The 119,566-nt window shown below is 36.3% G+C and overlaps 4 pseudogenes; 1 reads left to right on the top strand and 3 right to left on the bottom strand.

Moving 5' to 3' along the window:
* Positions 1-28,505: 28,505 nt before the first annotated feature.
* Positions 28,506-45,603, bottom strand: LOC109071621 (annotated as a pseudogene).
* A 2,608-nt stretch (positions 45,604-48,211) lies between these two features.
* LOC122147324 lies at positions 48,212-66,384 on the bottom strand (annotated as a pseudogene).
* Positions 66,385-72,432: 6,048 nt separating this feature from the next.
* On the bottom strand, positions 72,433-88,337 carry LOC122147325 (annotated as a pseudogene).
* An 8,446-nt stretch (positions 88,338-96,783) lies between these two features.
* Positions 96,784-116,702, top strand: LOC109100958 (annotated as a pseudogene).
* Positions 116,703-119,566: the final 2,864 nt, after the last annotated feature.

Below are 119,566 nucleotides of genomic sequence, written 5' to 3' on the forward strand. Positions count from 1 at the left end.
ATCTGCAATATTTTTCATGTGAAGGCCAAAGCGGTCCGTGACCTACTGGTGACTCATGATAGATCACAGGTATATATATTCCACTCCAGAGATCCTGTTCTGGTTTCCATCATGATAGTCCATGTTCATTTTAAATTATGTGCAGTCATTCAACTTTAAGCACATGCTTATGTGAGGAAAATAGGAGTGGAAAATGGTCAGAAATCCAGTAAATGAAACAGAAGAGATAGAGAGCAGAAAAGTGAATGGGATAAGGTTAGCTCTTGTTAGCTTCAGTTAATGGCCAGATTAAATCTTCTTTTAAGGTTCTGGAAGGTGGATAATTCAGGTGATTATTTAGAGGAGGAAGAAAACACTCCCACACTCTCTCCTGATCCCTTTCTCTCCCCATTGCTCTTGTACATACATATTCCTCTAAGATGGGATGGGAATTTCCTGTATCATGTTGTTGTCCAAGGTGTTTCAAACTCAGCTCAGATAATCTACTAAATCAATTAGACTATAGAGAGACTATATACCTGCCAAGTTTTAAAATGAAGGAGGAATTCATCTGAAAGGAAACATTTTAAGACCTTAATTTATAAATTTTGGTTTTTGGAGTCCCCAACAACAGGTTGACACACATGCGATGTCAAAAAACACTTTTATTGTCTTATAATATGCATTTACTTTTACCTTATTTGCTAAACGATTCCCAAACTATTCGCTCAACGATTCATTTTTCCAAACCCCTCCTCATCACACAAACCAACCTTCATTGATCCGCACCAATCATGCAAGTAACTCATAAAAAAGCAGCGTTTGTGAGCGCAGGGGAAACATCTATTTTAACCACTCCAAAACGCACCTAGTGGCAAAGAATGAATTTGCATTTTCATTCAGACCAAAGAAAAAAAGACCAACAAGTGGGCAGGCAATATGCTAATGTTTCTTGTTGATGTCACCATGAAAAGGCTTGGGATTTTTTTTTTTTTAAAACGACTCCTTTCAATGATTCAGAGTCGACTCTTTCTTTTGAGAGACAATAACTTTATACACAGTGCACTTTCAGATTTAAAACTTTGGAGGATATTTTCGTTCACTTAGAGCTGTTACACACTGCATGAAAAGTAATTTTCAAAAATCCATAATGGGGCAATTTAAGGTAGCTGGTTTTATGTATCTCCCCATGTAAGGATTAACTAATTGTTGTGCTATTTTGACAGATGAAGTTATTAAAATTAGAAATAAAAGCAGTATTTTAAAGAAATGTATTTTTTATTGTTTTTTTATGAAATATAATAGCTACAATTTTATTAACGCAATATAATTGTATTAATATTAAATTAATAATAATAATAATAATAATAATAATAATTATTATTATTATTATTATTATTATATAGTCTGAAAAAGAATTAAATAATTCAAAATTATTTTCTGAGGTGGCCATTTTTATGTATTTCCTCATTTAACATAAAACATTGCGTTTGTTGTGTGTGTTTTGTTTATTTGAAATATTTATTTGAAATAAGTTCGTTTTCTCATGGTTAAACGGTCATATTACTTTGGTTCCATTTACAGATAAAGGGGGTTAATATGTGGGAGTACAGCGATGCAGCTGGCAGAATCAACATCATTGCGGAGATTTATGTACAGTACCTATAATGTGAAAACTAGGGTGCAAATCTCTATAGGGCAAAAGAAATTAACTGCAGCCCCGTGACTGTCCCGCGTGGAGAATGCGGGAGGATACCGCAGAGTGTTAAGTGGGAGGGGAGAGCGCAGTTCAGGGGTGGAGGAGGCGCACGAGACATCGAGAGCAGTTCGGTCACAATCAGCTTTAGGGATGTAGTCGATGCGGCTTGAGCTCCGTCTGTCCGAGCTCGTCAATATGAAGAAACATTCGGCCCGGGTCGCGCCGCTGTCCGCCTGTAACAGTCCGGTGCTCACCCTGACCAAAGTGAGAGGTACGTGCGCAACACGATTCGCGATTCAACCTCGTTCTGTAGGGCGATCTGCTTTCCTAACGCGCACTTTAGACTGCTCTGTTGTTTTAAAACAGTCTTTGAAATTTAATTTAAATCGAACTGTAGTGCATGCGAAAAATGGCATAATAATAAACACCGAGAAACACCTGTCTCCTTTGCGCAACACCAGTACAGATGTTTGATTGTTCTCTGCGCCTTTTATGGTTGGAATATTAATATAAACAGATCATCGTTGAGGTTACAATGCATCAGATCCTAAAACATCTGCATTTGTAAAATCCTAAAGGCATGCCTATGTATTTTTTGTCATAATTTGGAATCACTCCAAATAGTATTATATCTCCAAGAAACATTTAAAATCCTAGAGGATTTCTGACTGTAATTGCTTCAAAATTACCAAAAAAAAAAACACCTTTAAAATTTCTGATGAGTGGTTAAGACTAAGAGATTATCTGAATATCTGTTATTTTCTTGAGGATATCATCTGCTGTTTCTACTGAGACACAGCAAACAAATCATTCCTTAATTTTAGACGATGATGTAAAAAGTGCCTCTACTTGTTAATGCAGACAGAAACTTATATATTTTTGAAACTCCAATATTTTTGTACATTTTACATGCTGTTTATATGCATAGAACTGTCATTAATTTTTTCCCCTGTTCAGTCAACTGCTACATTTAGCAGCTGTAGTGAAGCATTTTGGCTGTAAATAATACTTTTTTATTACTTTTTTAATAATATTTGCAGTAAAAGTAGGCCTACATGAATTGTCATTTTAAACATAGTATAAGTTTCACTTACAATTTTAAAATGTTTTATTTGTACATTTTACATGTGCATGTGTTAAAATGATTATTTTTTGTGCATATTATTGTTGTCGTTGTTACTGTTGTTATGTTATTGTTATTGATGAGATTTAGGTGCATCCTGATTTCATAGTAATACAGTCAATGCAAGCAGTGAGCTGCTTGGTACATCAGGCTGATTACATGTCCCATACTTACCCATTTCTGTGATGTATGAACCCTACACAAGCTGTTTTTCCAGAAGCTGAGTGTGTGTGCATTTGTGCTCCAAACCATTATTTATATTAATTCTCGTTGCATTAGCTTGCATTTTCTAGATGCCTACAAAGCATGGATTAAAATAAAAATAAAAATTAGCTTTAATCTTAGAAAGCAGGACAGAGCACAGGTACTTTGAGTTTCCATTTCCCTCTGGTTTTGTGGTCTGTATCAAACTTGTTTGAGCATAGACAGAAATATCAGCAGTAAATGTTTCACTCAGAACATTGTGGCAGGCAGTTTTGTCATACCCTGACATCTCATTTATGCACACTTCATAGTATGAGTAACCATCTTCTCCAAGGGTCCAATCTGAAGTGATGACCAGCACCAGCTGGAGAAATGGACTACAAATCGACTCTGACTCATTGATGAACTCATGCTTCTAAGACAGATACACGCTTGTTATTGGTAATCACTATTTCTTTGGATAGTTTAATTGATTTCTTTTCACACATATTTGTGCATTTACAGTATATGGACTCTTGATCTACAAAGGGTCTGGCTCAGAGGCTGAGGCAGAATAAAAAGAAGCTGCTATACTCTAGAGTATATTTGAGGTGGGATGTTTAACACTCATTGATCTTTGGTTTCAGCTCTGGCTCAGACCCAGCGGTCTACTCATACTGTTGCAGTGGTTTAGGCCTGCCTGCAGCCAAATTCTGGCAGCTTCTATTATTACTAAAAGCTTTATGCTGGCAGTTCAGAGATCTGCTGGGCCTTTTGGGCTTCCTTTGAGGTGAAGACCAAAAATTTGGGGGGTTATTTCTTCATCCATGCAATAGAAACATGTTTGACATTTTGACAAACCTTACAGTTGATTCAACATTACAACTGGATCTTGCTCGACAATATATTTTGGCAAAATATAATTTTAGACTATACTATTGTTAATTTATGACATAAACTGAATGTTACACATTTGTTATTAACAACCACTAAGTAAATACACAGATGCAAGTCTAACAAGCTCAGTTATTGATTCATTTCAAATTGAACATAAAAGAAAGATGACTCGCAGTTCAGTGAGGGAGTTATTTGTGAACATCTGTGAATGATTTACTGACTGATTGAGTCAGATTCAATCCACAAACTAACTGTATAACCCATTAAATAATATAGTGAATTCATTTGACTGACTCATTAGTTAGAAACTACGCATAAGAGGTGTTTGTTCGCAAATCAGACGTCATGGGTAGCGCCATGTTTGCTTTTGTTTGCAGGAAAACACTGGTCACAAATAGTTTTCCAGACTACATTTTAGATCACTGTTGTACATTTGTTCACATCTTCACATTTGGAGCCCTGTACAGTATGTCCAGAAATCACAATCAAAGCAGAATCCATTTTATTTAACTACATTGCTATATGGAGATATTCAGTGTTTAGTTATTAGCTTACTTATAAGTACTGCGATTCATTTCAGCTTGAACGTTAAGCCAGAGGAATCTGAAAACCTGAGCCATTCCTCCATCAAGCTCTAAATGTAATGTAGGGTGGCAGAAGTAAGAGGCTGTAATAAACCCGCAGTGAGTCATTACAATGATGTGACTCAGACACCTTCACTGCCAAACTCTGTCTGTTCACATCTTGGCTTTCGTAAGAACTCCGTGTCCCTGTTTGGAAGCCAGTGGGCTGTTTTAAGTTGGTTATTGGTACATATCCAGCCATTTAATTGAAGCGTTTTAATCAAATATATTTCACAGCAGTGAGCCGGGGCACAAAACATCTATGTTGTTGTGAGTTGTTTTTCTGTCTGACATCAATCAGTTTGATACAGAGCTTCAGTCTAAGAATAACTTTTGCGTTTTGCTTGTGATACATTTGTGTCTGGATGCACGTAATCCTGACTAAGAGGCATTTTGCATGAGTGGAAATGGGTGCTTTTGTCTCTTGTTCAGCTCACTAGTTAGTGGGAGAGATATCATCTTAGCTTCACTTCAGACATTTACATTTTCTTATTTGAATTACAGAACAAAGATATAAAGAAAGTCTTTGCTTGGGGAATTTATATATATATATATATATATATATATATATATATAGTATATATAGATATATACTGTATATATATATATATATATAATATATATATATATATATATATATATATAGATATATATATTGTGTGTGTATATAGATAGATAGATAGATAGATAGATAGTCTTATAAATAGTATATAAAATTGTATATTATTTTTGTTCCCTCAGTAAATTATAGTATATATAAATTATATGTATATATTTAAATTAAATATATATATATATATATATAGATATATATATATATATATATATATTACAGACTGTATTTATTTTGTATAACGCTATAAAACAATTCTGTCAAAACAGAATGGACCACACATCTCCGAGCGAAACAGAGTAGCAGTGATTCAATGAATCGGCTGTTTTTGAATAATTCATTTGAGTGAATGATTCAGTGACTCACTAGCCACTTGTTGTGTTCATGAATCAGTATAGGCCTATCTGAATTTGATAATTGATTCTGTCAAAAAGACAGCCACTTGTCACCAACTACTGGAGTTTTACTATATTAATCTTGAGGCTATGTATTACTGCTAATTTCTTTCTTTCTTTTTCTTTTTCTTTCTTTCTTGCAACCTTGATTTGTTCACGCAAGGAATTATTTTTTCATTGTTTTTGCCATAATTTTTTCTCCACTAATTAATTCTCCTGAAGTGCTTCTTATTTACAAGAACAGGACTTTAAACATCTTGCAAAGAGCAGCATTTTATTGATGGGGTTTTGGCACACTTGTCTCAGTGTTTGCAGACTGAGCTGGATTAGTATTGTACACTTAAGTCGAAGGCTGCGAGCTAACTGTCAGATTACTTGGACACTTCACACTGTCAGTACATTAGTGTGGAAAAGCTCTGTTTGGGGAGACACCTGCAGTGCTAGCTCATCAATTAGATTCAGCAGGGGACTTACGGACAGTCTGTTTTGTATTGATCTAGAGCAGGAATGCTGGCATGACTCCAGTCTCCAAACTGTGGAGAATGGGACATAGAGGGGTTGGGATAGACTTTAAGGTGTATATGAAAATATTATTTGGCTACCCCAAACTGTTGGTAGTTGTATGACAGTTTCCAGAAAATGTTGTTAGTTGTATAAATAGTTGTAACTGAGTTACAAATAGTTGTTTAGATGAGTCACTGAATGAATCAATGAACAAATATCTGTGGTAAACAGATAAAAAAAATAAAATAAAATAAATTTAAAAAATCTATATACTGGGATGAATCAAAATCTGATCCAACTACGGTTCATTTTTACATTATGTTGGTGAATGAACGGGTGAACAAACTGTCAAACAAAGTAATTCATGTTTTTGAACTAATCAGCGAATAATAAAACAACTCATTCATAATGTATGGCCACCCACTGGTGTAATGATTTAACGTACAGAAAGAGTCACTGAACGAATCTGTAAACGATTATTTTGTAAATGATTCAGTGGCTCAAAAATCCACACATTCTGGATGCCTCTGATGCTCAGTACTAGTACGCAGCCACACACACACACACACACACACACACACACACACACACACACACACACACACCCACACAAACAGTGGGCAACTGGCACAGTTATCCTTCTCTCTGTCATGTCTGTGAGCCGTGAGCAGGGTCACAACAGAGTGTGACATCTCGGGCATCTGTTCTTCTAGCTGGACACTGCAGGATTCACTGACCTGCTGCACCAACACACACACACACACACACACACACACACACACTCTAAGGCCACTTGTTTTCATAGACTTCTTTTGACACAAGTACACACAAACGTCTTCTCAGCTCAGAATAAATTTGCCAAGTAAATATCACAATGAAATATCTAACTATAGATGGATATGTTCTGACTGTTATAAGAATGTTTGGACATACTGTAACAATGTGTTTAAGTATCTTCAAGCCATGTCTTTCTGTAAATTGCTGAATAATGTCTTTCTTTAATTGCATATGGAGAGATTGTCTTCTTTACAAACTTGGAACAGCACTGCTGCAGACCCCAAACAACGAGTTAGAAAACATATGGGTGATGTCAGCATTAATGAATGGTCATTTCTGAAGGCCTTTATCATGCAACAGCAAAGCATCTGCCACTCTTATCAGTTCTGGACAGCTTGGGAGTTTGGGATTGGTAAGATTTATTTTTTTAATGTATTTATTTATTTTAAATAAGTCTTTTCTGCTCACCAAGACTGCATTTATTTAAACAAAATACATTTAAATAATATCAAAGAGTTATATTGAAAATTATTATTAAAATAAAAAAATAAACATTTTCTGTGTAAAAATATAACATTTCTGTGGATGCAAAGCTGAATTTTCAACTTTTTTTTCAGGATTTTTTAATTAAACAAAAATTCAAAAGAATAGCCTTTATTTGAAATATAAATCTTTTGTAACATTATAAATGTCTTTACTGTCAATTCTGGCTGAATAAAAGTAATAATTTGTTGTTGTTGTTTTTTTTTAATCTTACCAATACCAAACTTTACCAAGCAGTATTGTACTTTTATGTAAAATAGCTGAAGAACAAATATCTCCATATTTTTCAGCCATTTGACAATATTTCGTATAAATGTATCCTATTTTCTCTACATTTCTTTTTAGTCAGAGGAACCATCACATCAACACTGATTATTCCATTTTTGAGTTAACATAAACAAATCATTCAATCAGAGTTTTAAATTGATTCATGGAAATGAATCGAACCAGTTGTCTAGGCAAAATAAAAAGTCCATTAAAATCTTTGATGGCCCTGTAACTGACAGCATGCCTCTAATCTTTTCCTCTAATCATGGTATATTTCTTCAAGGACATGTAACGAATCTAGGGAAATCCACTAAAAACTGAGCTGTTCCCAGAATCCATGGGATGCTGCACTGCAGAGCTGTACCACCGTCACCCAGATGGCAACACATTCATATTTCATCTCTAACTGTTTGAAGTCATGCACCGATGTCCCAGACATGCTCACGATGCCATTACAAAATAACATGGACCTGCTCCATAGTGCGTGTGTGATAGAGGAGACTGTGCTCTTTCATGCTGCTTGTGCTCAGTGCAGAGTTGGCACTACAAAGAACTAGGAAGTTATCAACAAGAGAGATCTGCACTGCAGAGACAAACATAGGAGGGAAGAAAGCTACCAAAGACTATGTATGCATTCAAAAAGAGATAGAAATGCGCAAGGAAAAGGCTCTGGATTTGTGCGCAATTTAGAGACAGTTATGAGGCATATGTGACTTTAAAATGACACAATTTTAATAATTACTTAATCTTTTTGAGTTTAGCGCTGCACATGGTCACATTATTAGGCTAGAATAGGGAATCGTTAGGGATAATCCTGTACAACTGTTCTATAATAGGCTCATATTCTGTGGCAGTCATACAGCCGTACCAAACAATCATCAGACCTAATGACTTCCATAAGACAGCTTCAGTGCTTTAGTATCAAGATACAATTATATATATATATATATATTTATTTTTTTGTGTGTCAGAAAAAAATAAATAAAAAAATACAGATTCACGAGATGTAAACTCAGAATTTCAGAGTTTATATCTAATTCTTACTTTTTTATTCAAAGATTGTCTCTCAGTATTGCAAGATATAAACTGAGAATTGTGAGAATTAAACTTGAGGTGATAACTCGCAGTTCTGAGAAGATAAAATCTGAAATGTGACAATCTCTCGCAATTGCAAGAAAAAATTTACTATTGGGAGATAAAAAGTCACAATTACCTTTTTTATTTTGTGGAGGAAGCAAAGAAAAACAACTTGCAAGATGTAAACTGAGAATTCAGAGAAGAAAAAAAATCTAAAAAAAGTCAGAATAGAATTTTGAGACAGTCAGAATTCTGAATTAATATTTCACAATTCAGCAATTCTGAGAGACATAAACTAAAATTGCAAGATATAAATGCAAAACTGTGAGAAAAAAAGTCTGAATCGTGAGATAAAAGACTATTTTTATTATTCTGTGGCAGAACAGGGCTTCCATACATTTTTATAATTTTTAATTTCTGTTTTTAGTTACTGCCCGAAATAATTCCACGGCTCGAGTTGGAAATAAAATAAGTTTAAAGTTTTTTTTTTTTGTAAATATATTTTATTTTGTTTATTTTTAAGTTCTTTTTTTATGGTTTAAGTTTTACTCTCTTAAGATAAAGGTTTTCAAAAGTGGGTTTCACACTGATGCGATAGAACCACTGTGTTTGGCTCCCCGAGAAAGCTCTTTTTATTGTGAAGAACATTTTAATAATCTAAAAAAAAAAAAAAAAAACATTTTCCACTTCCACTAAACCAAAATAAAAAACTTTTGAGTAATGGAAAGGTTCCATGGATTTAAAAGTTCTTTATGGAACCATATAATGATGCCAACAAAGAACTTGAGCCAATTTTTAAGAGTGTAGTTTTAGTTAACTAATCTTGGCTGCAGATACCATCATGGATCATCCAGAATTTTTAACATTCGCCATTACTGGCTGAAGGCATATTTTGGCTAATACAGGAAATGGAGTGAAAGATAACTCATTAAATCTTAATATTTTTTCCATAGCTTATGGGTTCAGATCGTGTGCTCATTAAACCAGAACCTACCAAATGGCATTCCCTGACTCTCACTGTCACAGTTTTTGCTGAGTCTGTGTCGCAGAGGTTCTGATTGAAATCTGTCACGTCTTTGAGGCTGAACTTTCGTGGCATTTTGAGACTTTGAGCTCTGACCGCTGCCCTTATTGCCGATGCACTTTGTCCGAGCTCCTCTTGACATGTCGATTCATTTTGAAATGCTTTTTGTGAGAAACACTTACTGGCCTGAGCTATGATGCCTTCAAAATAGCCTCTTCAGAATTGTTCACGCATAGAGAAACAAATACTGATGCTAGTTTTAAAATTGGCGACCCTATCGAGTCACATTCCAATAGTAATTATTATGTTTTCAAACTTCTTGATATCAAGGACCCCTGAAATCTGTGATTCTTTATGAAGAACCAGCATTTATCCTGTTAACTGTCACCGGCCAACCAGTGGGCCCATTTATTATTACGCGTTTATAACAGTAATATCTAAAGTAATCTTGGCAAACTATGTATCATTTGAAAGCTTAAAGGCTATTTTTTGATATGTTTTACCGAGCAACTGTAATTTATTCGTTTGACACAAGAGTACTCATCAGAGTCAGTAAGCGAGTCCTGACCTTTATTTTGAAATAGCGATGCACATATAAAAATAAAAATATTCTAAACAATTCTAAAAAAAAAAGTTACAATTTTAAAAATTAAACATTTTCATACCAATGGTTAAAAACACATCAATTTTATTTATTTATTGATTGATTGATTGATTGATTGAGAACAAAAGTTTCCAAAATGTTTTGAATATAAAGAAAAATTTAAAGATTCTGTGATGCTGAGAAAATGTAAATGGCTTTTCACTTAACTTAGTCTTTCAGAAATTACATGAGGTTTCCATAAAAACCTTTTAATCATTTTAAATTGCTATTACGGTCTAAGACTTAGTCATTAGCAGTAAGTGAGATTCTGATTCAGACTTCCATCAGTCCCGCTGAAGACGTCCTTCTGAAGTCAAGGACCTTCTCTTACTGTTAATTACACAGAGTATCCTTGCAGAAACATTGTTAATCATTGTAGATCTGGTTTTGGTTGAAAAGGCTGCTCTTGGCTGAAAAGTGCTTAGCTTGGTCTTCTTTGGTGTAGGAGTTGATTGGTCCTGCTTGCCAGAGTTTGGTGATCTAGCTAGCTTACCAATGTCTGGAACATTGGTCAGCAACATAAGAAAAAGACTTAAGGTTTATGGGGTCAGAATCTGAAGGTGAGATTTAGATGAATTTTTTACCTGAACTGAATTTGGATGCCCTAAACCAGTGGTTCTCAGACCTTGGTGTAAAACAACATCTATGTACTGTATTTAAATTGTCCATTCCCTTTTTAAAGTCTTTGCAGGAATCTTAAAGTCTTTTTAATTTAACAACAAATTATTATTATTAATTAAATAAGTATTGAATATTTATTTTTTTCTCTCAATAATAATAATTCATCATATTTTACATTGGGTATTTATTTATTTATTTATTTTCTGTTTTCTAAATTTCTTTACAATTTCTGCTGAGCTTGTGTATTGAGCACTGTATTTGTGATCATGTGTCTCCAGAAATTTCTATCCACATCATACCGATTATCAGTTTCCATGGTTACTACACACGTCCACTGCTTTCAGATAATTACCCACATGTTAAATACAGTGGTAGAGGCAGTTCATTATGAATAGGGGACTATGAAGCTGTATCGTAGGTTTGAAAACATATACAGTGCTGGCAAAGTGCAGTGACAGCTAGCTTTTGTATTCAGGGGCAGCTTCACACAACCTTATGCACACACCTTGAACAGTTTGCATTTCATGGTTCATTTATATAGAGGTTTGAGATCGAGTCACTTGAATAGTCTGACATGAAAAATACTATAAAAATAAAACGTATTGCTTATGTTTGGCATTAGACTAAAATGTATGGTTTGAATTGAGCAAAGAAGAACGATGTTTGGGAGTAAAACATACTGTTCATTTATTTTGGTGTATGATATGACAGCAGCCTCCACAGCGATTGTGTGTGTAAATACAGATTAGTGTACACTGTAGTGTCAGTTTACACATACATCCTCATGTGGGTGGTGTTATTTGACTGTGGGTTATTTGATTCCTTCTGTATGGAAACTAACTTCTGTCAACAGAAACTGATCTATCGCTGAACATGCTGTTAGTGTTGAGCTTTGGATGTTGAAGGGCTTCTCTAGGCATATCCCTATGGGTGCAGGTACATGAAGGCTAAGAGTTGGGTGGACTGATGAGCTATGAAAGCAAAATCAGGGCTCTCTGCAGAAACAGAAAATAACATTACATAACATTATTGAGTTGGTTCAAAGAATCTCTTAGAGTTTGGGATATGAATCCTAATACAGCTTCTGTACTTTGGGAGAAAGCATTATTATGATCACTTAAACTACCTAAAATACTAGTTTATGCTATAATACAATGTTGTTTCATTATATAATTCTTGTGTTTTAGCAGGTGCTGTTGTCTTACAGTCTTCACTCAGGATCTGTCTGTGTGAAATGTCTCTAGGCTGTTGAGGGTGTCAAGACAATCACTTGCTAGAAAGATTAGGATTCAGGCTAGTTTGTGATATTATTAGGCCTGTGCATGAATATATGATGATCGAGCTCTCACTGTCTTTCATCTGAAATGGTACTATGTGTCTGCTATGCCAAGTGTCTGTAAAAGTCTAGAAAATGAGAATGATCGAAGCGACCAATAGATTAATATTAGATAGTATGTAATATATGCACTGAAAGTGGATGTTAGGAAAGATTTCTATTTCAAATAAATGCTGTTCTTTTAAGCTTTCTAAAAAAGTATCACGATTTCCACAAAAATATTAAGCAGCACTGCCTTCAACTTTAATAATGGTTCTTGAGCTGCAAATCAGCATATTAGAATGATTTCTGAGGGATCATGTGATACTGAAGACTGCAGTAATGATGCTGAAAATTCAGTTTTGCAGTGCAGGAATATATTACATTTTAAAATATACTAAGTGTATACTTTCTTTAAGAATCTTCTATCATTACTTTAAGTATGTTATTGTGTTTCATAGAGTACTCGGATGCATCAGTGCTAAGGATGCACTTTTTTCTCTTTATGGAAAAACAGATTGAATCCTCCACCAGGTGCAGGCAGGGTAATTACTCCACTTGTTTATTCTTGCGTGTGAATAGATGAAGGGCTATTAAGAGCCATTAAGAGCATTTATGAATGGATGGTGGGCTTGAGATGTGCTTATCTGATCTGAACAATAGCACTGAAGTTCTTGAGAGACTCCAGACAGATTCCATTCAGAGTTTCTGTATTATAAAATAATATTGGTTTATCAAGTATTTCCCCTTGGCACTTTAAAGGAGTTTCTTTGCTAAATGAGTAAACTGTGGTATTGATTTCCTTTTGGATGTTTTAGGAAACGCTGGTGAGAAAGTGATGTTTCACTTCTTTGGTGAGAGGCATTGTTTGGAAGTCAATGGATTAGACATCTATCATGTAATTTAAGGGAATTTTCAAATGGCTGAAAAACACATGTAATACTGGAACATGTTTTAAACATTTTAAAAGGATTCCCGACCAAGTATTGAGTGCATAACTGAACATAATTATTTGAAGGTTGACTTTTTTTGTATTAAAAACACTTTTCTTTTATTGGTCGAATGAAATATGCTAATTCTTTGAGATAGGAATTTTGGGTTTTCATGAGCTATATGCCAAAATCATCAGTATTAAAACAATAAAAGACCTGAAATATTTCAGTTGGTGTGCAATAAAACAAAAAAATACAAAACATAAATTTCAGAAAAACAAATTTATATAAAAAAAAAAAAATAATCACAAAAAAATAATCATTCTAGAACAAAAAGTACATATTCTATTTTTTTGATTTGTTTTTCTTTATGCAAATATGCATATAAAATAAATACATACAAACAAAAATCCACACATTTTTTGTTTGCCCATATTTTGAATTGTTCTAAGATTAAACTTATAGAAAACTAAAAAGATTTAAGGTGAAAAATGAAAAGCATATGAGCCAAAAATGTGGAAATGTGATATTTACAACAAGAGTAACTGCAGTTGTAAATACTGCATCCAAATTTGTACTGCATTACTGAAAAACCATAATAAAAAATGTGAATAAAACAGCTCATAAATCAGCAACTGATATCATTTTGTTTGCTTGTAGGGGAGGACCGGCCGAGGGAGAACGTCGTGTGCAACGCAGATGGACAGGCGATGGTGGGCGGAGCAGGGGTGGAGTCAGGGGCAGGGAGGCAGCGATTTCACTGCTGTGTTCGAGTGACAGCCGTCCAAGTGCGAAAAGCAATATGGGGCGTGGCCATGGTGATGTGCGTGTGCTCATCATGGGCAGGCTCCACCCAGCTGGCCAAGCTGACCTTCAAGCAGTACGACGCACCGTTCACTCTCACATGGTTCACCACCACGTGGAACTGCCTCTTCTTCCCTCTGTATTACATCGGCTACCTGTGCAAGAGTCCCGAGAGACAGACACCAAAACAGAGGTTTAGGTAAGAATCTGGTCCCGTGAGATTGTGTTTATCCAGCAATGCACTCTGGGATTGCCTTCTTGGTGAAGAATATGCAGCTTATTAGGTTTTGGAGCAGAGCAAAAGATTAAGATGTAGTACAGCTGAAATATCCAACTGTTTTGTGTGAGTATAACAGACATCTGGTGAATCTGTTTAGTGAAATCCCTTTCTGTTGAGGGGGACACTGAGGAAATTCCATGCTGTAATGCATGAACAGTTTGTCCTTTCCGGGTTTCTCCTTTTATCTTCTATGTGCTGAATACTAAGCAGGCTCATTGCTTATTTAAACTGAGTCGTTAAAGGAAAATATCCCTCTGCTCTGTCTAGGAAGACCAAAGTAAAAGGTGTTGGGAAGTAAAGTAATATACTGTAGATTGAAATGCTTCTTTTTATTTAATCATTTAGCAAATGCTTTTGTGTAAAATGCATAAAAGCCCAAGCAATTTATCACACTTGAGAAAACAATATTAGCAGCACTGCAGAGTAAAAGTACAAAGGCTGCAAAAAAGGAAAAAAAAAAGAGAGAGAGAGATTTCTGTTAAAAACTGAAGTGCCTTTATTTATAGTTATCCCTTAATTAAATGATGAACTTTTAGCCAACTCAATTTATCAAGTCTAATGTTATTTAAAAAATTGTAGAAGCGGATGAATTTTTTATTAATTTTTTTGCCGTTTTAGCCCACAGACCCATTTAACATTTTAGAGAATATCAGTGAAAAGGCTGAAAAGGTACTGCTACCCATAAACACGCTCTTTATCCTTTCTATAGGTATCAGCCAATATGCTGACCTTAAAAAGTGATGTCAACCAACCATGACATTGTACAAAGACTTCCAGTTGAAGTAAATGGACCTCTGAATGCACATTTAGTACAGTGTGATTAAAAATAGGACATTTTACTTGATCAGCAATCTTTTCTTGGTTTCAGAATAACAATACTATTAAACATACCATAATTCTATCAATAACTAAAATCAAAGAGATTACAAATTAATAAAGCTGTTGAATGTAATGGAGACAAGTAGTGATTTATTTTGATTTGATTGGATTTATTTTTCAAGTCTTTCAAAGTACAAGACAATAAGAAAAAAAAGAAAGAAAGGAAGGAAGGAAGGAAGGAAGGAAGGAAGGAAGGAAGGAAGGAAGGAAGGAAGGAAGGAAGGAAGGAAGCTGCAAAAAAAAAAAAAAAAAAAAAAAAAAGAAGACGATCATCCCATACAATTAAGGTGGGAAAAATATTTCCACACAAGAAAAGTCACATTTTTAAAACTTCTCACATTTTTTATACCTTCCGAGACTCTGGTAATTTATTCCAAGCAAATGTACATTTTAAAACGTATGTAAAAGTAAATAAAAAAAGGTATTATATGTATAAAACAAAGTGTATTTTTACTGAATTCCCAATTAAAAAACTATGTCCAAAATGAAGGGAATAACAATCCTGAGGATGTAAGCAAGCAACCTCGGGAAAAATGGGCAAATTTAAACTTTTAAACAAAATATCATTCATACTCCTCAGGAACAATAAAACTCAATCTAGGACCAAAGACATGCTTTGACTGAAACACAAATCACATACAGTATATAGACCCGAGTCTGATTCTACCAAAAACACAATGAAGATACAAATTAAATAACCTCTTTTAGTGATGAAATTTAAACCAGAACAAAATAACAAATAATACTCATAATGTTAATAATAATCATAATGATAATTAAAATAACAGGCAATTAAATCACTGAAGCTACTGAAAAATAGATGTGAACAGGTGAATGCAAACAAGACTGTTTCCTAAATAAAATGGTTTAATGTCCTGTAGAAACAGCATATACTGTAGATGGAAGCTATGCTTAATTTCTCTGTTTGCCTGATTTTACCTGGAAGTGCTGCGGTAACTCTTGTGAGTCCGGGACACTGAAGATTGCAAAATATCTTTGAACTGATCTGTTCAGACAGTCATATATTTGGTCAAGCACAGAAAGCGGAGAGGTGGAAAAATGCTATGTGACACCACAAGCATTTAAGAAATTGTTTTTATTTTCACTTATTGATGGCTTAAAAGCTAACAGACATGGCATCTTCAAGATACTATACTGTATGTCACATAAGAACACAATTCAAGCAAGTGAAAAAAAAAGAAAAGAAAAAAAAAATTCTCAGTTGTATTTAAAGTCCTTTATCCCACATGGAGGTGAACTAAGGATAGCTCTGAGCATAATGGCCAGAGATGGATGGTAGAAACAAGTGCTGTGTGTCTTCAGATCACATCAACCTTACACTGAAACATTTTCACTAATGGAATATAGTTTTAAAAAATTTTTTTCAAATGGAGGCTAATTGTCTGTTGGGTGTTTTGTGTGACAGACAAAGCTTTTGAAAAATGTGTAAAGTAATTATGTCCTCATTTTGAGCCAGACATCATACCAAAATATCCCCAAAATATATTGAGCTTTATTTATTTTAAATACACTACCATTCTTAAATTTTCTTATGCTCACAAAGCCTGCAACTAATAATACAAAATGCTATAAAAAATATTAATATTGTGAAATATTATCACATTTTCATTTTTTTTTATTTTATTTATTTATTTTGCAGTTTTTCAGTGTCATATGTTCTTTTAGAAATATTCTAATACTGATGTTTGTGCTCAAGAAACATTCTTATTATCATTATTGGAAACAGTTGTGCAGCTTAATATTTTTTGTGGAAATGTATTTAGCTCTCTCACTCCCTTTTTATGGCTCAAATTTATAAATACCTCTAGGGGAAATTCTGAATTAAGTATAACCTGGTAAAAGCCACATCCCAAATTTATTTATTTATTTATGTATGTATTTTTTCAGGGAACCACCAAAAATTTAACTGAATTTATCAAACTTTTCTGCCTCATATTTCGAAATTCTTTTCTTTTAAAAATAATTCAAGCAAATCAAAATCATCACAATCGTCAAATCACCACAGTTGCAACACAACACTATAATTCAAAATAAATGGTTGCCCCCCACATGTAGTGAAACCATATTGAGTACTCAAAGATCCATTGATGGGGAAATTCCAAAGACACGAAGCAACAATGAAGAAAAAACAGCAAATCCCATCGTCATTAGCACAGTCCATGAACCATCCCACAGAATGATGAATTATTCGATTAGCGACTGGACCAGACAAATCCTTTGTCCCGGGATGCAGACAGCCCTGATCAACAGCATAGCCTCTCAGCATCATCTTCTCATGCTGCATTGCACAAGCCACTTTGACGTTCGCAACTTCTCAAATTTAAGTTCCATTTATGAGCTCAGTCTTTTCATTAAACCGTTCCTTTTCGGGGGGGGGGGGGGGAACAGTATTTATCTGGTCACAAGCAAAAATCTCATTTTTTTTTAGGTTGGTTTTTCCTCCACCACCCAAAGCGTTGCTTACTTTTTCTGTAAGACCCCGCGCCCTTGAACTCTAGGGGTCACACTAAAAACAACATCTAATTGGTTCACAGAAACATTTTTATTAAAGAAACAAAAGACATTTTCTGTTCACTTTTAACTATCAATTCAAAACCTTTGTGTAAATATAAAATAGTAACAAAGTTACAAAGAAAATAAAGGAAAATAACACTTTCCATACAAACAAGTGTCAGCGAATTCCAAAATAAGAAACTCCATATTAATTTCTATATATAAATTATAGAAAAATATAAGAAAACCTAAAATTACCAATTAACACATTAAAAAGCAAACACTCCTATCAGTAGACCCACACCTGAAAAGGGCTGTACAGCTGTCACTTGTGATCAATTTAATTCATCCTTGCTGAATGCAGTATAATTAAATAATAAAATGCACTGACCTCAAATGGTAGTGAACATAAGGCAAATCAAATGTGTATTATGTGCAGTGGACAATAAATTAATATTGTTTTATCTCTGTGGTATTTCAGAGAGTGCGGTCGGTTCTTCGGGGCGATGGACTGACGGCGAAGGTGTTCTTTACTAAAGTGGCCCCCATTCGTGCTGCCCACACTGCTGTGGATTATGACAAACTCCTGTACCTTCAGGCTCTGAGAAAGATCAACAGCACCGATGTATCGGCCCTCTTCTGCTGTAACAAAGCCTTTGTCCCCCCCCCCCCCCCCCCCCTTTCTCCTGTCTCTGGATCGTTTCTGCGGGATTCGCTTTATGGGTGTAAGGGTGAGTGGATGAAAGGATCATTGGATAGAGATGGATGAAATTCTAGCTATTTATTTGACTTGAGTGTTGCTAAAAGAGTTGATGGGATGGATAGAAGATATCCAATGTTGTTTTCTCTGGATTGTCTTCTGCTGTTTTAGAGTCAGCAGTGCCATCACAATACAATCCTTTGCTTTTTCCAACCTTTTCCTGTCTTCTTCCTTTGTGCTCCTCCTTTCATATATTTCCTATTCCCTTTTTTTTTCTTTGGAATCAAAGGAATAAGGTCCTGTGTAACATTCTCTTTGTCTCTATGTATTCCTGTTGCTCCATCTCTCTCTCACACACAACCACACACACACACACACACACAACACAACACTGCAAGTGCAGGGCAGATTTTGGTGAGTCAGGGTGTTTGGAACGTTCATGGGGCAGTAGAAGTCAGTAGAAAGTTAAAGCAGGTTTCACACTTATAAAAAAACTATTTTAACTACTATTTCTTTCTTGCTTCAGTGATATTTATGGCGAAATATGCCCTGGACATGTTTCAGGTTTCATATTTACCTATGTGAATGATTATTTCTATGTTCTCCTGTAAAAGATGATGCGTAATACGATCAACATACAATATCCATGAGAATGGCAAATCACAATATTTCAACAATCTTTTAAACAAAGGAGATAAAACAGAGAGAGTTGGTCCAAAACAAAAGGCAGAGCAGGAAAAGAGCGTTAGAGGAAAGCTTGTTCAGAAAGCTGTTCTGAACTGGAGGGCCGTTTGGTGAGAGTAATCAGTCTTTCTGACGTCCTTGTAATGTTTCTGTACTGCACCCAATTCAGCTACGCTCTGGAAACATTTTTCATTTGGGAGACAGCATGACACACGACCAGTGTATGAAGGCAGGCCTCGTTCCATCATATATAATGCCAGAGTAATACTTCCTTGAAAACGCTCGCATATCTATATACGAACAAAATCTTAAGACCAGGGGATGCATTGCAAGTTTTTACTACACATTTCGCACTAGTAGTGATCATAACCGGGTTTGTAAGTGCTGCTTCAAAATGCCAAAAGAAGAAACAGGAGCAAAAACAAAAAAATAGAGAGTAGGCAATTTATTGAAAAAACTGCATTTAACTAAACTGTCAAAACTGACATAAGGCAGGCGTGTTCATCAAGCTGAATCAAAAGTTTAAGACCATAGCCATAAAAAGGTCAAATCTGCACAAAAATATGGCTTTCATGTCATTGTTTCTTCAAGCAGTCATACTGTCAAGATCTCCTGATCGCAAAGGCAAAAAGGCTTTCTCTCTTCTTGAATGTGGCAGGATTGTTGAGCTGCACACGCAAGGCCATCTCGCAACGCGCCATCGCTGCCGAGGTTGGACACAGTAAGACAGTCATTTTACATTTCTTAAAAAAAACATCCTGAGAGTTATGGGACAAAAAAGATTCAAGTGGTAGGGCCCAAAAAGATTTCACGCTCCACTGAGCCCGCAGGATCCGACGGGTTGTCTGTGAAGACACAGGTCGATCCTCGACCCCAAATTAAGGCCCTTTATTGATGCTGACTGCAGCCCAATAACCATAAGATGTCATCTGCTAGAGAAGTGCTTCAAGAACAAAAACGTCTTCAAAGGCCACGTCTCCTCCCACGACACAAACTTGCCCGTTTAGAATTTGCAAGGGAGCACCAAACACGGGACATTGAAAGGTGAAAAGAAAGTTTTTTATTCTCTGATGAGAAAAAATTTAACACCTGGACGGTCCTGATGGCTGCCAACGTTACTGGCATGACAAGGAGATCCCACCTGAGATGTTTTTCTACGCGGCAAAGTGGAGGAGGCTCCATCATGATCTGGGGTGCTTTTTTTTCTTCAATGGGAAAATGGAGCTTCAGGTTGTGCAGGGGTGTCAACGGCGACTGGCTATGTGGATCTGTGTTGCAGCGGGCATCCCTCTTGACCGAGGGCCCCCGTCTATACTTTGTAAATGACTGGGTCTTTCAACAGGACAATGCTGCAATTCACAACGCATGTGACCGCCTGATGAAGGACTTCTTCCAGGAGAATAACGTTGTTTTTTTGGGACCATCCTGCGTGTTCCCCTGATCTAAATCCCATTGAGAACATTTGGGGATGGATGGCAAGGGAAGTTTAAAAAAAAACGGACGTCAGTTCCAGACCGTGGATGCCCTTCGTGAAGCCATCTTCACCACATGGAGCAATGTTCCCACCAGCCTCCTGGAAACAGTCGCATCAAGCATGCCGAAACGAGTGTTTTGAAGTGATCAACAAGAACGATGGGGCTACTCACTACTGAGTCCTTTTTTGACAACTTTTAGTTCTGTTGTGCATTTATTTTTGGGCTATGGTCTTAAACTTTTTGATCACTGATGAACAGCCTGTTTGAGTTTAAATGCAGTTTTCAATAAATTGCCTACTCTCTATTTTTTTGTATCTTGCTCCTGTTTCTTCTTTTGCCATTTTGAAGCAGCACTTACAGCCCGGGGTTATGATCCACTAGTGCGAAATGTGTAAAACTTGCAATGCATCCCCTGGTCTTAAGATTTTGTTCGTGAGAAGTGTATATTCTATATCTATATCTATATCTATATCTATCTATCTATCTATCTATCTCTATTATATATATATATATATATAATATATATATACATATATATATAAACTGTGTGTGTGTGTGTGTGTGTATATATATATATATATATGACTGTATTTGATCACATTGTAAAATAATCTCCCTAAAGGATGATGCAATTTTTTAGATCATTTTGCCCTTGTTCCACGATTTCTGCTTCAAATCATGTTTTGCACCAACCCTCTCTATAATTTTTATATATTTATTAATTAATTATTTTAATGTTGCATTCATTCTTTTGGTTATTCTTTTAGATGTTTTTAGCTATTGAAATAGACATTGTAGTCTACAGGGCCGTCTTTGTGCTGTGATTGAGACGTTAACACAGTGTGATGCCCCGCCGACCTTTATTTTTGTTCTTTTACAAGATTGTTGCTGCCATTCTGGGCCATTGCTGGTATCGTGATGCTGAACCTACGCTGATGGCTTTCACAGTCACTCTGTTATTGGCATACGCATGTAGTGGCCTCTGCATCTGCCTCTGCCCTCTATAAGGTAATCACGCGTCAACAGTCATGACCCTTTTGTTATTCATCAAATGTTTTTCTGTTCAGTCCTGTCATTCAGGGTTTGTGTGTCATTGAAACTATACTTATCAATAACTGCATCTCTTTACAAAGTACTGGAGTGATGTGTCCTGGGGAGTAATTGAAATGACCTCACTAATCTATTTGTCTTGATTGATTTGGGATGTACTTTCAACTCCTGCGCGTCATCTGAAAAGGACAGATCAATAAGGGAACTGACCAGAAATATCCGTTTTAGCTCATCCGTTTGACTATCATTTCTAACTTATCACGAGCTAAAAACCAGCCATGTAATACCCTTGTCGTCTTTCCTGCAGACATTTGAAATATAAAACCATATGCTTTTTTATATTTATCCTGTCCAGTGTTGCCTTGAACTCTGTAGTTTGCTAATCTACAAGCTAAAGTTATTTACGTACAGTCATACAGTCATAACTCAACTACACTACAAGCTTAGAAAATGCCCCAAATTATATACTGTAGTTAAGCTACTGGTTTCTGACACAAAAACAATTAGAATACTAGAACTATTTTTTTTTAACCAAATATGTTTACATATGTTTAAACCAATATGCATTTTGTTACACAAAAATAGAACAAGTAAAATATCGAATACTGTGATAACTCCATATGTACTAGTTCATTGAAATTAACCATCCGAATGAACAGATTCACCAATAATAATAATAATAATCTGACCTGACCAAGTCTTGTTTTTGTGCTCATTCTTTCAGGTGCTCTTCAAGCTTGTCTTGGGCAGTGCCAAGTTTGGAGAGGCGGCTCTGTTTCTGACCATTGTCGGAGGTGCAAACTTTGTCTTTATGAGCTTTGTGCCAGTTATACTGTACTTCACACATGTTGAGTACTTCACATCCTTAGTTGATCTTCCCTGGGCCTACCTGTGTGGAGTAGCTGGACTCTTACTAGGTAAATAAAATATACTGACAGAAACAGTATATTATACATAAAATATACACACAACTATATCTGACATTTACAATACATTTTTTTTCTTCATTTACAGCATTCAATATTCTGGTGAATTTTGGGCATTGCCCTTACATACCCCACACTCATTTTGTCACTTGGCATTGTGCGAGTGTGTCCCAGTCAATGCAGGTGAGAGTTCATTTTTTTCAAAGTTATTTTTTATTTTTTTTTTATAAAAGCAAACTTGAGTATAGAAAAACTCTATTTTGTGCCACTGCCTGATTTAAAGGGATAGTTCACCAAAATGAAGTAATGACATGGGCTTAGTGGCATGATTTTTTTTTCTTTCTGTTATTCCATTTTAAAAATATTTTAAGCCATGAACCAAATCAAGCATCTACAAAAAGATTGACACATTAAAGACTTGGATTTAAAGCAAAATAGTATTTGGAAATTGGCAAAAAAGGACAAAAGTACGAGTACGAGTCCAAGTACGAGTCATCAGTCTGCGAGTCCAAGTCGAGTCACGAGTCCAGAGAATGGAGTCTTGAGTCGGACTCGAGTCCAAAGAATAGTGACTCGAGTCGGACTCGAGCCCGAGTCCAGGACTCGAGTACTCCATCACTGATATAAATATATATATATATATATATATATATATTATATATATATATATATAATATATATATATATATATAATATATATATAGATATATATATATATGACCCACTGATGTCACATGGGCTATTTTAAAGATGTCTTTACCCTACCTTTCTGGGCCTGGGAATGTTTCAGTTGCATTGCTGTCTATGCAGAGTCAGAAAGCTCTCGGATTTCATCAAAAAAAATATCTTAAAAGGAGTCCTATTATGCTCTTTTACAAAGTCTTGATTTTGTTTTGTGGGTGTTCTAGAACAGGCTACTCAATACTAGGTGCACTGTTCGAAAAACAGATTATTTTTCACATATTTTACATTATTACAACACCTCTCTCCCCAGTCTGGCATGAACAGCTCGAATAGTTCCTGTATCAAATGAAGGCCGCCTTCTGGAATACCAAGATGTGCTGTGATTGGTTAGCTGGGCCAGTGTGTGTTGTGATTGGCTCCACTCGGCGCCTGGTCAGGAAATGATAACACTCGTTGTCTTCTCTAGTGCAGCTCAACCAGGTCTCATCCCATTCGTTGATATTTGTGATATCACAAATCCGGAAAAATATGTGTTGTAGTCCAAACGAGTCATTCGTTGTGATTTTCTGTTAAATAAAATATCTCCTTTTGAAATGGACTTTGAGCTTTGTAAATTTGCTGATCTTTGTTATGCTCAAACAGCAACATTACAGACTAAGTAAAGTTGGTAAAAGTGAAAAAGCATAGCACATCACCCTTTAATTTGTGTCCGAAGATGAACGAAGGTCTTATAGGTTTCGAATGACATGAGGGTGAGCAATTAATGACGGAATTTTCATTTTTGGGGGAACTAACTAACCCTTAATATAGGCATTATATTACACTCGTAGGTTATTGTATGTCTGTTTTAAAAGGTTTATGTTAAAATTAAAGAAAAATAAAAATTAAAGAAAATAAAAAAAGATTCTACTTCTTGAAACCTGTTTTTTTGAAGCAGTTGAAAGTGGGACATTCATTGTAACTTTATCTAGACAGTTTGTGGTGGATGTTAGTGGCTCTTAAATGTGTGTATGATTGGTGTTGCAGTGGTGGGACCTGTACACCTGTGATATCCACTTCAACACAGTGCGACTCATCGCTGTGTTCATCATCGTTCTGGGCTTCCTGATGCTGCTGTTACCCGAAGACTGGGATCAGTGTTTGATTGAGCTCAGCCAAATCAGAAACTCAGAAAGGTCGGGAACAGCCTGTTGAGCCGGCTGAGACTGGAACCAGCTCAGGACTCAACTTGGACCCGACGGGCCAGGACCTCCATGTCCACATTTTCCCCCACTGACACACACTCACCTTCTCCCATCCAGTGACTGGATGATGCTGGGAAGTGCATTCATTCATAATATTTTCTCATACAAGAGGGTCCATAGGCCATAATGATACCATAATGCACATTATAAACAAAACCGTCCGAAATGCATTTTTTTTTTTTTTTTTTTTTGCAGTTCTCCCAACTGTAAGTGGATTTGAACAATGACATAGGTCTTTATTGAAAACTCAAGAGCAGGGGTCTCAACTACCAATCTATGGGTCAAATGTGACCCATGAAATGAGTCATTAAGTGTATATATGCTATCCTTAAATCCAGCCCACAAATCAATTTTATAAACTTACAATTTTTTACACTTTATTTTTTTCTAATTAAAACTTTAATTTAATATTTTATTAATAATATTTCAATTTATTTTATATACTGTTGTATTTTAATGTAAATTATGTATTGTAATTTATTTTTATATATTTCTTATTCTCCCATGGCTTTTTATAGGCCTTAACTTGAATGTAAAAGAACAGAAAGTCCAGAAAAGTTTGGGTTACATGCATCTATATAAGACTAGATGGCTCTTATTACAATCTATGGAGTGGTTTACACTGGGAGCACTTGTTGTGGCGTCTTCAGTGGATGGAAGATTCTATTTTTGGTGGCACTACACTACTCCAACCTTTTTTATTTTGCCTATTTTGCCTGTCTGATATATATAAAATCATATTTTTTTTTTAATCATATATGTGGGGGACTATTGCAAGGAGAAATTTTATATTGAAAAATGTCTGATTATTACGTCAAGGCCAGGTTGTGTTATTACCAATCTTTTTAATGGCACTGCTACCTGCCTGTGCAAGGAGAAAATTGCAGTTGCAATAATGCAATTTCAGGCATCATTACTCCACTAAACATGAGCATCATGCTACGTATGAAGGAAAGATGTATCCATGCCTCAATAACGGGATGTAGTTAAAATGTAAGGTCATAAAACATCAGGTAGTTAGATTTGAGACCTCTGCTCAAGAGAACCCACATAACCAATGTCTCCACAATAAAGAGTAGCTGCTGGTCTTGAGATTGTTTAACTTCTTTTCGGAGCTCAGCGAATCACATCTGTCACTTTACAGCTCACATTATGACTCTCACTAGCACAAATCACTGCGAGTGCCCAGTAGAACATGTGCCAAACATTAATATAGACATTAAGAACTGCTACTTGTGCTGTCTTCTTGCACAACAAAGATCTACTTTGCAACAGGTGCATCTGAAGGATTTCCCCTCCCAATCTGTGACTGAAGATGTTCTGGATAACAGCAGTCTCGAAGGGTTTGGGTGGAAGGGCAAACCAGGAAAAGCCTCAGAATACCGTGGTGCTGAGGTTGACTGGGATGCTGGAATAGCGCAGACGTCCAGCAGGCATCATACAAAGTTCTCCTAAAATGTAAACAAAGATATTTGTGGGTTAACAACAGCATCCAGACTGTTTATACTGAAGCTATACTTTGTTTCCATCACATTTTTTTTCTGAGTCACTTGCTAACCACTGTGAGGACACTTCGGGACAGTACTGGCAAACCTAAAAGGCAATCTTCTGTGAGTCGTGTTACCGTAAAGGGTGCTGTGAGCATCCTGTGAATGTATGACCATTTCTGAAAAGTGCACCCACACTATGTGCTTTGCAAAAGGTGGTGACTGGAACTGATACGCCACCTTTACATACACAAAACACATCCAGCATTTTCATAAGACTGCTTTTCTTGAACACTGCATTGCATTTTTTATCTTATGGACTGTTCCATTGGAATACTAAAGGAATTTTTTCTACAGAAAAAAAAAAGCATGCCGAAAATGCCAATAAATGCTAGATGACGGCTTTTTCACTGCCTTTTCTTTGATTTGCAATAGGATCTCATCAGCACTGTATCCCATTGTCATTGTTACAATGACAATAAATATAATATTGTATTCCTCTGGAATTACTGCTATTGCTATTATATTGAATTATTGTAAACCTTTGTAAGGAATGATTTTTACACTGAAATGCATTCTGATCACATTTGAGGGAAAAATTACAACAAAAATAAATGAAAACATTAATTTAAATGATCTGCTTTGATGTTTTCACATGTACCTTGTTATAAAAAACTTCACATTTTCTTCTGTTTTAAGAACATCAAGCTTATGATTGTTTGAATTCATAGATTTGTTTGAACATGATTAATTCACAGAGACTCACACAGAGATGGGTTCAAAAGAATTTGTAGAATAATGTTTTAGTAAATAGAAAACATACTGTATGTTCAGACAAAATTCGATTGATGAGACAACCCATCATGTTGATAGAATCATTTAATCATTTTGTCATACTACCCAGAATTTGGTGCATCAGAGAAGAAATGGATTTGAAGACCTTGATGCAAATTGTTTTTTGTTGTTGTTGTACAAATCCATGTGTAAAGATGGTATAGGAGGAATGAAGAGAAAATTAAAAAGTTTTCAACAAGATTGGCAGCACTGAAAACACATATATGGGTCATCGGATCCCTGCGCATGATTGACAGTGCAAAAAAATGTGGTTACTGTAAAGCACTTAATGAAAGAATACAAACCAGGGCAGTCCACATTAAATTACAGTGCTTCAAAAGTGTATCTTAACATGTTGGCGTGAGACTAAACGTAAACAGAAGCTCTTCCTGACCTTGCCTGTTTAAAAAGTTATAGGTGATATAATTTGGTGTTGACTTAAATGTCACAAAACATGTAATATATGTAAAACCAAGTGGCATTCACATGACAAAGCCACAATCAACAATAAAGCATGTCAGCAAAGCATAACCTCAAGTTCATTCACATAGTAAGAAGGCCCACCTAAAAAAAAAGAGAGGAAAGGTTAAAAGCAAGTTAAAAGCTCAAATAAAAAAAAAATTAAACAGGTTTTACTAAATAATTTATACAAGTGCTTTAACAAAAAAAATATGACTTTCACTTTTTCTGCTTTAAAATCCTCTGAAATGCGATAAGCAAAAATAATCATTTCTGAACATTTTTGTTTCAAAATTGTACATAAAATAATCAATATATAGACTGCATAAACAAAAGTTTTTAAAAACATTTTATATATAATATCTATTATAATATACATTACTGGTCAAACATTTGGAATAATTAAGATTTTTAAATGCTTTTTAAAAATATGTAATATATAGCAAAGCATTTATTTGATGGAAAACACAGTAAAAACAGTAATACTGTAAAATACTATTACAACTTAAAGGGATAGTTCACCCCAAAATTTTAATGTTTATCTGCTTACCCCCAGGGCATCCAAGATGTAGGTGACTTTGTTTCTTCAGTAGAACCACAAACTAAGATTTTTAACTCAAACCGTTGCAGTATAATGGAAGTGGATGGGAAACATAAACAAAACCAAATTAAACCCCGCGGCTCGTGACGATACATTGATGTGTAAAGACACAAAACGATCGGTCTGTGCAAGAAACTGAACAGTATGTATATTGTTGTGTACCTCTGAATGTCTGAACTGTCCTGAGCGCGTTCTCAACAGCCTGTCATGAGAAATTGAGTCCCCCCGTCGAAATGGCAGTAATAAGTGCATTACAGCGACCTACTGTATCTCTCAAAATGGACCATTGACTCTATCTACAATCTCAATAGGAAAATGGTTAAATGGTTTACACAAATGGTTAGTTTCTCAAGGGTTTAAAATGGTTATGGATGTAATTAATTGTAAATTTTGCATTGCATTTTCCATAATAAAATGTGTGGGAACAAATTTGATTCACAAAAATATGAATTAAACATTAACAAGTCACTCATTTTTAGACAAATACATTTGAAACAAGTTGATTTTACCTAAATTCAAAGCAATATTAAAATATTTCATTTAAAATATAATATACAAATTCATCCCAACATCACTTTTAAATATAATACAGCGGAGTAAAACATAACTCAAAGGAGATGAAAAGAGAACAAAAAGATGATTGGAATGTGGAATAGACTGCGGGGTTTTCTATCGGTTTAATCACATTTGGGGAATCTTGTCAAGCAAAAAGCCTCTTATGGCTTACTTGATTTGCATAAACAGGACTCTTCCTTAGAAAAAATGGAGTACAATGCAACATCTCAAAAATACTGACAGATATTTTCTGCTGTTTTATGACCTAGCGTTCTGTCCTAAATGTTGTCGCGTATATTCCCACACCAGCAGAGCGGCGCTCACGTGCACGTTGAGGGAGCGGGTGATGCCGTGCTGAGGGAATCTCCACACACACATCCACCAGCTGCAGCAGGTTTGCAGGAATGCCTTCTCTTTCATTACTGTTCAGAAACAGACCCAAGCACCAGAGTCAAAAAAATATTAAAAAATATTGATAAAAAGTGTATGCATACGTTAAAAATGCAGAAAATTTAAATAATAAAAATAATAAAAATAATAAGGCTGACTTAAACTGCCACTCTCATTCTGGAAGATAAAGACTAATATATCTACTAAAAGTTTATTTTGTTAAGTTTTAGGTAAAAGTGCAGAAAAAAATTCTGAAAAATTCAACAAAACATACTTATACCTACAGAACAAATAAACCAAGCCTATAAAAAAAAAAAACCAATCCAACAAATAATAAATATACACAAAACATCAGGTGGCTTTACTGCCTTTAAGACAAGTGACAGCAAGAGCAATCATGAAAACCAAAACACTTTGGACTTGTAACCAGATAGGCAGCTGTGGCCTAATGGTTAGAGATTTGGACTTGTAACCAGAAGGTCGCTGGTTCGAGTCTCGGTGCTGGCAGGAGTTGTAGGTGGGAGGGAGTGAATGAACAGCGCTCTCTCCCCCCCTCAATACCCATGGCTGAAGTGCCCTTGAGCAAGGCACTGAACCCCCAGTTGCTCCCTGGCGCTGGATATATAGCTGCCCACTGCTCCGGGTGTGTGTTCACGGTGTGTTCACTTCTCACTGCTGTGTGTGTGCTGGAATGATGGGTTAAATGCAGAGCACCAATTTCGAGTATGGGTTACCATACTTGACAAATGTCACGACTTTCACTTTTTTTCACTTTCAAACACACACCCCAATTGTGATAAACATATACTGTATCAGTGCTGTTTCATAACACAGTATGACAAGTACAAGCACAACTTACAGTCAACATAACACCTATCCTTGAGAAATATATATATATATATATATATATATAAACACGACGGGGGGGGGGGGGTGGGGGGGGGTGGTGGGGGGGGGGTGGGGGGGGGGGGGGGGTCGGTGCTACGTCACTTATCTCAGATTGAATGATAGTTGATGGTGTATATTGTGCATATATGTCAAGTGGTTTTGCTGATGATAGCTCATGCATGTCCTCTCTTTCTCTAGCAGCATTCAAATCTCACAGTGAGACATTAAACTGCACTGTCAGCGGACACTGAGACGCTTCTATTTTCACATCCCTTCACAAAGACTATCCTGCCTTCTAAACAAGTCATTAAATCAAAGATCACTTGTTTGTTGGTTGCATTCGTGTAAAATGACCTCAACAAGTAATTGAACAATTAAGAGTCAATTTAAGTTTTTCAAAATGTATTAAAATATTATTTAAATATTATTATTTCTAAAATGACCTGATGTTTAAAATCATGTTTTTTAAAACTAGATTTTTAAAATGATTCCTTCTCTTTATCTCAATCATAAGGGTCATTGATCTTTAAAAAATTATAAATATCTTTGCATTAGATAACAAAATATCAAACGAAAAGTTATAAATTCTAAATGTGGTTGGCAAACATTACTATAGTTACACTGTTAAAAATGATATCAGTAAATCATGTCAGAATGTTTTTTTTCATTACCTTAAAATCAAAATAACTCCGCTTTAAGTTATTTAAAAAAAAATTTAAATTTTAGCAATTTTTAACTTCTTTTTTTGAGTTATACAAGATTCAGCTCAATTGTACAGCCAATTTAATTTCACTTAAAAATTTAAGGCAGCAACTGATTTTTCACAGTGTACTTGGGTATGACATTTCCTAATATGATTGTAATGTATATTTTTGAGTATACAGACAGAATTTATACTGTAAGTTGGAGGTGTTGGTTTACCCCAATAGTAGGAGGCTTCTCTCAGGAAACATGTAATCTTGTAAACTCTGGCTGTTGGATGTTTGCTCCACACCTATTACCCAGTATCCCTCTCTCTTCTTCAGCTGCAGGAAGTCTGACAACTCGGCAGGCTTCACCTGGAAAACGAAGGAATATAACTTGATATTTCTGAATGGCTTCATTAATCATGACAGATTCAGTCAGTGCAATGAATCAGATTCTACATCTTGCTCCACAGAACCTGGCTAGAGCTTCTGATGCTTTCGTGTAGTGTGTGTATTTGGCTGATGTAACGCATGATCATGATGAATAGCATCTCTAGGCTTGTTTCAGCCCACACTCAGAAGAACTATGAAAATATGAGTATGTCTTAAAAGGTGCAGTGTGGAATTTCTGCACCATTAGTGGCACCAAATGGAATTGTGATCCATTTGTTTCAGCAACATGACTCCATTGGTGTCAGTTTATGGGCGGGTTTACCAAACAATGTTTAGTAGTATTGAAACTTGTTTTAAGAGTCACTGTTTTTACAATTCTGACTGGAGTCAGATCAGATTTTGAGCAACATATATATTTATTGTGTGAAAAAAAGCTGAAAAATGAACAGAATAAGATCCAGCACACACACACACACACACACCTCCAGCACTCCAGCATCGGCAAGCCACAACTCTGAAGACACACTAAGGACCTGGAACTGTTTATCATTAATGTGTCGCAGACTGTCCAGAACCAGAGCTTTGGCTCCAAAGATCTCACACGTCCTGCACAGACCTGGAACAGAAACAAAAACTTGCAGTTTAGTGCTCTGATGTTCTTAACAGTAGTGTGCATTTAATGCATTAAAAAAGGATGCCTTAAACTAACAAAAGCTGACAGTCAAGATATTTCTATTTCATATAAATGCTGTTCTTTTCAACTTTCTATTCAGCAAAGAATCATGGATTCCACATAAATATTAAGCAGCACAACTGTTTTCAGCAATAATAATAAGAAATGTTTTCTTTTTCTATTTTATTAAATTTGTTCTTATATACGTACAACTCTTACAAAGTACTAAAACAGTAGTATTATACAATTTCAGATAGCCCTTTTCCACATGAATAAATTACATTATAATATATATTAAAATAGAAAACAGTTTTCAATTAAAATTGCATCATTTCACTATGTTTTTACTGTATTTTTAAATCAAATACATGTAGCCTTGGTTAGCATAAGAGACTTCTTTCAAAAATGTGTATATAAAAAAGATACACATTCAGATTTGAGAGTCATGGCTGACTGTTTTAATATTAAAACCCACGAGTGGTTTCTTCTATCAGTCTTTTTAAACTCAACTAAGTGCATCAATATTTATTCATGAAATGTAATGGAGAAAAAACTGCATGAAATGAAAACCATACGCCTATCAAACCAAAATAACTGGCTTGTGCAATGTTTGAATGAATGAGATGAATGAGCCTTTTATAATGAGCTTGTGTTAAAACTGATTTGTTTAGTGACTCAGAAATGATGACTGAGTTGAATGTCTGTTGTAGTTGCAATGACATTCAGAAAAAAACAAAGACCAAACTTAATGTAAACAGTGTGAGACACTGCAGTATCTGTCACTGCAAGGGGAATAAAGGCCATCGCAGGATGTGTTCTTCTGTTAAAAATAGGTCGATGGAGCACAATGCAAAAGAACAGAAGTATATTTATAGGTATGTCTGGCAGGTATACACAGAATGACAATTTTTTTTTTAAGAATAATAACAATAATAATGTTAAAAACATCACTTTAATGAAAATTTTTGATTAAAGGTCATTATTTAACGATCATATAACAATTTTATTGATAACTACTATATAATACTACAATAATTAATTGTCTGTTTTATTTGTCTTACCGCCTAGATTGGTGGGCTTGTCAATGAGAGATGCGACCACCAGGAGGTTGCTGGTGAGTTTGCCCAGGCGGGCTGCTCTCTGCTGGGCCATGAGCTCAGGCTCCTGCTCCTGGACACTCAGCTTCCACGGCGTGATTTTCTTCTGAACTTCTGCCCAGCGCTCTTCCTGCTCCAAAAACCACCTGCCAGACATAAAACATTTTTAAATGTGATTTAAAATTTCAAATATTGTAATGCTTTCACCTTTCTCTTAACAAATTAGCTGAAGCTGTAACAAACTGAACATGAGAAGACCGTCTTGTTCAGCCCCATCTCACTAATGTTTATATAAGTAGTTACCATTATTGCATTAAACTATGTTGAGTACACCTGTTTTAATCGCAATAAACAGGCATGTAAATGCCTTAATCACATTATTACCCGCTCTAGCCAAAGTGCACAGATGCACACAGACGCTGTGCATTCTTCACATTATGAATGATCTCTGTGACATTATTCTGAAGGCAGTCCTGGTTTATGGGGGTGCTATGGGGTACTAAGCACCCTCAAACGAAAGCAAGAATACCATCAGTTGAGGCTGCAAAAGTAGGATATTCATAGTTTTCATGTGACGTCACATCCTTACAGGAACGCCCACATGGAGGGCAAAACAAGGCTTTCCTCCATTGACCGCCAGTTATTTTTATGAGGTTTGCATTAAGTAGTAATGTAGTAAGACAGTGATATTTAAAAGCCAAATTCAGTATACATCTTATTAATGATGCATACTTTGTACAGACAAGCAGATGAACCCAGAATACAATGTGCCAAGTTTAATATTAAAATGTTTTCCCATAGAAAACCATTATAAAGAAAACACCATTTAGCGCATTGTGTTCACGTTCTGGGCTCATTTGCTTACCTGTATAAAGCACACATCATCAATAAGGTGTGTACTGAATTTGATCTTTTAATATCACTATTCTAAAGGCACTTTAAGTGTTTTCACATGAAATGTTTTAAAATGTAATGCTGTTTTTAGTGATTGAAATATTGCGGCAGGTGCTTTACATGGATTGCTAATAGGGATATGCCAGTATCAAATTTTTCATGTTGCGATTAATTACTAATGCTTTTATCATGGTATACGGTATTATCACGATGTTAAAATTTAGTTTTAAAAAAGGTGGTCATAATACTGTATAAGAGGTTTAATAACTTTTTCTTATAACAAATAACTGAAGATTTAAAACACAATAAAACAAATACAGAAAAAATATATAAAGTTAAAAGTTTTGCACAGATTAAAGTGCAAAAGAACTATAAAAACCAATAGGTATCACTTTACAAAAAGATCTCATTAGTTAACCTTAGTTAATGCATTAACATTCACAATGAGCAATAGTACAATAGCTACAGAAGTTATTAATCTTTGTTAAAAAATACAAGTCTTAGTTCATGTTAGCTCATTAAATAACAAAGTTGCAATTTTCAATTTTAACAGCGTGTTTTTAAATATTGGAATACCTAAGATTAATGAATGTTCAGTGGCAGTTTATGTTAACTAATGAATTAACCTAATGTTAACTAATGAAGCCCTAATGTAACGTATGAAATGAACAATAAAGAATCAAAACACACTTTCAAACAATATCTAGGGCATGTTGTAATCCAGATTAAAATGTAAAAAAAAGTTTGAAAATGAAATAGCCTATTAAGTCTAAATATTTAAGTATTTAGCATTGAAAAGGTTTGCTAGTGTCATGACAACATCTTACTGCAATTAAGTCCTTACTCCGATTATTGAAAATAATGGCATTACTGGTGAGTGTTTTCATAAGTGTGGTGTGGTTCCAGCTCTCTGCCACCCTCATGTGGTGATTACCTTTGTCCTGTTGGATCCAGTCACCAGGCTGGAGTTCACAGAGATCTGTCACAGGGTTCTTCAAGGGCAGGGCAGCACAAATCGGGAAGTCAACAAAACATTCAAATTTCCACGGTGGAAGCCACTCGTCTTCTGCCAGCTCCGAGAGGAGAGGAAAGATCTGGAATATTGTCTGGGGAAGCAGAGAATGCGATGCCTCTGGTTCATAACAGCACAGAACGGATCAGATTATACACTCAGGGCAGAAGAAAGTGAGAGAGTGTGTTTGTGAGAAAGAGCTCACCGCAACACTGTAGTCCCTGATCGGGTTTTATAAAAAGTTTTTTAAAAACACTGAAGAAGAAATGGTCCTGGATTCTAGACCAATTTTTCATCGCATTTCTGTGGGGGGCAAAAATAGTTTTAAAAATCCCTGAAATCTCCAGGTTTCTCATGAGAATCTAAGAGAAACCTGAAAAATCAGTCCTACAAGTCACTATAATTCAGGATCACAGCTCTATTAACACTTTAAAGCCTGATATATGCTATAACAGTCAGAAAAATCTAGTTTATTGGGAAAAAAAAAAGCAAAAACAAATTAAAGTTTCTTTTGAGTATCAAATTTGATACATCATATGGCTCATATACTATGAATAAAAGGCTTGTTTTTTTCCTGTTTGAGCATGAGCTCTATAGTTTCCTATATTAGTGGCACAAACAGAAACAAAAATAGGCAATTTGGTGCAGTTGCTGATATTTATATGGCTAAAAAGTAAGATGATATTCTGATAGATTGTAATGTAAATCAATGACATCTTTATAACAGTAATATAGCATAAAATAAAAAATGTATTACATAAAATCACTCTATATCTCCCAATAACATGTGTCAGATGATATTTAAATGCTTAGTTTTATGATCAAATCAATGCCATTTTTACTTTATAAAAATACAGTTTACTTTATAAAAAGCTGTAAAGATTTCCCAGCAAAAAGACATGTGAACAATGACCTGAAGATGGTCATTTTTTAGAATTATACTAAAAGGCCGGCCGTTACTTGCTAAGGAAGTAAAATCTGGGGTTTATAGGGTTAATGAGTGAATCTATTCTCACCCCGGTGTTCTGCATAGCTTCAGCCTGCTGTAAACACGCCTGAACCACTGTGGTCAGTCCACCCAGGTGTTCCTCCGGGAGGACACGGGCGTCCTCCAGCTCCCACACCCTTTTAAGGGCGAGCAGGGCGTACAAACGGATGCTGAAATTATGACTGAAACACCACTGCAGGCTCACCTCCACCGCTCTACGCCACTGCACCTCCTGAGAAAGACACCAGCAATACAGTTAACGCATAAAATATTCACACTGGCTGCACAGGAAGAAGAAATCAGATTCAAATGATGAAACGGCACCTTATCTTGCAGTTTTGGGAGAAGGACATTCAGGTGCACAAGGACAGAGAGAAAAAGTGCATATGCTTTGTTTTTGTCTTCTCATGATCCTACGAAACAAATAACATGCATGGTTTACAAAAAAAAAAAAATCACGGACATATCTAGATAATTAAAAGATGTTAAAATACCTTCTCCTGTCCTAGTTTAATTGAACTATTTTTCTTACTCTTTTGGATGCCACTAATACTAACAGGACGTGAGACATGCAGGACTGGTTTTGATCCGTATATATGCTGGCATCTGTTTGTAGATTCAAGTTGTGTGCTGATGAGTTCAGACTCACCAGACTGAAGCAGTTCCACAGGTTCTGGGATGCGAGACGGGTTCTGGTGGAGGACTAGGATCAGGGTCCACTCGATCAGGTACTTGACGGATGCTTGGTTAATGCAGAAACCCGGCCTCACACACCTGACTCAACACACACTCTGACACAAACTCCTGTGACAGATAACATCAAAACAGACTGCTGAACTTGAAACAGTGTGCACACAATTTGAATTTAACAACCAATTTACAAACAAATTGTATTATTGTTTCTACTTTATTATAGCTATTTTTACACTAAATAAAATAAGTGATTAATTACACATAATGCATTTTATCAACAACAATAATAAATACATTTTAAGAGCCCATAGGCTCAAAACATCACTGTTAGTGAGAACTTGCAATAAAATATATTGTGTTGCAACTTCTTCCATTTTGTGATTGGTTTTGTGGTTGAGCAGCCTTATTGAGCTTTTTTCCTGCTGGAAGTGCATACTTTTTGCTGAACAGGCAATGTTATGGTTGTATCAAGTAGCAAGATTTTTTAGGTTATTGTAATTCATTTGCATTTCTAATGTTCTGTCAAACTGGTAAAAACTTACTTTAGCAGTTCAAACCTAACCTCTATAAAATATTCATTTTAGTTTTAACTATTCTGAATTTAATTATTATTATTCATTATTTATTTTTAATAATTATTATTTAAATAATGTGTCTTACAATGCAGGCCTGTTACACATCCAACAGATTCAAATCAGTAATATTTAGTGGAAACGAGTACTACCTCTCTGTAGGGGTGTAATCAAATTGTGTTTATTTCAGTATTTTCAGTAATTCAGTAGCAACACAGTGATCTGACAATATCAGAATTGCTATTGGCCAAAAAGCTTGAAGTCAAAGCATCTCTAGTACAAAGTGGATTAATATGCATGCGTGTGGTGTGTTGGTGTCGAGATCTAACCGGTCTGAGTTTATGCAGTAACAGCAGCAGAGTCTGCCACACGCGGTTCTTCACTCTGTGCTGGATGGAGTTGCTATAGTAACGTACTTTGGATTTCGAAATCTCGGCATCCTAAGGGAAAGAAAAGAGACAAAGGAGTGAACTTTAATCAAAAACACATGCAATAACCATGAGATGGGCCATTCAAAACAAAATCAAACACAAACTGATTGTTTCCAGGAAGTGCTTTCTTTAAGAATTAAACACCCAATTTCCAGTAAGAGCCGTAGTTCTGAATTGAACAAACCTTTCTCAGTAGTCGCTGCACGAGCTCTTCCATCAGACGCTGGTGAAGCTGATTAGATGGATTCAAGCGGCAGAGGAAAGCCAGAACACACACTCGAGGAAATTGATCATCCCTGTTATCACTGGAAATGAGATTCAGAATAATACATGTAAATCAGCGCCCTTTGATTCAAGCAAGTTGATTATAAGCAGTTTTGTACCACAAAAATAGTCCATTTGTAAAAGTCCACAATTAATGGTGCCAGCTTCAAAAATTGCATAACTCATTTATTTCAGCTGTATAGTCATTTACCTGTCTGTTACCCAGGCAACAATGTTTTTTCAAGAATATTTAATGATTTTGCAAAAGTTTCCTTTCTTTTAGACACATTACAAACAGTTAGTGTTGTGGTTTACCTGTTGACAGCAGTGTTTGCTGCACAACTATCACCAAGTTGCTCAACATAGCTTTGAACCTCCTGAACAAGCCTGAAAGCAAAAGAGAAATTTTTAATAATTTCAGCGAAAGTAGTTCCAGGTAGGTTTTGACTGCATTACATGTCCAGATCACTTGATGCCAAATGATTTCAGTTATTTCAAATGTCCTTTCCACCTAAATCAGCAAAATAACCAAAACCCATAATGTCACTGGCCAAGCAAAATAAATATATAGTAAACAATAGGATAAAACGACGATTTTTCATGTTTTTTGTTACAAAATTCTGTTTTATTATTATTGGAAGCACGTACTTCTCTTTCTTCCACTCTCCCTTACAAATGCGCACACATATAGTACAGACACACACAGAAACATATCCGCGCACAGAAACAGGTCGTTAGCACTGCTCTCTGATGAAGTTATCAGTAAAATAGTTTAGCAACTTTAAAGCAACTTGTCATTTTCTTACTAGCGAGGCTGTCTTGAAGCAGATGAACTGTTACAGTTTTCTTTATTAGTAGAGACGTACTGCCAAACACTGTTGAGAGAAAAATACTTTTTGTGTGTTTTTTACTGTGCGCTCACCTTTGGTCTCTTCTGAACACTGGGCCGTACACACAGGCCTCAGTCAGGATGTCGAGGTGTAAGAGAGCCGTACTGAACACGGCGTCTGCCTGGAGGCCCTCTGCTGCCCCACAGGGAAGCCACGTCTCACAGCAATGCTGGATCAGAACATTAAACACTCCTGATCGGACTTGTGCCAACTCCATGAGCTCAGTCACAATCTACCAAAAACAAGAAAGCTTTTTTTATATACACTAGCTATATGCTTTTTTGATCACAAATGGCACAAGAGGTCTTTCAGGTTTTTCCCTGACCTGTTGTATGCAGGCTGTGATTCTGGGATTCTGTTCCTCCGTGAGCTGCAGAAGGCCCTGATGAAAAGCTAAGCGCACGAATCCCTGCAGTGTGGACCAGAAATCATGAGGGTTTGTGCTCAGAGCCTGAACCGCCTTCCATGATGCACATATGGCCTCAGTGCACAGAGATTCATCACAATGCACCACCTGGTGGAGAAAATAGACCAAGCAACTAAACACCAGTTTAAACTCACATCATCACACAATCAAAAAGAAATGAATTATAATTTTTAAATTTCCTGAAATTTGATTATATGTTTACTGAAAACTGTTTGGCACAAAAAAAACCTTGACTAAAATGTTCAAACGACTTCAAGCAAATAACACCTAAAAAAAAAAAGAACATATATGTATCCTTTTAAATATGAAATGCTAATAAAACAAAGCTAATAAGATCCCAACTTAAAGGAGATGCAACTGCGGCCCACCTGTGGTACGACTGACGCCATGAAGTCCAGCACCGGCAGAACCAGATGACCAGGCAGTAATGCTAGAGCATCCACAGCAGCCCTCAGGACCTCAGAAGCTACAGGAGCCTGAAGGGTCCCAGCAGACTTCTGCAGAAAACTCAGACACGTCCACTGATCTCGAATAAACTGGGCCACGATTCGCCCCCAGTCCTTCAGCACGACACTGTCCACTGGATCACTGTTATAAACACACAGAACTCATAAATGAAGAAGTGATAATGGGCCACAGGAAAACTTACTTTGAACTAAATTTCTCCTTCTGTATGGTTATACATGGAATTTTAATTCTAAGATTTACAGCAACCAAAAATGTTTAGTGTAAATATATTTTTAGAGCTTGACCAGACCTGATTGTCACAGCTGTGGGCTTCAGTAATGTACGGTTGAGATGCTGAGATGATGAAGGGTAGAAGTAGTCGGTCAGCGAGTGAAGCGCACTCATGGCCTCAGAGCGGTAGTTCAGGACACCTCGATCAGCCATGTCACACAACAGCACAAGTGTGGACATACCGACCACTCTCTGAACCTGCCTTAACACAGATGGATTCTACAAAAACACACAGTTTAGATCTCATTCCATCAGAAGTTACCATACACTTACAAATGTGCTTGAGAGTAATCTAAAGTATCTAATTAAAAATAAAATCAAATAAAAACACACACAAGAATAATAAGAATAAGCTCAAAGGCCTAATGCAAAAATTTCCTAAAGGAGCTTTATATATATAAAAAAAAAAAAAAAAAAAGAACGTTAATTTCCTATTTCTTACTAAAGGTTCTTTGAAATACTTGAATCTGACTAGACAAAACCCACTCAAACATTTTGGCAATGACCTCCAAATATGCTCTATTTTTTTTTTAAAGTTTGTATATTAATACACAAGCAAGGGATAAAAACCTGAAAATCATCCTTAACGATAAACATGCACAATTTTGTTGTTGGAAAGCACTTCCAAAGGGTTTTTGAAAAAAAATTGCTTATGCTCACCAATGCTGGATTTATTTGATATAAAAAAAGATACAGTACAAAATTATAATTTTTGTGTTAAATATTACTACAACTTATTTTCTATTTTAAACATTTTAAAATAGATTAATTTTCGTGTCAAAGCTGTATTTTCAGCATCATACTCCCAGAAACATTTTCTTATCAATTCTTTGATGAAGATAAATATTTTATAACATAATAAACGTCTCCATTACCACTTTGGGACCAATTTTAGTGCTGTACTTGCTCACAGGTGGACATTTCTTTTAAAAAAAAAAAAAAAAAAAGAACGAACAAAATTACTGACACCCAAATTGCTTAACAGTATGTGAACTTTTATTATGGTATTGTATCAAACATTAAATCATGATGATGGAATCTAGACTATGCTGAATGCTGCCAACCTGTTCCGACGGGTTTCACTGAGGATCCTCACGGCAGTTCGGTGGTGGAGTTTTGGGATGTCGTATTTGCTGAAGATTTGAGCAGTACCCCATGGACACTGTGGAATAAGTGAGAACCACTCTCCCTTAATTACTGAGTAGATAAAGCTAGGACCTTCCCCACACTCACCATAGCTACAGAAAGAGATAGAGGAAAGGAGATAATCCCTGAAAATCCAGCCAAAAACCAAATGGAAGTGGTCGACGAAAACGGTTTTTTTGACCCGGCAGAACCAGCTTGGAAGGAGAGTTAGTGCTGTCCAGACCATCCTGGAGCAGCAATACCTCGTTTTGGCCAAACCGAACCTCTACTTCTTTCTTCTCCAGCAGGATTGATATGGGATGGCTGAAAACACTCACTCTCTTCTCATTTCCACGCTCAACCTTCTGAAGCAGAAACTCCGGCACTGATTAAACCACTGACATCATGAGCGACTTCATGTAACAGCCACAACATCCATCTACAAAACATCCAAGGACACTCTAGCTTCAATACTTTGGAATGTTGGGCTTATTTCTCACACACAGCACACACCATGTCTCCTTCTCTGTATCCGAGCGTCTGCGATGGCAGCTGCCAGCAGTCGCGAGCAGTAACTGCAGTGTCTTGTCCGTCTTCTGCAGCAACCAGATAGACATCGTTACGGAGTCTCTGTAAAGACCGGTCCAGAAGGGGCTGGAAGACGCAGTTCGAGACCAGGTTCCTCACTCCTGGTCTGCTGAAGGTCGGCTGCCAGCAGTACAGTTCGCACCAGCAGCTCGGGCCTCACTGGTGGATCAGGTAGACTTCCTGTCTGATCTGCCAGAAGAAATAATATACACAGAGACTAAAGATGATATTCATCTAAAATAAAAAAAACTTTGAGATAGTGGAAATGGGGGTTTGGGAGCCATGTTATATATAATTGGGTAGATGATATAGACCTTAACAATATTGTTAAAATGTTGTGCTGTAATTTCACCTGAGCTGGCTGGAACTGTGGAGAAGAGTCTTCAGGCGCTGCTGGATGTATCTGAATATAGAAGTTCTGTCTCTGTTTGGCGTTTCAGCGTGAAGCTCCTCAGAGGAGCCGAGTAGCCATTGGTCAAACGAAAACAGCCTTCGTTAGCCTGGAGCCAATTACACAGCTGTGATGGGAGCAAAGTTTATTATCTTTTAGTTCTAATCAGATACTTTGCTGATAGAGCATGACTTATAATTATCTGGTTTAGTTCATAGACTTTGAGTTTACCTCTTGTCAAAGTGGCTGTACCCCGACATAGAGACTCATCAGCTCGAAAATGTAAAAGAAAACCAAATATCTCATCGTAGAGAGGGGACCGCTGACTGGCCAAATAAACAATAAAAACCATTCAGAATGATCAGTTCTGGTGGTTAAATGAGCCAGTAAAACTTAACATCATCACAATAAAAAGAATGAAACCTGTAAAAAATGCTTGAACTTCAAACTAAATTTTTTAGAAAATGGCACTAAAACCCTCATTTTCATCGGGGGATTTGTGAGTTAGACATATTCAAACTGGGTGCATCAAAACTTCTATGACATTAATCAACCACACATAAATAACAACATTGTTCAGTTTTCGACTAAAAAATCAAAAATTGAGGTTTTTTTTCCTCCTGAGCATTCTATATGCTCACTAATATCATACAACATATAACCAATATGATACAAAAGCACATATGAAAACATTTTGCCTGAAATGTTCAATAAAACTTTTTTCATTAAAGTGCCCCTATCATGGGTAATTAAAGGTTCATATTTTGGTTTTGGGAGTCCCCCCAACAACAGGTTGCAACGCATGCAATGTCAAAAAACCCTTTGATTGTCTTATAAGTAGGCATTTACTTTTTACCTTATTGCTGCTAAAACGATTCCCAAACTGATTCGGCTCAACGATTCATTTTTTCCACAACCCCTCCTTTTCAGTCACACTAATCTGCGGTGATTGGTCCGCATCATGCCTGTAATGCCTGATAAAGCCAGCGTTTGTGAGCGCAGTGCGGCTTTGTGTACAGCGTTACCGGGGAAGCACATCTATTTTAAAACCGTCACCAAAAGCGGCAACTAGTGGCAAAGGATGAATTTGCATTTTCATTCAAACCAATGGAAAAGACCAACAAGTGGGCAGACAGTATGCTAATGTTTCTTGTTGACGTCACCATGAAACGGCTTGAGATTCGTTTTAAAAACGACTCTTTCAATGATTCAGAGTCGACTCTTTCTTTTGAGAGACAATAACTTTATACACAGTGCACTTTTCAGATTGAAACTTTGCAGGATGTGTTTCATTCACTTAGAGCTGTGTTACACACTGCATGAAAGGTAATTTTCAAAAAATCCATAATAGGGGCACTTTAAAAAGCAAACAATCTAACTATTATTTCATATGACAGGCTTTACAGGGTTAGGGATTTGAAGCGGTAAAGCTACAGTACCACATCTGTCAGGCAGGAGAGCAGCACGGAGCAGAAACACTGTGAAGCTCCTCTCAGAAGAACCTGGTGAGTGATCATAGTGCAGCGCCAGAACTTCTCTGAACACAAAAAACACGAGCAGATATATGTGATTAGTTCGGATCTCTACAGATGTCAAAGTTTTATAGATCAGACTCTGTACAGTCTCTCAACCAATTACATCAGTCAGTTCACATCACAGCATGCATTTTAAACAGCACTGAAGGATTCCACCATGCATGCGTGGGACACTTTTCGGCTGCTTTTTTTTGTCCATCTGATCCAACTTTTTTTTTTTTTGGTCAAATATTAATCCATAGGTCAGTTTATATCTTTCTATTTAGAAGTAATGATATAATGCAAAAAAATACTATATATTTTAAAATAATGTATGCTTTTTACAATAGATAAACACCTCTCCACCTTTAATTAATGTCCTAACATTCACTACATTTCTCCAATGGCAGTATCACTGGATTCCAGCAGCTAGTAGTTTGTACGCTGAATGCAGAATTCCAATCAGATTCCTATTAAGGACAGGGGGGACAGACAGTACAGGGCCTGGTACATAACGCGCAGCCGAGGAACTGCCCACCAGTGCCGTGAACCCAACCGCTGAATGAGCTGCAGCAAACACTGAACCTGTCACGACAACACAATCCCCATCAATTGGCACCTTTCAGACACCATAAAATATCCTGGAGTTCTTTTTTCATGGTTGTATTGAATACAACTAAAATGCACGATACCACAACATCTTTCACAAACCAAACTGGATCTCTTTAACTCGTTTCTCTTCTGGCAAACTTTTGAAGAAATTCACGCATAAACGTTTCGGAGTTTTCAGTCCAAGCTCTGGAGACAATCTCTGATGTTTCTGCCTGTGGTGCTCTGTGGAACCAAGCATTTTAGATTGAGACCAAACAATAACCTTTGTCCAGTATTGAAATGTACTACCAGACAACACTGTTCGTTACCTGTGCTAGAGAGAGCTCTCTGCAAGAACATCCAGGAGGAGGAGCCGATTACAAACTGACAACCAGATAGAAGTAATTATCAAAGGCAGGTTTTATTTAGTTATTTCATAATGTGACTTATTTCTGTGTTAACAGAGTATTAAGCTACAGTCTTGATAAGGAATAACATCCTATTATCTTAGATTCAGGAGGATACCTGTGAGAATGCCAATGCAAACGCCATGACGATGCCGTGCTTTCAGTTCTAAAACAGGTGATTGACTCTCCTTATAACTGCTGTTCTCCACGTGAAACATGCGCTGAACAACACAGCAGCCAGGATGGAGGGAAAAAAGCCCCCTGAGGATGGAGAGCGTGGAGAACAAGCTTAAGTAGAGGATTTAAGGCAGTCAGCAGAAAACGTATTATGCCCATAGCTGCCACAAAAGAAACGTGGCCAACCTTGGATTGTCAGTCGCGTGTCTCAACGAGCATGCGATCCTGTTGGACAGCGAATCAACGTGAATCTAAAAAAAAAACAAAAAAAAAACACCACTAATGCAAAAGGCAGTTCACAAATATTATTTCCACAAATGAAAGGCAAATATTCAGTTCATTCCTCAAAAGACTTTCATTTTAGTTTGGTAGTTTCTATTCTGAAGAAAACTTTTTTAGGGTTTGGGGGTTGTTTGACTCTGAAAACACACAATTGATGAAGTATCTTACCTGTTTTTCTCAGATTTTAGAGTCTCTAATTACTAGAGCTAATCTTTCCCAGAAATCCCCGTAGTGAACTGCTTGTTTTTTCTGGAAAGTCCATACTGAAACGGATCGCATCTCGGCAGCGATACGAGAGATCGAGGAGTATGATTAGAGAGAGAGAGAGAGAGAGTGCATAGGATGCATGATGTGAACACTGCTAGACATCATAAAATCTTCCACAACCATGCATGTTTTTTGTCTTACCCGTGTGAGGTTCTCGCTCGTACACACATCTTCTTTCTTGATCTCTGACAGTTGCCACACACCTTGTGAGCAGGGTTAAAGCGCCCGTTTTGCGGGTCACGCTGTCCTTGTGGGGCAATTCCTGAGGTCTGATCCGCCCTAAAAAAAAAACCTTTTGAGATCTTCTAGGGTCCCGGTCGGCCGGGCTGAGAGGTTTCAGATGAGATAGGTTGGTCGAGAGATGCAGTGAGACACAACAGAACCCGAGCGATACTGATTCTGTCTGATCCTCTGATGCCATGATGTAAATCATCCCATATCTGATGTAGGACTTCTGATTCAGAGTCTTTATTCGCGGACTTGATATGGTGAACCAGATCGGACTCTGATTTTTGATATTACTGGAGCAAGAGATTTTGACACAGCAAAGGGTGCAGGACCAAGGTCCTGGAGATAGAGTCTCTGTCATAAGAGTGCTGGATAACACCACTGCTGTGACTTCAATGGCAACCATCCGGTCAAAACCGCTGGTTTCATGGTTGCCATCATCTCTCGTCAACAGCACAGGCAGAAGAAGGTGGACACCTTCTCCGGTACATCATGTTGTTACTGGACGGTACTGAACACAACTGCAAAGAGTCCACAGAACCAGCCCTGAGCATATCTTTTTACCTCCTCCTCTGTACTGGCCACTGGAGGAGGGTGTGTTGCCATTAGTGGGATGCATGGGTTTCCCATACAATGACTCACTTTACAAATAAAGTCTCCTCTTTGAGTTTATTGGAAAAGCTCCTTATCAAAACAGTCAGAAGCTTCAATCTTCTCTATGTCGGCGTGGATTGGCTTTTGCCAGCACAACGTACTGAACAAATTCTCGGGAAGCCGGGATGGTGAGACAAAAGGTGGGTTTTATCAAAAAATTTGAACATGTTTCTTATTAGCCCCTTTTTTGAACTTTTTTAAAAACACCACAGCTTTTAAAAAATAGCTAAAAATCCGAGATTGGTTTTGTTTCCTGCTACACACCCGTGGGAACCGCTTCTTACTTCCTGAAATAGATTACGTGTGCGATCGCGCAATGCGCTGATGCAAAAAAAAGGCTGTTGCCAGCAGGGGGGGCGCATGCGACCTTTTTGGTTGTGTTGTTGCTTTTTGTTTGCTGGAACTAGTAAAATGGAGGTTTCCCGACTCACTCTTCTTTGAACATCGATACAGCTGTTTTCGGTGGGCCCCACCCCGGTCATTAAATTCTTCTGTCGTTATTTAGTTTATTTTAGATGGTCCTTTTAGCATCTAATATAGCCCTACTAACGTTTACTCGTTATTTCCACGGATGTGGTGAACAAGAAAAGGCTTTGCGAGAGAGTGGAAAAAAAATGCGCAAAATCTTGTCCTATGACTTAATTAAAATTTTTTTGTTATTGCATGTGTGGCAAAGTGTTGTTGGCGGGGCTCCATATTCCACTCGCGTGCTGAGTACAAAAAATTGGGGTGGGCGTCTAGGCGGTGGATAGATTTTCTTAAATGTGGGATTTCGTAGAATAGGATTTCAGTGTCAACCTGCACAATTGAAGGATTTTTAATCGAAGGTGTTTAAATGGTTTTGTTTTTTGCCGAGTAATTAAAATCTACAAGTTTTGCAGGGGCAAAATCCCCATTGTCCCACAGGCGCTTCAGTTGTTTTTGTTTTGTTTTTTGGCCTCTAAACGACCTTCATATTGCTTATGACAATGTCCCCAACCTCAAACTAATGTCACAAATCGATTACTAATTGTCCCGACCCAAGTAAAACAATAATTTTTGGGTCAAACAACTAAAACGTCTCTCTTGTCCCCTGCCTGTTTTATGTCCCGCAATGGCCAAAATCAAACTACTACCACCCCAGTAAGCCATCATACCTGATCACTGACCCTGCGGTTTGTATGCTAAATTGCTTTTAGCAGTTTTATTGCAGTTCTAAATAATGAATAACAATACACATTATTTTTGGGGTACTAATGGAATTTCCAAACATTTATGTTTTAGTCGTACTATCTCATATTCTTCATCATCTTTTTCCTTTCACAACGAAAGGAACACATCATATACCTGGAGCATGCTTTTTAATATAGGATGTGTGTTTTACAATACATATAGGATGAAGAAATGACACCCAGCTTACATACCCAACCTCTGAGAGCTTGATGAGTGTTTTTGTAATTTACGAAATCAAAAGAGCTTCATGTATCCAGACCAAAACCAAACAAACTGATCTATATACCAAGCGAACGAGGTCCTTTGTTATTATTGTTTTTTTCTTAAAGTTCAACTCAGTTTAACGTTTTTACTTGGTTCGAGTAAAGAAACTATGTTCAATGTTATTATTAAACACATGGTTTTAGATCTCAGACATGGAAAGCAGAACTTTGCTCCAGTTGCTGGTTTAAGTGTGGGTTTTCACACACATGGCTTTTGGTACAGACTTGTGGAACCATGAGAGGTGTCTGTACACAATATTGGTTTGAAACAGGAGAACAATGTGGTGCATGATTAGTAACCAGTATATCATGACTGAGAAAGACAGGAATTTGAATATTGATCGTATTTGATATTGATTAAGCCAGACAAACCCCCAAGTTAAAAGTCTTTTGTAAAGATGCAGGCATTTATGTATGAGTACAGGACTTGTTTTTGTGCACTCAGGTGGCTTTTCAGTGATACCTTTCTACTAGCTGTTCTCAATAATGTTTGCTTCACAGATGGTTTGCCTCCAATTTTGACATTCCTCAAGGCCATCTTAGAGCAATGTGAAATTCAAGAGGTCCAAAGTTTTCTTTCCCTAAACAATAATTCGCATAACACCTTTACCAAAAAACCAGGTCCTAGTAGATAGAACCAACAAGTAATAATTTTCTGTCCACAAAGAAGGTGAAAATTTTTCGTTTTGGTGTTTTAATATCCCAGTTCTGCCATGCAGAACTTATTTGGACCAATGAAGGTTCACTGTGGGCTATGACGGTGCCTGTTCCTATTGTGAATTTACTTGGAAGAGATTGGTTTAATCAAGTCATTTTATCAAGGCCCATGTTAGCATAATGCTTTGCTTCTCTAAGTTACTCATACACATTCTGTAGAAAGTTCAACACAAAATTCTAATCCGAAGATTTGTAAAAAATTGGTAAAAAAAAAAACCGACTTGTTCATACTGTCCCTGAAACAACATTGGTTGAAATTTAATGAAATTCCTGATAAAAAATGTGTCCTGTTAATTGCCTCAGTTTTGTCTTTATTTTTCGGTACAGTTTAATGGCAAGACAACAGAAAAGCTGCAGTCTTTCTCAGTTTCTTAAAGGACAAGCTCCAGCAACTGGTTATCGTCCAGCAGGTCCAGAGATAGGCAGTTCGTGGAGCGCTGGACGCAGGATGAAGTTACTGTCTGGACACACGGGCTGGACGGGAGTGTGGAAGCCCAAACGTGAAGCTGACGGATGTTGTCTGGAAACGCTGCTTGTTCCCAGAGGGAGAAGGGGGGAATACAGTCGCACGTCGTCCAGGCTCAGACTGTAGCGGTCTGGGGTGGGGTTACGAGCCTTCTGATTCGAAACCTGTAATGGGTGATGAGAGCAATTAAGTGACATGATGAAGGAATGAAAAGGCAAAAGACGAAGATGACCGAGACGACTGCAAACCTGTTTCATGCTATCTGGATCACAATGGTCCATTTGAGCGTTGCCTGTAACTGAACTCATTTGTAGACCTGGAAACAGATGTTACAGTAAACAGGATCAGATTTATATTCTCATCAAAGACTGCAGGTAAAATATTGGTTAACTGTATTTCAAAATTGTCAAAAAACGACATTAATGCTTTAAGGCCTAATGAACAGATACAATATTCTGACACATTGATTTCTGGTCCCATCTATTTACATTCAATTTATACATTCCCATTCAAACAGTTTATGAAAGAAATTATACTTTTATCAGCAAAGATGACTTAAATTGATAAAGTGACAGATATGACATATATCGTTTCAAAAAATAAAAAGCTGTCTTGAAATTAAAAAAAAAAAAAAAAAAAATAAGTGTTATGGTTTCCACTAAAATATTTAGCAGCACATCAAAAAAACTTCAGCCTTGGTGAGCGTTTGGTTTTAGAGTTCTTTCAAAAACATTAATAACAAATAAACATTAATTGCATGACAACTGCTTAATAATATTATATATCAATCATGCAATTAAAATATATATTAATATAATAATATAAAATATATAATAATAATCAGCGCCATAATAAATTATTCTATATAATTATATTAATCTTGCCAGTAGTGGTATGCATGCACTTTCTCCATTATTTAAACATTTACCATGCTTTTAGTAACTTTATTTTTTCGTTATGCAACAATGAAAAATTAAAGACTTGATCACAAATGAATCAGAAACAGATCAGTGTAGATCAGTTGTCAGACTGGATGTGTCAGATGTAGAACTGTTTGAAAGTCACCTAATTTGGATTGTTTTGTGAGTCATCACCTTTAAATTCGGTATCTGATTGGATGGTGGAACAGTCGACGGACACGCCCTCCAGCAGCTCAGCCAGTCGCAAGATATCCACAGGGTCGTCCACAGAGACCTCCCCGGGCTCCTTCACCACCTCCTGCAAAACTACATTGAGATTTCATCACAAACTCTCCATCATGGGCTAATCTGTGCTTAACCTTGTCAAAAACTTAACATGTGTGACAAAATATTTAGTCTTTTATTGTCAGTGCGAACGTGACATTTTGCAAGTCAAGCTGGCTGAACAAAAAGACTAAATAACTTCAGAACAACCTCTACAGCTTCACCTACGTCTTTCTAGAATTACATATGCAAGGAATCCCAGCAATGCCTGTCTGTCAGCAGACCATGTTAAATTGATAAGCGGGACATTTTACACTGTTGCAAAACAACTGCAAAAGTATTATACTAAATATCACTAAAGACTAAAGTTGTTTGATCCTCACCTTCCTCCTGCCACTCATCTTCATCAGTCTGAGCTTTGCTGCTCGTGTCGATGCCAAAGGTGTGTGAGGAGCCGGTACTGACAGCAGAGATTAAGGACTTTTCCTTCTCCTCCATGGAAACCATCTCTACGGAGACTTGTCTGGTGTCCGCCTCAATGCCAGAGCTGCTGGTGGAGTGTCGAGAGAGACGGGGACTGCCCTCGCTGCACGGCTGATCCAGGTCTAGCTCATCACTGATGTATGATTCACGGTACCTCTTCTTCTCTGGATCCGAAGACGGAGAAAATAATATTTTGTCAAAAACAGCCCGACATGGTTCAATAATTCTGGGACTAAAAGGGTGATTCTCACAAACACTTTAACACATCCAGGTCTTATTTCAACCAAAATTAATGAAAAAAAATTCATAAACTGTATATTTCAATAGGGTAACCAGACGTCTCTGTTTTCCAGGGACAGTCCCAGTTTTGGTGGTTTTCTAAAGTTATAATTTTGTTATACTGTTTTGAATTATTTGCTCTTTGAAACATTTTATAATATTACTAATTTGATGTTTTATCATAACTTTTATTATGTCTTATTTTCTTATGTCCCCAGTTTTTCATTTAAAAAATCTGTCCCTATTTTTCCATTATAAAATTATATTTACTTGTAAAGCGCTTTTCACAATACAAATATTTCAAAGCACTTAGAAAAATGCTTGCTTCATCAAATATTGCGCTCAAAAGCCAGATGTCACTACTAGGTCTCCATCACTGTTTTCTGGCGAAGTATCGCGTCAAGAAGCGAGTGATGTAAAAGCGCGTAAAAATCTGGGAGAAACAAAATCATGCTACAAAAGCAAGCGCCTTGAAGGGGGCCTGCCAGCAGATGAATGTAGTGGCGGACACGCTCTCTCTGACTTTCCTCAAAACTGCGCCAGGTGTTTTGAGTGCAGGTTACGCAAACTGAGAGGTACATGTGGTGACAGGAGACTTAAATGCAGCAGAAGATGCCGGGGAGCGAAGGCCCGGAGACCGTGTAGTACACCAGCTTCTCGCGGAGAACGGAAAAACCATCCGGGCTGGATCTCAAAACTTCTTCTTCTTCCCTGTAGAAGAGAAAACAGAAAACAGAACCTCAGTATTTGTAAAAAATTACTTTTAATGTCACAGTGATCAAGCAACCACAATTCAAATCACTTAATGTAGTTCAGATAAACCAACCCAAAATGACTTGGAATAGGGAGAAAATGTAAAATGGTAAGGTCAAAATCAGTAACATTAAATGTTACCAAAAATGTGCGTCGGCCCAGCGTTAAACCAGGGGAATCATACAGCAGATCCGCAATTGTTGTGACCTCCTGCAACAAATAAAGGTGGAAAAAAGGCCTCTGTCACCTGAATGGTCACCTCACAAGTGAGAATCGTTAGAAAATGAAATGGCTCAATCTGATTTCACTAAAACGGTTCAGGTTCCTTTATATTCCATTACAGATTCTTTCTTTTATTACTTTTGAGAAATCCAAATAATTGGTGCTATGTTCTTAATAAAAGCAATAAAAATATAAGTTTTATTTACTTAAAAATAAAAAAATTAGAGCATTTCGATTTTGAATAATTTTATATTGAGTTTACAATAATATTTATATTAGATATCAAATATTAATATTTATATGAGAAAAACTGTGCCTTAAGTACACATAACATTTTTCTAGAATTTTATCATTTGTTATTCTAATAGAAATAATACATGGTTCATTCCAACCAAAATGATTCAGGCTGCATTTACACTCTAGTGTTTCTTTAAAATGCATCCCTGTTTACTTTGGCTACAGTTTACGCCTGTCGTTTACTCTGCTTATGGCATTTTTCGTCCCTCGAAAACTGAGACTTTCGAAAATGATGCATACCACCCCGTTGTTAGTTCGGAAAAACTCTGGGTGCCTTTCAGTGTAAACGGACCAAAACGGAGACTTTTGAAAAATGATGGCGTGCTCCAACATTCGGCTCTGCGTATCCTTGACATCATTCCATGTTGACCTGCATGAGTGGTCATGTGACAATGCGTTTTCTGTTGTGGTATGTAATGGAGATCTTTTTTTGAAATCAGTGAAAACGCAATGTAGAACGAGGATTGTTTTCAGTTTAAAAACAAAAATGCACTAGTGTAAAACAGGCCCTCAGTCCAGCATTGTTCTTAAAAACAGACTGACAATCCCAGATCTCAAACCCACCTCTTACTACAAACCTCACTTCTGTTCCACAAATCATTTTGTTATATCCGTTGAAATATAAGCTTATTTGGCAGTGAGTGAAAGGAAGTAAAATACAAATCCTGTTCTTTATCAATGCAGAAGAGAGCCCCATTGCAAGGTTAGGGTGGCATTTACCTCACACACACTGGGGCTTTGATCTCTTAGACACTGGGGCCTCAGTTTAATCCAACCCTGGAGCTTAAACTGGGCAGATCAGAGGGCTTCATGGGAAAGGCCTGGCACTCCGAAATCCCTGTTTAGGGACTGAACCGTCCTAATACACTCATTCCAGTCAGTCTATCTGACATTTTTGATTAGCACCGCTCAAATAGAACACACAGACTGCACAACAAGTAGGCTTTCACACTGCTTTGCAGGTCCAAAAGCAACCAAATTCCTAGTTTCCACATGAGGGCGTTGATTTCATGTGATGTGCAACAACTACTGTTGTGATGTTGCTGTGTCCAGTTGTGGTTGCACTGCATCAATTAGATACAAGAAGTAGTTTTCCTATTTGTTGTGCCTCACTCGATTCTGATACACCAACAAACCTGAATACACTTGCATTCCCTCGTAGAGTGATTCCAGGAGTGCGAATCCTTTCTCTCTTTCTTGTCCTACAGGAAATAACACAGTCTTATATACAGTCCACTAATAATAAATTAATATATATCTAATATTGCATATATAAAATAATAATTTTAATATTAAAAATATTAATATATGTTACATATTAATAACCTATATTATATGCACCAGGGGCACAAAACTGAATACCGTTGTTGTATAAGTTTCTTATGCTACACCCAAGCTGCATTTATTATGATCAAATACACATTGATATTGAAATATAACTACAATGTAAAAATATCTGCAAGGGCAATTTAAAATTCCTAGTGATAGTAAATTTTCAGAAGCCATTACAATTTTCAGTGTCACATGATCCTTTTAGAAACTATCATAGCATTGGTTGAGCTTCTGTTGTAATATGACTGAATCAAGCAGACTGCAGTTCCATCAGGGGCCACTAGTAGTGCAGAAATTACTTCACTTTTTTTAACTACTGATGAAAATATTTTCAAAACCTCCCTACATTCCACAGCTGAAAATGTCTTGACCTACAGAAAGACAATGCGATAACCGTGCTTGACCTCTGACCTTCTGTAGGCGATAAAAGGTGACTGGACATCTTCCAGACGGGCAAGATTCTCTGATAAAGAGCAGGATAGCGTCACGTGAGGACATCCCGCGCGGCTCTTTATGAACCATGGGCCCATGACACAGCAGGTAGTCAATTCCACGCTTTGCCATTATCTATAAGAGAGCAGACACGGGTCATGTGTGATTATAAAATGAGTGTGGGCTCTCAACATGCTTTATTAGACTTAAATGTAATCAAACCCCTGCTGTAAAAACACAAAGAATTTGCTGGTTTGGTGCTTTTCAAAAAATACTAGTCATTCAGCATGGCCTTCTGGTGAAGCTGGTTGTCCAAGAAATTCTTGTTAGTTAAAAAACTAGCATACAAGCATCCAAAAAATACAACAAATTCTGGACTTTTCAACTTAAAACTAATCTTACTATGATTCAAGACAAAGTAAGCACTGCCTGGTTGGATGCAAATGTATATCATTGTATTTTATACACTCTAATGAAGATTTACCCAGGGTGGAAAGTATTCTTTGGGTTGGAAATACGCAGCGTGTCCCTGACTCTGGCCGTCTGAGGGGTGGTCAGAGTGATCGGCCTGCAGGGCGAATCCTGCCAGCTGGAAATACACTTCCTCCTGCTGTCAGGCATTCTGAGCGCAGGACACGCCCCCGCAGATCATAGTAGTACAGTTTTCTTGCTTTACTTCACTGAGAACATAGGAAAAGTATATGAAAATAAATTTTTGACAATAATTTTTATAATTCTAATTCCAAATAAGATCCTTGTTCTTGTGAACTTTCCTATTCATTAAAGAATCCTTCAAAAAGGTGAGCACTGTTTCCTCCACAAAAATATTAGGCAGCACAAGCTGTTTTCAGACATTGATATAATAAGAAAGCAAATCCTCAAAATAAAATTAACAATTTAAAATAAGGAAAATTAACCTTAACAACAAAAAAAAAAAAAAAAATTTAAAAGAAATTTAGCTTTACCATCACAGAAATAAATAACATTTTAAAATATATATTAAAATAGAAAGTGTGAAAATATTTCACATTATTACTGCTAAATAAATGCAGCCTGATGAGCATGAGAGACTTATGGCAAAAAACATTAAAACGGCCCCTAAACTTTTAAAAGGTACTGTATATCAAACAGAAAAAATATATAATTTTTTAACAATGAAATGTTTCGAAGAACTCACATCAAACCTAATTTAAGATTTTAAAATAGAACAAAATAAAGTAAATTCTACCATCCATTTTCTAATCTTTAGGTAAACTAAAACCAACTAATCCATGCACAACTAAATATGACACATAAAAAATACATTTAACAAAAAGAGACTATCTTTGAAAGACAGCTTCATCTCTTCAAAATCCTCTAAGAAAATCCTCCACCCATTTCCCCACATTTAATAAAAACTCTAAAGTTAGGCTAAGTTTCATTACATGATCAGCTTGACAGTTACACCACACCCAGATGAGGGAGGAAAATTCTTCCTAATGAAAACAGCTTTCAAAGATAGACCACATTAAAACCAAGACCACAAGCCCACTCAAACTGGGCACACCTGCACCCCTCTGATTAATTAAAACTAAATGCATGAAAGATGCCAATGAGCCGGTTCCCTCCCCTTCAAACATTCGGGAATCTCTGGCCTGTGTCTTAAACCAGATAAGTCTGCCGTTCTCAACATAGTACTGGACCTTCAGACAGAGCAGGGGAGGGATTGACCTCCCCTCTGTGACCCCCTGCTGAGAGAAAGAAAGGCTTGACTCAGGTGTACCGTGGCAACCCCCCCATTATGAAGTCACTCCCACATCCCAACCGGCCAACTAGTGTTTATCTTTACTATCATACTGTAACCACCCTGATTACCACAGGGACATGCAGGACATGGTATAGTGAAACTGGAGAAGAATCACCAACATCTATCACATTGATGAACCATATGTATTTACAGCTATGTAAAAGAACACCATGGTACTACCATGATGATAATCCCATAGTTGTTTATACTTTTTGGTAATTTTTTTATAGTGTTAATGATGGAGGATCGTGCTATGCTCACCTTCCCTGAGTCCTGTTTCCATTCCTTAGGGAAGTACTTCTGGCAAGTTTCTCTTCCAAGTCCAGAAAGATGTGCTCATTGTCTAAAACAGCCCAGAAAGTGACACACAGGAAACAAGCGTAAATGTTCTCAGCGCAAGCAAAACAATGGCATCATGTGAATTCATGCATGAAATCTGCCCAACAATGACCTCAATTAGGAAGACGGCTGGAATGAAAAGACCCGTTGAGCCATTGGTGAACGCAGGCCCCCGGTATGCAACAGCCCCAACCACAGACAAAACTTACCCCAGTAAAAACTAGCAGTCTCATACCAGAGCGACTGCGATATTGCAAAGAATTCTAGCACTTTGAGTAAATCATGGAAACACTTCTAAAAAGGAGCTTGTGCCAGAATGGAATTAAGATGGTTTAAAATAAATGTCACAACAGAAAATTAAAGAAGATTTAGCTAAAACCAAGAAATGGATTTTATTTCCCAGATGTGTTAGCAACGTCCTTTTTAAATCCAACAATGGTCCATGATGTGATTTATTTGATTTGTCAATGTGACCTCTTTAGTATTTGTAATATGTTCTAATATACTCTAATATGCTGATTTGCTGCTCAGGATTTTTTTTTTTTTTTCAGGATTCTTTGATGAATAGAAAAGTTCAAAAAGAACGGCATTCATTTGAGACAGAAATCTTGTAACAATATGTTGATTACTTTTGATCCAATTTAATACATCCCTATTGCTGAATAAAAGTTTTAAATGTAAAAATTATATACTTCAGAATGGTAGCGTAACCACTATTAAGCAGCAAAAGCGTTTTTTCAATTATTGTGTAATTATTCAACAAATGATTAGTGGATTATGACAATTCAAAATAATTCAAAATGAAGTTTTAGATGCTGTCAAAATTCTGATATTGTATGTTTCAGTATCTATATAAACACAAAAATGCTGTATGTTAACACTTTGTTGTTATGTTTGTTTTTACAAAGCGCCAAGTTTCTACAAGCACATTCCGTTCTATTTATCCATCCTTTATCGAGAAATTTGCTAACTTTTGCACCACTAACTCCCTTACTAGATGACTCAAATTCATTTCTGACTCACTGTCTCTCTTTATCCAGGAGTTCATGACAAGAAGGTTGTGACCCTGCTAAGCAGCTCAGCCAATATCAATTGCGCTCTCCGCTGAAGTGGTGAATCATGAGGTGATTCCAGGCTTAACAAAAGTTAATAAAGCTTTGATTCCAAGCCCTCAAGGAGTCCCTAACCCCTCAAGTAAAATAAAAACAAAGATGCTCTTTGTCGCAAGAGAGGGTGACACAAAATCATAAAGGGTATTCCAGGGACGGAAGAAGCTGGTATGAGGCTTTTATTATATGAGAGGAGTTGAACAGGGGAGAAGAAAGAGACTGGATAGACAAACTCCATCTTAGAAAGAATAAAGAAAGAATCAGTAGAAAGAACCTGATCTGAATTTGGCAAAGAACAAATATTCCAGATGCTACATTAATTTTTAAATGGGTTTTAATTAACATTTCCTGGGGAATAAAGCATGTTTGTGTCTTTAGCCCCCCTCTGCAGATGATGTCATTCAGGTGCAGTGCAAACATTGCTTGAAAATGGCCAAGACCAAGAAGGCCTTGAGCTGTAAGCATTTCCATTCAGTGGAAGACAAATAAACTCAAATAATGGATTACAATTTCAATTTACAGTACACTGACAATACACACAAGTCCTTTAAGATAACACATATGAAAGGTTCCTTTACATCATATATGGTTCTCATAAAGAACCTTCCCAGCATCCATGGAACCTTTCTATTGCATAAAAGGTTTTTACAATGGAAAAGTTTCTACAGGTTATTAAGAGGCTATTTACACATTAGAACACCTTGGTTCTTATAGGAACTGTTCACTTAAACATTCATTCTCTGCTATGACATCAATGCAAAACCGCCCCCTTCTGGAACCTTTACAGAGGTTGTACACTTCCATTGGAAAGAATCCATCCGGTACTTTTGACTAAATTCAATCAAAGTATGGTAGCTCTTTAACCCCCGAGAAGCTTCCCGCAGACACGATGAAACACATCTTGACCCGTTGCTTTCAACTTGGAGGAAAAAGAAAAACACATTTGACATTGAATGAGGTATAAAACATTATTTTGAAATGCATTCGGATTCCTAAATGCATGCATTCAATGCAATACAACCACAAATATGCACATTTTATATACTGTATATTACAAAATATGGCAGTACAGCCATAAATGGAGTTTTGCTTTTTTGTCATTGACAGATTCACGTGGAAACAATAAGAAGACATACTGCAAATCAAAAATTGGAAAAATCACAAGAGCTGAATATTTACCCCCCACTTTAATGTCCAATGGCCTCCTTTGGTAGGGAAGGAGGGGACACATGCCTGTCCTCTCTTGTTTTGAGTGAGGGGACAGACATGGCCTATAACAAGCGCATCCACATACATGGTAGCACAACACACATACAGTCCCCCCCCACACACTCCCACTGGCCCTTTCTTTCCTCTTTCCAAGTTGATTTGCTCACAGGTGTTGGCTCCTTCATTTTTGATTTATCTGCAAAAGAGACACAAACAACCCAGACTCTTCTTCAGTGCAAGTGTATAGGATTTTATGCCCATCTTCTCATCTGCCAGGTGGAGATCATATTTTTGAGAGAAGTAAGAGCACTCCTGGCTACTCATATTCCATCCAAACCACAAAACAAGGCAAAAAGAAACACTGGGTTAATTAAAATGTCTAGACTGTTCCCCAGCGAAATGTTGAGGGAGGTCTGTGAGGTGGAATATGAGGTTTTAATCACCGCTCTCATATTTCATACAAACAGTTCAATCATGCAATAAAAGCTCATGTACATTGCACAATCTGCCCAATTAGGCCAGTTGAGTTGATTGTATAAACACAATTATGTAATAATGGAAATTAATACTAAACTTGCAAACAATAAGTCTACGCCAGATTCTATGGTGAATATTATTGGGTGATCTTATGTTTGTGGACCTTCAATTTCCACCTGCTCTAATTTTTTTACTAAACCAAAAACATCAGCATTGTCCTGTTGATACAAAACTAACCCTTTAATTTGTCATTTTGCACTCATTCTATATAATGCTGTACAGTGACCCCAAAAATGTATTTGGACACTTAAAGAGAGGGGTCATATGACATTGCTAAAAAGAACATTATTTGTGTGTATTTAGTGTAATGAAATGTGTTTATGCGGTGTAAGGTTCATCAAAACACATTATTTTCCACACATACTGTACATTATTGTTTTTCTCCTCTATGCCCCGCCTTTCTGAAATGCGTAGAATTTTTACAAAGCTCATCTGTCCTGAAAAAAGTGAGGTGTGCTCTGATTGGCCAGCTATCCAGTGAGTTGTGTTTAATGGTCCGACTCGATATTGTTTTTTTTGACAGCCAATGCCAATATCTTGCAAAGCAAGGGGGTCGATAGATTAATTAAATAATTATAAAGATATAATAATAAAAAAAAAGTAAGAAATTTGAAATCAATTGACAATGGATTAAAAAATATATGTAAAATAATCATACTTTTACTTTAGATGACAAAGTATTTTTTCACAAATATATAAATATTTAATACAAATATAATTAAATTAATTTTAATATTATAATATAATAATAATTTATAATAATTTAATTAAGTAATACCTGTAACCAACAGGGCCTCAGTATTCTGGGAAATTTGTGTGCATTGGGAATCATATTTTTCAAAATAAAGCCAAGGTAACACTCATTTTCAATACAGCACACAGAGAAAATTACATGAATATGACAGTGAGCAAATGCATAAAGTGCAGCAGAATTTGAAATCTGAGTTTAAAAAGTTTAAAGCATTCAATTAACCGGGACCCAGAGCCATTCACCACTTGAAACCGTGATCATGCTGGATAAAATGCACACTTCACAAGATCTCACAGCTGACAAGTTTGCAAGGTTTGTGATATTAAATCTTCTACTAGTCATTCAAAGATTTGTTCAAATGATATAAATGCACACACATCATCTCAGAACATGACTGGCCGGCATCAACACAAGGACCTTATGAATCAAAGTTGGCTGCCTTCTTTCTCTTTTGTGCATGAACATTTAAGTGAAAGTTATGCAAATCTACTCTACACAGTGGCGTGGAGCATGTGGGGAGTGAGCGAAGCGAGAGGTTTTTTCAAGGGGGTGTGGAGGAGTCTTGAACCCTTATAAGAAGATCTCTTTGGGTGGCGACTTTTGAGCCCATGCCCCTGGTAGGACTGGCCCCATTTTTATGAACAGTTTAGTAACATCTCAAGCTGCAACTTGAAATCGCATCATATGGCCCCTTTAAGCCTCACACTTATACCACTATGAATGTAATTGCAACCTTATTACATTACTTTTGAATCAAAAATGATCTTTACACAGGTGTTCCAGCAAAAAGTACCATCAGGCTATCCAGGCTATAGATGAATTAGTTTTTTTTCATGGGAATAGATTTGGAAAAATTTAGCATTGCATCACTTTCTCAACAATGGATCTTTTTGAAATAAATGGATGCCTGTAAAAACATCACAGTAATCCACACAACTTCAGTCCATTAATTAACATCTTGTGAAGTCAAAAAGCTGCATGTTTGAAAAAGTAGAGCCTTGAGCCTTGGTTTTAAGTTCCCAAACCAAGGCTCTAGGTTAATCTCTCAGTCCTCTTCCATAATATTGCTTTCTAAGTAAAGTCGTGACATTTGCCAAGTATGGTAAGCTTATACTCGGAATTGGTGCTCTGCATTTAACCCATCAAAGTGCACACACACAGCAGTGAGTAGGGAACACACACATATACTGTGAACACACCCAGAGCAGTGGGCAGCCATTTTGCTCCAGCCGGGGGAACAACTGGGGTTCAGTAGTGCCTTACTCAAGGAGCACTTCAGCCATGGGTACTGAGGGGTGGAAGAGAGCACTGTTCACACTCCCCCCCTCCTACTCCTGCCAGCACCAAGACTCAAACCTGCGACCTTCAGGTTACAAGTCAGACTCTCCTAACCATTAAACCACAGCTGCTCCCAGTGAAAAAGTGGTCTTGTCTGAATCAGAGGAGAAATATGCACAGATCACACAATGTTTTAGTCCAAAATAGTTCTTAACAAATATGTTTGTGGATTTTGAAGTGAGAGGACAACAGGGAATGGACTTTTTCACTGAAGGAAGCATTATTATGGATTATGGACAGTATTTTGGTCAGAGTCAAGTTTTTTCTTACAAACATGCATTTTTCAGTTCATAAGATGTTACTTGACGGACTGGAGTCTGGGGATTATTTGGATGATTGTGATGTTTTTTTATCAGCTGTTGAAAACACATTCAGATGGCACTCATTCACTGTAGATGATCCATTGGTGAGTAAGTGATGTAATGCTATATTTCTTGAGATCTGTTCGAGAAAATAAACTCTCTATAGATTCATTAGCTATTGGCTGTTATAATGCTGTTTCTCTCACACTGTGTTTACAGTGGCGTGTTTAACTTCGCGAGATTTAGAGAGCCACAGTAATGTCAGTCCACACCTGTGAATCAAGACATTAGGCTACTGTTAACCGCTACAGCCTCAGGGGAATCCAGCTGCTAGTCCTGATTTCTTTATTTTGATCTATGGATATTGTCTCATTTTTATAAATGGTATACAGAAAAATAAACACATTTTAGTCTCCCTGACAGTAAATGATAATGAAAGTACAGTTAAAGACTGAGATATGATGTCAAAGGAATAGTTCACCCAGAAATAAAGTGATTCTGTAAGTAACTTACTCCATGTTGTTCTAAACCTGTTTTGACTTCTGTGGAACACTACAGGAGATGTTAGGCAGAAAGTTAATGACATTTCCTTTTATTGCATATTTCTTCCATACAATGACAATGAAGGTTGACTCACTAAGTTGTCGTTCTGCCTTTTTGTGTTTCACAAAGAATGACAGCTCATCATTGCTTTTGACACCAGAAACAAACACTGAGTGAAACTACACACCTCTAATGATGTTATTTCAAAGGTGTAATGAAAGTAAAAATACAGACATGTAAGAACAGTATATAGGACCAATATATCATCCAGGCCAATAATTCATTCTCATTTTGAAATTATTTTCTTCCATTAAGATAAGCATCATCTCTCCCTTCGTACATTCTTTTGTTGGATGGCATTCAGTTCAAAACATTACTTCTTTGTTTGATGCTTTCAAGACTATCAACCTCTCTTCTGCAGTATTTTTGACAAAGCCTAATCTAAACATGCCAACAAACAGCTAGTTAACCATGGTACCATTTAAAAATCAGAAACAGCAGATCAATGCCTTCAAACTGGGGTCAAACAAAACCAATTGGATAAAGGCTACATCCACATGAAGCCAGAGGCTTTCCCTATCCAATCTTTTTTTTTCCTCTTGTCTCAAGAAATATCTGTGTCCATACAAAACCAAGAAACTGACACAGAACGATGTAGTATACATGCCAGACCAGTATGTGGCACTGTAATTCTGCCAAATAGATGCAATAAAAACAGACAAAGAAGACTTGGACTATGCGCATAAACCTTGTGTGCGGTATACAAATGACATGAAACAATACAATTAGGTTTTATCTGTGTTAATGTTAGTTGATAAAAAGACAACCGTTCAGTGTTTGTTCATGTTTTGTTGCTGTTATGTGATAATAGCGTTGTCTGAATTAGAGGGCGAGATGTGGCTGAACACATCATTGGTTTCAGAAAATATACCGGATTCGCTGTGCCACAGACGAAAACGCGCAGGGTGGCAGCGTGTTTCAAATTTATCCACTCTGGGACCGGTTTCAGCTAAACGCAATTCTCCGTGTGGACAGGGCCTAGACGGTCTGAATACCATAAAACCCAAGGACATGATCAACAGTTCAAGAAACAACACTGCCCTTGAAACTTGCATCGTTTTTGCCCAGATCAGCTGGGCATCCTAATTTATGAGCCCTTATATATTTACATCCCAATTGTATTTGCTAATATCATGTACATATCAGCAGTAAATCGGCACCAGACATTGTCAAACTGCTCATAATTTATTTAGAGAGATGTCAAGAAACTCATAAACAACAAGAAGAGAAATAAATTCAATGGCAATTTAACACTTATCAAACCAACTCAACCTTCAGTCCCGTTTATACAACCTGAAAGTGAATGAGACTTGCACACCTCCACAAACATTTCCCAGGAGGTCATGGAGAGCATTTGCCAGCAACCACAATTTAATTACAAGCTTCAATTTCAGTCTTCATAAAGGATACAGAAGTATCATATCAACTAAAGTATCGATTTTATGTAAAATACAGAATATTAAGTCATTATTCACTGATAAACTCAATCTCCTGTGAGCGGTTAACCACTGTGATCAAATGATTGAATCAATATCATATGTCAGTTTGTGAATGAATCATTTAGATTGGGTTTGTGAACCAGATGAAACAAATTCAAAAGATTAATTGAACATATCAGACTCAAAATTGGTACTTCTTTCGTTAACTAATGAAGTTTAATGAATAACTCCCTGTCCATCACACAAAGATATCATAAGACTTACAGTAAAGCAAACAAGTCATTTAGGCTTCATTTAGAATCTTTTTGCATCCTTGCATTCAAGCTCGAAAGCTTCAGTTACTGCTCACTGTATTTGCAAGAAAAAAAAAGACCTCAAAAAAAGTCTTCCAAATGTCTCTTTTTGTTTTCTATAGGGGGAAAAAAGGTACTCAAACAACTGGGTGAATAAATGCTGACAGAATTCTCTCTCTAATTTTTTGTTTGATTAATTTTGTTTCTATAGGAGATGAGTTTAGTTGGTTTGGTTGAAAATGGTCACTCTAAAACAAATCAAACTCTCAGGCCACACACCTTCTCTGGAGAACAACAAATTAAGCTTCTAACATTCTCCATTCTAACATTCTTCAGACTGTGAAAAGCAATTTTTCTCTGCAAGGACACAGACAGATAAACGAGGATCATCACTCAAGCCTTGAAGCAAGAACAAATCTTCAGCACAACCACACCAACAGATTGCGGGCTATGCTTCTCTCACGATCCCAACACCTCTGAAGACATGCAACATCACGGTAAGTCTGTCAATTCCAGAACAGATTCCGTGAAAACAGATTCAGATAAGCCTCATGATAACAGGTAGGCTACTTGGTGAGCTTGTTTGTTAAGGAAATATTGAGAGCAATGATGGTGTATCAAAGCATAAATCAGGCACTTCAAGCCGGTTTTCCACCCACCTGTGGCTGTGAAAAAAACACTCATCATCTCGTCATGAACCAACATAACTCTTTGTCCGTTGAATGTGCATTCATGTTTAGACTTGTCAAAGGGTGAGTCTGTTATATCCGCAATTTACTTCCAACCGATTTCCTTTCTGTACCACTCACACAGTTCAAACTAAAGTTCAATTCAACTATGTTTAATCTGTTCAAAGGCTGTATTTTTTCATCTATGAACCATATTTTGTAGTCTTGTGCATTAAATCCAGCTCACCGTCTTTACTAGTGTCCCCATACACTATAATCTCACTATTAATAAAAAAAAACAACATCAACATCAACTTCATGAAACTAAAACTAAAAGTAAAAACACAAACAAAAATAAGCCTAAATACCAAAAATAGAATATATATATCAATCTGAATTATGTTAATGACTAATGAAAAGTTAACCAAAGGTTTTGCACTCGCTTATATTGCAAACAACAGTGAAGGGGGCATCTATAGAATGAAAATAAGCTCAACTGTAACGACTGTACATAGACAAAATGCTCAATATATGCAAAAATGATCAGAGATTAAGCTTAAAGGTGGAATATATGACAACATTTTGTTTAAAACAAATTGTAAAGAAAAAATGATTAATAATTATATTATTATTTGTAAAAACAACAGCAACAAAACTATCAACTTTCATGGTCAAATCAACTTTAATGACTATGAAGAGATAATTGCTCAAAACGACCATAAATCAATTAGTTTCTTTGACGAAATATTGCAAAGGAAAACAACAACAAACAACAAAGTTACACGAGTCCAAATGAATGAAGGAACCAGTGTGCATCTTTTTAAAGATTTTTTTTAAGTCCCATAACTGTAGTTAAAATAATTCTGTACACCTGCTGAACTATAACTAGCTCCAGAACATAGTAATGCCACAATGTTATAACTAGTGTATTACTTTCAAATGCTCTTAAGAGGTGAAAAATGCACTTACCGCTTATTAAAATCGCGAGAGCACGTTTGTTTTGAGGTTTGATGCTGTTGTAGTAGAAGTCACATAAACACATGCGCGCTCACTGACTGACTGACGAAGAGAGAATCGGAGCTGCAGATCGGACCGAATCACAAATCACCGCTGCGGAGGTGAGGGGAGGTTTCATACACCGCACTAACAACTAACACATTACTACTAATTTAAATATGAAGCATTTGTCAGCGACGACAATCAATGCACAATAAAACTGTGAAATAGTGAGTGGAAAACTGTAAACCCTGGTTGTCCGCGGTTAAAATCTATATAAACAAACTCCCCTCCGCCAAATTCATGAATATGTATGACCCTCCTTTAAATTGATATACAACAACAGTAGTCTGTGTGAACGTGTCTAACTGTACACGTTCTATTTTGTTGTTGCTGTGATGAAAGAATGGAGTAAAGTTTTGTATAAAAACCGAGTAAGTGTAAAATGCATTACTCACTCTAGGTATTACTACAAGCTTGTTTACTGGTCTTGTGAAACACGTCGCTTAACTACAAAAATTCACCATGAAAAAACTGCTTTCGACTAAAAACGTAGTTGATCATCGAACTATTAATGTTTTTGTAAGCTTCTTATTATAGTCATATAAATAATCAATTTATATGACTACTAATAAAAAATTTACAACTTGTCAAGGATCCTGGAACCTTCTTTTCACCAGTCATAAAAAATAAATTACATCAAAGAACATGAAACCTCTTGCATTCTTAAATAAATACATAAATTAAAATGTTAATAAAAAGTTAACACCGATATTGTAGCCTTCTTAGTATAGTTATTGTTAGACGTCTTGACATAAAATAAAATGTTAGACTATAATAAGGTTACAAGCTGACAAGGATCCTCTGAAACCTTCTTTTACCACAGTCATAGAAATATATATAAATAAAAGACCAAGCTAAATAATTCAATAAACACATAAAAATTATTCTGAAACTTTGCATTGATTGAAAGAAAGCCCATATTAGTTTATGATTTAAAAACAGTAACAATATCTGTAGTAGCTACATTATTTTGGAGGAAATTATAATTATTTTCCAGTGAAATATGGTGAGTGTGATGCATTAATTAATTAATGAATTAATGGCCAGCTGTGTGTAAAACTGTGCAGAAATCAATTTTTTCTCTCTCTCTCTCTCTCTCTCTCACTTCAGCAGTGTTTCCTCTTCTTTAAACAACAATGAAATCTCTGGACCTGCCTGGGTCAGATTAAATCCATAACAATCAGATTACTAATCACTATCAGCTGAAACCTGTCTGAGATTACACCTAATTCATGGCAGCGGAGACCACGCCATCCCCAATTAACCCCGCTGACATCTATCATACTGCAGAATAAGGGATGGCCGGCTGTTTTGTGGGTGGATAATAAGGGTCTTTAAGGCTCAGGACAGGCCATTAGGGATTATCCTCTGTTTCCATTGTGGCCAAAAGATGGCCCCTGTCTTGCCACTTTCAGGCTTCGGTGAAATGCCGCTCCAGGAAAATAGCTGTGTTTCTGTTTTTCAACCACTGACCCCTAAAAGCTGTGATCCTATTCACAGACCTTCGATCTCTGAACTTTTTCTCTGCCGGGAGCCGCAAATGACATCATCCCACCATCACCCGTCCGGCACTAGGAGTGGAGTCTGATAGACACGGGGCAGTGGTGCCTGTGCTCAACACGCTGCTCATACCATTCAGGTCCGTTTCAGCCGCATCCATGGTGACGCCCACATTGTTGCGATCAGCTGGTTTTCAGGGCACAGGCCACACGAGAGGCAAAAAGCACAAATGGATTATCACAACACAACTATTATAACATGATCACAACATGCAAGATCCCTACACAATCAAAAAAAAAAAAAAAAACGGCAAAAGTGTTAGAACTAAACACCTCGGAGTTATACTTGCACTGATCTTTTACGAATAGCACCTTAAAATCTTTCACCTATTGTAATCACCCATATACACTAAGGTTATTACAGTTAATTAAAACTAAAGTCCAAATAAAATACGATAAAAATAAAACCTACTTATTTAGCCTAAACCAAACTCTCACACTTAAGTTCCCTAGATAACAATTTAATTAGTAAAAAAGTATTAGACATAGAACAAACGGACCCCAAAACCACTAAAGAAAGAACCAATAAAGACGAGTGTTAGAACAACTTATGTAAGTGATCTATAAGCGCAGTAAAAAAATGAGCCAACTATACATATGAACGATAAAAACGAAAAAGTATCGACATACCTGTAGATTAATAAATAATATATAGTAGGTCTCAATGAAACGCTAAAAAACTAACAAAAGACTGAGACTAACGGATAAAACTACATGCATCAGAACAGTATAAAATGTCTTTCATTCCTGGAGATCTAGTCAAAAACATGTGCCATCTTCAGAGAAGAAAGTGGTTGTCAATGAACCACATTGCAACTCTTTTCATACAAGGACAGTTCATAGAAAGACCCAAAACCACAAAATTATCATAAACAGTGGTGTTATACAAGTAGTACATTATCTTGTATTAGTGTTCACATTAACTTAAGAGTGCATTAATGATTCCTTACTCCACAAGCTTTTGTATGACTTCTATATACAGAAAAAATATACGAATAGATAAGCGCACAAGTCAGCACTTGAAATCAAGTCACAAACTGGAAGATATAAATTGACAAAATGGGACAAATAAATGTACAAGGGGCATTGTAATTACCTCACCATTATGGAACTGGGTGGCTTCCACAGTTTCGGAAACTATTCCTTTAATTTAAAATAAATACAGTAATCCATGACAAAACAAAAGCTTCCATTATAAAAAAGAGAAAAAAAAAAACATTTATTGCGAATGAACATTTAATGAAATGTGGAGTCCATGTTACAAAACCATTTAAAACAAAAACAGGATAATTTCAATGTCAGTATAAGTATTTTTGCACACAAGCATAAACAAATTCCCTCCATAGGAAACTGAAACATTTAGAATACTTTCCCACGACTATGTGATCCGATTTATAGTATATGTGCTGTTGTGTAAAGTGACTAACCATCTAGCCCACACACCTGGCCCATGTGGTAATTAGCTACCTGTATCCCCTGGAATAATCTAAAAAAAATATTGCTACACAGGCTAAGCGTGTTCGGTTACATTGACCCAACCCATACAACCAGGCTGGGTCAGAGTATTGTGCATTGAAAAGTGCAAATGGGCAACCAGAAACATGCGTATAAAACCTACCGCGAGTCCAAGGCTGCGCGTCGGTTGTCAGCTACAATCATGTCGTTGGTAGGTTCAGGAAAGCCTTTGACATTGTATAATAAAAAAAAATTATATAATAAGAATTTTGTAAAAAAGTGTGAGTCAATATGGCATTTTCTTCAAGAGAAAGGATATGTTTTATGCAGTTTCGGATGCGGAAGCCGAACCCTAGATACCAAAACGTTCAACGTGAACATTTGCTTTAACCATGAAACACGTGACCTGGATTAACCACCGGGGCCAAATAAATAGTTCATGCCATTTGTTTAATAGCAGTACAATTGCCAGTTCATGCATAAGATGTGTTTAATTAGAATGACGGTGTGTTAAATGATAAAATGGTTATAAAAATTAACCGTGTGGATACCATAAATAACACTGGAACCAAGAAAAGGAAAAAAAAAAACAAAAACACAAGGAGGTTTGATTTTTCTTAAAAATGAAGACAACCCATTAAAATTATCTTTTTTTAAAATGGGCCAGATAGAAAAAAAAAAAAACCGAGAAGTCTACATTCACCAACAGACTTGACTTGAAACTAAATCCAACAACAAACGACACACTGATGCTATTTTGCTTTACCTCCAAGAGGCATACTTGAAAACTGTTGAGTAAAAAATGAACCCCGAAAAACAATTCCGTTGGATGCATGAGAGGTATTGCTTCTGGTCTAGCAAGCGGCCTACGTGTAAAAAACTTGAGCCCTGCCACCAGGAACGAAAACTTTTCCAGGAAGAAAAAATTTCTCAGAGTCCGGACCGGCGATGTGGGGCTGCCCGGCCAATCAGGGATGTGCGGTGTCTGGGCAGCGCGGGTATGAACATCGGTAACGCACACAGGTTACAGGTTCTGGGTGTCTTCTGAAGCTACGGGAAGATGTAGAAGGTTCTCGGGGTCATCTCAGCAATAACACTGGACACGTGCATCACACAGCAGATGAATGATAGAGGGAAAGAACCAGAGAAGGGTTACGTTGTTAGAATGCAGGTACAATTCAATTAAAATCCTAAAAGCTGGGACATTGGTCCCTAAATCAAATCGATTCTTGCTAAAAAAAAAAAAAACCTTACTGACCTTAAACTTTGAATTCTAGTTATAAGTAGAGATGAGGCAGGCGTAGAATAAAGGTTTTTAAAACAACTCTATTCTTTAATTCTCACCCAGTCCCGTGTTTGTCCGGTTAGGGGAGGCTTGTTTGTTGCAACCAGTCTCGAGGTCGCAGGCATGAATGTGGCATAGGGGACATAGTCTGTCCTGAAGAGACCCGCACCAGCACCACGTTCTTGAAAGGATACTGAAGACCTGGATAAACATGAAAGTGTGAGGATTGGAATGGAGAAGAGAAACCCAAACGAACATCAGCTTGGTGTAAACTGATTGATGTCCATACGGATCACAGCTCACGGCATGATTTCTTGCTTGCTTATATGAGAAGGGTTCTGGAGAGGGTCCGTGTGTTCACGAGAGGTCAGCTGAGCAGAGAGCCCGATTTCTTACACTTCGAATAAAACCACCAACCATGACGACAGAGAAAAACGAGAGTGGTCCTAAAAGCGTTAAAGGAAATGGTATAAAATGACTGTTTTTCAGGAATTGTAGTTGGAGAAACTGCTGAGTATCATGCAGGGGGTGACCGGTTTATTGACGCGGGCTGAGCGGTTGTATCAGTGTGCCGAGATGTGGTCAGACAGAGATAGAACGTGTGAGTCTGCGAGATAAACACAAACCGGGGCCTCGTCAGGCACAGAGCGTACGATCAGATCCAAAGAATGACCACAAAAACTGTCAATAGACAACATGGTGATTCTGTCACCGGAAGCAAAGATGCGTTTAGCTTTGACACTACAGCAGGATAATTTATTTCATAGAAAATGGATGTTAGTAAAGGACAAAACTGTCATCATCGGGGCTCCTTGATACTAAAAGAAAAGATCCACTGTACGGGGCAGGGCCCATTAAAAAAATGTTGTCCTTGTCAAAAGACTGTGATGCTTTTTTCATAGCTGCGTCATACTCTCTCAGATATTTGAGTTTGAGTGGATACAGAAATTAACTTATCTTTGGAAACTGTGAGGTTGTAGAATTTGTATGAACTGCACAAATTTCGTCCGATAAAGTCTGGCAGTAGTGGACTCAAAATCAGCCCCAAAGTGTGTCATTCTTGAAGACTAACCAAAAGGAAATTGGTTTTTAATCATTTATCATCGTTTTTCAGTGATTTTAAATAGACTGCATACTTTAAAAAGGAAAGAGCATATAAATTAAAAAAAAATAAAATTATATATTATCTATATATTTATATATATATTTAGATCTATCTATAATTATAGCTGTATATGTAAATATCAGATATACAGCACCGATATATGTTTAATTGCACGATAATACCTAAGTCCTTAATTCTAAGAAATTGGCCAACCCAGTGCTTGTTCATATGGGACTTTGTTCTGCAGGTTACCTGCATGCGTTCTGACATTGTAGGAAAATCTATACGAGCCTCCCAGGCCAAACGCGGTCCCAGATAAGGTCTTCACTAGACGCAGAATCTGCACTGTTACTATAACAAATTGTTGTTAATTAAGAAGAAAAAAGCCAATCTGAAATCTGGTCAATGTGGAAACGCATAGTTATATAGGATTAACTGACAACTAGAGTTGGACTGCTTTACCTCACAGACACATGTACACACACTATATTAGATTTGTATGCCCTCATCACAGTTGTTGCATCCTCATCCATGCTGAAATATGGCACAGAGGATGCCAGATCTACCACCTCACTTGTACAGGAATAAGCCTGGTAACCCTTTAGTTGCTTCAAAGTCCCTTTTGCTTGGGCAAACCTAAAGATTCAAACAACACACAATCAAAATGTGAGACAAAAAGGAACCATATTGTCAAGTTATTGGTCGTTGTACCTACATAGTGCAGTTTCTATGTCATGTATGACGCATAATGCAAAATGAAACCTCCGGGCTTAGTTAATGCTGCTCTCTTTAATGTACTTTTAAAAAATGTCTTAATGTAGTACCAGCAATCCAACCTAAACTCAACGTGAAACAGCATTTGCAATATCTTTTAAATTATATTGTTATATGCCTATTATTGTTGTAAAAAATGATTAGTTAATTTTGCATTAGTAAATTACTGCAACAAAACATATATAAGAGATGGCATTACCTTGCGGGGAGTAGCGCTACGCAAATCCCTAAAATAGATCTATATGGTTGTTTTTGTTTTAACATTAAAATTAATATAACAGGACAGAGTGACGACTGTATTTGTATAATCAGATGAAAAGTAAAAGTTATTGTCAGTTTCAGTCATTAAAGAAGTTTGATAAAAAGATTATAGAATTACTAAGACAGACTTTTGCTGTTTGGGAATAACATACATACTTTTTTTAACAAGGAATTATTATTTTCAGTAAGGATGACATTTCAAGTTATCAAAAAGTGACATTGCTTAAACATTTATACTGGTATAATGTTCAAAAATAATGTGAAAACGGTTTCTATTGCAAAAATCCAGTCCCTTTTGAACCTTTCTTCATCAAACAAATCCGTGAAAACTTGTCTTTGCAGCAGCAAAAACAAATGGTGATCAATTGTTTTTTTTCGATTTCTCATGCATGGCAAACTGCCAAAAGAAATAAAGGAAGGGGGAAAAAGAAAGGACTCACAGCTGTCATCTGAGCTCGTGGGACGCGGCTCGTACCGTACAAGCACAGTCGTTGCTGGATGGTGCGGTCCAGAGGGCCACAATGTCTGCAGGCGCGGCTGGAGGGGATGTAGGGTTTCCTGGGGAAGACTGTTTCCAAACCCATGATACAATAAAAAGGTATGGTCTGTTCCCTCTGCTCCCCCATCCTCACACCTTCCTTCCTCTTCCTGGGAGTCCATTTACATGAACCAGCCCTTCGGTCTCCTCGGAGTAAACGGGTCCTCACAATCATCTCATGATGCCTGCTGCCCTCCTCCTCCTCATCCTCACTTGTCAGGAGCATCAGTTGTGGCTAGTCTTAAATCCCCAAGCCGTTACAGCTGCATTCCTCCAGTTGGCTGAGTCTTCAGATCTATCAGTGCTGGAAAAGCGAGCCAAAGTAGTTCTCCACACAAGCCTTTCTTTGTCTTCACCAGGGTCCGGGCTGATGTTGACCGATGTACTGCTATTGGGCCCGTCGTCTGAGGCTCACTACCTGAAACAATGCTATCTGGCCCTGACGAGACTGCAGCACATGGAAAGATCGGGTCTCCTAGATCCTGTGGGCCTGTCAGGGGCATGAGTTTCTCACAGCGTGGGCCGGAGGTAGCCCGAGTCCCTCATCTCCAGTGACTGATGGAGGCCTTGATTTGTGGAATCCAAAACTCGAGAGCCTCGATAACTCGAGGCTAACGTGCAGATATACTGTCTGAATATATGAGCACTCTGTTCTTGACACCATGATGTGGGACTTTGTCTTGAGTGACCTCTGTCCTCCACCATCATTCATCGACGTGGAGGCGAGCAGCTTAATTGATGGATGACGGGGACAGACTGGACCTCCGCGGATGCCTTGCTGTTTGCGCTCTGGATTGAGACCTCTCCTCAACGACCAATGGGTCCGTCTGGAGGCAGGGCTGAGAGTGAGATGGTTCCTCTGGTGGGTGCTTTGTAGAATCGGCTCTATAGGGCGGCTTCCAGGCTAGTCAGAACAAAAAGTAGGACGGAATGAGTAACGAGGGCTAGGCTTTGTTGGCAGAGCTGGGCTCGGTCTCTCGATTACCTTCCTGAGGCGGCGAGCCTGGAGAGGCTTGAGGAACAAAATCAACGTCCTCACCACAGCCCTCCACAAAGCTCCGGTGGACGTTGGCACTGTCCCCAACTCTACTAATGAACTCAGAAGAAATCGGTCTTTGTGATCTCTGGGAAAAATCATGCATGGCGGTTGTATCCGAATGGCTGCGCTGGTTAAGAGAATGGTGACCTTATCGACACCTGGTAGGGTCCTGTGTCGCTCGGTTTGATCCATCTAGATGTCGGCGCCCAGAAGCGTGGTTGGCGATGTGATAAATCAATTCTGGCAGCTGCGCTTCGTGTGGCTTCTGCTCCAGTAACAGCCTGGGGTCTAGCCTGCTCTGCAAACTCAAAAGATGTGTAAAAGCTGTCCGCTCATTGATAGGGACGTTGCATTTCACTGTCGCTTGTGGGTGCAGTTCTTTAGTATTCTGAGTCACAATGACTGTACGTTGCAGATTCTTGACTGGAGGAGTCTAGTTTGCCTACATCAGTACAAGCTCGTCTTTCGGATTGCACTGAGTGTCCGACTTCTGTGGACTTGGTGGTTGGTTCACCTATGAGGAACCTTCAAGTTCTTGTAGCCTGTGAGGACCACTGAGTCCTTTTCGAGCTTTGCCTGATCCGCTTCTTTGAATTTTCAGTCTTGGGCATTCTTCTTCATCTGATAGATTTGGCTTTGGGATTTTGAGGGGAGGCTCAGTTTGTTTCAGGCCAAGCCGTGGTTGAGGGGGACACGCTTACCTGCTTATCTGGGTAACGGACCAAGGCCTCCGCCCAGTATCCACTAGCACTACATTCCTTTGAGTTTGACCTGTCTGCTTTAAGTGGACGCACAGCCACTTTCTGTTGTTGTGGAGACCAAGCCATGGACCATCGCGATCTTCGCGAGTATAAAAAATATGCTATGCTAAGTAGTCATTTATCAGACTTATTGAAAGTGACTAGTCACTTAACTACATAGATTGTTGAAATGAGATTAGGGAAATAATGGGTGACTTGACCTTTAGATTTTCATAAAAAACCAAACACCGTTATGCCACGACTTGTTTATCTTAAAAGTGTCAGCATGAACTAGCACAAAACAGGAGATTTGACATTTCAAAGGCCTTGTCCCTTTTTCTAAACTAGCTCACTACATTTTCAGTTCAGGTGTGTCGAGTCCTGCTCCTGAGAGGGCCAAAGTCCCCCTGCAGAGTTAGGCTTGACCCTAATAAACATACCTGAACCAGCTAATTAAGGTCTTTGGATTTACTAGAAACTTCTAGCCAGGTAGGTTGGAGATAAACTATGCAAGAAGGTGGTTATTGCAGACTTTAAACTTGCACAAATATTAAACACTTTCAAAATATATATTTTTTTAATATGAGCAATCAAAGGTTATCATGTTATCAATCCTGAAGTGTCGTTATACATACCTTCAGTAACTGATTCCAAATATCTGGTCCTCAAAGATTATTTGTAGGGAGTTCACATCACCATCAAGATCTGCAACATTCAACAGGAAGTGGTGGCAAGGACAAGTAGTAGGAGGAGTTCTTGATAGCTGCGGTCATCTGCTGGTGACTGTGAGCCTGTTAAATAAAGTAGTTCATTTGAATCTCTAATGAGAATTCACATCTTTTCTGTGTGCTAATTAACTACATCACAGTAATGATATATTAAGACGGACTGCAGTTCCTGGTAGGCCCAGTGCACTCTGTCTTGGGGTTCAAGACAAAAGAAAGCTTCCTGCAAATCTTTGCACCTAAAATTTAGAAATACAACAGTCACATAAAGCCAGAAAGTATACTATTGCACAAAACCTCTAACTATGCAGCATCAATTTCATGCATCTTTTTGCATACAAAATGTGTCAGAATGTAATCCCTGTTTCACAACCGCAAGCTTGAGATTTGCGTGGAAAACTTCATCCTTACTGCAGCTGCAGACTTGTGAGAGTATTCACAACTGGAAGTGTGTGTACAGCATCACAGGAACAACCCCAAAAGCTACGCATTTCTTACAGAGAGACTATAAATTTGTTTTTAGAAGTTGGTCAGTTAATAAAACTGGAAAGTTTGTTAACACTGGGATTCACATGTAAAATGGTAAACAATAAAAATAGCATCTGATAATGTCCTTTTCAGTTTCAGTATTTTGATATCAGAACGTGCTGCTTATTTCCTATATTACAGTACACCATACTTCAACTCACAAACTGATCATTAAAACACAAGTTTGAATGTGTTAAATCTTCTACCCATATTTTTGATTATTCATTTTAATTTCTGACAAATACTCCAATTTTTTATGTTAAAAAACACACTAGACATGCTTATTCTGTGCATTTTAGCACTTTTTGTGAAATCACATTTAGTTTTGTCTATCAACAGTGTGCTGTCACTAAATTGAGCTTGAGCAAGCAAAGCCAAAAATAGATTACGGCACCAAAAAACAGAGCTGCTCACGCGATGCTCCTGCTTGATGCTCACGTGCTGCTCCAATGAAAGTATGCCAAGTACAATATGCAATGGTAGAAGAAATCTCAGAGCTCACCCGTAATGTTATGGTGCTCCTGGGGGCCAACACATGCTCAGAGACACGCTCATTCAGGGGACACCACTTCTAGGAAATTCCCCCACAATGCCATGAGCAGAGAGCACAGCTGCGCCAAATTCATGTTCACCAGTTGCAGCCAACTCATCTGGGCTCTCTGCCCTCTGCTGCAAGATCACATACACAAAGAGCCATATATATAGAAGAGTGCAGTACACCCTCATGATGTGCCAGCCAAGCCAAGCACAACAACAACTATGCAGCATTAATTTGCATGCATCTTTGCATTACAAAATGTTCAGAATGTAATGCCTTTTTCACACCACAAGCTTGACACATTTTCTACTCTGATGTCATGACTTTTACTTTCTTCACAACAGCAGTGGGAAGGTCTGACTTTAACTTGTGGTTTAAAGGCAGTCGTGGCCTAATGGTTAGAGAGCCTGACTTGTAACCCAAAGGTGTGTGGGGGGTTCGAGTCCCGCTACTGGCAGGGATTGTAGGTGGGGGGGAGTGAATGACCAGCATGCTCTTCCACCCTCAATACCACAACTGAGGTGAGACCCTTGAGCAAGGCATACCAAACCCCCAGCTGCTCCCTGGACGCTGCAGCAGACAATGGCTGCCCACTGCTCTAGTGTATGTTCACTACGGGACACCATACTTGGCTAACACTCAAGTCACTTTCAATTTTTATATTACAATAATGGTATAGCCTGCAAAGTATTTTATTTTCAAGTTATTATTAAGTTAAATTCTTTGTAAATTAAATAAACCAAGTTGTTGGTACTTAAACTGTAGACTTTTTTTGAATAATTCAGTGAATCACCATTTAAAAAAAATTATGGATTCATAATCAAAACTCATTAGTCACAATAACTTCATGATAAGTTTGGAATCACGTACAACACACACTTTAGATTGTTGTAATACTTCAGGTAAAATAAATGTGTAAAAAAATATTTTTCTTAAAACACTTCTTTAGAAAATATGTAAAAGTAAACATGTTTATAAAAGAAATAAGTGATAAAAACTCTTATTGGATGATTCACTTTCCAAACTTTTTGGATAAAAACTTTAATATGAGCATGTTTACCATCATTGCTTCAAAAACTGTAAAATATAACAAATCCCGCGCTTAACAGATGTTGCCAGATGGTAACAAGACCCTCTAATAAAAGTTTGTCTTGACTTGTTTGGGACACATCCTGCTCTGTATTTTTCCATTTCTTTTGCATGAAATGATTTTAAACTATGACATACCTTGACTTGCTCACAAAGCTCATTAAGTCGGGCCTCCACATCAAGTTCCTCTAATAAAAGAAAAGAAAAGAGCAGTTCAAATATTGTTCCTACAGCAGCAGTATGAAGTGAATAAGAGAGAAGGGTCTGTCTGAAGAGCCTGTGATTGACAGCACATGAGAGGGATCTAGAGGATCAACAGCACAGAAGTAGGAGTCAGAGGACAGAGAATACCAACAAATTTCAAGCTATAAGACTGATCCCACGTCAGCTGAGATCTGAGATTCTACTAAAGGAAAGGGGACTAAGTTGATCTAAAAGCTCCCTCACTGAAGGACACTTGCCATTTGACAAACGTTAAGGGGAAACGAAAGAAAGAAAGAGAGCTAAAAAAAAGACACGAATGAAAGGCAAGAGGTATGTGGAGCGATTTTGAGGGTCGGTTTTGAAAGGGACATACCTATGTAGACGTGGCTTTGGCCTCGAGGGTAAGGTCTTCTGAGAACTCGTTCATTAAAGGGACCTGCATGCTGGGCTTGGCTAGTGGTGGGATTGCACATATAGGCACGTTTAAAACTTTCACTCTCACCTTTAGCTGTTTGAGCTCAAAATGAAACCCTCAGATACATGCAAGTTCAGTCACTGTCAGAAGCAGCAAGGGGTGAGTAGTTTAGCTTTGAATGAGTAAGTGAGGGCTACAGTGAACGGTCTGGAGGGAAAGTCGTATTAAAGGCTAGTTCTGAGGTCCAAACACACAAAAACGGGAGAGTATAAAAGCATCCGCATGCTGATACACACATAAGAACGAGGCATACAATATGCAGGTAAATAACAGCAGGTCTTCAAAAGTCTCTAAAAAGTTATTCCAGTGATTGAGTGGATTAGTGTGAGTGAGTATTCAGTGATCTGATGGGCTCTGATGATATTAAAATATATATTAATATGTGAAAGCAAACGATCCAATGCATTTATGTAAGTCAAACAGATATATACATATATTGTGACAGTAGGGGAAGAAAATATGAAAAAATGTACCTATTATGAAAAATATATAGATATGAACATTAATGTAATAAATGTATAAAATATAATCACATATAATTTGAAAAAAAATAAATTAAATAAATCACAAATATACAAATATTATGGAGCAAAAAATTCAAAAGACCCCGAAGAAAATTCTGATCTTTAGCCCCAGATTTTCAACCAGCATCTCTGAAGGTTCTTCCAAGGGTTCCGTGAGAAAATGATTTATAATACTATTTTTTTCCCTCCCCCTAATAAGATCTAAATATTCTCCCTAAATTCTCCACATAAATTTCTCTTATAGTCTTCTGTTCAAAAGTTTTTTTTTTAAAGTCTCTCTTATGCTCACCAAGGCCTGCATTTATTTGATCAAAATAACGTAAAACATTGTAATTACATGATCCTTCAGAAATCAGTTCTAATATGCATATTCATTTTCATACTTGTTTTTGTTAAACTATATCGAAAACATTTGTGCTGCTAACTATTTTTCCTGTGGAAACAATGATACATTCTTTGATTTATTCGCTCCATAGAAAGATTTCACAATATTATTCTAAAATAGATTTTATTTTGTAACAACGTAGTCTTTACCATCGCTTATGGAAAGTCAATTTATTGACGACCTTGAGAAACTGAGTAACATAATGCAGGGAAAGTTGTACAGTCCCGAACCTTTTGGACAGTAGTTGTATATTGCTCGCCCTTAGAACACATACTGAAGCTCAGTGATTAAACTGGCTTTAATAATTAGTAGGTTTGGTTAAAATTGACAATAATTTAGTACGTTTGGTTAAAACGACACTCTTAAACGCAAATTAAGCAAAAACATCAAGACAATCAGCTTCAAAAATGCTTTATACAGGGTCAAAAACTGAAGTGCAGTGTAAAAAATGTTTTAAAATAAATAATTTCAGTCAGAAACCAGACTTTTTATATTCTTTCAGCTCTGACGAACTACATACCTAGCTCTATGCGCTGAGATGCGGGCAGATTATTGGTCAGGAGGTTAAATAGCAGAACAGACCCTGATGATGCACTGCAACAAGCTGGCACACCTGTTCTGCGTGGTGCAGGCTGAAGGGCATGCTGTAGGCACGGATCCGATACCAGGAAGGTTTTTGCCCTGCAAATCACGAAAGAGTACTTGATACATCACTGAACCGTCGTGTGTGAACAGCAAGAGCATTAAGAGTTTTTGCACTGTGATACTAACCAATTCCCCTCATTGATACAATCTTTTACATTTGAGAAAGGTTTTGTATTTAATGAAGATATAAAAGTGAACTCTAGTGCTCACTATGGTCCTATGGAATTTCTGTAATGTAAATATCACATCATCTCATTTACAGTAACAACTCAATCCTTTCAGTTACATGATGTCTATTTATGGACAGAATTAAAGCTCTCACTTACATGAGAAAATCACTGCCTCTGTACTTTGCTTTGCAAATGCAATGTCAGCAAAGCATTTTAGACTAATTGAATACAATGAAAAAATACACTTTAGTCATTTAACTAAAAAAAAAAAAAAGAGCATCTGATGTCAATGAAACCTGTGAAATTAATACCTAATATTTATGCGTCTAGACATTTTATCTTTCTTGCACATTAGATGCTGTATTGGTTTAGTAAGGATATTAGTGTGTGTGTGTGGTTGTATTACATCTGGGGACAGCTGCTTGACGTAGGTGGTGCCAAACACCACAGACTCCAGTGTTGGGATGAGAGAGTCTTTGCTTTGTGCCGGAGCATTCCCGATTCAGCCAGGTGCTTTTGACTGGTCGTGGGAAACTGAGAGGACAAACCACAGACAGTCAAATACAAACACATTTCTACTGCTTTTAAAATAACGGCACAATTTTGGTAAGGTTGCACCTTTTGAACAGGTTTTTTTTTTCCCCTCACTGTAAAGGCTTTTTATGTGTTTTTTATGTCTGTCCTGGGAAGCACATCTCACAACTCTATATAACTCACAATCTACTGTCTTCACATGTGACATATTCGAATGACTACTAACGTTCGGTAGGTCCAGTTCTAAGTGTATACCGCTGACCTGATTAGAGGTTGATGGAGAGCCACCAGTGATGCGTGGATAGTGGCAGAGATGACAGACAGGTGGAAGTAGTCAAACATGATGTTGACGTGCTGATGGATGCCTCTGGGGAGGCTAAAGTGCAAACGCAGCATTCGACTGCTGATGCTCTGGAGAGAACTCTGGTCCTCGGGCCTGAACAAAGACAAAAACAAACAATGTGAATCATGTGAAACAATTGTTTTAGGTAATAGTTTTTGTTTATTCAAATCCCTAACCCTAAATATGAGCAACAGTAAAATATTTATTAAATGGTATACTATTATCTGTAAAAAAAAAAAAAAAAAAAAAAACATTCAGTTATTCTTCTACATACGAGAAGTCGCCATCGGTGAAGTACAGGTCCAATGACATCTGGAAGTCCATTTCATTTAAGGACTCTTCCACCTGCAGGGGAAAAAATACCATCACCACCATCACTAGTGATGCATACAGAGGCAGGTTTTATCACTGAACCCTTAGTGTGCATGTTGTTTGAGTCTCGGGATTCGCTTACCTTCTTTACGTCTAGGAGCATCATCACTTTGAATACGAGGACATCGTTGACTACAATCTCCTCGTTTTTATAAAGAATCTGAAAGGTTTTGCTGCAGACCACATCATCTTGAACTGATGCTGGGAAAGCCAGATCTGAACCTGTGAGGTAATGCATATTAGAAGGGCATTACAAAGCTCAGAGATATGTGCTACTCTTCCATGCAAAACTATATAAAATCAATAAAAGTGCATGCAAAGATTTTTTCAACCCACTGTCAAACACTGTAGGCCCTGAGCTGAATGTTGATGTAATATTAAGAAAGCTGTAGGCTAAATCTGTGAGAAAGTTAGATGATTATCTCTCATAACTGAAGATAATCTGCATTCCTTTGAAATACACAGCCTGAAGAAACCTCTGGAGAGGTAAAACTAATAATTTACCTGGCTGACACATTCTATTTGTCTTTAGTGATACAGCTTCAGCACATTCACATTAATGGCAAAATGGAATGAGGTATCAGTAAAAATCTATTTGACCAAACAAATGATCCAAAACACATACATTAAAAACTAAGACTGACATTGCAAACAAGTTTCCAGCTTAATGTTTTCTTTAAATTAATAAATTTTTATATTAGAAAAATTAAAACTATAAATAAATAACCTTTTTTTAGATTATTATTAAACTAAAATTTCACAAATTTTAGCTTCAAACATCATCTCGACATTTTTAGACAAAAATAAAATAAACATATAATATCAAAAGAACATAAAGCAGCTTATATAATATTTAGTCACAATCAGCAGCATTTTGTGAGGGTTAAATACCAGCTCTTTTTTTTGGTCCCTTGATTTATATTTCTGTGGCATGTTGACACGACATGACATGTTCATTTTGAGATGGATAAGTGTTTTTTACCTATGGGATGCAGCAGACTGGCTTCCACCCGCTGCGGGATCCGTGGGGGCACTTTCATACTGGCCCGGATCTGATAGAACCTGTCATCACATGCAAGAAAACAAAGAGTGTTCATAATCAGCTTAAGAATTCAAGAAAAGCATTACAAGTATTTTAAAAATGTATGCCAAATTTAAGCTTGTTACACAGCCTACTCAGCTCAAAGACATGCTTTCTGTAAAGGTAGAGTCATATTACAAACAAACATACTAAACAAATTTTAGCTACAAGATTTAGCTAGCCTGTTTTTTTCCTCTCTGATACAAGGAATTCAGGCTACAACTCAGCTAAAGCTTCATTTCTTTTACCGTGCCACACAGATTCAGTGATGCAGAAAACACTGTCAGACTCAGAATATATTAATACAGAATATACTGATACAGTACTCAACAGAAAAATGCAGTTTATGAACCAATAACACAACCAAACCTCTTGAAACTAAATTGTTTCTGCATTGTTTTTTTTAAAGAAACTGGACAGCTTTTCTTCTTTCTGTGGTTCTTAGAATGGAAGAAGCCACTGTGACTGTCAAATACATCTCACACCCTCTCAGTTCCTCATTTCTACTCGGCTCGGCTGAATAATTCGGACACACCGAGCTCATCAGAAAGCTCCTGAACACGGCTAAATCCACACAGCTCGTGTTTATATCCTGCACTCCATCCTTCCATGCATTTGCAATTAAAGAGGAAGTTCGGGCAACCAAAATAGAGCTGCAATTATCCTTCTGACAAGAATATCATGACATCAAAAGCACACAGAGCAGAGGCACTTATGTGGAAGCGAGGAGATAGGTAAGAATATAACCGACTGGCCGGAACACAGATCTGAGAACAGGAACAAACAACCAGTCCCCTTGTAGGAGCTGAAGAGGAGAATGACGGTTGCGTTATGCTTCCTGTCGCACAGCTGAGCAAACCCAATGACTCGCTGTTTTAGTTAGACCCACAGCAACAATGTCAGCAGATGTGGAAATTTTAACCTGAGCTTGCAAACTGCTGTGTTGACACCAAACAACCCTACTGAGCACTGACGATAACCTAGAGTTTCTTCCTTTTCTTTGAAAAATGGACTCTTTAGACATTTACATTGCGACATAGAAAGTGTGACGCTACATAAACTTATAGGGATAGCTCATCTAAAAATTAAAATTCTGTCATCATTTACTCACATGTATTTTGGAGAATGTCGGTAATCAAAACATTTATGGTTCTCACTGACCATATAATATTTGTTATCCATACAATGGAAGCAAATGGGAACTGAGACTGTTTGGGTACCAACATTCTTCAAAATATCTTCAAAATCATACAAGTTTGGAATGACAAGACGGTAAGCAAATGGGTCATCTTTGGGTGAACTATCACTTTAAACTATCTATTTTATCATAAATAACAATTTTTTTGCTTTGGATATCCAGCAAATATAACTGTATATATCATTGTAACTTAACTTACCTGTGCTGAATAAAACTGTGGCTTTTCATAGTGAACAACGGCCTCTAGAGATCACATTACAAGAATGGGCCATTAAGCTCATGTGTTGAAATGCCCATGTTTCAAAACTTAGCATAAGACTAGGCAAGATTAGGTTCAGAAAATCCCTGAATAGCATGCTGGGTCATTTCAGTTTTTTGGCACTATCTGCAGTTAACCTCAATTTTATTCTGATATTCACTGGTAATATGAATATTACATATGAAAATGAATTCAGGTTGTCTAGATGATCTATACATTAGTGAAGCATACTTAATTGTTTAAACTGCTAACCCAAAGCCAACCATCCCGCACCATTTGTGCTACAGACATGACTGAAACCTCAAATTGTACAGCTTGTTCAAGAGAAGTATGCTACTACTTTAAGCAATTAGATGTATAGGCTGCATTAAATGTGCAACAAATCTAAATGTTTACATTTATATTTACATTTTACTGAGGTAATAAAAGATGAATAAGCCACAATGAATTTTTGAATTGTTGAAGAGTTGAATTTAAGGTAGCCCGTTGGGCGGAGTGGTGATACATTTTGGTAACCCGACTGGAAAACACAATAGCCTCGAGACGTGATTTTGCGAGCCCTGCAAGTGAAAAATCTGCATGGGGAACTTTTTTCCTTCACAAAAAACTCTCAACTTCACATACTGAAATGAGTGGACTTAGCCAATGACACCAAGCAAGCAACAGTACCTTTATACTGCACCATATTGTACATATTGCAATTAATAATTAGGTTAACAGCCAACTGGCAAGTAAGGTTGTTGTATTTACTCTCATTTGGCAATTGGGTTAGGGTTCATTTTGGCCGGAAAAAACAAAAAATCTTAGGAAGGTATTTTGAAGTGTCCCTCTCTGCAAGCCAACTCATGGAGAATAAAACTGTGCAACATTAAACACAACCATTCAACCAGACAAGTAAGACGTGCCTGAACAAAAATAGTCGTGAGAAGACTCTTAAATGACGAATTCTAAGAAAAGCTAGTACACATATAGATGGAGAAGCTGAGACTCATGCCGGCAAGCAATGGCAGGAATGAAAGGGAGCACGGCATGTTATTAATATCAGTGAATATGATATCATAGGGAGTAGGGATGTAACAATTCCCTCAACTCACGATTCGATTCGATTTACGATTTTGATTTCAAGATTCGATTCGATTCTCGATTTCTTTTTAAACAAAATGATATTTAAGACAAATCATGAATTAACTGTGTCCTTTTATTATTGCTTGGACAAAATGCTGCACATTTCTTTGTGAAATTGAAATATAACAATAATAATATACTAATATAGCACTTGCATATCATTGCTCTTTTGTTGGTTTTGATTGCTTCTATTGTTCTCATTTGTAAGTCATTTTGGATAAAAGCGTCTGCTAAATGACAATATTAAAATAGAATGTACATGTAAATAAAACTAAATAGAAATTTTAAAACAAGCCCCAAATCAAATAAATAAGTAACACAAAATAAATCTCTTCATATAAACAAAATAAGGCTTTGTCTGTTCTCTTTTCATTTAAAATTATAGAGGTAACCACTGCATTTTAACCATGATCCAAACAAAGATGCTGCACACATGCAACATAAGCAGTTTTTAGATTGTATAATTTCGAAATTTTGAAGCAAAAACAGAATGGTTTGACTTCAGTTTTGTGAAACTATACATAAAAATATCTGCATGAAACAGCGCCAGCAGGTGGCGCTTAAAGCGTTTCCTTGGTTTCTGCTGTAAACGAAGCAGCGCTGCACTTATGAACTTTAATATGCATTATACAGAGGCAAGATGAAAATAAAAAATATCATCTAAACTTTTCTAAAGACAGTAATTTCCCCTCAGACATGCATTCATATAAACTCCTACCCCTAAATGAATTGTGATTTGTTTAGCATCTCAACCGTTTTTGAATCATCACATATTTGAATCGATTTTCAACTGGCTCGCCGTTAATCATTACATCCCTAATAGGGAGTGCCTAAATGGAGATGAGAGTTGAAGGCTGCAAGATTCTAAGGTAAGTTTTAGCTTTGTGCTCTGCATTACTCAACAAAACAGCTTTATTTTCGATGTCAAGAACAAACTAGGCTTTACCAATTAGGTTCAACATTAAGACCAACTCTAAGACCAAGAAGTGCCATTCAAATAAATTTGACTTAAAAAGGGATGTGAAACAATATCATTCACTATTAACTTCCTTCCAAATTTTCTTATTACATAAGAAAATAATCTTATTACAAACACGTTCCATCGTTCACCACCGTTTTTCTACATAAACTAAACAAACTTTGCTCAAATGCGGTTCATCCCTATTTCTTTGTTGTTTTAGTCGTGGCTTCCAAGTAAGATCACCCTTGAAAATATTTGACCTGAATGTGCAACACGACCTGGAATGACTCTTTCTCTGGGATAAGATCATTAGTGGAACAGAAGGGTATTAGAACATGTTCTTACCCTCTTTGGAAGAGATCCACATTAAAGAACTTGTGGAGCTCCAGAGAGAACTCAACTGTGGCCTGGACCTCCGTCATGCTTGATTCAGGGCTGGAGGAGGGCCTGTCTCAAACGATCGGCAGCAAAACTGCGGAAGAACAGATAAACGATTTGAACAGTTGTGTCATCACATGTGGAAGGACCAGAGAAGAAGTTGGAATACACATTTCTACACTGAAATTTAACCCAAAAGATGCATTAATATGTGTGAAAATGTGAAAAAAAACATGCATATTTGTGTGCATATCCAACATTATGTGAGGCTGTGCTTACTAACATAATAGCATACTAATTTTTCTCTTTGTGTGAGAAACAAACCAAAATATACATATCTGTTCAAAAGTCTGAGGTCAGTAAGAATTTTCACGCTTTAAAAGTCTCTTATGACTGGCATTTATTTGATCGAAAATACAGCAAAAACAGCAATATTGTGAAATATTATTACAATCTTACTGACCCCAAATTTTTGAATAGTAATGCAAGTTCAGTGATAATCATCCCCTCCACTGAAACCCAAATATATAAAAAAAAAAAAAAAAAAATTTTATATATATATATATAAGATATATATATATAATATATATATATATATATATATATATATATATATATATTTGTTAATCAATATATTATATACATATATATATATATATATATATAAATAAAAGCATACAGATTTGAAAATAACCGAATTTGTTTTTTTGCGTTAACTATCCCTTTAAATGCACTAACATGAATGTCTCATTACACAACACAAATTCAAACATAAAACTGAACATTCTAAAATGTGCAACTTACACTTTAACTATCAAATCTCACACTAGAAAGAGAAACAGAATCTGAAAGTGGTTTGTAAGACGACTGTAAACAAGACAACTAGGTAAAAAAAAAAACTTGAAGTTACAAAAGAAACCTTATGCACTTCCACTTCACTAAGCAACTCTGACCCAAGTTCATCAGATGAGTCTGACTACCTCTTGACATTTAAACTCCACAAATATAGCAACAGCATTCTAGTCTTCAAAAATGCATGAATTTTCATACAAGAAATCATTCCTACTGTGTATTCTCAATGCTCTTCACTGTGATAGCTTTAAGCCCTGTCTGTGCTTGTTCTGAATTACCACAGAATGCTTTCACACACCCCACAGGCCTTCAGATGATTCACCCTTATTTGCAAGTCACAGTACAGTACTGAGGTGTGATGCAAGATCCTGACAAGACCAGCACACTTCAGAGACGGTTCAATGCAAATACCTCCACTAACGCTGGCTAGACTAGCCTGCAGGGGTCTCTGGAGGATTTCATGCGCTTTGTGGCATTATCAGGGGCTTTAGCTTTCATTAATACAGATTAGCAACCATAGATGAGAGGCGAACTGCAGTTGCCTATCACATGCAAACCACAAGTCAAATCAGATCAACCACAGTGAGATTTTTCCTTCCCAACGTGTGTCGAGCTGGTGATAAGAGCACAAGAGCCCCGTCCAACTGTCAAGCACTGCATGCACAGATACGAACAACAGAAAACAGGCCTTATTTGTGTAAGGGCAGCTACTTTCCTTCCTCTGAGCTGTGCATGTGAAAATTAAGTTATGATATCAGTGTGGCCCCAATGCTTGGCCTATGTTCATATCCTTGAATGTCCTACTGTTTTATGCTTTCATCTGCTCACTCTCTCTCAGATTCAAAGACTTTTATACACAAGAGAAAATCTGATGTAAAAATCCCATTCATTTCTAACACAGAGACACTGTTTTTACTTATAACTTAAATTTGAGACATGATCACCATGAGCTTAGTATGCCACATGTTTCAGTACAATCCAAAAGTCTGTTATTTCAACTTTACAACTGTGCTTAATTGCTAAATTCCCAGTGAAATACTACATTACCTACAATTCTTAAAGATCACAATTCATAGCAATAATTTATGTTCACGTTGTTGTACCTTTGTTCTGACTTTCTGGTCTTCAAATCAAATGTTGTGGCTTCTTTTCATCTATGTGATTCATTCAAAAGCCAAATTGTTTATTTTAAGATACATATGGAGAAAAAGAATGGGACAAATACTTTATGGACAGACAGTGTACTGTCGTGGGCATGTACATGGGTCAAAGACAAAATGGGTTTTCAAGCAATCAAAACAATGAAAGTTTAATGAAAGTTTAGTTTTTTATTAGAATGTGTCTGGTTAATTCTTCTGAGCAAAATCATGACTATCATACATTTTTACCATGATCTACAGAAAAACATTCATGGTAACAATAGTTAATATAACAAAAAAAAAAAAAAAAAAATATTGCAAAACACATCTACAAAAAGAATCAACAAATAAAAATAACTTTTTAAAATCAAAAACAACATCCCACAAACCAAAAACTAACTAGGCCTTATAGTACATTTTTACCAATCTTAGCCTTTATCCTTCAACTTATCTAGGTTTTACTAATTTGTCAGCAAGAAGTTTTGAATCATTTGAAATATGATGAAATATATTTAGAATAATCACAAATATATCTAGTTACACTGAATGATGATGGAACATTTTTTTTATCCACTATAATTGACATTTTATTTACACAAAATTCATATACATGCACGCACACTATTTCATATTATTATCAGTGATTTGAGTAACGTTATATTATTAGTGTAACTTGTATGACTCACCCGTCCTGACTTGGTTCAGTATCTTCTTTCCTCATGTCAACTGATAAACCACAATCCTATATAAAAAGACATATGAACACATATAAAAACATAACTAATAACTATTTTATTAAGTTTCTCAAATAAAACATTCAAACAAGCATTTGATAATACAACTAAACGTTTGTTTTATTACCAATTATATTAACAATTTCTTTAATACCATAGATTTAAACATGATTTGTTAACAATGCCTTCCTTTTTAATTCATGTCGTGTGAATTTGCGTCCTGAAAGCCAGTTAGCTCTAGCGTTAGCCTGTTTTGCTTGTCAAATGACCAGCCTTCACAAACATCGCACTATTTGCGTAGGGTTAACGGATGCGTTATCAGACCAACAACCTGAAACGCAACAAACAGTTATAATTCACCAAATTTCTGGCTGTTAAATCATTAAAAAACACGTACATGTATCCGCTTCGGGAATTTAGGCCTCAATCCGCGGGTTGGATTTCAGAGCGATCCAGCCTCGACGCTCCGATCACCCGGCTGCTTAATTCCACTGCATGTCGTTGAAAATTCGCCTATGTTCCGTCTTCGCAGCACACTTAAAAGCACAGATCAGTCAGACTGGATGAAAAAAAAAAAAGAATCACATCTTCATACCAACAAGCGATAATAGTAGAACATAAATATTGTCCAAACTTGTGTTTAGTGTGTTGTAAGAGTGAGTTTAAGGGAGGCGCTCACAAGCCGGTAAACACCGGTACAATGCAGAGTCTAATATATGATGCCTATGGAGGTAAATCAGTAGCTAAACTCGAGAGGAAGTTGAAAATAACTGAATGTGAGAACTTGTCATAAAGTATTAACATTCATTTTGTAAGTTGAAATTTACATTCACAGTCTGATGTGAAAAGCTGAATCTCTCCATTGCACACACAGACAATGATCATTAATAATGATTAGTTACAAATGTGTAAAATGACATTCAGACATTTTAGTTTTCTTTTGAACTTTACTCAGTTTCGCTGCACAGAAGTCGGCACACAACCTCTCAGATCTCCAAGTTAAAAATAAATTTTGCTATTAGTATTTCTGTTGATTGCAATCACTATTATGGATAGAGCGCAGCAGAGCCGGTTTACAAAAAGGGGTACATTTTAAACAGCAAAACTTGCCAATAAAGAAATTTGTGTTTTATGCATAATCAATTTGAACCAAATGTATATATCCTTGGTATATAAGACACTAGATTCATCTCTAATTCAGGTTTTCTATTAATAGCAACCTCGATACTTTCATATGTTTCTTTTGTACCAGAGTTAAATAACTCTGTTATAATTTTTTATTTTTTGTAAAAGCCCTGGGTTAAATTCTAATTTAACGTGTACTAATGAACGTTTAAATACAGCTTAAAAAAAAAAAAAAAAAGAAAGAAAGCTTAAAAATCGAGTGTTTGATAATGCTAAATATACATTAAAAAGCCAAACCTATCATTATGAGCTACTTTTGTTGTTTACATGTGATTTATAAACATCAATAAGCTTCCAATGGCATTACCTATGTATGTCCTCATTTGTAAGTATTTCGCTATTGGAATACTAAGCGTTGTAACTGCTAAATATGATCAAATGTCATAAATGTCATAATTATTGCGCATAATTTATACCATAATCCTTCATTAACTAAACGTTTTTTTTTTTTGGTTAAATAGTTACACTTAACATACTGTTATCATTCCCCAGAAAAAAAATGCTATTGTAAAGCATAGTCCCATAGTTATCCATTGCTCAATTCAATGCACAATTGTGTTAATAATTACTAGAAATCGCTGTATAGTGAAACTCAGGTGCAATCCATTCAAACATTTACAGTGCGAGAGGTTTTAGGCACATTGATAGCTGAACTGACTATGACTAGACGGGAAGACCTTAAGCGACCGGCTGAGATATACTAAAAGATGTTGGCTAGCAAACCATCACTGGCTGGTTTAGGCTTCTGGTACAGATGTTGAGAGACATGTTACACAACGACCACAAAATTGATACATTGCATAAAAAAAAACTTTCGTATAAGATGGCTTTGTTGGAAAATGTTCATTCAGGAACAACCAAGCCCCGAACAGTTATAGTCACAAGTGAGTTTTACAACAGAAAACTGCAAAAATGGTAGCCAAAGTAGAGCCATTAGAACTACTGCCAGATCTGAGAGCTTGTGAGGGCCGACTTGACGTTGTGCAGCGAAACTGAAGTAAGTGCAAAAAGTAAAAATGTGTTTAATTCCAAACACATTTGTGACTATTGCCTTCCATTCAAAGGAGAGACACGGGTGTGTGTTGTTCAAATGGAAAGAAATTCAGCTTTTTCAAGAAGCTGTGAGTTAAATTTTCACTTACAAATATGAATGTTAATATGAGTTCTATTTCAGATTTTCAAACCTCTCGGTTTCTACATAGACATTTATTGAAAAACGTTATTCTCTCTCTGTCAATAATGATTCACTTCAGACATTTTAGGTTTCTGAAGGTGCTAAAGAAGACAGCTAATGTCCAATAAAAAATAAAATTATATAATAAATTATTTCTACAAGAACCAAATCACAAGTATGCCCACCGTGTACTGCGTTTTAAAGCTAACTGACTATATGCAGGTAAGTCGCTTTGGATAAAAGCGTCGAGCTAAAATGATCATTTGTAAGTTTTTTTTGTTCCCTGCTTCCAATTAATGGTCCATAAATTTTTATGGCACCTTTCAGTCTGCTGACTCAAATGTAAAGTAAATGGAAATATATAACTCGTTTCCCTGGTTGGTTTCCAAGTGTATAGAGTTGGTTTCGAGAGTTGTTTGGCCACATTACAAGCTGTGACTATGACTAGACGGGATAGGACCTTAACCCGGTATAAACTAGAAAACCATCACTGGTCAGGTTTAGGCTTAACGATTGTTTGAAAGACATGTTTACACAACGACCACAAATTCTGATAAGGACTTTTGGAAAAATGAGAGAACAACCAAGGAAACAGTATAGTCACGGTTTACTCAAAAAAAAATGGTCCGTAGTAACCAATTAGATAATGATTTACGATTATTGTTGCCAAAGTACAAAATGTGGTTAATTCCAAAACAACGGCTGCCATTACCAGTTTTTTTCAAAACACTTTTATAATTTTTTATGTTTGAAGGTTGTATTAGTTTGCCTGGTTGTCACAGACAAGGTCTCTCTCATGGTGTTAAATTTTACAATCCAAAGTATAAGTAAATGCAAATGGGTAATTGGCAAAATGTGTTAAAATGTTTTATTTACACTTACTGTATAACTGCTGTTTTTTTCTTTAATTTCATGGTTTTGTAAATGCATTGCTGTAAATAATTTTTTTTAAAATGCTATGTGCAAATTAGTGACGGCCTGATTTTGGCTTGGATGTGGCAGGTTGTCGAGTTAATGTTTGCCACATCTGGCACGTTTGATTCGGGCCGGAATTGGGCAGTGAGTACCTACACAGGCATCCTGCCCAAGTGCAGCAGATGGAGCCGAGCTGAGGGGTAAGTCTCCGGCAGGTTATAATTTAACTGGAACTGATCCGAGTGTATTTTGCTATCTGTGTTATATTGTCAAATAAATAATAATAATTAGGTTTTCTAAACAATATATTTTCCCCATAGATAAAACAGGATAACAAAAAAAAAAGCCAATGCATTCACCCAGAACATTTAAAAGCACATCAAGATTATGTGAATTTCGTGTTGTATATTAAGAGTGAATCTCAAAGCATCTACAGACATGCAAGTGAATTTGAGTCTTTGTCCATTTATAAATCTCACACAGACAGGACACACACAACATTATTGTGTTACTTTAAGACTTGGGGATAAAAATTAAACAGCACTCCTCTGCAATGGTATTCAAATGACTTTCACCAACTGGTTCATCTGGTTTAAATTTACATGTATGATTTACATGTACATTTAGTAATTTAACAGATGATTTTACTGATCTACTATAAGAAGGAAGCAAATGTCATGAAGCATAAAAAACTGCCCAAAAAAGAAAAGTCATAAGTTCTTGAAGGAGCCTGTGGGTACACCATATGTGCTGCCATATGACTCTCTCTCTCTCTCTCTCTCTGGTTAATGCAATAAGAACATTTCTGTAAGCACAGTCAGGTTTAATTTGAAACGCTAAAACAGAGCAAATCCTGTGAAATTGTGATCCTCCTAGTATGTATTGTGTATTGTTTAAGTCTGTGGTGGCAATTTCCAGCAAACGTGGGCAAACAAACTTGCACTCAGTTATGCATTAGCATTCTATAAAAGATGTTCTTTGGATGCCAGAGCAAAAAAATAGGGATCCCAGTGCAAAATTAAAATTTAATTTCTGTGGTCATAAATTATTGCACAGATCTCCTATTTTACAAGTCATCAATTATATATATTATTTTACAGTATTTATTGTCAGTGCAGTGTAGTGTGACTTAGGATGAAGACACAACACTAACTGGATTAGATAAAATGTATAACACAAACAGCCAATCAGTTGTGGTGTCTTATACATATCTGATTTGCGAAACTAAACCAACATGAAGATTTTTCATTCTCAACTGTGGCATCTGTGACATTGTATTCACACTGGATGTTACCAAGGAAACTGCTGTGTTTTAAAGCAATTGATTGCAAATGATTGGAAAAGTGTTTTTCCAGATATTTTCCGACCCACGAATGGCAAAATTACCATGAGGTTCTATTTAAAAAAAAAAAAAAAGGTAATCAAAATGTTTTTCATTTGTATTTTCAAATGTACAAAATTTAAAATTCAAAAAGCTAATCCAATAAGTCTCAACCATTAGATGTTCCTCAATAATTATAAGTCCAATAAATGTCCTATGTCACACTTAACCTTTGTTTTTCATTATCAAGAACCAGGTCCCTCCTCCAGGACTAATGAGCAGCAGCATCATGTTTGGGGTTGTTAGCTGTTCCTCACCTCACTGGACAGCTACAGTCAGATCATGTTGGTTAGTTGGTTTGATGAGATCTGGGTGGGCTTCTCAGATCAAAAACCTCCTGCATAACATTCTTCTTCATTTTTGTTTTATTTACTTAGAATTGTATACCTCAATGCACAAATTTATTGAAATGATAATTTTACATTTGATGCATATTAAAAATGGATATTTATGGCTCAGTCACAAGCAATTAATGTACTTTTAGTTCTAGTGAAGTTTGTCTCTACTTGTTGTATAATGTGATTAAACAATGTTTCTCCACTGGTCTTCATGCACACAGTAAGTACCTTTAGTATCAATGATTTAGAGCTATAAGTGACTTCGGTGGGTTTCCGGTTTAGTATAAAATAGAATGAGGTTCATTAAGATTTTAAACCAGTCTTGAAGACAATAACATGCAAAAACTAAATGCTTGAACTCAAAGGAGACAATGTGGTGCAGCTTTTCAAACACAGAGTGATTGTGTTGCTCACACAGTCAACATAGCTTCCCCAACCAATGTATGTTCATCAAACACAGACACAGGAAGGTGGAGTAAATAAATAAAAGGAAAGAATGGTTGAAGTAAAAAAGGTTTAATTTGCTATTTAACAATAATGCATTTTCTTTAAAGTCATGCCATATTCCAGTATGAGTCACCTGCAGACAGACCAAACTTTGTGTCCTCAGACTAAAGATGGGACTGGCTTATTTCCAAGTAATGTTTGCATGACAGTCATTTTGGATAGAGCTATATTTGGAGTCTGCTACCAAGAGTATATATCTGTTTTATAAGAAAAGTCAAGTAACAGTCTGGCGCTTCTGACTCACAGCCTGTAAGTACGTTTTTTATATTTAAAGAATTTGCCACTGATGATTCAAACGCGAGTTTTAAACAGTGTAGATTAGTGCTCGTTTGTCGTTTCTCTGATCACAAATGCAGACATGGTTCATGTTTAAGTGGCGCAATACACATGGCCAATCAGCGTACACCTCAATTTTCACAATTATGAGTTTTTTAAAAATTGCTGCGTTTCAGAAATGCAGGGCATAGAGAAGCAACAATAATGTATATTATGAGGAAAATAATGTGTTTTATGAACCTTAAACCACATTAACACATTGCATTACACCAAATATACAACATAATGTTCTTTTTAACAAAATCATATGACCCCTTTAATATGAAGCTTATAAGACCTCATCAAACTGAAGGTTTAGTCAGGGGTTCAAAACCTTTCTAAAGCAACAAATTAAATGATTCCAGCAGTTTAGTTGTGTTAGCTTATTTTAAATCTGGTGTTGTCTTTAATTTTAAGCCCTTGGAAGTGTGCTGAGGCCCCCTAGTGGGCCATGGGCCCCTGAATGAGAACGACTAGTTTAATGATTTCTCCAATGATACAGACTCAGTGTTCCAATCTCCCCCTTATCAGAAAATCTCTAATCCAGTAACCAGGGGCAACACTTGATAATGACTTGTACTGTTGGCATGTAATGACATCTACTGGTCATTGATGGAACTTCCTCTGTCCATGGTGCTGAATTAGAAAACTAAATTATAGACGATTATTATTATTATTATTTAAATGCATTGGTAACAAAATAAAAAAATACTATAATATTACATCATTCCATGGTAACACCATGTTTTTGAACTTTGCAACAGTATTTTTCAATAATATTTTTTTGAAGAAGTGAGACAAATGCCATGATACATGAATACTATAATCATTCAGTGCCATGGAATGTTTCAGAATTCCATGGTATTACAATCTGATATCATTACTGTACCCTTAGAACCTCTACAATGTTTTTTTTGTAGAAAGTAATTATGCTCATAATGTTCAGTATGGTATGTGTCCATGTTATTTAAATATAAGTACAGTAGGATAAATGTAGATAACATTTCTGTTTGTAATCACGTCTAATTGAGTCTTGATATTCCATCCTTCAATCAGATCTGTGTTTCCCATGTGGCTGCCTGAGGAATTAGCATTTTCTGCAACGTATGGAATGAATGGAAGTACACTGAATAAGAGTTGGAATTTGTGGCAAATACAAGATCTGACTGCAAATGAACAGCTTGCAGTCAGACTCAACGGGGAGGCCCTGTCTGTGGAGTTTTCCTACAGAACCCAAGAGAACAAACTGAAGACAGCTATATTCCCTTACCAAACACTCCTTTTCAATTCTCAGTGGCACAAGATTTTATTGCTTGTCAAAAAAGGCTCTGTGAGCCTGATAACAGACTGTATAGCAACAGATTCACAGCAGCTGGAAACCAGAGGACAAGTAAACCTAGATAGATTCACACATATTGGAAAACTGAAGCAGAATTCAGCAATAGCTGTGTCTGTAAACTTTTTTTCTTATACATATTTCTTATTCCATGCTTTTCTTTCTTAGTCCATAAGGTCTTTTCATTACTGTTTTAGCACCCTGATATTTAAATATCCCTCAAAGCAATTAAAAACAAACAATAGTACTTACATACAGTATGTCCAAAACATCATGTTATATGTAAATATGCACTTTTTTTTCTTTTTTTTTTTTTTTCTTGTGGTCACAATGTTTTTGTGTCATTATGAGATGTGAGTTTGGATGCTGTTTAAAGGCTCAGCAGCAGACTGTCTTTTTAAATGGATTTGGATTTTACCAAATACTTTTCTGCAGATATAGTATGTGGGAATTCTAGCAGTGAGGTTCTACGACAGCTGACCAGCAAAAAACTCTTAATTTTTCCTCACAACAATACTTGCAGCAATAACATTTGCAACATTGAATTTGACACAAACCAAACATCTGCACTTCTCTTTCTTTTAGCCTAATCAGAAGCTAAATGTCATAAAATTAAGGATCTTTAAGGGCAATTTTTATATAAATATACATTTTGATCTAAATGTTTGGAGAATTACTTCTGTAGCTGTTCATATGAATTTGTGTAAAAACTTCATAGGTTATTATTTACAAGTTTGGTCACTGGTGTATTAAAGCATAATATGTCCACATATTTATTTATTTATCAATAAGTATGTACACTACCATTCAAAAGTTTGAGGCTGGTAAGATTTTTTTTATGTTTTTGAAAGAAGAAAGACTTCCACCAAGGCTGCATTTATTTAAACTAAAAGACAGTAAAAGCAGTATTATTGTGAAAAGTTATTACAATTTTGAATAATTCTATTTTAATATATTTTAATATGCAATTTGATGTAATGATAAAGCTGAATTTTCAGTAGACATAAATCATTAAACATCATCTAATCATTCATAAATCAATAAAACTTACAAAAAACAGTATCTATTTGAAATAGAAATATTTTTTAAAGGGATACTCCATGTTGCTATTTTTTTTCAGGATTCTTTGGTGAACAAAAACTTCAAGAGAACAGCATTTATTTGTGAAATAGAAAACGCATTATAAAGTTTTTTTTATTTAATACCTCCTTGCTGAATGAAAGCATTCATTTCTTTCTAAAAAAAAAAAAAAAACTAAACTTTTGAACAGTAGTGTAAAGTATTAGAGTGTATCTTTATATGAGCAGACATGAGGTTTGTGTCTTCCTCTAAGTAATTATGTCAGTAACTTTTGTGTAACTTTTAAATTAAGTGTCACCAAATGATATATGCACATATTATGAGCTCAGTCTACCACTACCATCAACAAGAAAACTAATTTAAATTCCTTGTTCTGCAAAGATAATTTACCAACAAAAGTGCAACATAAAAAGCTCTTTTTTAAACAAAAAGTAATCAATCTCTTTTTGAACATTATACATTTTTGAACATAATAAACCAATGATAAACAATTCAATACACCCCACAGGCTCACATTATCATGATGCTTTTTGATGGTTGTTTGTCTGTTGTTTCAGTTTGAGCTGAAGTAAATGCTGATCCACTGTGACTTAAACATCCCACAGAGAGGCACATGCGGTGACCTTCTGCAAGGAGAGAGGTGAGACTTATCTAACATCACAATTTTAATCTAACAAACTAAAAGCCCAAACTTCAAAAACTGCAATGTAATGGTACAGCTCTACTATTTTCCAGTATTCCCAAAGACCAATTAGTGTTTGTTAAAAGAGGTCAAATGTCACAGTCTAGTAAAATTTCCCGCTGTCCGAATGTCTACAGGACTCCTCCTCTCACTGTGCCACTGTCATCCAATCACAGACCCAGAACAAACCACCTCATGCATATGTTCGAGGACTCTGTGGTTATGGTCTCCCTTGTGTTCAGATAGTTGAAAGGGGATTTAGTTGGGTTTCTTGGTTGGGGGGTCCGTCAATCCAACTGATCCCAGAAAACAGGGGCTTTTGTGTCTTTGAGGAAATCATGGTTTGCGCTGCAGGTGTGCGCGGGCCCTTTTTACTGATTTTGTTGGAGATAACCGTCATCTGCACCGCACAGGTAAATACAACCCTTCTTTGTTCTCTTCTTTTTAGATATCCGAGGCAGAGTTTCAGGTGAGTGCTTAAATTTTCAGCATATGTAAAGAAAAAGAAACTTTGCATTCTTAAACAGGCTCACAAATGCTGTAAGATATTATAGGCTGCACTGCATTTTTGCATCCATCTGTAAGGTCCATATGTTGTAAGTGCACACCTGTTGCACGAAAGGGTTTAAACTGTTTGCTTAAACCTTTTTGCATTAATGATTTGTAGTATATTTTTTACCCCGCTGGATCATTTTAGTTTTCATATTACATAAGCTTTGTATTAATGCATCTATAAACACATACATATGAACTCACTATAGGAGAGCATTGTTTACTTTCTATTTTTAAACAGAGGGCTGGAGCCGGCCCTCCTGGTTCTCCCGGTGTGCCTGGAATAGACGGCATTGATGTAAGCTGATTTTTAAAAATCTGAACATAAATTAAAATATAAAACAATTCAATGACCAAAACATAATGCATTACAGAAGAGTTAAAAGTATGTTTTTCTTGCAGGGGGAGAGAGGTGACACCGGTGAAGACGGTTCGGCTGTAAATATCAGTGTGTCATACATTGATATTATAATTTGCTATATAGGATTTTGTTGCATTTTTACATATTGTCATATGTACTTAAGGGTCCTGATGGAGATACTGGAAAACCTGCTTCTGCTGGACTTCCTGGATCACCTGGAGCTGATGTAAGGAAACACATTAAAAGCATATTTTGGATTCTCTTCATAACATGTTGAAATTGACATGGTCTTATATGGGAAAGCAAACCTCAATTTCACAGAGTTCAGTCAGTGGTGGGCGGCACTCTTAGACGGGTCAAAAATGTAGGGAATTTCTCATTCTGGACTGAAGCAAAGAACACAGGAAAAAGGTCTGTCCAACAGACAACAGGGTTTTTGTTTAAGCACAGATACCCAAAGCCTGGACTTCATTAAAGTGGATTCCCTGTGAAATGGAAGTAGGGGTCAAGAAATTATCCACTCTGGGTTTGAGACAGAAGGTCTATTAAGGTGTTCAAATTCTGTGGCTAATTGAGTAGTCATTGGTTGGTTAAATGTTTGAAACTTCAGCTTACAGTTAGTTTCATGCAACAAACCCTCCCCTAAAACATCCTTTTCAATTAAAGTCTGTCATTGTTTGCTATTGTAAGAGGTTATAATGTAACATTTCCCCTCCATGTTCTTCAGGGATTGACTGGCCCCATAGGAGAACTTGGCCTCGATGGCCCCCCAGGACAAAAGGTGAGCGACTAATAATGAGCTTCTCAGTTTCCTGCTTCAGTAGGGACCAGAGCTCAAATCAGTGTACTGACTGGCCTTGCAAGGGGAATTATAAGTATTTTCACATGACCACTAGTTCCTAATCTTGTCTGTGTGCTCACTGATCTGTGCAGCCAAGTCAGATTCATCAGATCCTGTTAAACTCACCGATGTCCAAACACAGCACTTCCCCTGGCCTGTGAAGATTCTATGGCTTTATGTGATTTTCATAACAGTAATTGTGTAGCAGTGTGATTTTTGTGACTTTCAGAACAGTATACACATATGTACACACAAACACACACATATATTGAGCTCCATCCTAAATTATGCACTATACCAACTTTATTCTATGCACTTTGTACTTAACTGTCTAGTATATGAATCATATAAGGTTATTTTGTCATCCAACATCAGAGTTTGATAGCCCATCCCCCTCCAGGAGAAGGTCCTCACTACACTCCACCCGCTGATCCCCAAGGGTGGGTTGGATCCAGATCCAAACTCCTCCCACCTTACATTATACCTAAACCTACCCGTCTCCACCCGCTGATCCCAAATCCACCCATCTCCACCCCCTAAACCTTCCAATCTCCACCCCCCTAGAATGTGGATTCAACCGCGCCCCCTGGATCTTGTGTTCTGCAGTGATGGGCTACTGCCCTCCAGTATATCCAGTATTAAAGCTGTGTCAGTTGAGTGCATGAAGTGTCCAACATTTCAAAATTTGTTTTTTCGGTTAATTCGTTCGTGCATCATTTTACATTCGAAGTGCACTTTTTCTTTTTGGAATCTTCAGTGTGAACACAATAATCACATTATATTAAATTATGTACAGTATAATTAAATGATGTTAAGCCTAAAAAGTAACTTTGTGTAATTGAAACAGGGAGAACCTGGCAAACCTGGACCCAGAGGAGAAGCGGTAAGCCTTATCTTGCCATCTTTCAACATTTCTGAAGCCCATGCATTCAATAAAAACACAATTGAGCAGATAAATAGTTGTAAATAGGCATAAAGCTGTACCCAATGCACTGCATATTTGCCTTAATTCTGACAGCAGATAATGAATACAGTTAGACAAAGGAAATATGTTTCTCTATGAGATTATATTATTGTATTCAGTCAAAATGAATTGTTTATTGCATAAACACATTTCAGAAATGGGAAAATAATATATAGGAAATAAATAAACCTTCTCTTTTTTTTAGGGCTTTGGACCTGATGGAGCAATTTGTAAGTAGATTTTTTGTTTTCATTTGATTAAAAAAAGCAGTGGGTGGAGTGGGTTTTGGGTTGTGGACACAAAGGTTTAAATTTGATACTTGTTTGCACAGGGACCCACCAGGACCAGGAGGACTTCCGGGTGAGCAGGGGAAAAGTGGGATCCCCTGTAAGTGACTTTTTTTTTGTTAAGTATGGCTTAAACAAGCAGCCAAATTAGCCTTGTCTTTCTTTTGCTTTCTTTTTTTACTTGTTTCTGCTGATTTCTCGGTGAAATACAAAACCTATGTGTTCTTGACCAGTTTCTTGACCAGAATCACTCACATTTTTTTTATGAAAAACTTAAAATAAATAAATAAGCAAAAAATGCTTGATGTTCATATTCTCACTCTGTCCATGAAAAATCAATCTCAGTGTTCATTGTAAGGGCAATAGTTCAATATACTTCCTGTCATGCCAGGCAAAGCCATGAGATATTTTAGTTTCATAAAGGAAAAAGGACTTTCAACTTTATACTTTATTACATTTAGGTATTTATTTTTGTTGGTTAACTATTTCGTAGTATTTTCTCTTTAGTTTTGTATATTGTAATTTTATTCAAAAAGTGTGCGATCTAAATGCTTACAGTTAAAGAGTATTCATACAACAAATTAAAAAATATTTATTTCTCTTTGTATAACAGGGAGCCATGGGTGTGAGGAGGGCCCGCAGGGACCCCGTGGACCAACAGGGCCCCGGTGAGTATTACTGTGATGTTTCAAGAATTACACCATAGTAATGACCTTTAAACTCAAAACTGTAATGTGTCACACCAACATTCATTTTGGGGAAAAATATGTATCATGACTTATCATAAATGATCCTGACTTCCAGTTGTTACACCAACAAAAGTAATTTAAAAAAGTCAGATCATAGTAGAAATAGAAGACATATTAATAAGTAAGTTAGATAATAAGGTATAAGATTATAAGGTAGATAATATATAAGGTAAAAACTGCAAATTTCTCTTCTAAAGTATACAACTAAGACATCAGTATATATAGACTAATTAGGAACCTTGTGTAGAGCAGCCGTTATTATTACAAAAACAACAATGTGGCACAATTGCTTCCTTAATCAACTAATTGCCTTTATTTTCCTTCAAAATGGGTAAAAAACTGTTCTAAAGAAAATCTGTCATGTTTACAGGGTGCTGCAGGGATGCTGGGCGGAACAACGGAACCTGGTAAGAGGAAATCTTACTAGGTGCTCCATCAATCCTTTTTTTGTTGCAAACCAAATGAAAACCATATTGTTTTCGACATCCACATTGAAATACGATGTGATCAACAATGTGTTTTGAGTAAAAGTGCTCCAAGGTGACTATTAGATATTGTTAGACTGAGTGACATAAAGTGACACAAATTTTTTATTTTCTTTTTTTTTTGTCTTAGTTAAGTGCCCTAATGCATGCCCACCTGGTGGTACCTGGTCACCTGGCTTGCCTGGAATGAAGGTGAGTTTTCCTGTTAGAAAGTATTTCAATATATATATATATATATATATATATCTATATATATATATATATATATATATATATATATATATATATATATATATATTGAAAGATGCCCATGCTTTTGAATATATTTTTTTTGAATAATATATTTTATAAACTGTCCTCTTGTCCACTGTCAGGGTCATAAAGGGGTGAAAGGAGAAGCTGGAGAGCCTGGTAAACAAGGACACAAGGCAAGAACTTTATTTACAAAACGTCGAATAAATGATAATACACTGACAAAGGAGGAACCAGAGGCATCATGTGTTACATGTGTTTGTGAATGTGTGTGTTTGAGGTCAGCATGTGTCCTTAAGTTCTGCAGAGTGAATCTGAATATGAATAAGCAATAGGTCTGTTGAAATGAGAAAAACATGGGTTTGAGACATTTTTTTTTCTCCAGCTGTGACATTTTCGAGATTTTTTACAGAGCTTCATTTATAATTAAGGACTGGATGCTCAGGCTGAATTAAGGTGCAGGATGTATTTAAATGCTGTCTATTAAAGTTCTGTATACGAATTACACTCCACCGGTGCATGAAGAATAATGAAGGATTTGAGTGTGTAAGAATAAGTTAGTGTGGGTGACATTTAATTCACTCGTGGATGCTTGCTATATTATCCTCAAGACGCTTGGCTCAGATTTCAGCAAATTTACACATCATTTACCTCAATCAAAACTTTGCAGTTCATTTTTCAGTATTACACTAAAAGAGACGTGTTTTGAGCAGTTTCGGATGACATCCCTGTTTTAAAAAGAACAATATTATCTATCTATCTATCTATCTATCTATCTATCTATCTATCTATCTATCTATCTAGGGAGAGGGGAGATCAGGGGGCACCTGGAGAGGTCGGAGCTCAAGGCCCAATGTATGTGCATTTCCTGTTTATTTCAGCAATCTACACTAAATCATTGAATTAAACCAGTGGCTATATCTTGATCTAGTCTTAAGGCCTTGTTTCAATATGTGCTCTCAGGGTCCGCAGGGAATTCGAGGTGCCACTGGTATGATTGGTACCAAAAGGAGAAACGGTAAGATTTCCGATAAAGATTAATTGAAATGTGAAGTTGTTTAGTTTATTTCACTCCCTAGATGACTATTATGTGGTTAAAAACATGTAGTATCAGGGGGAAAATGAAAAATTTACAAAAAAGAATATTAATAAAAACATATTTGTATATACCCCTGCATACAAATTGAAAATTCAATATTTTTGTCCATTTTCATGGAAGAGAAAGACTATATTGTAAATGCATTTATATAAACTAAAGTCATAAAAACTACTGTTTAGAGAATCAAAATGTTACTAATTAATAAAAAAAAAAAAGAGGGGTGTTAGATTGTATATGGCAACTGACAATGAAGAAAAAATGTAATACAAAACACAGAAAATAAATAAATCTGAAAACTATATGTTGTTATTTTTTACAGGGGCCTCGAGGTGTTGACGGAGACCCAGGCTCTCAGGGTGTTGCAGGGGCGATGGTAAATTCTTTAACTTCCTCTATCTTCTTCAAATGAAACCAATCTAATCTAAAGCTGTAAACAATCCTGAAACAGGAAAGTTCTGCCTCTATATCACAGTTGAAGGCTTTGGAGACAGTCTGTTTTAGCAGTGGGCATGACTTGAAGTTGATGGCCTCAGCCTTGGGTGTAAATCAACAAATCAATATTAGCAGATATCTGAGGTGTGTTCTTTTTACTGTATCTAGGGGGATCGGGGCCAAAGAGGAGGAATGGGAGAAACTGGCCCTAAAGGCGAAGAGGTATGTGACAACAACCATCATTATAACAACAAAAATTGCACCACACTATAAGTTTAAAAGGTTTTGTTTATTAAATTAGCCTGTGAGAAGTTGCCCATGATAAGCTGGATCTTAAATGGGATTTTAGCCATATAGGACAAGATCTGGGATCAACTCTTCCTGTTAGTCCTGGAACAACATTCAAACAACCAAACATTGTTGGTCCAGGAACATGCCCATTTGGCTATATCCTCTCATGCTAAGGGTAATACAGTACATCTGATTTGATTTTAATGAATTTATCTCTTTCTGCAGGGACCGCAAGGGCTGAGAGGCAATACTGGTCTTCCAGGGCCGAAGGGAGGCAGTGTATGTGGTTTACCATAAACTTTCACTTCCTTTAATGAAAATACTTCTGGTATCCTGGTGGTACAGTGATGGTGTCAGATGGTAATAACATGAAAAACATGGTAAAAGTATGGTAATTTTTGGTACTTTTTTGTTAGTGCAGATAAAAGAATTTGCTTAAAGACTTTTGTAAGCTTTCAATCAGCACCAATCTGTGTCTTTTTCCAGGGGTTGCCAGGTGTGGATGGACGTGAGGGAATCCCTGGCATGCCAGGTGCCAACGGTACAGCAGAGTCTGGCTTTTGTTATTCAGCCATGGCCATGTAAAAAGTCTGACAGGGGTATTAGTGTGTTATTTATTTATTTATTTATTTTTTTTTTTACAGGGTGCCGCCGGAAAACCTGGAAGCCCTGGGGAAGTTGGCCTTCAAGGACTCCCTGTAAGTCTTACTGTTGTAAAAAAATCCATTCGATACATGAACTGCCATAATGACTGTGAAGAAGGTCAAATTTTTTGCCATAGAATAAGAAAGTTCAAATATGTTAAGCTAATGTTGAATGGTTTGGGTAAAGTTTAAAAAAAAAAAAAAAATATTATAAAATATTTCACAGTATTATCATTTTATTTTGTTTTGATCAAATAAATGCAGCCTTGGTTAGCATACTGTTTAGTGACTTATTTCGAAAAACATTAAAAAACTTACCAAACACTTTTAAAACACATTTAAACAGTATTGTATCCTAACTGTCAGCTTCTTTTTACAAGATGTAGCACAATGAGTCACTTTCATTTTATCCTCGTCAGATATGCATAGCTGAATTCTGACCTTTTGTTACAATATCATGTTCAACCTGTCTCCTTTAAATTTGTTAAGCAGATAGCTCACAAAAGCAGAGCATAAAAATGTCAATAATTTATTTCGATTTCAAATTTGTGCATGTTGTGTCTGCTCCATTGCAGGCAGGGGCAAGATTATAAAATACCTCTGACTTTATCGAGCATGATGTCAGTTCTCCATGACTAATTCACATCGTCTTTAATTTTGAGAGGGTTTAAATCCACCCCTTGGATTTGACTTTTGATCTTACAGAACAAAGAGAAGACATTTTACTTCCTTCAGGAGATGTAGCTTTAAAAGCAACTGCATTTTGATATTTAGTCACTTTCTCTTCCATATCTGCAGGGTTTACCAGGAAGCCCAGGCCCAAAAGGTGGAGCTGGAGAGAAGGTGAGAAATGTTTGCTGAATTTATTTGTATTCGGTGCATAGTCAAAAAAATGTATGTTTCAGAACCACTGACTGATAAAGCTGAAACTACTATTTTTTATTTTTAAATATTTTCTCCCATCCCAGTTTGATATTCAGAGACTAATTAAATATGTAGGTTGGTTTTAGCATTTGCCAATATTAACATTCTGGCTGATACATACAATTATTTTAATATTATGGCTGATAAATAAATTAAAATCTATACAATTTTGTCTAAATAAATTATATAAATAAATATAGGCATCACAAAATTATAATGTATAGTATAAAAAAGGATATTTATTTTGAGATTTGCTGAAGATTGCATTTAACAGTGTTATTTTTATATAATGAAAATTATTAGTGTTTTATTTTAAGATTTAAAGATTACTGTTATTTAGAATTTAGATTTTTAGAATTGTTTTTTCTTGAAAAATGTAATAATGTGGCTCATTATGAACACTGTATGATATGCTCACTTACAGGGTAATGCTGGACAATCAGCCTCATTGGTACTATGGGATCTGCAGGTAAATCGGTAGGTAAACCACCCAATAGCTAATTACAGATCTGTAATTATTGTACAGGAACAGATTATCTGACAGTTAATGTCTCTGTTCAGGGCGATCGTGGAGAACAAGGAGAAGTCGGACCCATTGGGCCTATTGGACAACCTGTAAGTACCCAAAACAGTATGACTAACGGCTAATAGACAGGCTGGATGTGTCTGTATTTACTCACCAAGGAATATTTCGCAGATGATAATAGTTTCCTTGTGTTTAGGGAGAACGGGGAGAGCAGGGGCCACCTGGGCCGATGGGAAAAACCAGAAAGCCAGAGTAAGTGCTAATCTGAATAATGATATAGTTGTGATATCAAAGCAAGCATCTGCCGTACTTTCATCGTGCAAGTTAATGAACAAAAATAAAAACCTTTGCCTGCAGAGAAATGGATGTCCTTTGTTGCACAGAGGTTTTTCTTTCATGGCTCAGCATTAACATGTGGTCGCAGGTTCGAGTCTCGGTGCTGGCACTAGTTGCAGGCAGGAGTTACTGGGGCAGCTGTGGCCTAATGGTTAGAGATTTGGACTTGTAACCAGAAGGTCGCAGGTTCGAGTCTCGGTGCTGGCAGGAGTTGTAGGTGGGAGGGAGTGAATGAAAAGCGCTCTCTTCCACTCTCAATACCCATGGCTGAAGTGCCCCTGAGCAAGGCACTGAACCCCCAGTTGCTCCCCGGGCGCTGGATATAGCTGCCCACTGCTCCCGGTGTGTGTTCACAGTGTGTTCACTTCTCACTGCTGTGGTGTGTGCACTTGGATGGGTTAAATGCAGAGCACCAATTTCGAGTATGGGTTACCATACTTGACAAAATGTCACGACTTTCACTTTTTTTCACTTTCAAAAAGAAATAAAAAACAGACACAAATTATAACAAATGTTGGCTAGCTACTGTATACGATAGTATAGTTCAGATTATTGCTCCTGGAAGAGTTTAATGAGAAATGTTTGAATTCAAATTGAAATCTCAGATTTTATGAGCAGAAAATATCCAAAAAGCAGGTGACTTCAGGTTTCATTTGTTCTCCGATTTGTCTACACTGCAAAAATAATTGATCTTAATTAGAGTTGTTTGCCTTTTGTCCAGAACAAATATCATAACATCCTTAAAACAAATTCATTTTGATGTAATTCACTGAAATACAAGTGAAATAGTATTTTTTTTAATTAAAGGCTTTCATATATATATATATATATATATATTACATCATTGGGAAATTGCTGTTTCTTGTTTTAAGCATAAAATATACTAAACTTATTTATGTGTTTATTTATTTATTTTAGAGGGGAAAAAAATCTTTACTTAGTTCTAAACTTAGTTTTGCTGACAAGTAAATTCATCTTGTTTAATGATGTTTAGATATTTAGTTACTGGAAAATGAGACAAACATACTGAAAAGAAAATGATTTTGTGCTGTGTTTGAGAAAACTACAAAAGAGATCTCAGCAATTTTTATTTCCTATAAGCTGGCTGCAAAACCCAAAGTTCAAAACAAGTCATGCTACATTTAAATTTATTCTATTATCCCAGTGTTCAAAGAGAAAACAAGTCATTTTGATATCCAGTAAGCTCGATCGCTTTTACTTATTTAGACTGTCTGGTGCACAGTGAATTCTAAAACTTTTCACTAGTAGTCTTTTAAGGGAATTTGTGACTTTATATTGTGGTAATTTGAGGATCAAACAAGGCAATTTTTATAATTCTGAAATGCAGACACTGCTGGTAAGCAGTAGAAGAGACTGGAGCCAGCGGTCTCTCTCTTGAACGGGATCTCATCTCACTGTTTTCACAATAAACAGTCAAAAGAATTTCTCACAGCAGTGTCTCTCAAACAGCCCTCTGTTCCCCTACCATTCCCATGAGCACACACTTATCTACACACACAAACACTCACGTTTAAACATACATATATTATGTAAGTATTGTGAATAAATTGCAACATTTTTTAAAATTAAAAATATATGGGTTTCAGCAGGTTTTATGAAGGGAAATTTCAAGACTTTTTAAGACCCTTGAATAATTAAGGAATAAATTTAACGGAAACAATTCATTAATATTTGCCAATGGGCTCAGAAAAAATCAACTTTAATTTTTAAAGGGAAAACAAGTTTTCACACCCCATTGACAGGTGTTTGTTCTTGTTTTATGGATTAACTCACTTTTTTTTTTTTTTATCCAAAAACAAGACTTTATCCCCTGGTTTCACAGACATGGCTTTAAGGCTAGTCCCAGACTAAAATGCATGTTTGAGCTGTCTCAACTGAAAATATCTTGCTCTGACATATCTAAATATATGTCAGTCCCATTGTTCTGTCTCAAGATGCACACATAAATATCTTAATTTAACTAAGGCCTAGTCCTGGCTTAAGCTAAGCCCCGTCTGTGAAACCGGGCCTTCATGTTCAATTTTCATCCTAAGTAAATGTATTGTGTTGATTTGAGGATGCTTTGATATTTGTACTGAAAAACAAAACAAAAAATACTAAGAAAAGATTTCGTTTTGACCTTTTTAGAACTTAATTTCTGGAAGAGCACACATTAAGACTTAAGACCTTTTTCAGACCCGCAGAATATCATTTATGACACAACTTTTGAAATGCAGTATTTACAAACGTATGTTCAAAATTTACATTAATGTATTCCAGTTCATAAATATATATTAAAATTTTAAACTATATATTCAGATTTATAGCTGTAATAATGTATATAACTGTATATGTATATAATGAATGTATATAATATCCTGCATACTTACAGCTATTTCTTGTGTGTGTATATATATATATATATATATATATATATATATATATATATATATATTATATATATTATACAGTACAGACCAAAAAGTTTGGAAAACATTATATTTTTAATGTTTTTGAAAGAAGTTTCTTCTGCTCATCAAGCCTGCATTTATTTGATCAAAAAATACAGAAAAAATCATAATATTGTGATATATTATTACAATTTAAAATAATTGTTTTTAAATTTACTATACTTTAAATGATCATTTATTTCTGTGATGCAAAGCTGAATTTTTAGGATCATTATCACATGATCCTTTAGAAATCATTCTAATATGATGATTCATTATCAAAGTTGGAAACAGTTCTGCGCTTAATATTTTTCCAGAACATGTGATACTTTTTTTAGGATACTTTGATGAATAAAAAAAAAAAAAAAAAAAAAAAAAAAAAAAAAAAAAAAAAAAAAAAAAGAAGCTATGTTTTTATAAAATATAAAATATTTTGTAATAACAATATACACTACTGGTCAGTAATTTGGGGGTCAGTAATTTTTTTTTAATCTTTCTTTTTTTAATAAAAATCAATACTTTTATTCAGCAAGGATGTGTTAAATTGATAAAAAGCGATAGTAAAGAAAATATATTATTAGAATATATATTATTAGAATTTTTATTTTTATTTTGAATAAATGCAGTTCTTTTTAACCTTTTATTCATCAAATATATTAGACAGCAGAACTGTTTCCAACACTCATAATAAATCAGAATGTTAGAATGATTTCTAAATGATCATGTGATAGACTGGAGGTACATGTGACACTGAAGTCTGGAGTAATGATGCTGAAAATTCAGCTTTGCATCACAGGAATAAATTATTTTTTTAAAGTATATTCAAATAGAAAAACTATTATTTTAAGTTGTAATAATATTTCACAAATATTACTGTTTTTCTGTATTTTTTGATCAAATAAATGCAGGCTTGATGAGCAGAAGAAACTTCTTTTCAAAAACATTAAAAATAGTAATGATTCCAAACTTTTGGTTTATACTGTATATATATATATATATATATATATGTATGTATATCTATGTGTGTGTGTGTGTGTGTGTGTGTGTGTGTGTGTGTGTGTGTGTGTGTGTGTGTGTGTGTGTGTGAAGTGTATATTATTGATTGATTGTTTGATCAATTGACTGATTTACAGTACAATACCATTTGTAATGACAAAACTCTGAAACAATTGGCAAAAACTGTAGAATAAAAAAAATTATTCAATTAAAAAACGCATCAATTAAATGTCTCAGTTGAAGAGTGAATTTCAGTTAAACCATATAGGCTTGGAAACATATAAGTATGGAACTGTAGATTAAATCAGCAGTGTAGAAAACACTGATGTACAATCACATACCAAATTTTTCAGCATTTTCTCAGACTGCACTCTCTTTTTAAAAATGCATGAGAGTGTTTTTGCAGGGGAACTAAAGGATTCTGCAGTCTGTTTTCTCTTTATTGACAAAGGTTTTGAACCTTTCCCATATGTTTGGAAATCCTGCAGTGAGACAGGAAGGAATATAAAAAGACATCAACCAGAATTTGACACTAAATCCCAGACTCTGACTGCGTGTCATCTTACATCGATTGTATTTTCAGGGTCCTAAGGTGACTTGGGCTTGCCTGGACTTCCTGGACCACCAGGCCTGCCAGGAATAAAAGGAATATAGGTGAGGATGTCTCTGCCGAGCACTCAGAATTTTCTCTTTAAATTGCTCTTTGCAGTTACCTTTTTCAACATGATTTTGTTCCCTGGTGAATTGATAAAAACCTGTGCATCCTGACTTCTGGAAATTTGAAGTCAGGAATTCTGATTGCTGCTTTTATCCTTAATTCTATATTTATTAAGGAACAGCAAAGTGTACATGGAGTTCTGCTAGATCAGCATCCCTGTAACTATTACAAAAAGTCATCTGCAGCTCTTTAAAAAGAGCTAACCTCTTAATATTCACTTTTCTTGCTCAGTTAGACAGTAAGGGTTCTACTTTTATAGCCTTCAAGTCACTGCAATTATTATGTGCTTCCATTGGTGTTTTAAAATTTAAAAAGCTTTGAAAGTACAATGGTCCATTTTAGATTCAATGATTTCCTTAAAGCATTTGAAAAAAAAAAAGAACTTAAGCACCTCAAACAGATGTAGGATTTATAGAAAGAGCAAAATTCTGAGCATACAATACTGAGCAACTGTTGTTACAGTGAACTATTACTGTTAAATATTCATGGGATTGAATTTCTGAATGTGATATTACACAGGGTGAAGCAGGAGAACCTGGACCAAAGGGAGAAACAGGTAAGAGCATGATTCATATTTCATCAGATACAGCACTGCAGAACTAAACTACCCCAGATACTTTTAAAATGAATGCAGAAAAAACGAATGTATACATGTATTTAAATAAGTTCATTGAATATTTGATTGAACATTATTTATTCAGGGTATTATTCTGAGAACTAAAGTGAAAAAAACAAAAATATGCCCTGTGATAAAGGGCTTTTACTATGGTTAAAGGGCACCAATCCCTTTAAAAAGCATTAAAATCACTGTAACAGCCAAAATCAAATGGTTTATTGCATCTAGAATTATATAGTTTACATCTATATAATGAAAGACAGCAATATTTATTAATAATAAAAACCACAAACCAATTCTCACACCAAGTAATATAGTTCCCTGTAGGCTATGAATGCAGCTCATCCATTCACATTTTATAAACAAAACAATCCATTCTCAAAGTCTTACAGTAAACAGAACTAGACACTTAACAGAACATAGACATCTATGAAATGATCTCCCTCACAGTGATGTGTTTTATTGTAGGGAGCTCAAGGTGCCGAGGGAACACCAGGAGACAAGGGAGATGTTGTGAGTAGCTCTGAAATACTCCGCTGAAAATAATATGAATACAATTTTCAGTTTTGAGATATTATAATGCATTGTAATTCTCTTGTTGTTTCTGTACTTAGGGTGACCCTGGCCAACCTGGAGCTAAAGGAGAAGTGAGTTTTTGATCAGTATTCTTTTATGAATTTTTGACTACTGTCTATTTGGCACTTGGCTCTGATTTTAAATAATCCATGAAGATTTTCATTGGCTTTATCTCAGCTCACTCTAGTGTTTAGATATGCTAGTATTACATCTATTTGTATACTTACGTCTCTGGTGTAAATTCAGGTAGGGTAACCAGGGGGATCCAGGTAACAGAGGACCAGAGGGTGCCCGCGGGCAGCCTGGCATTGAAGGGCCTCCTGGTAGTCCTGGACCACGTGGCATGCAGGGGAACAGAGGAGCTCCAGGACCTCGTGGCACCCAGGGACCAGCGGTATGTTACCAACCTTTGAAAGAAAGAGTGATTAACAATTACACTTCATGAGCAAGGTTATTAAAAAAAGACAGACACCACAATTTCTCTTCACATGTAGAAAAAATTCTATCTGCTTTTTAAGTCCATTTTCTTGGTAGTTTTCATTGTTTTGTTGTACATTTTGCTTTGCATGTACACAGTTCAAAACACAGTTTATTTTTTTTTTTTTTTGAAATAAATTAATAGTGTTATTTAGCAAGAAATGCCTTAAATTGATTAAAAGTGACAGTAAAGACATTTATAATACTATCAAAAATATATTTAAAATAAATGTTTTTTGTAAATTTGTATTCATCAAAGAACTGAAAATTTTAGCACAGATTGTATTATCTATTAAAATGTATTATTGATTCTACCAAAAAATTCAAAAAAAAAATTCATCCTTATATAGCAATTCTATTCATTAAGAGACTATAAATAAACAGATAAATGAATAAATATAAAATATAAATTCTTAAAGACCCCAAACATTTGAATGGTAGTGGTTATATTGCTATATATTTGTATCTATTTATTGTTATTCTGTCAGCTTATTCAATGCATTCACGTTTTTATAATGAGCTGATTTTTTGCTAACTATCAGCATTAAACAACCTCATAAATTTTTTCCCCAATTATTCTGTATTTATTCATGTGTCCACACTGTGACATCAAAACTAGAGCAAAGATAATTTTAATAGGTATAGGGCTCCTATGGACATTGAAAACCTTTAAATACTGTAAAATGTAAAAATAATTTCTCCTGTAGGTGTCTAAAGGTGACTATAATTTTGTTCTGCTATGCTTAATTCAAAATATACTTAATTGGCTAAAAATTGCTCTTTGTGAGTGTAGTCTGAATGAATGAATATTTTTAATCCTTATCCAATAATCATAATTAATAGGAAAAGTTTTAGAAACTGAAAATTCAGTTGCCAAAATGTGTGGGAAACCCCATAGTTGTCAGTGTTTTGTTGTACACAATTTTGTTTGGAAAGGTACATCAAGAAAAAAATCTGAAACAATTCTGCAGCTTTTAAGAAACACTTGCATCCAATTCCAGTGGTTTCTTAGTTATTTTCTGAGGTACAGTGGAGCAGATTAGTGGTTTGAAATGAGATGAAATAATCAGAATACATTCAGATGATTGTGTTGATTTTCTTCCAAACAAACTCCTCCTGTGTTTACAGGGGTAAAGAACCAAGTGATCAACACATCAGACAAGTGTGCATGAGCGTTTATGCAAGGTGAGTCTGGAAGCAAAGATTTTTATCATTTCAGAATTAAACGGAATTTCCCTTTTAAGCATTCAGCGCCACTCTTTTGCTGCCAGTGCATCAGAACTTTCCAGGCAGGAGAACACAAGCATAGACCACTGAAGGAAAGAGTGGGATGAAAGGAAGGAAAAATTTGTGTTTTGTTTCAAAGATTCTTTTTGATTCTACTCTGATGAGCAGAGACACTTTACTAAAGTTGGCCATCAGTCCTGCCTCACTCTAAGCTCTCTCGAGCGCACGTCTCCGATTCCCTCATGACTTTTTCATCACATTTCACTGAAAAATTCATGTTCGTTTCAGCTGATCTGCACTTTTGCCTCATAGTGATGAGTTTCCTCCTTCAGCCTCTGCTTTCCTCCACCAAACCCTCCATGAAAAAGCTCAGTCAAGCATCGTGCTGCATACATTTTCAGGATGTTTTCCACTGAAAGTTGAAATTCACTGTACCCTAGCTCTTGCTCAATGGCTCAGGGCCTGGGATTGGATTCTTTACATCAGGAATAAATCGGTCTGCCCTTTTATCCCTTCACACAATGGAAAAGGAAGTTTTAAAAACAGCAGCAATGCTGTTCTTTTATGCTCAATTTCCCATTGCAAATTGAAAACGTACAAGAACACCATTCAGAGGATGAATGAAGACAAATGAAAGGAATTGGCTTTAACAGCTTTCTGCAACACATTTTTCAAATTATCTGCTTATCCACATAAAAATATCAGAGCTATAATAAATTAAAATTAGTCTAGAGCCTTATTTTACAATCCAAAACTCACAGAATGTGCATTTAAGAGTCAGAGATGTGGCTTTTTTAGTAGTTGCACCTGGCCTGACAGATCTACACATTTAGCATTATCCAAAGTGGCCTATACTGTACAGAAGATACACATTTTAGCTTGAATTGCTGGACTGAAGGTGTGTAACAAGGTGTGCCAACTTTAATCATCAATTAGGCCTATTCATGTGCTTTGTACTAGTGACAGCAAAAAAAAATAAATAAAAAGAAATAATAAAAAAAAAAAAATAATAATTAATTTACTTTCAACAGCCTTTGAAGACTTGTTTGTTATAGAAATGCATGTTATAGATCTTATTTTGAACAATTCAACCGTACAAGGAGATCTCCAATCATTTAATCCACTTAAACTTCACCCCGTAATCTCACATTCATCTGCCCCTATTTTGAGAGCAACACCCACTAGCATCTTAAAATCCAATCAGCAATTGATGCATAGAACCAAGTACATGCCCTGCATTTTGACTTTTTTTTTACAATCCATTACTCTCAAATGTGCATCATAATATGGCAGAAAAGGTCTGTCGCTATCACTATTTAATTTTTACTTTAAGTGTAGTGGACAGTACAGTGAAGGAAACGTGAGGACAGAGCAGGAAGATGTATCGTCCTCAAGGAGGCGCCCTAACATTAGTACAGAAACACAATAGACAAAACACAAAGCAGTCAGTGTGCAGTGTTAGATGACTCTAATTAGTGAGTGCAACTGCAAAAATGGTTGATAAATGAAATAAAAATGAGCTGTGCTAATAGCAGGGGACCGTTCACACTCATTAGCGCATTTGGTCTTTGCCATTTCAGAGCAGTTGGCCCAACTGGCTGCCAGTCTGAGGAGACCAGAGTCTGGCGTGGTCGGACTGCCAGGCAGACCCGGTCCCCCTGGTCCTCCTGGACCCCAAGGTGACAGTGGCTTTCCTGGGCATGCTGGTGCAAGAGGGCTCCCGGGACTCAAAGGGCCTCCGGGACTTATGGGTCTCAAGGGGCCGAAAGGTGAGTCAATATAGGACTGTGAGTTCAGACTGCTTTACAGGATCCGTTTTGGTCCTGGAACAACAACTAAAGCAGGGTATCCCAAATAGGAGTTCATAAGCTCATAAAAAACGAATAATTAAATTGAATATAAATTGAATAAGATAAAACAAAACACTTTCTAAAAAAAAGATTTAATATTTTATCCGTTTACTTGCATGTGACCTTTAACCAACATCAGAGCAGTGTTATTTTAATATCATTGAAAAACTAATATAGTTTTTATTAATATTTTGAATTGGTGTTTATTTTTTTAGATTTTCCATTTTCATTTTAATTTCAGTTAAAGTTTCTTGTAATTTTATTGTGTGTTTTTGTCATAGTTTCATTAATTTTTTTTTTTTTTGAATTTTAATTTTTTTATTAAATTTGTTTTAGTTTTATCACTTTAGTATATCAAGTTAAGCTAAATGATGAGGAATGTAGCTAGCTGAATGTATTATTTTTAAAATCATGAAAAGGAGTTTTTTTTTTTTTTTTTTTTTTTTTTTTAGGTTCAGCTACTGTTTTTTTTTAAGTTACCTAATACTACTGAGAACATGCAAAAAATATCAGGGTGCACTTCAAGTAAATATTTTACTTAACGGTCTGCAGACAAAAAAGTTTGGGAACCCCTGATCTAGAGTCATGTGTGTAAAGGCACGGTCATGCCGGTATTTAAACTAGTGTGTGTTACAGGTGAGATGGGAGACAGAGGGGACAGGGGACCTACAGTTCGGGGAACCAAAGGCATGTCGGGACCTCCTGGACTACCAGGTCCGTTCTGACTCAATCTCATGTCCTACTTCCTCTTGTCAAAAAAGATCATGGTATCAATGCATAAATGGAATGGGTGTTAAAGAATATTTTCTGCAAACCGATTCAGTCTGAAATAACTGATGACGCTGGAGATATATTTAGCTCCATCCTGGTAATAGACTTTGAGAGCAAAGTTAAATTGGTGTTTAAATGAAGCTGTCAGATGTCTGATGAATTGGAGGTATATGAAGCCTTCTGTTGTCTTTTTGTATATGTATCACTGATGCTTACTGTCAGTCGAATAAAGCTGTCTGTTTAAATAGGACTTCTTGCAATTGTTACCTAGTGCTTTAATTGTAACAGACAGATCTGCTGGTATCATGCATTTTTTTTCAGGTTTATATTTTCAAGAATTTAATTCTATAGAAGCTTGCTTCTGCCACAGATTTGTGAGATATTAATTGTTATAACTTGGAACTGTAAGATAAACTCTCAAGTCTTGAGGGAAAAAAAAAATGATTTATGAGCTATAAACTTGAAATAGCAAGAAAAAGAAGTCTGAAATAAAAATGTCGACAGACACTGAAAATTCTAAATGGACACAAAAAGCCATAACGATAGTTCATATGTAATGTAAAAACCCCCATGAAAATTGGTTATTTGACTTCATGACTCTCAAATCTCAGGTTTTGTCCTTGCAGAAATGCAAATGAGACTGACCTTAAGTGTTGACCTTTTGCGATCTAAAATAAGAGATGACTGACCTGTTTTTTGTCTTGCAGGTGAACCTGGAAAACCAGGATATGGTCAAGATGGGTTGCGTGATGGTGAACGGGGTCCACCTGGTGCCCCGGGTCAAACCAGGCGTTCCCTGGACCTCCTGGTTCAGCCGGACCACCAGGTTACTGCGATCCTTCCGCCTGTAATCTGAGCGCAGGTGCCGCCCACCAGTCCCTCGAAGACTCTAGCATGAAGGGACCAGGTGGAAACTAAAAACTTCACTGTTCCGGACATTCAGAGAGACTCTGTTAACAGCTCTGCGAAAGGACAAAACATTATTGCCTTTGCAGATAGTTTTACAGCTGTAACGCCTTAAACACTTTGCCAACTCCTTATGTACAGAAAACGGCAACATTTATTGAACCAAACAAATAAGACACTTTTTTCATTCACCTTAAGTTATCTGTTGGTGCAAACGAACTTTCACAGAACTTATTGTGCATCTAATGTTCTTCTGAAAAGCCATTTCCTGTAGACTTTAGAAGTTGTGTTGTTTTTTTCTAAAACTCATACTAAATCTGCTCTAGGAAGTGAACAAACATCAATGTGGCCTTCAGACCGGAGGGCTTTTTAATTTCTGTGTGCCAAAGATAAACCTGCCAGAAATATTGATGGTGCTGGAAGTTCATAACTGAAACGGCTGCCAGAGACCTGCTGTCAGAAACCAAAAGGAGAGAGGATATATCTAGATATGCTGCAATATATTCTGTACATCTATGTAAATGATTTAAATGTGGTTTTGTAAGAAATTCACTCCCCGCTAAAGAATATTGGTGATTTATTGTTCCAGGATTGTGGGTGGGAAGGCGATGCATGACCCATTTGTGACACATACACATGAAAGAAATGCAGATGTGTCATTTCATGGTATTTCTATTTATTTTACCTAGGTGTTCGATTACAATAAAATTTGTACAGAGATCCAAGGGAATAAACACATTTGAATAAATTTGATGTGTTTATATGATTTAAAAAAAAAAGTAGGTTATCCTTTTTTCTTTTTCTCACTTAACTCATTACATGCCAGTGCAAAAATGTTGGCACAAACACATTTTGTTTGCCTCTTTCAGTGTTTGATGCTAATTTGAATGCTGGCAAACTGAACATCTGAACTGAAATGTCATTCACTTCAATTAAAACTTAAAACATCAGACTAGACAATGGTTAAGCATGAAGCGAAAGCATGTTTAATAATAAATTTTTGAAATGTTAATTAAAAAGAGAAATTTCATTAATACATAAAGTGGCCTCAAAGAGCATTTGGACACTTTAGACACTATTTAGACATATGCCATTGCAAAAACAAAAAAACAATAAGACTTTAAAGGAATAGTTCACTCAAAAATGAAAAAGTGCTGAAAATGTACTCATTGGCAGGGTTGAAGGTTTGGAGAAATTGTGCATTTTATTATTTGCTCACCAATGGATCGTCTGCAGTGAATATCACTCACCAAACAAAAAATCCAAATAACTAGAAAGTCCAAATAACAATGAGAGTCCAACAGCTGATAAAAAGTTTAAAAAAAGTCTCAATGATTGTGAGTCGTGTAGATAACGTGTGGATTATTGTGATGTTTTTCATCAGCTGTTTGGACTGTCATTCTGATGGCACCCATTCACTGCAAAGGATCCAGTGGTGAGCAAGTGATATAATACTAAACTTCTCCAAATTTGTTCTGATGAAGAAAAACATCTACATCTTGGATGGCCTGAAAATGAGCCTTTTTAATTTTTATTTATTTATTTTTTTAAAGCAAATGTTCATTTTTGGGTGTACTATTCCTTTAAGTGTCCCAAATTCTTTCTGAGGTCACTGTTCATATTCAAATCTCATGCACTCAACAATCTAAATGATAACAATATAAGTGGAATGCTGAAAGACTGAACATGAGCATCCTGAAAACACAAAACTAATGCATAAAAACTGATTAACAAAATAGCAAACCTTTGTACAGCACATATTCCACTGTAAATATTAAATGTATTGCAATATGGCATAGAGTCACACAAGTATGAGAAACATCCAATACAATTAAATTAATATTAACAAATATTACACATTACACCCAAAAATGTACACTAAAATAATGGCAATGAACCAAACATGTTAGTAAATTTAAAGTTTAATTCTATAACAGTCTATTATGGCAATAGTTTTGCCTACCATTTAAACTGAACTCCATGCTCATATTGTCTCTCATAAAATATATATTGACTGACCACATTTCACAATGAATTAAGTGTGCCATTAAGTCAGAAAAATACAGTTGCGTATTGAGAGACATGCAAAATACTACCGTTTCACTATGAACGTTACATTAAATATATATTATTAAAAACAATGTACAATTACATAAATATGCAAACCAAATGCATTTACACAAGAACATTCATTCTATCGAGAACAGAACCATACTGAAACAGAATCATCTTCCAGATAGTCCCATCAGGTGGTGATGCAATGCATATCAGGTAGATGTGGTGTTTTTTTTTCTTAAGACTGTCCTTCAAGTAAGTCCACAGGTTTAGCCCTTGAGAATAAAATTGTATCCATGCTACATGTCATTAATAGCCCATATCTGTAAATGAAACATCTGTGGTTGACTGAAAAACAACATATATTTTATGATAAGTAAAACTGACAAAGCAAGTGTACTAATATAAAGGGGACAAAGCTGTGCCGACTCTGAGATGCTTAGTTAGAAGGATTCTCTCTAGTATGTGTTAGACAAGCAGTTCAAAGATCTCTCACAAAAGAGTCTAATGACCTGAACCATCAATATTTTAACTCTCAGCAGAGGTAATCTGGTACATTACATCTAAAAATAAAAGCATAAAATTAATAAGAGTAAAACAGCAAAAACCTGTCAAGGGTTTGCTTTGTCACACTTAACCGTAGGTGCATTAGAAAATGGAAAGAAAGAAAAAGAAAGAAAGAAAGAAATGATGGATGGAAGGAAAGAGGGAAAGAGAGAAAGCAAGAAAGATGTAACAGAGGATATTGGGAAGACAGAGATGGAAAAAGAAAAAGCAGCACAAACTCACCAAAAGCAAAATGTCACAAAACTGTCATCCGCCCACATGACTCCAGCAACCTTCATCTTCACAACAGAGCCAGATGGATGAAGTCAAAAGATTCAATGACCCTTATGCGCCTTCAGTAAATCTCACCTACTGATGCTGGATCAAGATATTACAGATATCTATAAAATAAATAAAACCTTAATCCAAACAGCAATCCTAAAATTGTACACAAATAAATAAGGAACTAAATTATACAGAAACATGGTCTTAAGACACGTTGCTGCCCATGAAAAGTAAAATATACAAAGTTTGATGTTAACTGGCTTGCTGTTTGTTAAACTGTGAATATGATATTTACATAGTTGTTGTCTTATAAAAATATTCAAGTAACATGGAAGGATGCTTTCCATACAAAGCAAAAGAAATTAGAGATAAATATGTTCAAATACAAATAAAAAGCACTCCACATCTTTTTTTTTTTTTTTTTTTTTTGGAAAAACAAACCAGGTACACAACAAAATATACATACAACACCAGTATGAAGGTGTTTAAACAGTCAGAAAAAAGGAACAGCGCTTATTTCCCTGTAAACAATTAAAGCTTATTAATGTCATGAGCAGTTTTCACCTCACCAGCACTGGCCAACACAGCAAGATCAGTACAATTAATTCTTTTATCATTCCTTGCTGTGTTTGGTCAAAACTTAACATAAAAGTCTGCTACCACTTTTAAAATTTGGGATTCAAAATCTATATAACATG

This window comes from Cyprinus carpio, chromosome A13, assembly GCF_018340385.1.
Source record: "Cyprinus carpio isolate SPL01 chromosome A13, ASM1834038v1, whole genome shotgun sequence".
In the NCBI taxonomy this organism is placed as follows: Eukaryota; Metazoa; Chordata; class Actinopteri; order Cypriniformes; family Cyprinidae; genus Cyprinus; species Cyprinus carpio.